General features: G+C 35.2%; 3 protein-coding genes across 5 annotated transcripts in view; 1 reads left to right on the forward strand and 2 right to left on the reverse strand.

Moving 5' to 3' along the window:
• LOC149775724 (vitamin D3 receptor B-like) overlaps positions 1 to 6226 on the forward strand; it is a 9094-nt gene extending 2868 nt beyond the window's left edge. For both annotated transcript variants that reach the window (XM_089943952.1, XM_089943953.1), the window contains exon 2: positions 1570 to 6226. In XM_089943952.1, coding sequence (XP_089800078.1) covers positions 1979 to 3496 — 1518 coding nt within the window. In that variant the 5' untranslated portion in view covers positions 1570 to 1978 and the 3' untranslated portion in view covers positions 3497 to 6226. The remainder of the gene's footprint in view (positions 1 to 1569) is intronic.
• A 10635-nt stretch (positions 6227 to 16861) lies between these two features.
• On the reverse strand, positions 16862 to 40359 carry LOC149775725 (uncharacterized). 2 transcript variants are annotated; one of them, XM_089943954.1, is made up of 7 exons: positions 40226 to 40359; positions 38823 to 38975; positions 32153 to 32328; positions 30090 to 30242; positions 26473 to 26588; positions 21225 to 21441; positions 16862 to 18930 (listed from the first exon to the last, which is right to left on the reverse strand). In XM_089943954.1, exons 1-7 carry the CDS (start codon positions 40230 to 40232, stop codon positions 18592 to 18594), a joined length of 1161 nt encoding a protein of 386 aa, XP_089800080.1. In that variant the 5' UTR covers positions 40233 to 40359; the 3' UTR covers positions 16862 to 18591. The 2 variants fall into 2 exon arrangements, with proteins under 2 accessions (XP_089800080.1, XP_089800081.1); XM_089943955.1 differs by lacking the exon at positions 30090 to 30242.
• Positions 40360 to 62592: 22233 nt separating this feature from the next.
• On the reverse strand, positions 62593 to 88897 carry LOC149775726 (glutathione S-transferase 3, mitochondrial-like). The gene is made up of 7 exons (XM_089944444.1): positions 88754 to 88897; positions 82232 to 82380; positions 81570 to 81637; positions 77314 to 77371; positions 71941 to 72013; positions 70544 to 70650; positions 62593 to 63130 (listed from the first exon to the last, which is right to left on the reverse strand). Exons 2-6 carry the CDS (start codon positions 82367 to 82369, stop codon positions 70544 to 70546), a joined length of 444 nt encoding a protein of 147 aa, XP_089800570.1. The 5' UTR covers positions 82370 to 82380; positions 88754 to 88897; the 3' UTR covers positions 62593 to 63130.
• Between the last annotated feature and the right edge of the window lie 25659 nt (positions 88898 to 114556).

Genomic DNA, 114556 nt, shown 5'->3' on the forward strand with positions numbered 1-114556 from the left:
GTCTGTTAACCAATAGCATGTAACAGAAGTTTATTGTACATCGGCTGAAAATGGTGGATACGATTGACTTCACAAGGATACTGTGTGAATTTAACATTGAAAGTATGACTAAATACCAGAGAGAAGCTGATAGTATTTGAAGGAACAGATGTATTTGTACAAAAATGGACCAGCAGTGGAATTTTTTATTATCTATGAGTCCATTCCAGTTGTTCTCCCCTCTCGTCTCAATCATATAGGAACAGTGTTCCGAAAATCGCCACAGTCATTGAAATTCACAGATCCAAAGCACTGAAATATCTGATTGATATGCCAAATGGATAGGGTTAACATATCAGAATCTTGGCTAGAAAAGGTTGGTATGCACTGCACAGACATAATCACATCGGTTGCAAATCTCTATCATAAACATTCTACTAATTATTTTGTATAATATACAGTTCCTGGTTGTCTGAACAGGTTACGTGAGCTCAGCAGCAATGTAGGGTAATAATTTCCTCACTGATTTCAGCTCCATTAAACAATGTATTGAGCTCATTTTGGAGATTTTTTTTCCTTCATGGTATGAAATAATAGTTACGGACTTTTATTTTGTGCAATATGATGTTTCTATTGAGTCATGAAATATAGATGTTTACTTCTGCTTCATGTTTGCAAAATCATATTGCATATCTGAACAGAACAGTGTATTGAACTCAACAAAAGCCCATTACTGTTATGCCAGTTATAAATTATTTTCAAGCAGTTAAATATCATTAATCATGGTTAATCAGAGTTTGACTGATGTGCATGCACATAAGTTCTGTGCTGATATGTGGTCTTTCAGAAATATAATTATTTTCTGTCCCTATTATATTTGGTTGAAATTTTGTGTTTTGATTTTTTTCCTATAACCATTTTGCTCATTGAAGTAAGTTTAGTTGTAACACTGTGATGTATCAGAATGATGGATTTTGCGTGTCCTGAATGCTCATCAATACAATGGTGAAATCTGTGTACTGGACCAATTGCATGTAGTGTGTGAATATTAATCCTGAATGTGTGTTCATTTAACTGTCCTATACCAAGTTCAGATTGGATTTATAGAAAAGAAATTCAGAAAAAGAAAGATTCTTTTTCATCTGTGAGTTAAAGCTAATTGTGCAAGCAATATGGCCAAAAAGAATTGTATGTATTTCCAGTTAGCCAACCATCCCTCTTTCTCGTTACCATTCCTAGCACATTTTTCTACACTTGGGTACATCTAATTGAGCTGATTTATTTAGTCCAGTACTTGAAGTGCTTTTGTACATTATATATAGTAATCATTATAATATTGAAATATATATAATTTAAAATTATTTTTTTTTAAACTTCCTAAATTGAAATCCAGTGCAATAGGAAACCCTTTTTTTTACCCAATAGGTATATATTTAAATCAACTAAATCTACCTCCACAAGGTTTGTTAGATATATCAAACATAGATGCATGGATAATTATTCATTTGCTAACTTCTTATCTGTTTAAATACACTTGATATGATACAACATAATTAAATAGAATTTTAATTCATTTGCTTTCCTTTTTAGGTGCAGAGCTTCTGATGACACTTTGCTGAAAACAGGGCAAATAAACCAGCTGTGGATGTGGCAGTAGACAATCCTGAAAAGAGTTTCTCTCTTCATAGACTGCACAAGTGTAGCCTTCACTGACTTAGAGTAGTAACTTTGCAAGACTAAGAAAGTCAAAATGAATTTCACATGGGAGACATTGTTTAAAATATGGTAAAAACAGAGAAAGGGTTTGAAAAAATAAAGTGTAACCCATAGAGTTGTGTATTCTGTCCAAAGCTGAATGTCAAATATATCAGTTGTTTAGACTTGAGTTATCTCATATCTAGAGTCCAGATATCCAACACATCCTGGAAAGAGTAGCCTAACTTAATACAGTTATTGATTAGGGTTAATCTAGCTGTACAGTCAGAGAATATATTAAGATATGGAAAAGCTGTCTCTCTACACAGGTCTCAAAGATCATGGTTCACACAGTCTGAGGTCACATGACAGTATCCCTCAGGTCACAGAAAGTGAGATACAGTCTTGCAAAGTATCTGAATCAATTCCAGAAATAGTATCTGGGTCACAGCTGGATAGCATGTCTCCAAAAGAGCAGAGCTGTTCTAACTTGAAGCTACCTCCTTGTTGTGTTTGTGGAGGGAAAGCCTCTGGCTTTCACTTTGGTGTCAGCAGCTGTGAAGCCTGCAAGGAATTTTTTAGAAGGTATTTGCAGAACAAGAAGGATATCTACAACTGTACTAAAAATGGACGATGTACAATCACCAACAAGAGCCGTGGAAATTGCTCAGGATGTAGACTTCAAAAGTGTTTAGAGGTAGGCATGTCTAAGGATGCCTCAAAGTTGGGTCGCTACACCTTGACAAAAAGGACAAAGATTATTCTAGAAGTGAATAATATGGAAGATAAAAAAAACGTTTGTGTAAAAAATCGTGAAATGTCACTTCCACAAAATGTACAGCTTATGCAACAGTCTGCCTCAATAAACCAAACTAGTTCATTAAATCATCTAAACACAGCAGATGACAGTGGTGACAAAAGTAGCAAGAAATATTACCCTAATCAACAAAGCTTAGCAGACTGCAGTATTGATGAAAGTATGAAGAAGAATGTGAATTTTCCAGTTGGACAAGACCTTCTGCAGACTCTGGTGGAGGCCATGGAGGATATTTCACCTTTTGGAGGAGAAAAGTTGTCAGTGGTTGAAATTCAGGAAAAAATCAAACAACATTATGAAATGTACAAGTTGAAACAAAAATTATTTGGTACCTTTGTAAATATTCCACCAGAAGAGTACTACTCTGTACTAAAAAACCATGGCTTGGACCTTGATGGCCGCTGGCAGTGTCTGCAAGATTGTAAACAATCTCTTCCAAAAATAATAACAAAATATGTTCATTTTGCTAAATTAATACCAGGCTTTACAAATCTCCCAGTAGAAGACCAGTCAGTATTACTCAAGATTGGACGATTAGACTTTTTCACTATTCTGTCACATGAAGGTTACATGGAGGAGTATGAAACATTTCTTTTGAGCACAGGCACTGGATGTCACATGGAAGAGGCTGCAGACAAGTTTTTTTCCAGAGAGTATATAACATCTTATGCTCGCATTGCAGTGAAGTGGCAAAGGATGAAACTCTGCAGAGAAGAGATGGCAATATTACTTGGTGTATCTTTATTTTTTACTGATCGATGTGCTCTGAAGGATCGGATGCAAGTGGAAAATATTCAGGTTCAGTTGCTTTGTATGCTTCAGGAATTACTAAAAGAAAAATACAAAGAGAAAGGCTTACAGAGATTGTCTAAAATGATTGACATGTTTGTATTGGGTAGGGACTGTTCTGAACTGTTCTTCAAAGAATACAATGGTTTGTGCAAGAATACCATGGTTGTTGAGGAGGCACCAATCATAATGGATTTCTTTCTTGAAGAATGGTAGTGCTACTGTAGTTTCACAGAATGGTATAAAAACTGATTCATCACTAGAGGGGAGACTGATGTGCCCACTCTTTAGCATTACATCTTGTGGAATTATTTTCTTGCATTTAAGATGGAAGAAACAAAAACAACCTAAATCTTGGAACATTTGTTAACATATCAATGATACATAATTTAAATGGACACAATACTTGCAGCTGTGGCATCTGGAATTTGCATTAAGTATGAGTATAATGCGAGTCCCACTGTCCTAGTGTGCTATCTAGTGAAATCACAGCCAATTGAATGGGCTTGGGGGTGGGAAACTCTGTTGAGCTTTATATTGGACCTAACAGTTGTATTATTTTGAATCTGTATAATGTATGATTTAATAACAAACATTAGCACAAAGAAAATGATTGTACACTATGTAGGTACATGGCAATAATAACCTGCAGCAGTGATAGTTATTGTACTTTTATTTGCACTTCTTATGAAACCTAGTTAGTTTTGAATGGAAATATTGCCAGTCTGATGTCCAAAATGGCTGCCACAGTGGCCATCTTGAAGTCCTATTATCGCTTCTCTTCCTGACCATAAGGTGGTATTGTGATGTGCTTTTCACCAGAAGACATATTATGATGTCTGCTTAGTCCTAAATGAAAATGGTGCTGAAGCCAACTTGAAAATCTTGTTATCATGTTGCAACTCCTGAGTGGTAATGAAATCTTATTTTTGTCTATTTGGTCCTAATGAAAATGGTGCCACTTGCTCGACCAGTATGGCTGCCACAGTGGCATATTGAAAATCTTATCATTGCTACTACTCCTGAATGGATGTTAATATCAGCATTGGTTTTTCACAAAAAGACCTTTTTATAATGTCTAATTGGTTGTAAATGAAAATGGTGCTTGTCTGACTTCAGATTTAGTTGCCACAGTGGCAGTCTTGAAATCTTGTCAACATTGTTGTACTTTCATAGAACATTTTTTGATGTCTAAATAGAAATGGGTTCAGTCTGATGTCCAGTATGCCCATCATGGCAGCCATATTGAAAACGTTGATACTACTCCAAAATTGAAAGTTATATCATGATGTTTTTTTTTCTTCCCCAAATAAAAATGGTGCCAGTCTGACAGTGAATATGTCAATCATAGCAGCTAATATGAAAATTGCTGAAGAATATCAGAGATGGTTTCACACTCTGCAGTTTAAAAGAAGAGATGTTCTTATCTTAAAATCCTGGAGAGTCCTTCCAGCCAGTAGAGCATCAGTCCCACGAAGAGACTTTTGTTTTCAGTTGGAGGTTTAATTTTCCCTAACTGGTCAGTTCTAGAATACCCCCTGATGTTCTGTCACAAGTAGTGAAACTAATTATATGCTTTAGTTAAGGGGAAGGTACTCTGATGGATCTGGCTGGGTTCTGCCATGACAACATATAAAGTCATTTGGACTTCTAAATATTGTGAAGGTCAATTTTCACATGGGTAGATGTAATGAGACATTGTACTTCTGTATCCACATGTATGTTTGGCTGAAGACAAAGTTAATGACAATGTTTAATGATTTTGTAAGTTTAATGCTATTTCTCGGTGCAATACATATCAGTCAGTATAAGTTACTAGTGGAGGAAGAACCTGGGGGAAACCCCTGTAAGAACCACTGATCAATGGGAAACTACTGTCAGTGTTCTCATGTTCTCACATACCCACACTGGCCGAGCCTGAAACTCGAAAACAATGCAGACAGAGGTGAAATGGCATTGATAAGTTATGGTGAAAGATTTAGACCACTTGGTCACTCAGGGTCCCATATTTAATGCAGTGCATGATATTGTCTTCTCCTTTGTGAGTTACCAAAGCTGGAATGGCCATCTTTTTCAGTGTTTTTTTAAATTTGTTTACAGAATATTTCACCTAAACTAATCAACCATTTTTGAGACCCAAATGGACATTATTAGGGCAATTAAGGGAAAACTAGCACTAGATGAATAATCTTTACATGTTTTACTACTAACCCATCAAAGATGATTAACCTAAATTACTTACATTATGTGTTTAATAGGTGTGTAAGAGTTTTCCAATATCTGATCCCTTTGTATATAATAACTGATACAGTCAGCTGTGTTGAAGGATAATAATAAAGGATGTGTCAATAACAGCAAACACCTTTTGAATCCAACAGCCTATTTTCTTCAAATTATTGCTTTACATTTAAACTTATAACCCATGTAGGAAGCTTTAATTGAGAAAAGTATCAGAACATTACTTACATCCCTAATACTTAAGATGTGATATTTTTTAAACCTTCTACAATAAGTTGGGATTTTCTTTACATTTGACAGAAAAAAAAGAGTGGAAATCCTTTTGTCAAATAATTGTTGATCTCCTAAGTGTGTATACCCCAATATTTTTGTTTGATATTGTCATAATTAATTTGTTAACATTTTGCCTTTTTGATCAGGAAAACATTCTGAAAACTGTTGGAATACATTCAGCCGTGTGAGAGCCATTTAAAAAATCTTTGTTTCTGTTAAGTATCCTGTGATGTGTATAAAATTTAATGTTGACATTCCATTAATTTTTGTCAGTTTTGATTCTCCTACAAATAGCCCAAAATAGTTTAAGGCAGTTGTGCTGCCCACGGAATTGACATGCACACAGATAAAAGCACACACACACACATATATATATATATATATATATATATATATATATATGTATGTATGTATGTATGTGTGTGTGTGTGTGTGTGTGTGTGTGTGTGTGTGTGTGTTTTTACAGCATCAGTTGTAACCATCCTTTCTCTCTTAATCCTAGTCCTCAGTTTGAGGTTTATTTCGTAACCTCTGCCCCCTGGGTGGGTGGCTGAGGAAACTAAATTTGTGCATACATGTACATGATATTGTACATTCATGGTTAAGATTTGAAATTTATTTTTGGTTTTTTCTGCCCATTCTCTCACGAAACTAGCAAAGTTATGCATTTTGACATGTGAGAGAATGCATCTTGACATGTCAAGTATTACATTCTTGTCACAAAAGTAAGCCACTGTGATCAATGTTTCATGCTTCACTGACTTTGGTTAAATTTTGTATTAGCTTATTTCTCCACATTTAATTTTTGCCTAGATTAATGATATTGTCTCTGTAAATGCAAAATACCATTAACATATCATCTTACTGATATTTTTGATATACATGTTGTTGTTGTAGGGTTTAACGCCATTTTTAAGCACACAATAGGCTATACATGGCAGCCAGTATTAATGGTGGAGGAAGAACCCGGGAAATCCCCGGAAAGAACCACTGACCCTCGAGAAGCTATTGGCAAGCTTTCTCACATACCCACATTGACCGAATCCGAGACTCGAACCCACGCAGACAGAGGTGAGATGGCAGTGATCCGTAACGGAGAGCGCTTTAGACCACTCGGGGTCCCTTTGATATACAAACCTTGTCTGTCTTCCTATACATTTTTATAAAGGGCCTAACTATAGATATAGGTTTTCCTCAGTTTAGCAGTTATATCTAGAATTATGAAGCCTTGAAGGGAGTGCATCTTGATGAGTACTACATGCCATCACAAAGTAGGTCACTGATTCATATTGAACACAACTTGGTTTTCATCAATGCTTATGCCAGAATGATCAAACTAGAATCCATATTTTTAGTACTAAACCCTTACTGTAAAAGGTCACTGTGACTTGTATTTCACATTTTATTGGCATAGGTTAAGATATTGTTCCTAGTTCATGACCTGTTATTTTTTTGTATCCCGTACATACTGTCCTATTTTGAATCATGAAACTAGGTGAGGGGATGCATCTTGATTGGGTCAGTTTTGATTCTGATATTCATTTCTCGGCCACTATTCATACTAGAACCAAGAAACATGTCTCTATTACTTCCATGCCTTTACAACTGAAGAGAATCACTGACTGAAATGTTAAGATGTGTTAAGTATTTGTGTTTATGACCACGTGGTCTTTATGCGTCTTAGAAGGCTCTTTCTGATTGGAAGAAGCAAATATGTAGATTGAGTGGCATACTCTCTGTTAATGGTATACAGTGCATAGGTTAACTCATGCGAATGTTTATGTGAACTACATTGAGTGGACTACATACTACATGCTCTGTTGTGGCTAATAATTGATGCATGAATTAGCATGCACCACTGGCTATCACTAAAAGGTTGTTCAAAGCCTGCAAGTTTCACCAAGTAAAACGACTTCTGGGGGATTGACAGTGATAATAACTTCTTAAGCAGATTTGAAGAACAATGATTTTTGTTTTATGTCTTTTTGGTCTGTCACAGTAGGTAGGTTGGTAGGTTGAACAGCATATCAGTACAATACTGGCTATATAATGCCAACAAAAAGAAAAAAATTTAAATTGCAAGGTAAAGCTTTATCAATGGAGCCAACATTCAGTCTGAACTTCTCTTCAGCATGTTGATGTTTGCAGTGGTTGTCCATGTAGACATGAGCTGTGTAATCATTGATTTCACTCTGGTTTGCACCATGGTATAGTAATGGCTATTTCATTTACTCATCAAGGCACATCTGTACTGTATATTGTATCTACTTAAATGGTTTTTACCACAAATAACATTCCATAACATATTCTAGAATTATAAATTAATAAAATATAATTTTAGCTGATTTTCCATTCTTTTAAAAAGTTTTTATAATTTTGATTACTTGCAAATATACATGCATATATGCATAATATTGATTTATGATATGAAGTGAGATGTGTTTTCTTTAAATGTGAAAAATATATATTTGTGTGCCAATGTTATAAGGTATACATTAATATAAATGTATGGGTTGAAGCATAAAATTTTATGGTTAGTGAACTCAGAATATTCATCTTGATAAGAAGTTAAAAAGAAGAAAAAGAATGTTTTTATTTTTTATTTTTTGTAAGACAGTAACTGTTGGTTCAACAACCATTCTCTCTTGAGGACCAGTGTTATGTGCAAAACAAACTTAATGAGACTAGACGACCCTGAGCTCAATTTGATGTTAAAAAACTATACTGTTTAGAATGTAAAATACAAAAATTCTTAAGTACAGTATATGTATCTAGATCACAATTTTTGATGGAATGAACAACATGCATGATTGCCATTTGTGGAAGTCTTTCACTTCAGAAATATAACTGCAGGGTCAAATTATGGAAGAGTTGAGGCATTTTCCCTAAAATTTATCTTTAAATACAAATAAATATGTATGATTAATTTTATCCGCTCAATAAGTTGCGTCAAACTGCAAACATCACAAAGCCTGATCTACCATCGCATAATGCAATGGCAGATCCAGGTCTGTATTTGTTAGTTTTACTTTTTATTCCCAACTGCATAAACTCGGATTATGTGACAGCAGGTTTAGGACTATGCAGTTTGCAATGTGACCTGACATATATTTGAGCAATAGTTGTTAAACTCTGAATGTAACATGAAAGACAGTGTTTATACTTGTTTATTGATATAGTACAGGTAATTAGGATAGAATGCATACAGATTAATTTCTGGTTGGAGTAGCCTTGCCATTTCTGTCAAGTCAGAACAAACTCCTGTGTATAAAGCAGATTGATATTCCCCCCAACCCCCATAAAATTCTTATTATCTTAGCCTTTCCTGAACGTATATTAAATAAATAACAAATCAATTAAACATTTTCAAGATAAGAAATATATTGATAACTGAATAAATCATCTTTGTTTCTGATCAGTTCTTTAGTTTTCATATATATATATATATATATATACAAATATATTTTTGGTACATTATCCTGTCACATGCTTTCATGGATAAAATTCAAAATGGCTGCCACAGCAAGACAGCTAGGATTTTATCACAGAAAATGCCAGAGTTGCTTCAGCTGGATAGGTTTCAACATCATTAATAATATTTACCTATCATAATAAAGGACTCCGTCATTAAAATATTGTTACATATATAACTGCATAATAGGCATGTACCGTAATATAATAAGAAAATGCTGAGAGATACATATCAATAATAATACTGTACATGTAATAAGATATGTTTTAAATATGTAATCAATTCTGTATGCCAATTAGGTTTTCTTGAACATTGTTTTTTTACAGTTATATAAAAGAGGGACCAAAAATATGGCTTACAGTAATTTCAAGTCTTATATTTGTCATGTCAAACTAATTTAGTGAGATAATTAATACATTGTATGTTTATTATTATTCTGTGTCAACTTCTTAAAACAAAACCTCCATTTTTGTCTTGCATACATAAGAATGGTGAAATATAGTCACCTTTCTACCATCACTGCTGTAAAGTCAGAGTTGTCGTAAATAATATTTTTTGAGTTACATATCTTTTAAATTCATTTGCTGCATTCAAATGAAATTTTGGGATCATATCTCTGAAGGGATTTGGTGGGAATATCCCGTTTTAGCAGAATGTTTGGTTCATGAGAACAGTGTTAAACTTTTTTGTTTTATCAAGTTTTTCAAACTCACATTCGTTGCTGCACTCAACTGAAACTTCCATATAGTATTAACATAGGTAGGTTGTTTTCTGGGCTTGTTTTGGGGCCAAAAATCAGTCCCTGTTCCAAATCCAAAGATTGTTCCTATTTCCCAATTTGAGTGTAAAAATTCCCCATCATGGCTATTCAAAAATTCCAATACAGTTTGCCTATAATATTACTATAAAGAGTATCATGGGATCCAAACAGTTCAAGTAACCTAGGTTTTTGAATTATTTAAATGTTCAAAACTCTCTTCGTTCTAAATTTGTATGCAACAAGTGTTTAAAATCAATTAAAAAATTCTCAATTTGACCTTTTGACACATGGAACATAATTCCTTGGACCTGGGTCCTGTTTTGAAAAGGGTAGTTGTTGTTGTGGGGTTTAACGCCATTTTTCACCACACGATAGGCTATACATGGCAGCCAGTATTAATGGTGGAGGAAGAACCCGGGAAAACCTTGGAAAGAACCATCGACCCACGAGAAGTTACTGGCAAGCTTTCTCACATACCCACATTGGCTGAATCCGAGACTCGAACCGGCGCAGACAGAGGTGAGATGGCATTGATCCGTAATGGAGAGCGCTTTAGACCTCTCGGCCACTCTGGGCCCCTTGAAAAGGGTAGAAAATTTCTAATAGGTCTAAAGAGTATACTTCAGTATTCCAATATTCCCTGTCTGCCTGTCACTCCATTCTAAGCAGAAAGCATGTTTTATCATTCTCAGCAATGTCAAGCTTTTATTTTGTTAAAATGTGTTGAAAGTCACATATGTACAGTTACATCAGTTTCTGTATTCATCTTTGGTTGGTCTACAGTTTATTTGATGATATGGGAGAAGTTCATGTCTCGCCTACTTAAGCATTTTGGTCAACAATGTTAAAGTTTTGTATGCGTGCATTATGGTAATGAAGTTAAAGTTTTGTATGAAAGCATTATTGTTAATGATGTTAAAGTTTTTGTATGAAAGAATTATTGTCAATGAAGTTAAAGTTTTGTATGAAAGTCTTATGGTCAGTAATGTTAAAGGTTTTGTATGATAACATTATTATCAGTGATGTTAACAGTTTGCATGAAAGCATGATGATAAATGATGTTAAAAGTTTTGTATGAAAGTCTTATGGTCAACAATGTTAAAGGTTTTGTATGATAACATTATTATCAGTGATGTTAACGGTTTGCATGAAAGCATGATGGTAAATGATGTTAAAAGTTTTGTATGAAACTTTTATGGTCAACAATGTTAAAGTTTTGTATGAAAGCAATATGGTCAACAGTGTTAAAAGTTTTGTATGAAAGCAATATGGTCAATGATGTTAAATGTTTTATATACAAGCATTATGGTCAACGATGTTAAAGTTTTATATGAAAGTTTATGAAAGTAAGATAAACGGTTTACACTTACAAGCATATCGATTCAGGTGAAATGCTAGATTTTTCACATCAATTGATCCATCACTTTTGTTTGTTTGAATCAGATTTATTTCCCATTTCATTTTAAGATTAAGAGCCATCATGTCAACTCATTGTTAGTTCATCACATCACTCAGGTGCTTAATAAGAAAAATATAGCTGGACAGGGTTGCATTTAGTTGGAACAACTCACACTTTTTCAGAGTATTGACAATTGTTATTCAGTTTCAAGGCAAACTTTCAGCAATTTAGTATTGACAGAAAAATGTTTTGTTGTCACAAAATTAAACAGCAAGATTTTTACAAAAATAAAATAAAAACAAGCATTAGTGTACCAAAGTTTCATCTCAACAAAAACTACAACTCACACATCTGTAAAAAAATAATTCTGTATATATTGTCATTACCTTCTGTGTTAAAGAGAAGACAGCTTTATACAATGGAACCATACTGATCCATCTTGTGTCATGTTTTGATGATCTTTTTAAACACAGTTTACCGTACTTTTCTGCTTTCTAGACTCTGCTTACCTTTTCTTATGACATGATAAAATGTGTTAGTGATGAACTTCCATGGATACTTTTGTGATGCAGGTGTGTTAGTATGTGTTAAAGAGTTACTGTTTCATATTGTTAAAGGATATGGTCCTTTGGTGATTACATTTTTTATTAATCTATCTTTTTGTTTGGAATTTATTCTATTTGAGTTCAAATGTTTCAGTAATCAAGTTAACTTCTTTATGACTCATTTCTAATGATCAAATGGAAGCAAGTTCTTTTGGTGTAGCAAGATGTCTTCCAGATATGTAAATCTGTAACAAAAATGCAGATTCAAATAAAATATTGTCACATCCAAGTCACAATATTGTTATGTTGTTCTAGGGTTTTACGTCATTTTTCAGCAAAAGATAGGCTATACATGGCGGCCAGTATAACTGGTGGAGGAAGAACCCTGGAAAACCCAGGGAAGAACCACCACCCCACGAGAAGCTACTGACAGGCTTTCCCACGCAATATTGTTATGTATACATGCACCTAATCAGCAAAGTGTATGATGCTTTGATAGTTGTCAGGTGATAAAATAATCTTTTTCAGGGTTTCTGCACATTAATGTTGGTCCAAGAAAACAATTTTATAGATGTTTAGGGTCACGATCACTGGGACTTGGAAAGAAGACTTATTTCTGTACAATAACTTTTCTTGACTAAACTTTGTGGAAGACCTGAATTACTAGTAAGGGAAGAAGCATATTGACTATGGGTCTCATGGACAAATCTCAAACTCGCATCAGCTTAAAGCATGGAAATGGAAATGTTTGCACAAAAAAAACAACCTTAGTAATAGAAACTGTGTTGTTACCAAACATTGTACGTCTTGTACCTGCATTAAGAAAGACATATTGATATTGGATCAAAGGTCATGGGTTACAGTCACAGAGAGCCTAAAATGAATTTATTTTATGTAGGCAGCATGTTGCTTCATTTACCTGGACTAAACTTTGCAGATGGCTTCACTTGGAGCAAGAAAGAAACCATTCTGATGTTGTTGTTGTAGGGTTTAATGCCACTGTTCAGCACAAGGGTTGTACTTGATTATTACACCCTGTGCAGTTATTGCTTTAAATGACAAGAACATTAGAGTTGTCTTTAAAACATTTTACAACCACCTATTCTTCCTTGTTATTATTAAAAGTCATTCCCCCTTTGAATCTTATATATATATATATATATATATATATATATATATATATATATATATATATTTCAAAGTTGCAAAAAATTTCAGGACTTAGAACAGTCTTCATTTCATTGTTTGTCATTCATGTAATAAATGATAGTGGTTTTCAGTTCATTATAACATTGTAAAAGCCAGCAACAAAATTCATTCTATGTGATGAAACAGATTGTTTACCATTTCTGTTATCAATTGGATTGGTAAAATAGATTTCCACACCTGGTAGTATTTGATTGTAATGTACTTTCTGTTCATTTTGCATGAGACCACACAATAAAGGTATGCTGTTTTATCAGCAAAACAATTGTTTAGTAAAAATACAAACAGACAAGAGTTGAGTTGTTCCTGTGGAAGATCAGGTGTCTCCATTAAAGATTTTCTTTATTTCAAATCATTTCTTTATACCTGTTGTACTTGCTGATGATCAGTATCAGTATGATCAGTAGCTGTATCAAGTGACTTGTTGCTTTTCTTATCATTTCATCAACACTGTTCAAACTTCTCATGGCAGATATTATTATTGTATCATGTCTTGAAACTTTGCTAACACCTAATCTAGCTGCTGTTTCCATTAGCAACTGAAATTGTTGCTATATCTGCCCAATTCAAAACTTTGTATTTCTTTCTACCACCACCATAGTGCTCAACGCATGTTGTAAAATAATACAGAAACATTACAACTGTAACCATGACTGTTCACTTTTTGTGCAAGTCTTGCTATCATGCTTACCACAAAATTTCAATTGTGGTACACTTGTGAAATCCAAGTATTTGTCGTTATATGTCAGCTACCCTTTGGGGAAAAAAGCTATGTCTTGTACCAGTTCCCCCTTTGAATTTAAATTCATTTGTATCTGCCCCCATTTTTTAAACACCCTTGATGTCGGCCGTTGGGAAGATACTGGGTCAGACCTCATACCTGATCCTCTTTTTTAGCTTATGAAGACCAGTTCCTGGAAACTAGTCAGGACTGCATAATATGGAGTCCATGTAAATTTATTATCTTTTTCTATCATTGCATTAAAATTCACATTTCAGCATGTGTTTATTCTCATTTATTAAACATAAAAGTGGTCTTATGACAGTTGCTTCCCGATACGGGCTTTACTGTCTTTTGTCACCTGCCCACTTTGGGAGATAACGGGTAATGTCCCTTTTCTTCACTATGTAACTTATTTTAACAGCCTCCTTTGGTAGAAAATGGGTCAGATCCCGTACCTGTCCATTCTTTCCTAGGATGCTGTAATTTTATATTTTAAATTTTGCTAAGGAACAATAGGTCAGGTGAAACACAACCTCCCAGTCATTATATTACTTTCATCATTCCCATATATATGGTTAGGTGCTTGTTTGAAGCCCGAAGGACAGCAAAACTGAGGAGACGAATAACTGAATCAAGAATGACACTGCAAGGTGAGCATTGTTAGCATTCAGCATTAGGAGATTAAAAAAATAACACACTCCACGATTGTTGCTGAAGGCCTCTTTTAGTGACTTTAGTATAGATAATATATAAAAATAAGACATAATTCAAGTCAAAAGGTATATAAGTGCATATCAAAATTACTGCTATAATAGCATAGTTTCTCTATGCACACTTCATACATTCTTTAGCCTTACTTTACATACATAATAATGCTCAAGTACTTTAAATTTTGGGCTCTGACCGCCACCACACAGACACATCCAGTGCTCTCTATGTAGCCCAAAATGGAAAAAAGAAAACGGAGAATACCTGCAGCAATCAAGCAAAGCAAATGAACATGGAAGAAAAAGAAAGCATAATAATCAGATAATGCCGAATTGTGCACCCCATATCGCGAAAAGGGTGTATATTACATGTCGCAGAACGCCACTGGAAGAATGTGTTACAAGATGGTTACATCTTCAACGAACCTACATGAAGTGTATACCCATACACGGATAGGCCAATGATCGATATTTTTCCCTGTCATGACCTTGAAAGTGTGACAGAGTGCATGGTTATAATATGTGACACTATGTCTTCACATAGAACTAATTCTCGTTTTATTCAGATATCGTTAATGGTTAAGAAATGTTTCACTACAGAAAAGTATAAAAGTGAGTTACATTTCCCTTGACACTGACCTCGAGGCATGGGGCATGGCTATGGTAGATAAGAACATCTAGTCATGATATATATTTGGGGAAAATATCATTAAAATATTTTTAGTGACTACTCTAATACTCTGGATAAGAATGCATGTCACACTTGACCTTGCAATGACCTTGATAGTGAGGCATGAAAATCTCTCTGGCCATTAGTTATGGGCCACACATGCAAATGTTAACAGATGGATGCCTCATCATATGCCAAATTTAAGACTGGACTGCATATTAACTTTTACTTAAACCATAATAATATCAAATATATTCTTACATGGATACAGAAGCAAAAATTCATATCGAATTAAAAATGTTGGAATCTAATAAAGATCAGTTACCTGCAGCCTAAGCAATATTTGACTCCAGACAACATGGTTCATCATGATGGTTATACTGCATGATGAAGTATAGACATAACATTATAATCCAGACAACAGATATCACCATGATGGTTATACTGCATGATTAAGTATGGACATAACATTATAACCATGATGGTTATACTGCATGATGAAGTATGGACATAACATTATAATCTATACAACAGATATCACCATGATGGTTATAATGCATGATGAAGTATGGACATAACATTATAATCCAGACAACAGATATCACCATGATGGTTATACTGCATGATGAAATATGGACATAACATTATAATCCAGATAACAGATATCACCATGATGGTTATACTGCATGATGAAGTATGGACATAACATTATAATCCAGACAACAGATATCACCATGATGGTTATACTGCATGATGAAATATGGACATAACATTGTAATCCAGATAACAGATATCACCATGATGGTTATACTGCATGGTGAAGTGTGGACATAACATTATAATCCAGATAACAGATATCACCATGATGGTTATAATGCATGGTGAAGTACGGACATAACATTATAATCCAGACAGATATCACCATGATGGTTATACTGCATGATGAAGCATGGATATAACATTATAACCATGATGGTTATACTGCATGGTGAAGTATGGACATAACATTATAATCTAGACAACAGACATCACCATGATGGTTATACTGCATGGTGAAGTATGGACATAACATTATAATCCATACAACAGATATCGCCATGATGGTCATACTGCAAGATGAAGTATGGACATAACATTATAATTCAGATAACAGATATTACCATGATGGTTATACTGCATGGTGAAGTATGGACATAACATTATAATCCAGACAACAGATATCACCATGACGGTTATAGTGCATCATGAAGTATGGACATAACATTATAATGTAGACAACAGATATCACCATGATGGTTCAACTGCAAGATTAAGTATGGATGAACTTATCATACTCAAGATGTCCTACTCATAAGTATCTTTCATACCTTTATATAAAAGAAATATATTTTTTAAAATATTTTCATACACACTTAATAAAAGACCTTTAAACAAAACTGAAATTTAGCAAAAATTAGGTGAAAAATGTCTAAGCTCTAGATTTAACATGAACTTTTTATATATAGAAGATGTGTACAGTATGTGCACTGTATTATTAATATAATGCAAAATGAATAAAAATTTCATTTAAAAAAACAAACCCAAAGCTTGTCTAGTTTCTTTTATTGAAAAATGTATACGACTGGTATGTCAAAGATACAACTTACATACAATACATATATTTTATTTATATCATAAATAGCTACATATACTTGATTTTCCAACTGTTAAGATTGACTGTAAACAATTGTCTATTGATGGAATGAATTAACTCTGCACAACCCTTTCCAGTGTGTCTGCTAAAAAATGTAGCTCTTTACCTTTTTTGAGTAATTGCAATCTCTTCACAAATTCATAAGTTGCTTCTTTTAACTTCTTAATTTCCATTTTCATTCATATCGATTAAAACAATATTCACTATAAGACACACTAAAGATTTAAACATGAAAGACTGTTTAAATGAAGAAATTATAGCACTCAAACAACATCATAGTTAAGTACTTGAACACTGAATGCTCAGCATATTGAAATAATTGGGAAATATAAACTAAGCAAAATGTGGAAGTAGCAAAACATTTAAATCTATTAAAGTTGATCACAGTCATGATTACAGTTTAATTAATATTACTACCAGACATACAATTGTTTCAATCCTCCATTTCTATCTTTCCCCTTTTCATTAGTTTGTGTGACTATATTTTACCATCTTTTACATGTCCAGAAATATCATCATATGACAAAGGCGAAAATCTGCCACACTCGTTTTTTAATGGATTTTTGATGGTATTTTTCAATGCTGGTCCACACAGAGAGAGAGAGAGAGAGAGATGTGTGTGGTGGTGGGGTTGAGGAGACTTACCATGACGGTATTTATTCCTGGTCAATTAGCCTACTGCCTTAGCAACTAACTCAGTGAGAGAGTAAAGCTGGGGTGGGTAGAGCAGCCTTCTGACATTCTGATATTAAATAATCTGTTTTCAGACCCTTATTAATAGCTTTTTTTAACATAGAAAGAAATAAATAAAAACAAACAAAGCATTAAAAAATGTGACAGATAGTCTTGACAAGGCTATTGCAACTTTGTATAATTGGTAATGTAAACACTGGATTAAAATTCCATGTACTCCTTACCATTATGAAGTTTCAGGTACTTATAGGTTACTTGGTGCAGTTCAGTTTTCTTTTCTCTCTCTCTCCAAGACTTCCCATTTTCTCTCCATTATGCAAGAGAGGGAGAAGATTTCGATAAAATTGTGTCCCATGTTAAATTCAATAAAGACTAGGATAATGAATATATTTCTTTTTTTTTTTTTTTTACCATTGCTAATGAGTGTTAAGTGGAAATTCATCACAGATTTGGAGAATATAAGCAATAGCCTACTGTTGAAACATAACCTAATGTTGAAATAATATTTATATATGTGTATTAATGCACTTTGGGTGGATCGCAATTTGATATAGTATTTATATATCAAACTGCTTTATACCAACACTTTAAAATCCATGTAAGGTTAATATATATATATATATATATATATATATATATATATATATATATATATACAGAACACTACGTGGATTTTATGTTTCCTTTTTCCAGTATTCTGATGAGATACCAGAGCATAGATACAAAATATAAAACAGTGATTCACATATGTCTTGTCCACTAGAATACTAAATAAGTATTACCTGACTCGCATCACTGATGACTGGCTAATGGTGAACAGTAGATTCATAAGCAGATGAGTATTCTATTTTGTCTCATAATCAAATTTAAGGTACAACAGTTAACAATTCAGAAAACACAAATATAATGACAAATATGCATCCTGCAACTTTCAAGCTGATACTTTTCCAAATGTATGCAAAAGAATTGAGGGGTTTTCAGGTGCCACAGCAGAAGTCAAACCTTTTAAAACAATCACCATTCCCCTTTCTCTGGCTATAGTCTCTAAAATTGTAGTGGACTCTTCTGATATTTTTAAGTCATAAATATCTAAATGTTTTAAATTCTCACACTTTAGTACCATATTCACCAAACTTTTATCTGAAAATCCTTTAATCCAACTGAGATTAAGTTGTTTTAACTTTCTGGCATATTTAGAAATGGACTCAAGTCCCTTGTCCGTTAGATGTTTACATGCTGCAAGATTTAAGGTTTCCAATTCTGGTAATTTCTGAAAGAAAAAACAACACAAATACAACATTTCATATCATTTTGTATACCATGTTCTAATGGTATTCAAACTTTGTCAAGATAATGATTAAAAAATTGAGTGGGCTTTTGTTCTGGAGTTTAACAGCAACTATAACATGTTATTTACAATATCGTTTGGGAAATGGGAGCTAAGTGCCTTTCCCAAGGACATATGTAAGAAGCCTACACAGGCTTGCCTGGGTGGATAGGATAAAAGACCCATCCCTTAAATTAGGAGTCTGATGCTCTATCAATTAAACAACGGTGACTAATGATCTGAAACATTACAATTTTAGAAATAAGATATTTGAAAATGTATAGAGAAAAGGTTCTTCTTTCTAGTATAGCACATATAATAACAGAGTACAGTCGCCTGTTTTGACTAATTGCTCTGCTTCATAGTTCAGCATCATATATATTTTTATGTCCACAAAGAAAATCAGCATCCACAGAAATATAATTTACAACAGCAGCATTGAACATTTCTCTATGGTAAAAAGTAAGATTAAGAATAAATGTTTTTTTAAAAATTAAGAAGTATACCTGAAATAAATGCTCTGCAGTGTTACTATAGTCAACTTAAATGAAATCAATAAATCCCGACCAGGACCTTTTTATGGCCTTTATTAAAAAATTAAAATTTAAAGTAAAAAAATCTTTGAATATGTTAAATATTTTGGAATAAATAACCTTTATTAGTTTTGATGACCACAAGAAATTATTTTCTTTTCTTCCTTTGAAATATTCAAAACAATCTTGTAAAGCTTTAGTCTGAGTAAAGCATCATTTAAAAGCTGTGAATTTATAATTTTTCATGGGGTATCAGTTTAGTGTGGACCAGGTTTTGTGGATTTCATGCGTTACATGTCTTTGTTAATTTTATGGAGTGCCAGGTTTGTGGATTTTGTGTTTACTCACAATCAGAAATATCAGAGCCAAACAAAAAGATATTCTTCAATGGAAAAACTAGCATGTTTGTCTCAAACAAGAAAGTGAAGTACTGAAAAAATGAATTTTTTGACAAATCCAGAAATAAATGATACCAAAAAAAAAATAAATAAACAAATTTACAGTAATTGAGTTTTTGTGTCATAGACTGGGTCTTGAAGTACAAAAACGGTAATTGAGGCTTTGTGTCTTAGACTGGGTCTTGGAGTACAAAAACAGTAATTGAGCTTTTGTGTCTTAGACTGGGTCTTGGAGTACAAAAACAGTAATTGAGTTTTTGTGTCTCAGACTGGGTACTGGAGTAAAACAACTCAGGAGACTTTTTTATGCATAGCTATAAATTCACCGGCATATAATGCAAACGAAACTACAAACAGCCAAGACTAAAATCAGCCATTAGATAATAATGCATTGGAAGATATGAGTCTATTCAGGAAAAAAAGGTGTAAACCTAATCATGACATTTCTACTAAAATCCACAACAGAAATAAAGAGACTGGGTGATACAGTATGAAAATGGGGAAATCACCAGAAAATGGCAGAGAACTTAGTCACACGATGAAATAAGCTGTGCAAAATAGAACAATGTCAAAAGTATTATGACACTGTCATGGACTTATCTGCACAATAAAATTCCCAAATAAATTCATGCTTTTCAGTCACACAAAAATTCTGCAAAATCGATAAGTTGACAAAAAACATACAAGAGTTTGTGACATGCACATGATATTTTCTGCTGAACAAAAAACATGTAACTGCAACTGTGCACCGACAGCTACTGTAGCATTTTCAAGGTGTTCTTACAATCACTGTTGCAGTAACAGCTACTGTAGTATTTCCAAGGTGTGCTTACAATCACTGTGCAATAACAGCTACAGTAACTGTAGTATTTTCAAGGTGTTCTTACAATCACTGCTGCAATAACAGCTACTGTAGTATTGCCAAGGTGTTCTTACAATCACTGTTGCAATAATAGCTACTGTAGTATTTCCAAGGTGTTCTTACAATTACTGCTGCAATAACAGCTACTGTAGTATTTCCAAGGTGTTTTTACAACCACTGGTGCAAACAATAATCTGCACGTCCTTTACAGAACCACAGATCTAGGTCCTTCACTGTTTGCAATTGGATTTGCATTATATCAGGAAAAATATGGTGGCCATATTGATATATAGGTCAATTAAAATTTCATTAGAATGTCTGAAAATGCATGTTCTGTGGTATTCATGCATATACTCTATCACAATTGTTTAGAATTAAAAATTCCCTGAAAATTTCCTTTAAAAGCTTAAAATTTAGTGAAACTGTGAGCAGCCTTACACATACCCTAACAATCTGTTCCAGCAGACTATCAGTGACTATGTAGCCACAATCCTTGAGACTCATGACTCTTAAATGAGGGCACTGTGTCCAAATCAACTTGAAGATACTCTCCGTCAAGATTATGCCCTCCAGGTCAAGGTGTTCCAAAGCAGGTACTAACAGTTGACCAAAAAGATGCTTATTCAACTTCTTTTTCCTCTTCAAGCGGTGAATCATTGAACTGGAAACCAATAATAGGATACTTAAGAAAATGCATCTAAGGTTCAGAAAAATTTTAATATCCCATCTTTTATATTTGTTATGCATCAAACATTCATTTGCTTTGTTTTCAGCATATTTAATGCATACTTTCCTATTAAATTTCACTATGCTTAGTTTTTGCCTTCATACTTTTAAGTAATTCTTTACTTACAGATCATTTTATGGAAGATTTTATTTATAACAAAATGTGAATTTAGCAAATATTTGGATAAGGCAGGTCACTAGCTTTCAAATGACCATACATGTATCTTTTCTTCATACTAATGAAATTTTGTTTTAAAAATATAAGTTTGACAATACCCTTGGGGTTTGTTAGATAGTCATTAAACTGTATAGTGAAAAGTGATTCCCATTCAATGTCAAGTATAGCTCAATGTGCTTAGTCAAAGTTTTAATTTTGAAAGTCTTTTGTAAAATGCAAAATCTCTCCCATTATTATTAATATTTAAATTCAATATAATGAAATCAATGGTACATTATAACCAAGTTGTGTTTATAATAGAAGAGAATACAGGAAGCACAAGAATAATATGATGTGGAAATCACATTCTTTATTGCTGATATATGTGACCTTAACCGTGACCCTCTATCATTATCATATTATCTTCATTCCAATTTAAGTTATGATGAAGGTGCATAAAGGTATATAGAGTGTGACACTCAAATTCAAAAGATGATGCAAGACTCAAGTCCAAATGGCAAAATACTTGGCAGAATAGTCATAAAGTTTGCTGAAAGAAGATGGTGCTGAACTTAATTTATTGCATATAAACCATTTATCCTTCTCTTTGTCTCTGTGATTTTGACACTTCAGCTTTTGATCCCAACATCAATAACTTATTTTCTTGCCATACCAGCAAGCCATTCAGATATTTTACACACTGGCATAGTTTCTAATTTTAGTTATTTTACAGAGATCATGTCTCTTCAGTATTTCACACTAACCCTGATGTCATGTTTGCTTCCAAAATCACACGGCTTGTTCTTAAGTCCAAAGTGCAAGTCATCTTTGAATCATGAACATATACTTACTAAAAGTAATAGATGACTATTACATTCTTACCTCCCTTTAACCACTACTTTCCACTTCTCATGTGATAATGCAATAATGTATGGTTTGAAGTGAGGGGCACTGTTCCAGTGAATAACATCGAGCAAATGAATGAAATTAATGAATTAATGAACCAAAAAGTGTTTCATATTAAGATTTTTTTTTAGACAATTAATTTGCAGAGAAATAGAGATAGGTACAGTGTTGAAAGCTAAGAGAAATGACACTTTTATTTGCAACTTTGCAATCAAAATAATACATTTATTTGATGCCTTAAACAAAGAAAAGATTTGTATCTTTTCACTTACAAAGTTTTAACTAAATGTCAATCAAATTACATTTGAAAAAAGATCTTCAGCCATTCATTGAATGAATGATACATCTTTTGATACAGGAATGTTACAGTGAAAGATGAAGTTAGCCAAGTGATCACAAATTTCATTAGAATATTAATTTTCATATAGAAAACAATGAAATTAATATATTTTCTTCAAAATAAAATAAAATATAAGAACAAGAATTAACTGTTCAAGCTACTGTATGGCATTCTTAACACAGCTGAATACATAAGAATGTAGCATTCTTTATGAGAAAAGCAATTTTAATACAGAGGAAAAATGCCTCTATATTGTTCTCTCAATGATAAATTACAAAACATGTATAGCCAGAATAGACATTGTCTATTGGACTGAGAGTGAGAAAGTATTATGTGGAAAATTACTTACAAAACAGTCAGACAACTTATAATTCCCAGAGCATATTTTGAAATAATCATCAGCAATTTTTCAACACTGTATCAAATTCATTATTACTCTATGATTTAAAGATTTTTCTGGTGACATATGTTTATCTATATAACTATTATTTTTATTGGCACTAATAATCTAAGTAATTCAGGTTGTTATATCACCAGTCTGTCTTATGATCAAAGAGAATGCACAAACAAACTGTCAAATACAGATGCTCATAATGGGTCAATGAAGAACAGACATAAGAATGAATAATGAACAAATGAATGAATAAACAATGTAGGAGAACAGAGACAATAGAACAATTACAAAATATCTAAATTTACAAATAAATGAGATTGTTGTTGTTATTGTTGTTATAGGGTTTAATGCCACTTTTCAGCACAAGATAGGCTATACATGGCAGCCAGTATTAATGGTGGAGGAAGAACTCGGAAAACCCCCAGAAAGAACCACCGACCCACGAGAAGCTACTGGTAAGCTTTCTCACATATCAACATTGGCCAAGCCAGAGACTCAAACCCACACAGATGGAGGTGAGATGGCAGTGATCCGTGACAGAGAGTGCTTTAGACCACTCGGCCACTCGGGGCCCCCCAAATGAATGTGATTGTTGTTGTTGTTGTTGTTGTGGAGTTTAACGCCATTTTTCAGCACGATAGGTTATACATGGCGGCCAGTATTAATGGTGGAGGAAGAACCCGGAAAACCCCGGAAAGAACCACCGACCCACGAGAAGCTACTGGCAAGCTTTCTCACATGCCTACATTGGCTGAATCTTAGACTCGAACCGCCGCAGAGGTGAGATGGCAGTGATCCGTAACGAAGAGTGCTTTAGACCACTCGGCCATTCGGGACCCCCCAAATGAATGTGATAAATAAGAGGATAAATAAATGGCCATTAACAGAGTTTAAGATAATAAAATCAAATAGAAAACTTTTTCTTCACAAACCGACACTTAATTTTGCAAATGGATGGTTTAACTATAGTAAAACCAGGAAGGGAAATATACATTCTAGGCATAAATAATGAGCATGAATTGATATTACTTTTGAATATGGTTTTATTTAGTACTTTTTCTTAGTGGATTTCACTCATGTGCACACGATATACATCTTCAACATAGCTGACAAGCCACTATTCTCCCCTTATCAGAGAATTTAGAGACAATAAAATAAGTTATTTATTTAATTTACTACATCTTGTGTTAGTCTAGCATGTTCTTTGTACATACTGATACAAGCAGACACAAATAACATTAGATCTTTGACAAGTCTCAGGTGACATAATAAACAGCTGTCTTGGTTGCAGTAAATCAAAATTTGTTTATCTGTGATAAACTGAGGATCCATGTACTATACTGAATGCACGAGGTAAAATGTATTAGTGTCTAATATATAAATTTAACATGTTACAGAGTATGACTGTTGTTTGCTAACAATTTCTCAAGGACCCTAAAAATTTAAACCACACATATTCTTTGCAGGATTTGGTTATTTTAAGGATCCTGGGCATACACAGACTTAATATGAGAATCATCTATTAAAAGCTAGTATGTAGAAACCATGTTAATATTTCTGTGAACTTTTCATTTTCATACATTCTCATCCTTTTCTATGACATCTAGCATAAACGCTTAATTTGTTCTGTTGTGATTAACTCTCACTTTTATTATTGCAGGTTTTGCATAATTTCTTCTTAATTTAAATTTTACAAAATTCCTTCCTAATTTTAATTTCAAACTGAACATTTTTATTACCTAATATTTCCTTAAAAAAAAGACAATTCCTAAATAATTCTGCTTCTATAATTTAACTTTTGGTCAATGAAACTAATGTGAGAAAATGTTCCTGAGGTTAACAAACTATTAATATGGGAAGAGTCAAGCATATTTGAATCATGGGAGAGGAAAGCTGCACATGTCATGCTCCATGGTTTGCATGGCATATTCCATTTTCTAACAGACAAAAGTGTCTTACTATTAAAGTCTCATTAGATTTGCAATTTTACAGATGTTTGACAAAATAAATATTGGACAATATTTACTGCTTTGATCTGTGAAGCAACTGTTAAATTCAATATCTTGCATTAATTAAAACTATTCCATAAAGAGTACAGCCTTGCAAAAGGCAACCATATCTGATAGCATATCTACACTATGTTCATCCAAGACCCAACTAGATATCATAATTAGTATTCTAGTGAAATCCCTATGTCAATTTAACTTTCCATTCATCATGAATGAGATTTTCAAGATGGCTCCAATGGTAGTCATACTGGATGTCTGATCAGCATCATATTCATATAGAACCAACTAGACATCATAAGCCCTCCTGGTGAAAACCAAATTGACTTTCTATCTAGGTTGAGTAGCAATAAGGTTTTTAAGATGGTCACTATGATATTCATATTGGATATCAAATCCACATAAGTTTTATATAAGACCAACTAGACATCTAAAGCAGTCATGCAGATATGACTTTTCATTCTGGATTAGTACAAATAACAAGATTTTCATCATGGCTGCTCTGGTGGCCATATTAGACATCAGGGTGGCACCATTTTCATTTAGAAACAACTAGACATCATTAAGATGTCTTCTGGTGAGACTCCATGTTGATATTACTTTCTATTCTGGAGGAATAACAAATAAACGATTTTTAAAATGGCTGCTGTAGCACCCATAATGGTACTGGATGTCTGAGTCTGAGCATCAGCAGTTTTATTTAGAATCAACAAGACATGGGGCCCCGAGTGGCAGAGTGGTCTAAAGTGCTCTCTGTCATGGATCACTGCCATCTCACCTCTGTCTGCGTGGGTTCGAGTCTCGGGCTTGGCCAATATGGATATGTGAGAAAGTTTGCCACTAGCTTCTTGTGGGTCGGTGGTCCTTTCTGGGGTTTTCCTGGGTACTTCCTCCACCAATAATACTGGCCGCCATGTATAGCTTATCTTGTGCTGAAAAATGGCATTAAACCCTATAACAACAACAACAAGACCTTGGGATGAATGTGGGTGTAAAGTTCCATTCAATCTGATAATAGTTTAACAGAGGCAGCAATAACAAACTTGTCAGACAATGGACAACAAGTCATAAGCTCTTCTGGTCTATGACCATCAGAGCAAACAATTTTAAAATTGTTTTCAGTTGGATAATCCCTGCAACTTTCAAAATGTAAATATGATTACCTTATTAAGTACTCATCTGGAAAATTCTGAAGGTCATACATTTCAATATTGGAGGTCACAAACTCAAGGGAAGTCTCAAGCAGGGTTGGTACATGGGTTGCTTCATGACAAGGGTTCTGTAATTACAAATGTTTCATAACAACAAAATGAGTAACAGCTTTAAAAGGCATCAAAGGAGTTCAAAACTGAATGCATAATTATGCATACCAGCCTTGTTACAGCAAACAATCATTCTAGATATTAGTTGTATAAAACAAGAAACTAATTTGAAAATTACAATGATTTCTCATAAAATGTTTTGATATATTCATTTTGTTCAATATTAAAAACAAAAAAATTAACATGATTGGCATAGCTGCCAACCTTCCAGGCTCATAATTTGTGAAAATAGGGATAAAAAGTCGTGAATTTGGACATGAATTCGTGAAAAATATCATGACAATAACTCCATCCAATCTGACCACCCCATCCACTCCGACCGTCAATACTACACTATATCAAGTTCGCAAAATAAAAATAAAACACTACATATATGCAGAAATAGTTATTTATCAAGACATGATACTGTGGCAGACTTGAACTTCCTCAACTGCTTGACCGTAAATTTGTTTTCTAAACAGTTCCGACTTCTTGCCTGCTGGTTGATCTTGGGGACTAAAATTGCCGACAAATTTTCTGCAGCTAAGGAGGCCCTAAAGTCTGTCTTATTTTTCCTCACTAAAGAAAATACTCTTTCGCTGTCACTTTTGCTGTGAGGAATGCACAGGATCTGCAGCATTTTTGGTTCTTCCATAGGAAAATTTGGAAGCGATTTTCGATTCCGGGAACATTTGTCAGAACAAATGTTTAGCATGGTCTCCAGCTGATAAAGGTAGATTGTGTTTGACAAGAAACCTTACAAATAATGATTCTGCGTTGGTAGCCTGCAGATCTTCCGCCAATGGTTTAAAATATTCCAGAGTTAAATCTGTGAATTCTTAATTTTCCCAACTTCTACGTGTTTTTTGCAACCAACATTCTTCCTCACATCGTCTCTGCAATGACACACTGAGTGCAAAAAGCATGAATGAATACCAATGTTTAATGGCAGAATGCACAACCAATTTTTGATATATTCCAAATTAAACTTCACTTTTTGAGTAATACATTTCTTTTTCCTTGATGGTGAAGACATTTTCAACATCTTACATGCGATGCTGAACGGTAACTCAATGTTTTGATGCATGCATGGAGCAAATTTCCGGTTAGGCCCCAGTTTCTCTCAAAAGCATTCGTAAAACTACTCTTATACATATCGATTAAAATAGGCTAAAATGCTTGCTACCAGGCCAACTGTACTAATTGGCTGTAGATCTACTAATATCGTGACCAGCAGTACCGGACCGTTTCGGCAACTGCGAATTTCACGACTAGCGCTTAATGGGAAATCGGTTATTTTATTAAAGATCTGAAATAATTGAGGATTGGAAAATTCAAGAATTTTTGGCTTACGACGTGAATCCGTGAATCGCTGAAAAAGTCGTAAAATTCACACCAAATTCGTGAGGGTTGGCAGCTATGGATTGGAGATAATTTTTTATGTATTTGTCACTCTTGCTTCTTTTTTATAAGCAATTTATTACATAATGGAAATATTAATGCATTTATTACATAACGGAAATTGACCAGAAAAGATAAAAATTAAAAATGTGTCCATACACCATGGATACCACTAACCCCTCCACCAATATGATGCAATAAAAGGGTAAATGTCAAAGTGAAATATGGGCCAAAACTCTAATATTCTGTGAGAAAAAAGTAACAAAGTGGTCAATGTGGGCTTGATATCATTACCTAGCTTACATAACATGAAAACTGGCCATTTCATTAAGCAGGCTTAAGTAATAGTGTAAGAACATAACCCTATGTAAATTATCTCCAAAACTTCATACCAGGTCAATTTTACAAATAGTCTGAGAAAACTTATTTCCCAAGATGATGGTATAATTAATACATATATTACCTCACACATAACTGAATTTCACCCAAGAACCATATCATATAAACCTATTTACCAAGTATTTTTTATAGCTGAAATAGATAGACAAGCATAGACCCTTGATCTAGAGAGGTAAAAAGCTCAACCAATCAGATTCAAGATCATCTCCATATTACATGCAGATCACACTTACTATACAACCTACATAAGACAATGGTTATGTAAGCTTATTGACCAAGTTGCAGCAAACTCCAAATGAAATTAGGACCAAAGAGTAATAACAAGCTCAGCCAATCAGATACAAGATTACTTATAAATAGGCATGGAATTTGCACATAATCAAACTCATCCAACATCTTAATAATATCAGACTATTTATCAATTCTGATTAAAGTCAGATAAAAAATGTACACAACCTCAGCCCAACTCCAATGCATGATTCTGCCATTAACATGCGTATATCTTGCTCACAATCACATTCAACAGAAATCTTGGTGATAAAGGACTATTTACAAAGGCTTATACAAAATCCTATAAAAAGTAGTTTCTTGAGTGATAAAATTCAGCAAATATGATACAAGACAACCGCAATGCTTGAAACCAGTGTTGATGGGCGGTTGGTCCATGACCTGTCAACTTCTGAGGGAGCCAGGTCTGACATGCATATGAACAGGTCTGAGTTACTGAGCTGTTGTGAGGAACATCAAATTCAATACAAAAGCATAGTTATATATACGAGATTCAACAAATGAATAAAGTAGTTATTTGGAAACAATGCAGATTCCATTCTTTACTGATCTGAATAAAATGCCCAGTAGTCTTAAATGGTCTTTGTTTTCACTGTCACAGGACTCTAGATAAATACAACTTAAGTTGAAACATCCTTTGAGTTTGTTGTACCATGGTATTTGGTGCTTGACCTATCAGATAAAATTGAATGAGACTAGACTTTAAGTCCTGGGACTATGATACCGATGTTGAAGAGTACTCAGATTAGAGATAAAATAGCACTGGCTCACAAACTGTTCTGAACATGTTGTTTAATCTATCATGCACACAAAAAAAGTGTCACAAAGATTTGAGTAACATTGCTTGTACATACTTTTACATATACTGTTACTGACATTTTACAGTTTAAGAAACAATTGTGAGACTGCAGACGAACTGTTTTAATTTCCATTTTTTTTAAAGTGGAAGGTCTGATGGATATATGAGAAGTTTATTTCTTGGGTCCAACTGGGGAAACTGCAGGTCCTAGGCCTCAGACTTGCTGACCTCATAAAGATACCACTCATAATAAGACGCATCAACATCATATTTACCTTAAAGTTAACTAAATTCAAATCAGGAACACCATCTCTTGAGTGGCAATTTGTCAATCAGATGCAAAATCACTTCCTTAATATGAGCACATCTTAATATAATAAACTCTTTGGATATCTTAATGATATCAGCCAATTAACAAAGTATGATAAAATTCTGATCAGAAATAGTCTTTAAAGTGTTGACAAGCCCAAAAAGTACAAGATCATCCCCTTAATATGCATGCATCTTGCTCATAAGTGTACACAAGTCAAGATCCTGATGGTTTAAGTTCATTTAACAGGTTTACTCATAACAGGAACAGAAAAGAAGTCACCTCTGTCTGCATATGTTCAAGTCTGGGCCTCAGTCCATGTGGGTATGTGAAAAAGCTTCTCAGTAGCTTCCTGTGGGTTGGTGGTTCTTCCCGGGGTTTTCTCTGGTTCTTCCTCCAGCAGTTATACTGGCATCCATGTATGACTAGCACATGCTGCAAAATGGCATTAAACCCCATAAAAACAACATCAGAAAATAGGGTCAACAAGCAAAGCCAATCAGATGTACGATCACCTCATTAATATGACCATTCATTACTGAATTCCATTAGGAACTTGATGTTAAAGGCCCATATTTTATGTGTAACCAAAATCAGACCAGAAATATGGTGTCCAGAATGGAAACTCAGAAAAGCAGATGTGAGATTGATCTAAATCAGATCGGAAAAATGGATTCAAATGTGGTAACAAATTAGTCATCAGATGCAAGATCATCTCATTAGTACGCACGTATATAGCATATTTGCAAACTCATGCATGATCTTGATCATATAGGCCTATATTCCAAATTTCATCAAAATTATACCAGAAATATGCCTTCTAGAGTGTTAACAATCTCACCCAATCAGATGCAAGATATCTCATTAGTATTAATGGATGTCACGTGTCAGTAAACCTTTGATGATAAAAATCTCTGTTCCCAGTTGTATCAAAATATGATCAGAAAAATAACCTACAGAGTGACTATAAGTGAATGCTGATGGATGGATGATAAATAGTTGATGAATGTAGAATTTAAAACCATGTGAGCTCAAACTGAATTCGACTCAGGTCTTCATAATATAAACCCTCATATTAAAATCAGTAAAGTCCTTCCAAAGTTACTCAGCACATTGGTTCTCTATGTCAAACGGGCTGTAACTCCATGATATTTTGCTGTAAAATGGTGGCAATCAAATAGTTTAAATTGATCTGCTTGATGTAAAGCCGAGATCAACTTTGATTTCAATCCAGGAAGTCATCCAAAACGTATAGAGCACAAACACAATTGAAGGGCAAAGTTCTAAATCCAACGGGGGCCAGATTTCATAAATTCTGTCCAAAAAACCCCAAGTAAAAGTCAAATCTGAAATAGGTAATTTTTATGTAGACACTGTACCAAATATTTGATTTTAATTGATGAAGGCCTTCAAAAGTTACTGATTGGAAATGAATTTGAAAGTCAAAGTTCTAAGTCAAACAGGAACCCAAACTCTGTATGATTTTATCAGAAAATGGTGAGAATTAAACCTGCCCTAGGTCTTTATAATCTAAAGTCTCAAAACAAATTTTTAATTTAATCCATTAGGTCCTTCAAGACTTAAAGAGCAGAAAGAAAACTGAAATGCAAAGTTCCAAGTTAAACTGGGACCACAACTGTAATATTTCCCAGAAAAAGGTGTGTGTGTGATTTGGATTTTTTATGTAGCTTTAATAATTTTTCAGTCATATCGCTACAATGTCTGCAGTGTGGCAGTTTATAGTGATGTCTAGCACTAGGGCATCATGCCGCAGACATTTTGCATGATGCCCCACCCAGTCACATTATCCTAACACTAACCTCTTAATGCTGAGCACCTAGCGAGGCAGCTGTTAGTACCATTTCTGTAAGTCTTTGGTATGACTCAGCCGGGGATTGAACCCACGACCTCCCGCATCCAAGGCGGACGCTTTAACCACTAGGCCTCCGGAGCAGTACCAGCCAGAAAAAGGTAAAACCTAAAGTTGACCTAGGCTTTCTTAATGGAAAGCTCCATACCAAATTTTATTTCAATGCATTTAGTCCTTCAAAAGTTACTGCGTGGAAATGAAATTTGTGACAGGATGGGACATGATGTAATATGACATAATGAGACTGCCTCCTCCATAGATATGGCTGGGGCATGCAATGTATCATTCTTCTGACCACCTTTAAAGGGTGGAGAATGGGAGAATTTTTATAAAAAAATCCAATTATTATAGAATATGTCAAGAGATTGAAGGGAAAGCAAACATACTTATTGCAGTACTGGTGGGACAAAACTGGACAAAACTCACTTTTCATGAAAAACAACAGTTCTTTAAGATAAATTGTTCTGAGCCTTACCCTTTCAAACATCCTATAGTAAGCTGCACGAATGTAAATCCTCCCATCTTTTTCCATTTCTTGAAACCTTTTTGTACCTCGACTGGATAGGGAGGTTTTTACCTCATGCAAGACCTCCTCTTCATGGTTCCACTTCATCAGGTGTAACTTCATTGCATCATCCAGTGCAACATATCCTACAAAAGAAAGAAAAAAGTATTTTCATATAACAGATCACTGTCATGAGCATAAGGTTTTGCATGGTCATATAATGATTTAATTTTTATGTATATTATAAAATGATATGTGGGTATACACAGTCAATGCAAATAAGCAAGTGGTAAAATGTCATTTTGCTTGTTTGTGGTTTTGTTGATTTTATGCCATTTTCAGCACATGGTTGGCTATACATGGTGACCAGAAAATTGGATGGAGGAAGAAGGAAACACTGATCCAAAGGAAGCTACCAGCAATCTTTCTCACATGCCCACATTGGCTGAGCAGTCTCAAACTGACACAGACAATTTTAAGCACCTTAGACCAATCTACAACCAGGGGCCTCCATTGCAAGTATGAGAAGTTTACTGAAATTGCATAAAGAAATTACACAATGCTGAAATAATACAGTTTAAAGTAGATATAATTTTGATGAAGAATGTTACAAGACTTGTTTGTATAACTAAAGATATTGCAAAACAGATTTTTTTAGTGATTCTTGAATGTGTCATATTTGTCATCAAGCAAAATCAATCCATCACCAATTTTAAATGGTCCAGACCAGTTAGGCTGGTTTGTAAGTGGCCTCACATATCTAAACCACTATACTCCTCTTCCCTTCTTACATTGAGAAACATCCTTGAATGTCACCTTGATTCACCTCACAACAAGACTGGACCCGAATTACAACCTGACCATCAGGCACTGGACTCCAGAAGAGCCCCAAATGTAATTTGATTGGATAAAATTAACTATTGTGGTTGGGAATTGAATATGGTCTGTGGTACCAAAATTTGTAACCTAGATAGTTTTATTCCTGCTCCCATTAAGGTATGAGTCTGAATTTTTTAAAGAACTGGATAGAGATGAATAACTCTAAGCAATGGAGTCAAATGCAGACAACTAAGAATGATAGTTTATGATTTATTTTGCATGTATCAAACTGCAGATACAAAATATCTGAATTTTATTTTATGTCTTAAATTGTAACATTATAAATGAGAACCATCTAAAGCACAAACATCCTTTAAAAAAAATGAAAAACATGTCATAATGTTGCACTTTATGAAAAATACTGCAAACCCAATTTCGTAATCTTTTGAAACTTGAAGTGTATATGTAAAAACCATCCAACAAATAATTCAAACTGAATCCAAAGGAAGAAAATAAAAACCAAACTCCACTCCCCCATTTTTAGTCAAGGCATTGAAAGGAAATTAATCTATACCCTAGGGCAAGGACTGTTCCCACAAAGACAAGCCTACTGCTCCCAAGACGACAAGCCTTCAGCAATCAAGCTATTACCCAAACTGTCTGCTGGTTCAGCTTTATAGACTTGACCAATCGCAGCATGAGCCAGTTGGAAAGCAGCCTATAAAACATGTGGCAGTTGTGAATCAAACAGAAGTAAGGCTTCCAATATGAAAGACGAAAAAAAATCAACAGCATTCAATAAATGGTTTAAAAATTTAGACTTTATAAATGAAGGTATAAAAATGAATGCATCTGAAGTAATGTGAAGGAAAACTAATCTTTTTGTTTCAGGATAATGGGGTTCCACTAATTTTACTTTTTTGTAGTCCTGGACTTCCTTGGTCAGTAACTGGAAATTACATACTTCAAACCCTGAGGTCCCATTAATAGTAAACTTAAATAAATAAATGTATTATAAATGTAATTTTCAGTGATGTATATACCACTACAATAAATTTGCAATATATGTCATAATATTAGCTTAACACTCTCAAATGACCACTTGTTACACTGACATGTTGGTCATTGCACATTTGGGTGCCCCTATTTATTCTATGCATTTGTTTAACCATTCACTTTTTCCAACTGTTTAAATTCTTTGTTGCTAAATAGCACAACACAAAGGATGTGAGAAAGCTGATCTACTCATCAAAAACCCTCTAAACAAACAACTGCTCCAAGATCTGTACTACAGTCATTATGCCAGTCAGTCACAAATGTTTTTTAAACAATAGTGAGTTGTGGTGTGCATCATCAGTTGACAGCCACACTGCTACTTTGTGATCAAAGGTTCAGTACAAATACAATTTCAGCATGATGCTGGCAGTGATCAAATGATTATTAGTGGAGTAGACAGACTGGTAGTGATCAAAAAGGATCGTTAATCATATTCATGTCCCCTGAACACCAAGTCTGATGGATATTTCTTAGTGTTTGTGTATCGATTCCATAGCTGCCAACCTTCCAGGCTTGCAATTAGTGAAAATAGGGATCAAAAGTAGTGAATTTGGACATGAATTAGTGAAAAGTACCATGACAATAACTCCATCCACTCTGACCGTCAATACTACACTATATCAAGATCGCAATATAAAACTAAAACACTGCATATATGCAGAAATATATCTGCATTTCTATTTATTATGGTATTCATAAACTTCACTTGTTCTTATGGTTATTTATCAAGACACGATACTGTGGCAGACTTGAACTTCCTCAACAGCTTGATCGTAAATTTGTTTTCTAAACAGTTCAGACTTCTTGACTGCTGGTTGATCTTGGCGACTAAAATTGCTGACAAATTTTCTGCATCTAAGGAGGCCCTAAAATCTGTCTTATTTTTCCTCACTAGAGAAAATGCTTTTTTACTGTCACTGTTGCTATAAGGAATGTACAGGAACTGCAGCACTTTTGGTTCTTCCACAGGAAAAGTTGGAAGTGATTTTCGAGTCCGGGAACATTTGTCGGAACAAATGTTTAGCATGGTCTCCAGCTGATAAAGGTAGATTGTGTTCAACAAGAAAACTCACAAATAATGCTTCAGCATTGGTAGTTTGCAGGTCTTCTGCCAACGGCCTAAAATATTCCTGAGCTGAAATCTGTGAATTCTTAATTTTCCCAACTTCTACATGTTTTTTTGCAACCTATGTGCTTCCTCATCGTCTCTGCCACTACTAAAATTTGTGGCACACTGTGTGAAAAAAGCATGATGTATATCAATGTTTCATGGCAGAATGCACGGCGAATTTTGATATATTCCAAATTAAACTTCACTTTTTGAGCAATGTATTTCTTTTTCTTGATGGTGAAGACATTTTCAAGATCTTACATGCGATGCCAAATGGTAACTCAAATTAGTGTTGGTGACGCATGTGCAGGACAAAATTCCAGTTAGGCCCCAGTTTCTCTCAAAAGCACTTGTAAAACTACTCTTATACATATAGATTAAAATAGGCTAAAATGCTTGCTACCGGGCCAACTGTACTAATTGGCTGTAGTTCTACTAATATCATGACCAGCAGTACCGGACCATTTCGCCAACTGCCAATATCACGACTAGTGCTTAATGGGAAATCGGTTATTTTATTAAAGATTTAAATTAATTGAGAATTGGAGAATTCTTAAATTCTGGCTGGCGGCGTGAATCAGTCAATCGCTGAAAAAGTTGTGAAATTCATGCCAAATTCATGAAGGTTGGCAGCTGTGCGACTCCATTAAATACAACTAAAAGATTACAATTATCTATAATCTATGTATGTACTTGTGTATACCACCGAGTCAAATAAATCACGTCTGTGTGTTTATGTCTGCCTCATGAAAATATCCATGCTGGATTTGATTGATTATCCAGCATCACATCATCATAAACTACAAGATTATTAATAAATCCATCGAGGTCATCTATTATTAATAAATCTATTGAGGTCATCTACAGATGGGGCTTCATCAATATCAGTGATAAATTCAATCAAGTCTTCATCCTCCTCCTCTGATTTTGCTTCATAATCGTCCTTCTCCTTCGATTTTGCTTTGTTAAGATCCTTAAGCACATCATAGCATTGCTGATCACCTATGGATGGCACCACCAAATATAAATTTTCCTGACTGAGCCATCTCATTATCAGATTAAGCAACAACTGCATCTTACCAGACCCAAATGGACCTGTGATAATTGCTCTGATAGAATTTGGTAGCACTGGATGATGCTTGACTGGCTCTTGCTTTTGTGTCGCTGAGAAATCAATGACATCCATGTTGTACAAATATAATAAATTATGCGAATTCATATTGTGTTTGATGCAGAGCCCCCTCCCCACAAGTGGAGTAACAATAATAACAACGAGGAATAAAAAGCATGCACTTACAGGCAAGTGTATAAAATGTGATAATTTTTTTTATTTCTAATAAAACAGGTGGAGATAACACTGCTTCACTGGGAAAATTACCAGGGGCTCCATGGGCTAAATACCCTGGAGAAAAACATCTTCCTGGATATAATTACTGTGGTCCTGGAACCCGACTTGATATCTGACTTGACGAATGAGAATAACCAAGACCTTAGGAGTGTCCAAAAAATGTGATCAGGTATGAAATGTTCATGATGTTGTAAAAAAAAAAAATTTTTTTTTCAACAACAAAAATAAATCTCTCAGAGAAAAACTTGCTAGATTCCTAGAAAGATCTGTGATGAAAGGTAAACTAGTGCATGAGGCTGGTAATTAGTTGGCCGATTATCATGTTAATAATGGAACCAATTTATTATAGCCCAAGAGGATACTGGACGGGTAGAGCAATGATTAGTAAACCTGCTGAAGCAGCAGGTGTTGCATGTTCTGTTGCTTTAAATTGGTTAGCATGACAGTCGATTTGGCAAATATATTTACCACCACCTAAAAAAATTCAGTACGCACATTTGGATGTAAGCACTCTGAATGTAGTTCATCAAACAGATATTTTGTTTTTACCACACGATACCATTAAAACTGGTAGATGTCAATCGTACACGTACAAATATGAGTTGACATTGCAAGTAGGTATAAAGAAGCAGATCCGCTATCAGCTAAAACAGCAACTGAAGTTGCATATGCTTTTGAACAATTTAATCAACGATGATCGGGACCACAAGGTGGTCTACAATGGCCAGTTGCTACAGGTTGATCCTGTCAGAGAATTTATGATTTATTGATTGAATGATTATATTCTTATGGCGCACCAGCACTGTTGGGTTATTTAGTGCCATACGAAAAGTTATATGTAGAATCATTTAAAAGTGGTAAAAGGTTTCATATCGACCAGCGATATAAAACCAAAGAGCTGAAGGCAAAATGACAAGATGATAACGGTAAGAAACAAAGCTACCTGATCAACAGGGAATTAAATGGTGTATGATAATGAAGACGGGTGAAAAGGTATTGAAAATAAGGGATGGTATATTTTACATAAAAATGATCACGGTGATGGCATAAAAATTATAGTGCAGAATAAATATTTACTTCTTTCAGGAATTTTATAATATAAGTCATGTTTGTTTTCAATATACTGCAGAGCAAGGTCTATTGTTCTGATTTCCGCTGAAAAAAATTGATGTACCATTTGGCAAGGAAACTTTTGTTGTGTGTTTTCCACTAACGTAGGCCACAGCAGTATTTTCCTCATCATGCAGCAACGTCAATGATGAAACAACATCAAATTAAGACAAGGGCACACCGCAATTCATTGTAGTCAGGCAATCACAAATGACTAACTGGATGTATTAAAGTAATCTTAATGGTAATTTATTGCCAATTTTACTTCCTATAATTGACAAACTTGATCTTTAAGGATTTTTAGTTTTTGAAACTGTAGTCATGTCTAATAGCAGAATTGCATCATTTTAACAAATCTTAAATCTTTTTTGGCCAGGATGGTCTTTGTTCAGTTATATTTGAGAATAGTCAAAAGGTGTTTCTATTGTTTTGCATACATTGCTATGATCTAGTGGTTCTTGAGAAGTAGTTTACAGGTTTCCTTGCATTTAGAGCAAAAACTGTCATAGCTGATGAAAAAGCATTTGTAAAAATCTGCAGGGTGATAATCTAAACAAGCTGTTGACCAAGGATATTATCATTATTAAAGCCCTTCATACTAGGATGCATCCAATGAAATTTTTTCAAATGTGTCCAGAAGTTCTGAGGTGAAGTCAATTAAGCATTTTTCTATTATTTAATAACAGTGGCCATATTTGATGGTGGATAAACTTCATTTATAATATAATCTTTAAGACTTCATGCCAATGATTTATGCAAACTTGTTTAAAGATATTTCCACTTTTACTAATGGTGGCCAGATTTGATAGCAGGTCAGCATCATTTACAGAAACTTGAAAGGTCTTCATGTCACAATGATCAGTGCCAAGTTTGGTTCAAATCTGTCCATTGATCTTGACAGGACACTAGAAAAGCAAAATCTGATGGACCTACAACAGATGCTGGGCATTACCATACGTTCGCCTGGTCTGATGGACACAACAGATGTAAGGCAATACCATGAGTTTACCTGGTCTGATGGACACAACAGATGTAAGGCAATACCATTAGTTCACCTGGTCTGATGGACACAACAGATGTAAGGCAATACCATGAGTTCACCTGGTCTAATGGACTCAACAGATGTAAGGCAATACTATAAGTTCACATAGTCTGATATCCAGGTGAGCTATAAAAAAAAAAACCTGATTTCATACCACCATCATAAACTTTGAGTCCTTCTTTCATCGCTCCATAGCGAAGAAGATAACACAGACGCTTTCGTAACCGTTCTCGATTCTTTTCTGCTTCCTCCTTTTGTCTTGAACTCTGTTCAGTCTTGGACTTCATTCTCTGACTAGCTCCAGGGTCTAGAAAGTCATTATAATAATAAAAAAAATTAAAATATCATACAAAATTAAATAAGTGTTGTATATATTAAATATTTTTAAACCTAGTAAGCATCAAATTAAAAGTTGCTTCATTTATCCAGTTCATCTGTAAATGCATTTCATCACTGTGATGAAAAAATTGAAGATAACATAGAAGACTGAATTGCTAATTATTCTGTGACAGCTGATTTCTCTATCTTATCTGTCCACAAGTTCTTCATTCCGGTAATTCATGGCTAGATGATAAACAGATTTGTATCACTATGAAAGACAGAGACAGAAAATAAGAGCATCATCTTTTAAATAAAAAACCTTCTTAACCATTTCTCTGGATGAAATTCTGAAATATACATTCCTTGCAGTATAGTCTTCTGAGTATGGTTTTACATATTCTGGTAATATTTTGCAGGAATAAATTCTGCAAAATTCATTTTAACACAATATTAACATGACTTATAAAATAAAGAAATGTAATATTTCCTAGTAAATTTACAATGAAGAATTAAAAAAGCTTTGCACTTTTAAGTAAAATTTCCTTCAGCAGATGAAATAACAGTTTTCCTTCAGCAGATGAAACAATAACAGTTTTCCTTCAGCAGATGAAATAATGACAATTTTCCTTCAGCAAATGAAATAATGAAAGTTTTCTATTCAACAGATGAAACAATAACAGCTTTCCTTCAGCTGATGAAATTATGACAATTTTCCTTCAGCAGATGAAATAATTAAAGTTTTCTATTCAGCAGATGAAACAATTACAGTTTTCCTTCAGTGGAAAGCTATCATTAACATCCCAATTTATATGTCAAACTGTCAAAATCTTCCGTATTTTCATTTAAGATCCTTAACCATAGATCATGTCTTCAGTTCCCACCCTACCTTTAAAATAGTCTTAAATATTAAAAAAATCACCACTCGGTACTGAAATAGTTGGTTCTGAATACCCACACTACCTGGATTACTCTTACTATGGGTTAGTCATTTAAGCCTTAATTTGCTAATTAGCTGCTGCTACACATTTTGAGCAACGTTAGATAATTTGGCAAGTTCATACTGAATAACATATGTCAGAAAGGAAATGCATGTCTTTCCGATGTCGAACGTATGCAGACATAGTCCGAATCCGTTGTGCAATACTTGAACTTGCACAATATTCAGCAACACATATTTGAGCTAACGCTAGCCGATCTTATAAAATATCCAAAACATATATATATTTCAAAGTTTACCTTCCATGTATTAAATACTTAGATGATCTACGTGTTCCAAATGAATTGACATCGGGTCATTTGAATGACCCACTACCCTACTTGTAACTTTTCACACTATTCTGGTTTACCAAAAAGTATTAAAGTAGCCGGAAATTAAGTATTGTGCATACTAATAGCTGCGAAAAACGTAAACCGATACGGCTGTAACCCAGTCCGGAAGTTAAACACAAATAGTTTTAGTTAAGTTTACCAAAAGCCAGTCCGCTTTGTTTGGCCCAGATCATCCATCATTTTATCACATTATTTTACTACTAGATGTCTTGGCACTATTCTTAATCTTTCTTCTACTTTTTCCAAGAAACAATTGTCAACCACTAACCTTTAAAATCCATAATTTCCAAAGACTTTTAGATTCAAATATGGAACATTTATTTTTCTGTACCTTTATGGCTAACAGGAAATACAATTTTGAAGGCTTGTACACAAACCTTTATTTTAATCCCTAATCATTTGCAGATGCAAATAACCATTTTTGGTTTTTCTTAATCATAACAAAGTAATATATATATATATATACATATATATATATATATATATATATATATATATATATATATATATATATACACACACACACATACACACGGCAAAAAACTGACAAAACGACAGTACAGAACAGGCACCAATCTGATCAAATTCAGATCTCCACTGTTCTACACGAAGATCTGACAGCGACCGCTTAAGGATCATGTCTGGCGACCTATGTTATCACCGTAATCGCTAATTTTATCGGCCAATCAGATGAAGTCTTATATCTTCCTGTTTGGAGACTGAGTAGTGTAGATGAAGAGTATGAATGTGTACCGAACAATTTAATTCACTTTCAGCATTTTTGAGAGCCGTATTTCCATTGACTAATTCAAAGGTCACGAGAACATGGCCCCGAGGCGGTTTCGTCAGATCTTCAACGTGGGAAGGCGGAGATCTGATTTTAATCAGACTGAAACAGGTACGAAAGCAACCCGAGCGCTTTCGGACTCTACCGATTCCTTTACTGAAGGGCATGAAGCCACAATAGAAAGATCAGGCAAACGAAAACATAAACACAAAAAATGACACAAAACGCACGTCCTATACAAAGTCTACATTACGTTTGCTGTAATATGTACAATTAATTACAAAATAAAGGCTGAACGATGTTGAGCGGTGTTACGTTTTAGTTTTAGCAAGCCAATATGGACTGACAACAACTGACTCCAACTGAAGGCATTAGTTAGTGATTGCAAAATTTACATCCGGGATTTAAATGTTTTATCCTGAATGTAGTATTTCTTAAGCTGCATATATGTTAAAAGTTGCATGAACTTATGTTCAAGAGCAAAATTACATCATGGAGATTGTAATCTTTAATACCTTAATAGACGCTTTTTAATAAGTTTATAAACATTATGTTGGACATTTTTATACAAAAATGATACTTAAGACCATGTGTGTTGAGAAAGTTAATAACTGGAAGATAAAATGTGATTATGGTAACCTGTAAGTTAGCAGCAGAGAGGATGAACAGACCTTTTGCTGGAAAGTCATTTTGAAAAATAAAACATCATACGAAAGAGGAAAATATAAAGTCAATACCGCCAAACCAAAGTCTGAGTTTCTCTAATTGGGTTAGTTTATTTTGTTACTTTGTCTTCGTCGTTCGTGTTTTTCTAAATTTGTATGCGCGTTTTCGTTAAAACGCCGCAAGTTTTATTGAGGTCGCACCCTCTCTGCTGCTATAAATATATGAGTAATTTAAGTCATTATTAAATCAATTTCTCAACCAAATATTTTATCAAGACCTATAGGATATTGTGTTCGGGGGTCATTTAAATGTATTGTTATAAATCCGTGCTGGTAATTAAATCATCACTGTTAAAATAATGGCACTAGCTACGGAATCTTATACAGCTAGATTAGTTCGAGAGCGACTAGAAGCAATAAAGAAATGTATTCCTGTTCGTGATTCTGTCAGACAAAAACTACAGGAACGACAAGAATCTCAAGTTGAATTTGCGGAAGGTACAGAACAGTTATTTAAACCTGTTAGCAAATAACTAAAAGAGTTGTTTCAGCAGCTAAAGGTCTTCCACCAATAAAGCAAACTACCGAGCAAAATGAAAAAAATAGCGAGAAGAACTAAACAAACAAAAAAGATTTTGCAAGATCCGCCAACTGAGATAGCTGCCGTACAACCTCACCCTGTGGGTGAAGAAATACTTGAAGGTATTGGCGAAGTTCGTACTGAAATAGCCGATGTAAAAAATCTTGTCCCTAAGCCGATAGTAAGAAAAGAAAATGTTGAATTGATTAAAAGATTTAGAAAAGGTGTTATTGAAGAAATTAAAGAAGTTGAAGAAGACAAATTTTCTCGTGCTGCATTTGATAGTTATCGTCGAAAGTCTGAAATTTTAAAACCTGAGTATGTTAACATAACTTTTGCTAGTTATTTTAAATGGCTATATCGTGTGTATTATAACAAAACCCAGGCTAAAAGTGATGATAAATTATATAATAAATATATTAACGACATAAATAGATTTCATTTAGAGGAGCAACTTCAACAACAAAAAGTACAACCTTCCCAGCAAGAACCTTCCTATGAACTTCCTCCATCGGCGCAACATATAGAACGACGACAATCTTCTTTACCGCAGCAAGCAATGCTGCTGCAACTCGAAGAAGCTAAACGAGAAAGGAAGCAAAGAGAAGAAGAATTGAAACAAAGAGAAGAAGAAAAGAGATAAAGAGAAGAGGAATTGAGATTTAGAGAGACTAGACGGCTTGAGAACTAGCGTTCTTCACTAAGTAAAGAAAACGCAGAAGAAACTGTAAGTGAGGAAAAAGATCTTGGCGATGATTCTTTCGGAGCTACTGGAAGTTGTTTTCCTTCCCTGACTACGCCAGGAGAAAGTAGTTTTATTGCTTTTCCTAACAGTATTCTTTCTAACGTAGATAGATTAGAAATTCTGAATGAAGGAAAACGTGCTGGAAATCATTAATGAAGTCTTTGATATTTGGCGACGATTATTTACAGGCGGTATCATGGACATCAATCTTTATCGATCTCTCATCGATGAAACTACTGATGATTAGCACAGTGATTAGATACATGAATAACAAGTAAGATGATTATACATAATGTTCAACGAGGACCAATCATGGTCAGAGTGATAAATTCGCGATTACCAGTCTATAGAGCTATTTACGGTGATGGACTTGGTGATGTTGTTCAGGGTTGCAAAACAACTAGGAATGAAAGCTGTTGATTTTGTTCGTGAAAAATTCCCGACGCAGTTAGTAATGTTGCCGGTAAAGTGTTTTCGACAATCATGGATAGACTATCACGGTTAGTACAACGAAAACCTCAGCTACCAGTGAAACTGGCCAGTACTGAAGTTATGCCTGCAAAGACCAGTAAAATATCAAATCAGGCCGCAAATCAAAAACTAGTAGAGATGACTGATGAAGTAGGAATATCCACACCAGAGAAAAAACATGAGTACAAGTTTTATTTCAGGAGGTCGTCTTCGTTTAAGACATTAATGAATATAATAAAAATGGTTAAGCGTATATCCGACCCAGCGTTTGATATGGACGCACCAGTCCTTAAAGATGAATCAGTGCGTGATTATCAATTTTATTCTTATGACGCATGACGACCAGATCAGCGTGGAAGGATTGAATTACAAGTTCAGGATACAAGCATAAACTTTCTACCCGCCGAGGCTTTTATTGAAGTAGAAGGTAAAATTATAAAAACAGATGATACTGTATACGAAGCTATTTAGAGCATCGGTTTTGTCAATAATGGTATTATGGCTTTGTTTGACAGTGCTACGTATATGATTAATGGGAGAAATATCGAAACGATTCAGAAAGACGTTGAAGTTGCTACAACAATAATAGGTTTAGCAAGATAATCGGACGATTATACAAGATCAACTGGTCCGTCAATGATATTCGCCAAAGATGATTCTAACGACCCTGATCATAATCAATTTATAATCGCACGACCAAAAATCTTTGCTGGAACCGCAAATGCTGATGTTGAAACCATGATTATTTCTCCTCATCCAGATTTTAATATAGGACTTGCAAAACTTCGATTTTCATTGAAGGGTGAACAGAGAAGATTTTCATGCGCAATTACACTGTCATACATTTTTGGATTTTGCAGGAATGTTAGAAAAGTTATTTTTGGAGCTAAACATACAGTTTTGTTTGTTAGAAAGGGTGATCATAATGATGCTATCTGGTGAGCTCAAGGAGTCGATGCTGGTAAAGTAATATTGACGAAACGTTCATTGTGGCTGCCGGTAATGACACTAACAATTGCTTAAGAAAAAAGATTACTTTCTTTTATGGTTCAAGGCGGTAAATAATTGTTGTCATGGTTAACAGTAACCACAGACAGTGTTCAAAGTAATATTAAAGGTTTATTTACATGGCATATAACATCCTATCAAAGTGTTTCTGTACCAAACGTCTTTATTGCTTTTCAGAATTCTGAGCGATTAAACTCACAAAATCATAGTCATATGATATTTGACGATCTTGGAGTTAGTGAGGTTTCATTAAGAATAAACGGACATCAAGAACCAGCTGAGGATATATTATTGAATTTTGGAAATAATCATGTAGCGCGTGCATATCATTGTTTGATGACATTTATGGGACCAGATCAATATACAGATACTGGTTTGCAAATATCACACAGATTTTATAACTCGGTATCCGATCTATTACGTCTCTTTGGAACATCTTGATTTAAGTAGACAGCATGATGTTGATGTCCATTTTCGAGCTCGTTTAACCCCAGACGGTGGTGTTAATTACAAAGCAATCGCTGTTATACCTAGCGACATATCAATGTTGCGTGAACTTGTTGGTGGACGATGAGAGTTATTGATGCTCCCATAGAAAACATGTAATTAAATCGTTCATGATATTTATGTCATATCGTCATGTTAGTGTTAGTCTGACTCCTGCTCAGATTAAAAGGCAAGTTCAGCTAAGTACTGCGGAGTAAAAATATCTCTAAAAAATGATCAGATCACAGGTGGTCAAAATAGATTATCGCTAACTGAACGTCAATTTAAACATTTCAATAGCGCCAAACAATTCAAAACAGGCGTTAATCTCAATCTTTCTGCTGGTGCGATTAAAGACTTGATTAAAACAGGTGATATATTTCCACTTCTTGCACCTATGCCAACGTTAATAGCCGCTGGAGCTCCAGTTGTTGCAAAAGCAGCTGCAATGGGCGCTATTGGAACTGCTGATAAGATGGTATTAAAGAAAGCAACAGGGCAAGGATTTAAAAAATAGGAAGGGGTATAAGATTGCCAGGAACCTGCTATCGATACGGACGCGGCCTGAGACTTCCAGGAACAGTTAGTTAATCCGTCCAATGTCAAATTTCACTTACTTCATGCTGCTAAGCGATTAAATATTTAATAAATTCTGAGGTGTTTTTATGCGCGATCAATTACAGGACCAACCAAACAATGTTGAAACAGGTATCATTCATCTTGATAACAGTTCTGGTCCTGGTACTCATTGAGTTGCATACGCGACTGATCCACGTGAAATTATTTATTTTGATTCGTATGGGTTGGCTCCCCCAAAATAACTTATAAAGCAAGTAAACACAATAAAAACTCGGTCTGGTATTCAACATTACCAACAAAGACAATAACCGATCCGTCAATATGCGGCCGTGAAGCAAATACGTACTCGACGCTATATCCTCATCAAGATTACCGCCTCATAAAGTCGTGCATGAGTATACAAATAGCCGGTAATCGTTTTAAACAGATCTTAAAGGATAATGGTAGATATTTACGGAAGATCTTCTATCAAAGACAAGAAAAAAAGATGATAACGATCTGTCGAATTATGCAGCTAAAGATGAGCTTGCCGATATTATGAACCTCTCTGGAATTGACCGAGATGAAGTTGTTATTTTTCAGAATAAATACGGCGTTTTAAAGACGAGTAATATCAAACGGAATGACATAATTTCTCGGCTCTACTACGGATAATATTCCAGCATTTATTGAAGGCGGTAATATCAAGGACTCAAATATATCAATCGCAACTATTAGACATGAAACTGCAAAAAGTGTTGCTAATCGTTTACGATCTACCGGTGATACAATTACAGGTGAACTCAGAATGAATGGAAATAAAACAGTTGTTTTAAGAGATCCAACATCTGATGAAGATGCCGCCAAAAAAAAATATGTAGACAATAAATATAATAGAGTAGATACTAAATTAACCACGCTGCAAGCTGAGTATGATGTTCATGTAAATATGTTTTCAAATCTTCGTAGAAACTTTCAAAAACTTAATGAAATCAAAGATGATTTTTTTGGATGTCCGTTGACTGTTGACGTGAAACTCGTTGATATTAATACAAAACGTGGCGATATTAAAACAGCTATATTACATATTGAAACGATTAGAAAAAACTAGAAGATGTTATAAGTGGAATTCCTAATATAGTTAATTTTTTTATCTAATCAAAATTCCCCACAAGCAGATTATCAACGTGGTATACACAGTGTCATCAGGATTCTCAACATGGTCACAGCAAAATAACACGAACAAACATACCGCGGAAGTCATTGGTGTGTACAGGCTGTCCTTGTTCAGCGGTTCAAAATTTAGTATATTTACTACGTATCCTTGGCGTCACTCAACCGAGAATTTTTTGAAACCGTGTCTATTGTGTTAAATAAAGGGGACGAAGAAACATTTATGCTGGAATCATCTGATTAAAAAAATCAACCGCAGTGTCTTACTGGTGGTGTCTGGAATTTGTCGCTGAAACACTTCAATTGATTAGTAAATAAAATATAATGAGCTTTCCAATTAATGTTCAGAATTTTAGGTACTATCAAGCACGTCAATGGCAAACAAAACTAAAAAATATCGTTGACGAGTATACAGAAACAGTAAAAAAAAATATCGTAGAAGTGTAGTTATCGTTGACATAATTGTTTATTCAGTGTGTGCTGTTATTGCTGGAACCGGTGTATTATTATCAACAATAATAATGATGGCGCCAGTAACTATTGCAATTTGTGTTTCAAACGCAACAACGAATGTCGGCCATCTTAATATCATTGCAAAAAAATGTACGTGCACAAATGCAAAATTGCATGATTATATAGTAAAATTACACGCATCAACGCTAGCATATTCCAAATTATCCTCCAAAATATCAGCAAGTCTTAACGATGGAAAAATATCAGATTTTGAGTTCACGGAGATGATTAAAATCTACAAGGAAGTAATGGCTGTGACAGAATCCAAGCCTGATTTAGAAAATCAGGATTTAAATAAGAATGTCAACTCCGAACGAGTTGCTGCAAAAATGTTTCGTTAATACAATTCCGCCAAGAACTACGATGATATCAGTAAACTTAACCAATCCAGAATTTAGTGTCAACTTTCCAACTGCGATTTCTTTAAATTATTACTTTTAAAATCTAGCTAAATAATCTGATCCGAAGAATAAAAAATTGATTAATACTATTCATGACACCAAGAAAGAATTTAATAAAGATGGTGCATCTCATGTGTGGTCGACTTTTAAAATCACACGCAACACCGATGGTGTCGACGATGTTATCAATGCAACAATGAACGCCTTACGAGCAGCGAGGATTATTAATTATCTCGACAATCGAATATATTTTTCAGAGTGAAGTTTATTGTATTAGCAGAAGCAAACAATAATACTTGGATTATCAGTGACAAACGTTACCCTCTCCTTCATAATGAAATAATTGCCGTATTAAGTAAACATTCCAAACCAGGAATGTTGACTGGTATTGACAAACCGTATTATGAAAGAGCGTATCCTGCAACCGCGGTCATTTATGGAATTTTTCCGATAAAAAAAATGATAAACCCAGTGTTAATAATCTAAAATCGATGAATTTTCAAAAATAAATTGCGTACCCGAACAAGTAACGGAACATTTCACAAACGTGATACGTGGAAACGGTTTAACGGACAAAAGACGTAAAATATAAACGAGTGGGGAGAAATAGTTAAAGATACCGGAACATCTGTCAAAGACGTCGCTGAATTAAGGAAGAAATTAAAATTCCCAATAAGAGTAAGAAGTATAACGGAAGAGATTTTATATGAATCAAAGTATAAATCGAAAGGAGCTTCGATTGAAATTATTGATCATAATGCGTATACGTGGACTAATGCAGTAACACTATTTCCACGAAATCGAGCTGTTAAATTTTACTAAGGAGATATATTTGATTTTATTAACGAAATAAGTAAGAATAATCCTGTATCTGTGTGGCTGTTTCAAAGTTACAATAAAGGAAAGTATGGTCAGTTTGTACAACCTAATGGAGATATTTATCGTACAGAATCTCTCCATGAAGAAATGAAGAATCTTGCATTGAAATATACCCATGAGGATGCTGAACAATTATGGAGTAATTGGTTTACCATTCCCTCAGTTGCTGCTCATTTTGCTAGAGAGAAAAATTCGTGGAGGCCACGGTGGATTATTTCAGTTGATATGTTTGCATGTTATCCGGGAAGTTTTCTTGGTATGAGAGAGTGTTCTAAGTATTTTTAGCTATTTGGACATCCCACACACGAAATGGCCAGAGTATCGATAAATGGACCATTATCGGATTTTGTTTTGTCTGGATTTGCTTGGATCGAGTCATTTAAGTTTGCTGAAAATCTTCATCCGATTTGTTATGTCTGGTTTGGCAAACATTTTTCAGAAAAAATGAGGGCACCAATAGTTTTATTACGGTATATGCTCGAGGTATAGTAACATCGATATGCTCGATGTATAGTATCGTCGATATGCTCGATGTATAGTATCGTCGATTGTAAGTGAATCAATTATATCATATCATCCGCAAAAAGAATTTTGGTTACCACAGTAAAATAAATATTCTGATAATGAAAATCCTGATATAACTGATTTTGAGAATAAAATCTCAAAAGATCTTGGCAGAAAAATAATTGGTAAATTTATACAAGAGGATCATATGATCATAAACTACATTGTACAAGATTGATTGTAGATGATGCTGAACTAGATTTTATAATTGCTGATACAACGAATAGAAACACATTTATAAGTTGAAGTAATATTAATTTATCAGACGGAACTAAATTAGGTACAGTTGCGAGTTATATGGATGGTGAGTCACCGCAGTTTACTCATTTAAGACCTTCAATGCTCGCGTACGTTTTGATAAATCTATTATCGATGATAAAAAGAGTTTTTGCGTTTGCTGTCAGAGTCGCTACGGATTTGTTTTATAACAACAAGAATACATGATTGCTAGAACAACTACATATCGGTACTTGTGTTTCATGGGGTGAATGGAGAATAAAGCAAAAAAATATACTTAATTATTCTGAATCCGCCGACGTTGAAATTAAGGGTATTTATCGCCAGAAGAAAATCAGATATTAAAATTGTCATCTGTACTATCGGTATTTGATCCTGTAGCTAGACATAAAACAGTTTTCTTAATGGGGCTGAGAGTTCAGGTAAAACAACTCGTGTGATCGAATTATTATTGAACAGTTGTTCAGAAATAATTGTATTAACACCTACACAACGACTCGCAAGAGAAATGAGAGAAAGAAATATTAAATCATACACTTATCATAAACTCTTTCGATGGAAGAGAGATAAATGGACTCCCGAACGAATGGGAGAGAAATATATTCCAAGGATTATTGTTTGGGATGAAATATGCACCGTTTCATAAGAAATGTTAAAAATATTTCTTGATTGATTATTGACAGAAAATATTTCTGCAATAATGTGTGGCGATCATGGTCAACTACCACCCTTTGTTGGATTGTCTCTACACGAATGGCTGAGGAATTGTGTAGATTATTATGAAGAAATAACTGATGAACACAGATCACTTGGTCCAGAATTAAGAGAGTTTAAGAAATTAATCAGACTACAACCGAATAAAATTCAGTGTGAAATAATGCGTGAAATAATTTCAGAAACTCCTAATAACAATTTTTGGAATTTATGGAGACCAAATGACTTAATATTTGCAAGTAGAAGAATAGTCAGAGATACACTTCAACAACATTTATTTATGTTACATAAAGAAATATTTTCAAATCCACCCGTACCATTGTGTTATCGACCATCAGATACGCGACGACAGAATATCGACGTTGATATAACAGGGTCATCAGAAAAACAAAATCTTGTATTAAATAATGTTGTTTTAGTTCCTGTCAGTGTTGCTGAGAGCGCGTTAACTCCTGGCGGAGTCAGTGACAAAACTCCATGGACGCTAGGATACGCAATGACGATTCATTCATCACAAGGATTAACCATCGCTGATGCAAATGTTTGGATCTTCGATGATCGTATCGAATGGTCAAATTTAGTTTATCTCGCAGTGTCTCGAGTCAGAAGAATATCTCAATTGCGGAGAATTGTCATAGACTCTACAGTAAATAATAATCAAATTATCAGGACACTAACGATGATATAGTAAGAACAAAATTAGTTATTAATAGTGTGACGAAAAATAAACGCGACTTTGATCTAGATGTTGAATTTATCATGACATTGAAACAACGACAGAATAATCATTGTGCGAGCTGTAACACAGCAATGATGTGGCAATATTCAAAAAATAATCGAAGACAATTTACCGTAGACAGAATTAATAGTAATTTTGGTGATACACGCGAAAATGTAATGCTGACCTGTCTTGAATGTAATCGACGTCCAGGTGCTAGTTTACAAAAGTGAATGCGGTGGTAATTGTGTCTTCAGGAATTACTTGTAATTGCTCACGTACAAATCCACGTTGAGGAGCAGTTGAATCTAATCTGTAGATTGCAGGGTGTACCCGTGGATATTACCACGCTAGAAATTGTATGTGTTGTAATACTCCAAATAGGATCAGTCGCTCTTTTTTTACCACCTTCAAGTACACCGGGTTCATATAAATACCTGACGATAACATTACCTAATACTGGTTGTTTTGAAAATTTATGTTGTTGTATTGGAATGTTCTTTTTTTTTGTAATCGCATTAATGGGTTTCATGGTAGTTGTTTCATTATTTAACGCGGCTATCACACTTGGTAATCTTGCAACCAATTGGCGGGATCTTATATTTTTCTGAATTATTTCCTTCGCATATTGATATCCAAATAACAGCTCAGCAAGCGTTCGATTAAGTCTTTCAACAATTGCCTGATCACGATGAATTGCAGTATGTCCTCGTCTGATTTTGACAATGTGTTGCTTCATTAACGACGATACTGTACCAAGACATTCCTTGCCAGGATCAACCTGAAATATTTGTGGCCATCGTAGGGGTCCTCGTTGACAAATTCGTTCAAAGGCAGAAGAAACTTCAGTTGCTGTTTTAGTTGATAACGTCTTTGCTGCCTTATATCTACTTGCAGCGTCAAAGACACTTAAGGCGTATTTGTTTGTTAATTGACGTCTTCCAATTTTAATAGTATCATGTGGTAAAAATAATATATCTGCTTGATGAACTCAAGGAGTGCTGATATCAAAATTTGCATGCTGAATTTTTTTAGGTGGTGGTAGATACATGTGCCATATTGCCTTTCTTGCTAACCATTTTGCAACAATAGAACGTGTAACATTTGCTGCATCAGCGAGTTTACTAATTGTTGCTCTACCTTTCCAGAATTCTCCTGGGCTATAGTAATTCGATTCCATTAATTTATAATAATCGGTTGATTAATTACCGGCACCGAATACAAATTTCCCTTCATCGCAGATCTTACCAACCAATTAGCTAATGATTCTCTAATAGATATTTTAAAAATGGAATCTAACGAGTGAACCAATATCACATCTGCAATGTGTCGTTGTTGCAGATCTTTACTTTTATAAGCTACACCATGAACGTGACATGTTTGATCAATAGTATTTATTGGATACTTTCCAGGTCTTTGTTGATCTCGCTCATCATTTCGGATGTCAAGTCGGGTTCCAGTACTCCACAATAATTATAACCTGAAGATGTTTTTCTCCTGGGTATTTATATTTTTTTTGTACCACATTTTACACATTTAACTGTAAGTGCACGTTTTTTAATATTTTTTTTGTTATTATTGCTGTTAATCCACTTGTGGGGGTGGATGCTCTGCATCGAACTCAAAATAAATTCATATTATTTATTACATTTATATAACATGAGTGTCAATGATTTCTCACCGACACGAAAGCAAGAGCCAGTAATGCATATTCAGCATGACCGAATTCCATCAGAATGATAATAATAGGTCCATCTGGATCGGGTAAAACACAATTACTGCTTAATTTGATAATGAGATGGCTCAAACTGGATAAGTTGTATTTAGTAGCTCCGTCATTTGATGATTAAAGATGTTACGATGTACTTAAAGATTTTAATGAAAACGAAAATTGTTGGACGAAGAGGGTGATAACATTATTAATTTTATCACCAATATTGATGAAGCCCATCTGTAGATGACCTCGTTGAATTTATTAATAATTTAGTAGTATATGACGACGTAATGCTGGACAAACAATCAAATCCATCAAGAATATTTTCTCGAGGCAGGCATAAAAATACTGATGTGAATTTTGTTATTCAGCGATATACACAAATACTTAAAGTGATCAGAGATTAATGCAATAATTTAGTTGTGTTTAATGGAGTCGATACACATACTCTGCGAAATATTCATAAGACTTGGTTTAGTGGGGATATGGACATGATTAGATTCAAAAACTTCTTTTCAAAAGTACAATCTTCTCCACACGGATTTATAACAATAAATTTACATGATCCCTGGTCACGATATCGTATAGGTCTTGATAAAATCTTTGGGTGAATAATTATAACAGCAGAGAGGATGCGACCTCAGTGAAACGTCTGGCGGGTAAACGAAAACGCGCATACAAATTTAGAAAAACACAAACGACAAAGATAAAGTAACAAAATAAACTAACCCAATTAGAGAAACTCTCGGTAAGTTAGAGGCTTTGTTTTTGCGTCATTGACTTTATATTTTCATTTTTCATATGAGGTCTTATTTTACAAAATGACGTTCAATCAAAAGGTATGTTCACCCTCTCTGCTGCTAAGTTCCTTGATACCTATGCATGTTTGGATTATTCCGATTTAAGCCGCGGGATCTGAGTGTATGCAGCTGGTAAAAACCAATGGGATTCTTTGGATTTATAATTTCTGTGCACCATGTTGAGTTATGGGCTCTTCCAGTCAGGATTACACTATTGAAAGTACGGCCTGCAGAAGAGAAATTGGTTTGCTAGTCTGATCTGTGGAGATTCATTCTAATACTTAATTTCTGCGTTTATCCAAAATATTGAGAGCTGCATACCTTGTATGTGATGAGGTAGATGTCACTCACATACACACAGACAGACAGACAGACAGACACACACACACACACACACACACACACACATATATATATATATATATATATATATATATATATATATATATATATATATATATATATATATATATATATATATATGACGCAAGCGGAATTTTTTTTATCCGCGAGAGACAAAGTCGGTAATGTGCAAAAAGTAAAAAAACTTGGCGTTAATTTATTAAACAGCTGTCATATACCAAAAACAAACACCCCAAACCCCACCCCCTAGATTTAAATATAATAAAAAAGAGGTTACATAATGAAAATATCCCTATGTAGTCAATGATGGATAAATGAGTACTTTTGGATGCATTATGGAGGTCCTTTTCCATTTAAAATATGCAGGACTGGTGAAAGGCTAAATATGCGTTATGGGTCATTCCATGCCAAGTCACCCAGAGATCTCCAGGTGACGATATCCGATTTCTATGAAATTGTTTCCAAGTGTACATCTTTGTAAATGAGAGGGTATAAACACAAGATGACTTTAAGGCGAAAACACTGAGAAACATAGAGGAAATCTGGCACAAATACAACTAAAATAAGTATCCTTACGATATTTATATAAAAAAATTCATTATGCCAGGTAACTGACCACATAGTCAAACTACCTGTTATGATGGCACAATTCTCACATTGTGTAATTTGTGTGAAGTTTGAACCTCAGTTGCAGCTTAAGGATGAACTTGATTTAGATGAAATTATGTTGGTGGAATCCTAGGAAGGTATAGTTTTCAGATAAAATTATATCTCGTGTTTGATTGATGACCAGGTTGTGGATTTACCTTTAAATCTGGAGAGAAATCCATAATGAACAAAGAGCAAATACTGGGGCGTACATCTCTACAAACATATGAGTTATTGAAAATCTGTACTCAGATTCAGATTCTACAGGTCACAAGAATGTAGTAAAGCAAGTACCAGCATGTTATCTTTATAATAAGAAAATTACTAGCATTTGAAATCCATCCACTATAAACTCCCCACTGCAATCGGCCATAACGTTATTAGGAATACGAGTATTTACGGGAATTTCGCATGCAACCATCATTTACATAGACGTACACCTGGAAAAAAAGTTTATACGAACTAATTAATAGCAATTTCATTAATTATTTTTCATTTAAAATTTAACAGAGTATTTTATAGTATTAGGGTTGGCAGTACATCACCATGCGTGCTCGTAATATGAGTAGTATATGAAAATGGGGGTTCTGGCTCACTCCTTTATAACTATAATATGAGGATCAACGTGGTGATCGACGGGGGTTCTGGCTCACGTGTGCCGTTTTTCTTATTAGAGAAGTGTTCTGTAGTATATTCAAGAGGTCTCTTCCGTGTTATCCATGACATGTGGATAAGCTGTGTCTGAATGAGAGCAGCTCTGAGACTGAATGGAAGTTAAATGAGGAGTCTCAGGAACGGTTAAAGCGTGCGAAGGAGTTGGCAGCTTATGCGAATAAGGTACTGAGTTATGTGCCAGAGATGATTTGTTGTGAGGAGAGCGAAGATGAAGAAGAGGATGAGGAGTGGATGAGGCGTAGTCACCGTCATCATCGTTCTGTGCATCGGTACAATCAGAAGTATTATATCAGGAATAAGCAAACGCGTTTTAATTTGTCTGATTCCCAGCGAAATGAATTTGATTATTGGTTGAATAAGGTAACTCGAGTGCAGCTGGTGGATCGTAAATTTAAAAAAAATTTGAGTATGTGTTTAAGCGTATTTGAGAAGATGGGTTTTCACGAGCATGCGGCGAAATGTAATGCTGTTCTGGAAAGAGTTTGATGGATAAGTATAATAAGATTATTTCAGACTTTTTCCTTTAGGTGGAGATAACTTTTTCAACTCTGAAGACGCCCTGGGTCGTTTTTTGTTGTAATTACTGTTAGTATAAAGACCCTTGGATGGGCTCCTTTGAAGAATCTTTGAGTGTATAGTTAACTGGATTGGTTTTTGAATGGTATCGAAGACGAGGACTTATTAGTTCCAGTTAAGAGTGTATTCTTTCGAAGGTGGATTTTTGCCTGCAGATTCTAACGGGATCCCCTACTTTGAATCTGCGACCAGTTGTTTTTGAGGAGGCTACTGTAGGGTTAATTCGAATGCTTCGATGCCAGATATAATTGTAGTGGTCGACGATGTCTGGAAGGAAATCTAAGTATCAGTTCGCTGTTGAATTTTGTTCACATGCGATTTTTGCGAGTTTTTTTTTTAAATCGTTCGAGGCTTTGAGAGGATTATGAGTCTGTACAGAGTGTTTTAATCTTTTTTAGCCAGTCTGAGATAGTTTTGTTTTAAAATTCGCTTCCTTAATCTGCCCAGAGCTTATTTGGTTTTCGTTCTCCTGTGATGTGTTGAAATGCCTCCACGATAGAAGCTCATTTTTTGTTTTTGAGAGGAATGACCCAAGCAAATTTACTAAAGACATCGATGACCGTCTAAGCGTTGTTGGCGCTATAATCATTCATATCCACAAGATCTGCTGACCATATCTCGTCTACGTCTACAGCGATAACTCCGCGTTGTGGAAAACGCTTGCGTGCGAGTTTATGTAGCTCTTCTGCGAGATCGACTGGAGCACAAATGCCCAGCTTATGTTTAGTGCCAATGATGCCTCTGACGAGAGTTCTGTCTACACTTTCTCTGAAATTTTTAGGCTTGAGTTCTTTTAAGTCCTTCAGCATGACTCGATCGCATCCCACTTTTTTGTCGGGATGATCTCTGGAACAGATATCGTGATGTATGGCGATGGCATCGACACCGTTGTAGGGTTCCTGCCCTGGAAGAGGCTGATCGTCTTCATCCTGTTGTTGATCTAAAGGGTTCCATGGCCCTGTATAATGATGTCCTGGTAACATCCATCCGCCTCGAGGTCTTGGAAGTTTTCCAAAGAGGGCATTGATATCCATGGCTCCTCCGAGAATTTGTCGATGACCACGTTCTTTACAGTTTCCCACACAGATTTCGCAGTGTCTGCAAAGATGCATGTTGTGTACAGATTCACTGACATTTTAGGTAGGCTCAAGTTGTTTGACGAAATGTGCTTTTTTAGAGTCACAGACATCTCTCCTGGATTTGATCATGCGGCGGTGATGTTTGGTGACCACATCAGTCAGACCGCGTCGAGCGGCAAATCCCACGTTATAGCCTACAGTAAACGCGAACGAGAATCTGGTTCTGACAACGTTTCCAGACAAAGCATCTGCATTGCATGTAGCAGCCACGGGTATCAGATCCGTAGCCGTAGGCTATTCGTTGCTCATCTCTGAACCGCCACATGTTGGTGGCACACGATCGAATCTAGTCATCGTTGTACATGATCAGATTCAGGATGGTGCTGGCTTGAGGTAAGTAGCCATTGATTTCTTCGACGGTCTGATTGTTGAGCTGATATTGTGCAGACTTGAATTACGACCGTTGTTATTTTGGAGCGTGATATGATCGCCTGCTGCACAGTCCGTTGATGGGTCGCGTTAGTTTGTATTTTACGCGGATTTCAGATAGGCCTTATAGGGAAGAAGATATACATCTTCTTCACGCTCCCCTATTTTTCGATGGGTGCTCGCACTGAGGTTGGTGATATTAGTGTCCTGATACTGCACGTACTCGTACTCGGTGGCAGAGTCATCCACCGGAATATCATCATTGAGACGCAGATAAACGGGGGTAAGTTTCGAATACATGATGTTATGCTATGTGAGTGTTATAAATTTTTTAAAACCATAATCGTTTTAATCCATATCTAGACATGATAGCTCCTTTCTAAGTCCTGTAAAATTCTTTCGAGTCGCTCACTGAGGATCCTAGCCATTTTTAGATGTGCCTGTTTCACGTTTCATGAGACATGAGTATCTGCTAAGGTAGAGGTCATCGTTAATGACTGTGTTGGCAGCACTGTTGCCGCTGATGGTGTAGCTGCTGCGCTAATTTTTGCAGGTTATATTCTGTCCTACCATTGTTCCTATCGCAGAGGCTGCTCTGGTGGCTACAGCTTCGGCTGCCTTGAGAGTAATGGGAGCAGCTTTGGTGGCAATGCCTGAAAGGGCTGCTCGTACGGAAGAAAACAGCGTGGATAAGAATCCATCCATGAGTTTACGTTAATGTGTATGTATTTTTTTAGGCTGTTCTTCGACTACGACGTTCTGCGTCTATGAAGTTTTGCGTCTCACTTGTAGATAATAGGCGATTATTTCGTTTATGTCATCGATGACATTTCCAGACTAATCGGTCAGCCACACGGCGATTTCCTAGAACGCGTACTGTTCGTGATGGGTTTGTAAATGAAAGGATTGGGACGAAGTTGAATAAGCGAGCCTGGTTGGACGTTAAGCGAGGTGGAATAATAAATCACGTTGGAGGCGGAGCATACGGAATACAAGGATCCCTGGACTATCTAGCAGTTGATGAGGAGACTGTTGTTATCAGTAATATTGACATGCCTATTTCCTTCGTACACACCGTTTTGAGTCAGAGTGGCACCAGAACTGAATCCCAGAATAGATCCGATGGAGTTAGCGATGTCAAATCGCACGCTATAATTTCCAGAGAGAGTGATGCGAGTTCACAGCGATGAATAGTTAGCAAGATTTTGATGTTGGCTAAGGTGTCTCCGTTGGCAGTGAACAGTCGAGAGATTTCCGGGGCGATGTCGGTAATGTTGTATCCACTGGGAGAGATCGTGATAATCTTTTGTTGAAGAGCGACGACGTAAAAAAACCGATAGTTGTTGACGGCCACGTTAAAGAAGCTGTTCCAGATTTCGGCGGAGATCAAGGCAATTTCCTATGACGATTGTTGGTCTAGTTTCAGCGGAGGATTATACCCCATTGTGGATGTGATCGATTTCGAGTGAAACAACAGTGTGGTATCACTCAGGGCCATTCGGAAAACTCTCTATCAAGTCTTCGTACAAAATGCGAAACTGATCCGACATCACCATTTTTTTTCTCCAGAAGATGACTGAGGATTTCTACCATCTCGCTGTCCATACCCACATTCCTCTCTTGTTTATAAGCAGTCAGTAACTTAAGACGAGAGACTATCTCAGCAGGAGTATGAAAGTATAGGATTCCACTTCCTTCCTTCTCATCCTCACCCTCCTGGGGTCCTAAAAAGCACGATTTAAACTTGCAAGTTATTCTTGACTGCTGTGGTTTTTGTTAAGCCTGTTTTACTCTCTATTGTTCTAAGTAATCTCTGTACCAATTTTTCTCTTTTGTCCGCTTCAGACTTAAAGCTTTTGATTAATTGTTATGTTATGTCACTCATCTCAGTATTCCCTCCTCCATCAGTGAAAGACTTAACCAGTGAACCACACTTTTTGTTTATTTTACCAAGTAAATCATGTGATGCTACAATGTCCAAATTTGCTTTCCTGTTTAAGTATTTTTGCAAAGTGTCCAATTTATTTTTATCAAAATCAATTAACCATTGTAAATATGAATCAGGTTCTGAATCCTTCATCTCCTGAAGTAGTCTACTTTTAGACTCATTAATTTTAAGCGCTTCATAATCGCTAGGTGTTCTGACTTTTACTTCCTCTTTATTCGACTTTAATAATTTACTCTTAGTCTCTTCCTCCTGCTTATGCATCTCTTCTATTTTTAATTTTGCAAGTTCTTCCCATTTTATTTTTTCCAGCCTGTCTTCCATGTCTTTTTTCATTTTGGCTTCATCCTCTTTTCTACCTTTTTCAAGTCTTGCTTGCTTCTTCCTCTTTTCTAGCTTTTTCCTCTTATCTTTTCCAGTGTGAATTCTCCTGTTATTGCCTTAGTGTCTGCTCAATATAACATTTCTTCTTTTTAACTGTGGAGTGCTTGAAACATCTCTATCTTCTTGAACAATAAGATTTTTAAATTAGTCCTGTATCGGATGTTAGATTGACATAATTTTCAATTAAAATAAAGGAGATACTTGCAAAGTCACCATTACAACACTTACAACGAAAATCCCATGCTGATTTGATCATCCATTCATGAAAATTGGTGACAAAGTTTCAATTTGTTCATTGCGGCAGCCATATTTGATGTCAGATCAGCACCATTGCAATCTAGGACCAATTAGATATCATAATTAGCTTTCTGGTGTAACCCCCATGTTGATATGATTTTCCATTTGGAAGGAGTAGGAACAACAAGATGTTTTCAAGATGGCTGGCATGATGGCTAATATGAATATCAGATTACAACTATTTTCATCTAGTACCACCTATACATCACAACCAGTCTTTTGATGAAAACCCAATGTTGATATAACTTCTATCCAGTAAGGTAAGTTACAAAATGTTCATAATGGTCACTCTAATGACCATATTTGATGCAAAACTGGCACTTTTTTAAAATTTAATTCATACAAGATACCATAAGAAGTCTTCTGGTGAAAATCTCATGCTGACAAGATTTTCTATACAGGAGAAATAACAAAAACAAGATTTCCAAGAAGTCATGATGGTACTGGATTCAGAACTTCACCATTTTCATCTTGGACCAACATAAGAAATCTTTTAATGGAAACCCCATGCAGATAAGACCATTCATTCATCAGGAGTAGCAACAAAAAGGGACTGCTGTGGTGGCCATATTGGATGCCCATGTGGCACCATTTCATTAAGACCAAATACACCTGAGTTTCATGGTAATCCTCCAAGCAGTTTTGGTATAGTAATGGTAACAAACTTGTGCTAACAGACAGATGGATGACAGACAACAGAATATCCCATAAGTGTATGACAAGTGGATCTAAAACTTCATTATTAATTGACAACAAGCAGGTTAGCAAACTCAAATCTATATAACATTTCACTGACAGGCATTTCTGATCAAGTCCGATAAATAAAGCTAAGGTCCTCAAACAAACCTTGAAGGACAATGATAACAGTTAATTGTTGCTGGTTTCTAACTAGGACTCATACTACACAGGTTTTGTTCTAAAGGTTGCAACATCCCGACACTGCCAGCTACACAAGATAATATATAGTTGAAAAGCATATTGCAAGGGACTGATGTAATCTCAAAGCACAGACTCTTGAGCAATCAGGCATCTAGAGCTTTTAGACATCTATTGTATCATGCCTTGTGCTTTTAAAGTTTAAACAATTGACAAAACATGAGCAAACAAGTGCTTAGGATAATTCTGGGCACAATATGCCCAATAGGGTTGTTTAGCAGTGGTCCTCGTACAACGTCACAAATCACTACCTCAAATAAAAACAAAATGTAGCTTGAGTTTCAGACAGATAATATGGCAGGCCAGTACCATGATTTAAATCATAAAATAATGTTCTTTGAGAAAATGAATAAAGCCAATTAACTTTCAATCAATATAATGAAGCAGTAATTAATCTGATTGCTTTGTAAATACTTTTCTTGCTGCCTAACAACTAACAACCTATATATACAGATGTTCTGTTCCATTTGTACCTCTCTTTAAGACTTGTTGTGGGGTTTAATGCCATTCTTCAGCACATGATAGGCTATGCATGGCGGCCAGTATAAATGGTGGAGGAAGATCCCGGGAAAACACCGGGAAGAACCATCGACCCACGAGAAGCTACTGGCAAGCTTTCTCACATACCCACATTGGCCGAATCCTAGACTTGAACCCACGCAGACAGAGGTGAGATGGCAGTGATCTGTAATGGAGAGTGCTTTAGACCACTTGGCCACTCTGTGCCCCTCTCTTTAAGACTATTTATGAACCTATTTCACTGATTTAATGCACTGTAATACTTATGTACACAAACTGTTAACTTAAGATCCATTTTAGACTTATTAAATATTTTACTGATTTTATTCTTTTATTGTTCTTTCTAAAATTTGACTTTTTCATTTTTTAACAATATTGATGATAATTATAATAATAATACATAATCATCAACATTAATTATTTTCTACCATATTCAACTAAAGTTAATGGATAATACAATGTGTAGAAATGCTGGACGTGAAACATCCTGGTTACAAAATTATGGATGCACCCAACTGGAATCCCCCCCCCCTCTCGATTAACTCATCATATTATGATGTTTTTTTTTAAAGTGTGTGGTAAAAAAGGATATGTGAACTTAGTCTTTTTACAAGTCCAGGCCCTTGAGTCTTTGTATCATTTCTGTCAACATAATGACAATTAAATTATGTAGTAGCTTGTGCTCTAACATGGGAAAATCATTTTAAAAGGTTTAGTTTGTTTTACTCTATTTCAAATGGGCATAGTTATGTAATAATGTTATTAACGTGTACTTTCTTCTTGTAATTCACTTCCAAATATTTACAACTGAATCGAAAAAAGGTCAAATTATAAAAACAACAACAATAACAACAGTAATAATAATTATTATTATTATTATTTACTCTCGTATATCCTGTAGGGCTAAACAATGCAGAAGCATGAGCAGTAAGTCCAATTTCCGTAACAAAATTGTTTCACAACAACTATTTAAAAGTCCCTCTTGGACAACACACCAAGTTATTACTTAAAGATAGCAACAACAACAAGGTTTAATGAATGCTGTATCATATGTTTGTCTGAAAACAATAGGGCTGATGGCATGATGCCATGTGGGTAATTGACAGCATAGAGTATTTATACATCCCTAAGTAACCCTATACCAATCAAGATAGTAATGGCCATTTAAGATTTGTTAGTCTTGTCCAGTGCATGTGCTATTTTAGATTCTGTCTATAAATAAAACTTAATATTTAAATGAAACACAGAATATATCTAACAATATATCTATGCAGCAGATATCACCTTTGTAACTATCAAATTATGTTTATTTTACAAAGTCAGGAAATAAAAAACACGTGGGGAAATGGTGACAAGACATGAAACCAATATTTAGTTACTAAGATCTGTGATAAATAAGTAACAACAAAATCTGAATTATTTTTTTTATTTTGTGTAAAAATATGGAGTCTCTGACCATTTGATAGAAATGTTAAGTTAATGACCAAAATGGATATTTATACACGTGTACAGGAAAATACCCAAGTTTACTTTCATTGCCAAAAATGTACTGGAGTTTGCAGCTCCATTTCCTTAAATGTTACCTAATTTTGAATAAAACGATAGCCAAAATATCTTGCATTTTATCTCAGCATCCATGCATAAACAGGTTTAAATATGAATACAATGTATATGAATATGATGCAAAAAATGTATATAATATAGGTACAACAAAAAAATTTCTCTACTTGAAGAAGTATTGCTTAAAACTGTTGAATATAAATATGCATACTAAGAAATATAGGACACAGTTCCAATAAGCACAGCACATACACTATATATTGATATTTATCCATGGTTAAAGTCTGGATATCAAGTGTTTAATTTATTCACTAATGAATAGTCAGCTGTTGAATTATAATGAACGTTTTGTATGTAAGGCATGTATGAACAAACATCCACGAATAATCTGAAATAAAAAAAAAAAGTCTGCATTACAAGTGTTCAGCATTACACAACCTAACATGTTGCTGATCATTAGAAACTAAAGTCAGGCTGAACATTTTTTAAATTACAGTAGGACTGAAGTATGTAGTTTTGGAATGTATAATTAATTGGCTAATACTTACCTCTTATTTATAGTTTTCTTGCTGCTGTGTGTCCAAGAAAAGGTGAATTTATTCCCAATTGTAAATATATGCTTTAAAAAAAAAAGAAAAAAAGCACAGACCGAATCTGATACCTTCGTCACTTAACTTCATTCAGAAATCACCCTATTTTAACTTGTTGATGCAAAGATCACAGTTGGGAAGGATTATGATATAATAACAACATACAAGAAATACTTGTTCAGACTGAAGAAAGACTGATGACTCCTCAAGTATCTGCAAGAGTAAACACACCACCTGCTGTTAGTAGGGTGCTCTAATGCAGACTGGATGATGCTTTGACTACAATGTGTGCTAAGTCTAATGCAAAGATGACTTCACTCTGGTATGACATTGAATGAACTTGGAATGAATAGTAGGTGAAGTAACAACTGTCAAGATGCAGCAATAGCCCTATCTTCATGGGATTTGATTCTCATGAAGGAATGAACACTTATTAATAGACTATTGAGCTCATACGAGGCAGATTTGATGTCTCTGATCAATAATATTCCCTTCTGATTTGTGAATCAACAGGATGACAAAAATCCCTACAGAGCTCAAGTCAGCAGACATTAAGTCTCATCATATTATTAAAGGCAACTAGACCAAAGTGAAAGACCTCTTTGCCCACACAAAACTGCAGGAATTTCATGTGGTGCAGGAGGATAGGGATGTGCATATAAGCATCCTAGAGATCAATGGAGACTGTCAAGTTGTTCTCCATAACGGCACTCCAGACTGAGGCTGCTATCTCTGTCATGAAGTGCTCTTCCTGAATAAATTGTTTAATGGGGAAAGATTGATCATTAGGTGAAATTTTCCCCCCTTTCTACAAAACCAAAAATGATCTGGAAAAAGATTCACAAACATGATTAGTTTATTACTTTTTCCACTGTCCATATCTCTTGATTTCCTCAATTAAGGTGGCAGGTCCATGAGGCTAGCAGGTAGCTTTCTTTTATGGTTGAGATGACCCATGCATCATTCAATAGGTCTGTCCAGGCCTCCTAAAATAAAGCCTCTTCAGGTAACTGCTAGGACATAAAGAAGAGGGGGACATGGCAGCAGATGGCCTGGGTCTCTAGCACTCAATGCCTCCCTCCGTAGACTTACTTGTGGTTCTACTGGGACCCAAGCTTAGAACATATCGGCAGGGCATGCACAGATTTACCAGGTGAGGATGATTGTAAGCAAACTTAGCTGGACCTTGGACAATTGTTAAGTCACTGATTAAGAACACAAGGTCAAGTGCAGCTGCCATCAATACAACCTCTCAGCATCCAAGCAAACTTACCTGGAAATCCCCAGAATCTAGGAATAGAGGCAAAAACAATTGGCCACAAGCTGAAAGCGGGACAGACCAATCTAAATGCTGTCTGGCTATTCTTTGGCCTTTGTTAACTTCTGCCTTATGCCTTTCACCATGAGCAGGAGGCAGCAGAAGAATTATCCTCACCCTGCAAAATCCTCTACAAACTGAAGGTGGTGACTGAAGACACATTAGCTTCCTACACAAATCTGGGGTAAGATCAAAGATTACCACCTTACAAAACATCCATATTTCTCCATCTTCTATCATCTAACCAGTTGGTTGGAATGGAGATAGATGCACTAGGAGAGAAATTAACTGACACAGCTGGGTCCTTTGGAAACATTTGGATCCACAAGTATGTAGAATTTATTATCCTGTCTCTGCTGACAAAACACAACAATACTATCCCTTTCCTTTTCTCCTCATGCACAAGGAGTGATGGCATCCCTAATATTCCTTCAATAATGAAACTGGAAGAGGGTATGAAGAGGACCTTCAGACAGCTCGTATGAACCAACCAATGGGACCATAGGAAACTCGTCCATGGTGCAAACTGAGAGGTGAGAGGGAACAAAGAAGATAGATTCCAGACCTAACATCAGAGATAGGCTATTGAATGGAACATAAAAGATGACGGGTTGTCAGTCCAGTCCCTTTCCAAAGGGGTGGGGGGTGGTATTGGGGAGGATGGTGGCTGGTTACTCCAGATGCTCTGCTGTGACATATACAGAGACCTGTGCCTAGCACCAGGCCAACTGGTAAATGACCAGTCAGCCAAGTGAGACAGGCTTGAGTGGTCCCAATTTAGGGAAACTGACTTGTCAAAGATCTTAACCTTCTCTACCGGAGATGAAAATAACCACACTTTCCTATCAAGAGAAAGGGGGATCTGCTCACACGATGACGAATTCTTTGAGTTGGGAAATTCCACTGATCCCATCAAGGATTAGATGGTTGTGCTAGACACAATGAGAAGGATGTGGCTCTCTATACAAGTGGAAGCTTTCTGCTTAATTAAAACCATGATGGCCACAAGAAAGAGAAAGGTCATCTGTCAGTACAAGCGTACTTAACACACCAAGTGGGTGGTGTGGATATATCAAGCAGTTTTCTTGAATCAAGATTTGCTGCTTATGGCATGTCAAAAGGCTGAAAGAAAAATACAACTGAATAAATCTGAAGAGAGTAATACCAACACGAATGCCACTACCAACAGAGGTATAAAATTATTGAAACATCCCTAAGCTAGCAGTTGCACAAACACCTAAAAGTGCACACAAATAAATGTTTGAAAAAAAATGTATGCAAGTACTGCAAATAAAATTTCAAATGAAACCTAAATATGTATACATCAGAAGAAAAGTATGCCAAAAGTCTCCTCATACTGCATGGAGTTCAAGGAAAAATAGGAAACTTCTGAATGACAGAAGTGACTAATGTATCTTACTGGGACATTGTTTTGTTGTGTGCCAGAATTCCAATTTACTAACTTGTGGAGCGAATTCACCTTTGACTGGGGATAAGTGCAGAAAAAGTGAAACATGAATAATAATCAATGTATTACTGCTATTAAATTTCATTTTATTGAAGAAAAAAACAGCTCAAAAATTCAAAACAGTTCTTTTATATCGATTAAACTGACATAATTACAACATAGAAGTTGCCTGGTTTGCTCAATAGCAATGTAAGCATGTAACAATGTTACTATTAAGGTACTTCAGTGCTAATTATCTTGCTTGATTTTGGAGCACCTCACTAACTAAAACATCTGTTACTATATAATGATAATAAGAAAGCTGTATACCCCATGCATTTGAATTATTTTTTAAAAATTTTAATATCAAATTAGAATATATGAGAAAAGCAGGTTGTTTAGTGCCAAGTGGATTGGAATAAATTACACAGCAGTGAAGTAAACACAGGCTGAATTAATGCTAGGATCTGAAAACATACCCATTCATCATCAAGTCTGACACATTAAACACTGAGTCACTGTGGATCTTTAGTGTATGCCAGTATCTGAACAAGGAAAAGCTGAACGAAAAGAAACTACATAATTTTATGGAATTAACTTGGTAAAAGTGCAAAACTTCAAGACTAACACTATTATCATGAGCTTAAACAAAACTACACCTCTCCCTCAATAACTTCTACACAACTGGGTTTATAAACATAGCCTATAGGGCATGAAATACCAAGGGAATTAGAAAAAAACTGTGAAAGGGATTAAAGATTGAGAGGCAAAAGTAGATCATGTATTGGGGCTGGTTACATTGTTGAATACTTGTTTCATATTCGTGTTGAGAATAATGGTGAATAAATTTCGTTGTATAACAGTGTTACTCATTTTTCTTTTAAAAATCAAACTTCATTTCAGGATAAACAACGGAGTAAAAGTATTCCTAGAGGTTTCATCAGTACAATTCATCGTTGAACACATTATTTAGTATATTGTTGTTTTTGTACTGTTCACGGAAAATTAAATGAGATCTCTATTATCAAAATGGAAGACATTAATTTTGAGAAACAATGTCAAAACAATTGTTTTTAACTTGTGATTTATCTGTTACAAAATAGATACACAGAAATATTTAGTTACAGCATAAACATACATTGAACAACGTAAACCATTACCAAACATTAATTTAATTGCTCTTAACTTCCAAGAACAGGTATTAAAAAAAACCCCAAAATCCCCAAAACAATGTCTGGCATCATTCAATAGCAGAGACCAGCATCATCACAACTGTATACTTGGTCTTCGGCATACTGTTTACAGATCAACTATCTCTTTAAGCTGGTAGGGATAAATGCATGCTGCCTCCTGATTTACAAAGCTTATCTCTCCTGACAAATTCTTTCTTTTTATCCCATGCTCAGGATTCTCACTAGATATGTTCCCTCATATTTTGACACTTAAAATTTAAATTTGACTCATTTCTGATGCATGTTAATTTGAACCTGTGCATTTTTCTGACACATGCATCTGTTTTAGTTACCTGTGATTCACCTCTGGGATAAGTTCCTGATTACGTGAGCACTGCCATAACAATTTGACTGTAATTATCAGGAATTTACTATAAAGTGCTATTTACACCTTGTCGGGCAATGATATCACACCTATTTAAACCTTTTAATAAAAATCAAAGTTTCCTCAGGAATTTTTTTTCGACAAGCACTTCACTTAGAATATAGGATAAGCCCGATCTAAAATTAGAGGGGCACCAAGATATCACAGTTTTTGAGCAATGAAACCACTAAGAATATATTAAACTCTTGAATATATGTCGTTTCTAATTCAAAAACTTTCTCCACAGGATGAACATAGCTTGGATGAGTATTGGGTAATAGTAAGCAACCTTACAAAATTGAGATTCAAGGAAAAATCTCGCCCTGAAAACAAACAAGAGCTTGTTAAGTGTAAAACTTTATAATCACAATGTCAACAGCGGTCACCCATCAGTGATCTTGTGAACAAAACTAGATTGCTTTTTTTTGTTTTTTGTTTTAAAAATCATCTTTGCAGTAAAGCACGAGATATAAACCTTTTCCTTTTTATTAAAATCTCATCACTGGCACCATGGCTCAAAAAACTATTTTTTCTTTTCTTTTTCAGTATGAGAAACCATATACCAATCATTTCGACCCTTAGACTTGAAAGAAACAGCTCAATTCTATGAAGAAAGAGAATAAATATGTTAAAGTTGTTGTTGTTGTTGTGGGGTTTAATGCCATTTTTCAGCACACGATAGGCTATGCATGGTGGCCAGTATTAATGGTGGAGAAGAACCCGGGAAAACCCTGAGAAGAACCACCGACCCACGAGAAGCTACTGGCAAACTTTCTCACATACCCACATTAGCCGAATCCTGGACTTGAACCCACGCAGACAGAGGTGAGATGGCAGTGATCCTAACGGACAGCGCTTTAGACCACTCGGCCACTCGGGGCCCCTGTTAAAGTTGTAACAAATCTTAAGCATTCATTTGCTACACAAATAACAAACAATCCTAGCTATGAGCTCACAACTCAGACACAAATGACATTTCAGCTCTGTCTCTGGAGATTTTCAATTTGATTTAGATTTTGGTGTATGGGGTCAATTGTTTCTTCAGTTTTGAAACTGACTGAGAATCCTGATGCTGCAATTGAACAAAGTCATTCATGGCATGCCATGAAATTGGAGTCATCAGCAATAGTTTTCCATTTTCTCCAACTGGACCTTGAGAGTGTTTCCAGCAATTTGAACACCATGTTCACACTCCTGTGTGAATAGGGTGTGTAGGTCATCATCTAATTCTGTATCATTTGGGATCAATATTTGTTTCCATTTACACCATCACTGGAATCAACATTATGCAAGTAATACCAAAATTACTGTTCATCCTTTAGCCTACCTCCATGTGTTGCTTGATAATGTTCAAGTTAACAACTTTGTGAAATTGCTTCTCCATTATGAACCTCATGTACTATACCATGCTTCATATTCCTGATTAATATATATGTAACTTTAATGACAATTATTACATATATGAAACTGATTAAAATAAATGAATAAATGTCGATTGAAACATATATGGAACTTAATTTGGTTCTCACAGCAGTGCTCGTCTGTATCGATGTGACATTTGATTGATTCTTTACATGACTGAATAGAAGAGAACGCACCAAGATTATATTGAAACAAGATTAATAGATAAGACAGGACTTTCACTTGATTGGACAACTAGTATTTATTTCCTAATAGTTTTGTCACCTGTTTGCATCTACCAGCATTTTTTAATGATTGCTATTTTATCATACAGAGATATTTTGAGTGTATTTAACAAAATAATTTTTTCCAGAGAAAATCTAACAAAATATGTAATTTCTCATCAAAAGAAGTGAATTTAACAATAATTTTTTAAAAGAGAAACAAGCAATATATTGTAATTTGATTTAACAATTTTCTTTATGTTCAACAAATAAAGGTTAATTCTTCTGGTATTTTCTAGAAAAACAAAAATGGGATCCACACTTGACCATGCACAATAAACAGGTTTACGAATCGTCTGAGCAGAAGTTATTGAGGGAAACAAGTAACTTCAGGAACATGCAGCAGAAATAAAAACTATAGTCCATCCATATAAACAAATGAAGGGTATGAAGTCTAAGAACCAACCCCACCCAAAATAAGTCAAATAAAGGCCAAGCAGAGTTATAACCCATTTTCTAAAACATTCTTTGCACTTAACAATAATAAGGCTTTTTTGTTGTTGTTGTTCTAGGGTTTAACGCCCTTTTTCAGCACAAGACAGGCTATACATGGTGGCCAGTATAACCCTGGAAAACCCAGGGAAGAACCATCAACCCACGAGAAGCTACTGGCAAGCTTTCCCACGTACCCACGCTAGCTGAGCCTTGGACTCGAACCCTCACAGACCGAGGTGAGATGGCAGTGATCCGGAATGGTGAGCGCTTAAGACCACTCAGGGCCCCAATAATAAGGCAAAGCACCCAATATTTAAAGCATAATTGTATGGTTCCATACTGGTTTACCATTTTAAACCGTACTGTCAATACTTTTAAAATGTTAGCAAGACCACTCCATTTGGAAATTTTGTACACTTGTACATTTACAAGATATAGATAGTTGTACAATATTATGATTTAGGGTTAACCTGCTGTTTATTTGGTGGATTTTTAAAAAAAAATTTGCAAGCTTTCTTAACTGTTCAGCACTTTAATCAAAATGGGAAAAGTCATTTATAACAGTGAGAAAATTGCATCTCTCCCAATGCATGATTTTACCAAAGTATTTACTTATAATTTACCATGTTCTCAATTGTTAGGAGACTATACCCAACAAGGGAACTTTTAATTGGTACCACAAGAACAAAATTGTGTTCACATACTGTTAAACCTTTACATATATACATACCTATTTAGCAAAATATCCCAACTGGTGACATGCGAATGAGATAGAATTGCCTATCAGAATGAGAAAGCCTAACCCTCCAAATTCTCCCCACCAACGTTTTTCAGGATCTATACAGCAAAAATAAGAGCAATCGGTTATGATTAATTTTAAAAATGTGATTTATTATATGATCATTTGTTTCTCAATTAACTTTACATTATCAGAATCATGCAGCATTCCTCCATATTGCACAGCTTTATACTGATTGACATCTGCATCTAAAAATAGTATCGTGTTTTAGGAAATACTTTTCATTATAAGCAAACAATGTTCACTCATGTAGCAGATGCCGTAGCTTGATATATTAAATTTGCCTGTGAATGAACTAAGCAAGCTGTTTGATCTATTTGAGAGCAGAGGAAAAAAAGTTGACAATATTGTCTCACAAAAGAAACTTTCAACCAATCAAACAATTGATTGTGATATCTATAATGTCCAGCAATGACTTTATGACAACATTAGAAATGCAGTATTGAAAATATGACAACAAAAAAAGAGACATGCAGTATTTAAAATCCCATTCTGCTCTTTTAAATACTTATTATGCTGAAATGTTCACAGCAATTCCCAAATCAAATGGTTCAAACAATGAGCCACGCTCCACGAACAGGGGTGGGCAAAATATGGCATGCTGGCCAGATAAGGTTGTGACCTGGTTTTATATGTTAATGTACATCATACAGAATTGGCTGTAAAATAAATCATATATATGGCACATGCCCTGGAGAAAGTTGCCCATGCCTGCTCTAAAGTCTATAAAAAGGAGCACAGAAAAGCATCTTAAGGCCAAGGGATGTCCCATCTCTCTGAGAGATATCCCATTTTACAGGTCAGTTCATTTTTTTATACGAATCTAGTGATAATCATGTTTAGGTATGTCACGAATCATCTCTAAAGCTTAAAAGGTTTTAAAGTTGGAGAGTGGAAAGGAAAGTATGATGGAAAATTTAAAATCTTAACCTGTGACCTTGACGATGAAGATGGGACTCCCAATGTTTAATAAAACACCACCTTTCATGACATATAAGTGCACAGTCTTTTATCCTTTATTCTCTAATAGTGCTTAAGGTATCAACTGGAATGAATAATGCAAATATGCAAAAAGAATGTGTAGGAAAAATTTTAAATATTGAGCTGTGGCCTTGATTTGAAAATAGGGCTGCCAATTCTGTATGTGACACACCTGATGATAATGACATCAGGTGATCTCCTTGGGTGTTGTCAGTGTCTTACTTGTGAACATAGACATGTTTTACACTTTCATTTTTTCTCTCCTTGTATATGATATGTACTGAATTCCTCCCATATATTTTCAAAAAGTTATATTTGTAAAGGGATGATCAAATAAATATAGTTACCTCCAGTGTAATATCCCTTGGCATACAAGATCCTGCCAAGCAAATACAAAAGACCTGCACCAGCAGAGATTCTCTGAAAAGACCAAATCAAAATACTGTAATAAGCCTCTCCAAGAAAACATATCTTTCATTTCTAGATATTTATAGGAATTTTACTTACACAAATTAAATTTTAACTGTAATGAATTAATGTTTAAAATTTTACAATGATAATATGTCCATGAATGTTCTCAATTTATCAAATGCAACATTTCAATTTAAATTTTTATAAATTTATACATTTTGCAAGCAGCTTTAAAAAGATTCTTTCTATAATGATTTGTAAATATGTCACAATCACTTCAGTGTTTCCTAATGTATAATGTTGATTCTACATTTCGGCCCAACTTTACGATTTTTCTTCAAACAGCAAGTAGATACTATATATATATATATATATATATATATATATATATATATATATATATATATATATATTTATATGCATATATATATGAGAGAGAGAGAGAACACAAACTAACATATTGCGCTTTCTAATTAAAATACTTAAATACATTTTTTTTTTATGCTAAAACATATATGCATCTGCATAGCGACATTCTCAATTTAAGTCATCTGGTCAAATTATCTATATTGATTTATCAAATAATAATACTTAACTGATAATATTCCACATAATACGCTTACATTTTTCTAAGAGTAGCGACACTGTACATGAGATATACTAATATATTTGATTTTAGGCTTCAGATTGTAACACTGCTTCATATACATTATATTTTTGGAGCGACTGAAAAGGCATACACATTGTAAACTTTTGTGCTTATATTTTGGATCAGAAACTATTATGATTAGAATGGTATTAATTTGACAACTTAACATGTTTTTGGTGTTTTGAATATTCATTATTATCAATTTAAATGAAATTTAAAATACGAGAAATTTTGGTAAAGATGCATCTTACGTTGTACACATTTATCTGTCTTTTTCGTAACTCATAATAGCAAAACACAATAATGTTCTGAATTAAATTTATGTGAAATTATCGCAAAATACCTAATTATGCAATTTTCAACCATTTTCCTGGTATCATTTTATTTGTAAATCATAACAAATACGTTCAAATACGAGAAGATCTCTTGTAACGTATGTATTTTGCTCGAGAATTAAGGTTTTGAGACCAAGTGGGCAAGTGCCTAACAAAATTGACTTTCTTCCACAGGAGATATGATGCATCTCATTATTGTCTACGTAACTCCCAAAGCATCACGTCCATCTCTGCTATACTTCTTTTTTATCAGACGTCCTTTCTCCACAGTAATATTTATCTTTGGAACAGTTTTCCTAAAGATATCAGAAAGCTCCTAACCATTATAACTTCGGAAAACATTTACCTAGTTCACCAAATGTTTCAAATTTTATTCTCAACCTATTCTATTTTACAAACTAATTAAAATGAGAATGAATAATTAAGTTACCTAATGCAAGGATTTTGAACTATACGGCAAAAACATATTATATAAGAATTGTCAAGATATATGTTAAATATAAATACTTGTTAAAACTATTGTCAGTTGTATTATAAAATTGGGCCGAATTGTCTTTCGAGTTGGGCCGAATTGTCTTATTTTCGGTCCAAGTTGGGCTGAATTGTCTTTGGGCCGAATTGTCCAATAGCCCACCCCAGGTAGCCAAGTGGTCTTAAGTGCTTGTATTCACCTTTCACTACCACCTCGTTTATATTTACGTGGGCCCTAGGCGTGGGGTCAGTCAATGTGGGTATATGAGAAAGCTTGCCAGTAGCTTCCCATGGTATGGTGGTTCTTACCAGGATTTCCCTGGTTCTTCCTCCACCAAATATACTGGCCACCATATACAGCCTATCATGTGCTAAAAATGGCACTAAAACCAAAACAACATAAAAAAATAATAACACTTTATTAAGCACTGTTTCAACAATAGTTCTTGAGATTTTTTTCCATAGGGAATGTATATATTGTAAAACTCAACAAATCCAGTCCTTTGTCAGAATACATTAAATGAAATTGGAGCCTCCTCTCATAATACAGCCTCAATTTTAGAGGTGAATGTATAGCTTTGAACTATCTTCAAAACTCTCACAAACAAATTACATCAGCTTTCCATGCTCTGAGCCTATTAGAATCTTAAATCTTCACCACCTGTTAATAGTCCAGAAACATGATGTTCTCATACAATCTAGGAAGTGTTCTGAAGTGTTGACTGCACAGTAACATTGGTATAAAGGGTAATGACAAGGAAGGTAAAGCAGCTATAGCTACCTTGCAGTCAACTGTTTCCAAATGCAGACCTGCCAACCCTGACAAGTCCATCTCAGGCGGCTGATTTTTTTCCCGTTATGATTGGACAGTTTTCAGTAAGGTGTTGTTGTTGTTGTTATGGGGTTTAACGCCATTTTTCAGCACACGATAGGCTATACATGGCGGCCAGTATTAATGGTGGAGGAAGAACCAAGGGAAGCCCCCCCGGAAAGAACCACCGACCCATGAGAAGCTACTGGCAAGCTTTCTCACATACCCACATTGGCTGAATCTGAGACTCGAACCGGTGCAGACAGAGGTGAGACGGCAGTGATCTGTAATGGAGAGTGCTTTAGACCACTCGGGGTCCCTTCAGTAAGGTCTAACAAAATATCAATAACTGCTACTGTAAAGCTGGAAAATGTAATTAAAAGTTAGACACATCGACAATAATCATTATGTTCAACTGAAAAGTTTGTAAAGTATGCGTAGACTTTATTTACCACTAGTACAGTTGTACAAACTCTAGTTCCAAACCCAATGGTGTGTTCCTATATCTCAACTTGACATAATTCTTGGAAATTATTTTCCATTTCACATGACGATGGCAATCATCTCCTTCCACGAGACATACTCAAATTGGCAAGTGACGTCCAATAAACTTAATTGTATCCTTTCCAGCTTTTATTCACAAAAATCTGAATACTCCTTTTTATTCTTCTGTGTTTATTGTTAATACTTTTCTAGAAGCTTATTTTCCCTTTTGTCTTAAACATGCATCGCTTTCTGGACACCATTTAAAAAAATTCTATAATCAATAGTTTGATCATGCAGACACTTCGCATGAAGAAATAGGTGCAGTTTAAAGCATCTGGGGTGCTGCAGTAAAGTTAGTCTGGTTCCCTTATTTCACTATTTCTAAGATGAAACCCAGATCCAAATAAACATAGATGAACCAATTATCCAGATTTTTTGGCAACGATCATTTTTCTGTAGTTTTTGCAGGTATGCAATACATCCATATTTTATAGGTAATTTTCATAAGACTTATGGCAAAATTGTAAGAGTTGACAGGTCTGCAAATAGAAGATTCTAAATAATGATTCAAATACCATACAGATCAGCATATTCATCCTGTGAAATGAAAACTCCACAATCTTGTGAACATCCTTGCTGAGTGTGTGCATTTTCACCCTGATAATGGTTACGTGATCCAAGGAGACTGGTGTAGATGGGTGGTAATTCAAGCCCTTTTTCCCAATTTAGTTTTGGCCTATTTTAGTCACCTCCTTCACCTTCCATATATTGTCTTCTGATGTAAACACCTTGGAGACATTTTAAGTCATGTGATCAACAACAGCTGCAGATGAAGGCAGTGTGATATTGCAGAAAATTTCAAACTCTTAGGATATTTATGCTCTGAGCATGGGAAAACTAACAATCATGCATATCCAGTTCAGAAGAATTTAAACAAATTGTCCATCAGTGTAACTGATGAACTACTGGCCCAAAAGATCTTCCAGGATTCCAAGTTAAGCCCATTTCAGCATTTAACTACATTATTGATACCCATCTCAGATATTCCATAGATACTCCTACATACAAATCTAGTAACAAAACTATTTTCTTATGTTTGAAGGAACAAACTCACAAGAAACCTGTAAAAGCAGTTCTTTTCTGCCATGACCTATGAATCTGAATTTGAATATCAAAGATGGAAAGTCATAGATCTTGTCTCAATGTCAAGATATAAGCATATTCTAAGTTTGGTTAAATCTGCAAGTATAAATTTTTGCCTCATCAATCTTCAGATGTAACCATAAGCTGGCTTTGATAAAAATACATTCATAGTTGTTTGTGTTATCATGCTTACAAGCCAGTGGAGCTGACAACCTAAGTAAAGAATGTTGATCTTAAAACTGATGTCAGAGTGCTACTATCAACTTGCTCATACGAATGCAAACAAATACAAAAATTGCTCAAAACTCACTTTTTTTATATACAAATCACACTGTTAATCAACTTGGAAAAGTACAAAAATGCAATCAATCTATTACGTCTGGTTTCAAGCTTCTTCACAAAAGTGGATATTGGTGGTCAGATCAACACCATTTTCATTAAGAACCAATTAAATATTGCAAGAAATGTTTCAATGAGTACCCTGAGACAATGCTGACAGTCATGCAACACAAGTGACAACATTTTCAAGATGTCTATGGTGCCATGTTGGACATCAGAAGAGTATCATTTCATCAGCAACAGCTGGATGTCCTGTATGACCAACAAGACATCCAAATCTTTAAATGAAGATGTCGTCAATGCAATGATCTGTCCAACAGTAATAATAAAAATATTTTCAAGACAGTCATAATGGTCATCATTTAAACTATTTTGACTGACAAAACTAAAAACAGAATTAAACGCTTTTCTTCTCTCTCTATACAACAAAAATGCTGACTCGTATTTTTTCAGTATGACACAATTACTGAGATCATGTCCGTCTTTTTGCAACAGAAAGCTTGCATGGCTAATTTATGGCCGGTCATGAACCTTGAATAATTTCTATGGGGCTGCATACTTTCAGTCACCTATGTCATTTTCTTTCAAAGGAATGGTGTTGTGATTATTAAAACTGTATAAGCAATTTTCATTTTCACTACGTTATAGGAAACTGGAGTCAAAACTAAATCATTTTACAGACAAACTATCCCAGAGTTCATAGCATTTCGAAAACAAAATACCAACAATGCTGAAATATTATGATTGTGTCATTTCAAACTGCACCGTCAATGTTTATATTACAAAATCAGACATCAATTTAACAAGGATCAGTCTCTGTCATACAAACTCCCCATGTCTTATATCAACATTGAGATTTTTAATGCTTGCGCATATTCTTGTATACAAAACACAAATGTTCTATGGCTACAAGCAATACCATTGGTTCCAAAACATTTTATACTGTTCAATAAAATTTTGTTTACTGGCCATATCCCACTTCCCACCCTTAAAAATATTGATACATATCAGTTCTCAGAAATGTGGAGGCATTTCTTGTTTGTTGCTTTTTGAAAGGAACATATCAGTTACTTACAGGATACTGTAAACCACCAATAAACAGCGTCATCAGAAATTGTGGATATGTCTCTAACCTGCAAAATAAAGATGCCAAATCATTCAAACAAAAAATATGAAATGATATACATTACAAACACAACACTGAATTTGGTACTGCTAAAAAATTTGACAAATGAGAATTAGTGACTGCTGCACTGACTATTGTTGAAAGGTGCATCATCACATGAAAGACTATTTAATATTGAGCCAATAAGTGTAAAGCTCAAAGACACCATGGCAGCCGACCCAGGCTGGTCTGAACAAGAAATTAACCCACAGCATCACTTGTTACGAATGTGGCATACTAACCACTCATCAATCAGGGCCCACTGATATATAATAGTCTAAATATATAATTAAACAAAACACAAGTAAACTGCTACAAAAAATATACCACTGCCATCTCCTGTATCCTACACATACCATATGATGGAAATGACTATAAAAAAAGTCTTAAAAATTGCATAAACTCTTCTAAAAGTAGTGTGAATAAAATAACCTGTCAACATGCATATTTTCTAATGATGCCCATAATAAGAACTAAGTTTCACAGCAATCCACTCAAAACTGAAAGAGCAGTTGCTTTCACATAATTCTGTCATGCAATGATGCATCCTGCTGCAAGTCAAAAAGGGCAATAACTCTTATTAAATTCAGGGGAGCACAAAGATCTGTTAATCAGCCGATTGTTGAAATGCAGTTGTTCAGGTGATTATCATAAAATTTACAAAGTTTCATGGCAGTCCATTAAACACTGCTGAACGAGTTGCGCAAAAACAAATCTGTGTCATAAATTGCATTTAGCTATAAGCTATAATGGGCAATACCTAACAACCATGATGTAATCAACTATTACACAGCTCACCTGTACTTCTACTAATTTTCAGTGGCCACTATAAACATTATCATGTAGAAAATAAATTTGATTATAAGTGAATGTGTCCCATTTTATAACAAAAGATGTTTGTGCAATCTTTCGTCTATAACTTAGAACTTTTCAAATTTTAACTTCACATTGGCCCTATACCACCAGTATGATCCAGAGATTGTGAAACTACCTTCTTATCTACATACCCACCCACCCACCCACCTAACTACTGTGAGGGGGCTCAAAAGACATAAAACAATAAAAGTTGATATAATTTGATAAAACAAAGATTAATGTTGTTTTTAAAATCATTATTTATAATTCTTAATTCTGACTGACAGTATGATTATCCACTCATGAAAGCCACAAGCCATATTTACTGGGTTTAAGTCACAGGCTTTGAGTAACCTTGGAGTGACTGGCAGCAGTGCAATTAATTATTCACACCTGAGACATCAAATGAAAAGCATGCATTCCAATCATCTAAATAAATTCTAATATTCATTCACATGTTCAATTCACACTAATTTTGTTGAGGGTAACCTCACAATATACAATGTAATATGGAAAGTTTACATTTGAATGAATATATTTATTCCTACTAAAGTGTAGTATTAAGACATATATACAATCATCTAGTTTAATGAATAAAGCACAAAACAACAAACTGTGTGTGTGTGTGTGATTTGGATTTTTAATGTAGCTTTAACAATGTTTCAGTCATATCGCTACAATATCTGCAGTGTGACAGTTTATGGGATATCATGCTGCAGACATGTAGCATGATGTCCCACCCAGTCACATTATGCTGACACCAGGCCGACCAGTCCTAACACTAACCTCTTAATGCTAAGTGCCAAGCGAGGCAGCTGTTAGTACCATTTTTGTAAGTCTTTGGTATGACTCGGCTGGGAATCAAACCCACGACCTTCTGCATCTGAGGCGGACACTCTAACCACTAGGCCGCCGGAACGGTCCATATCAAAGTGAACCCAATTCAATGAAATGTGAAATGAGTTACAGGGACATACTTTAACCCATTACCTCATAGAGTGTATGGCCTTTTAGCCCTTTGATATACAAAGTTGTACAGAGCAGTGCACTATAAACAGAACACCTGTTACCTATTTGACTACATTCACATAGGCCTGCCTGTTATCTGTTAAGCAGTAGTATGTTATGTTTAACATCAATTTTAACCATTTCACATTTTGGTTCACATCTATTATGTATAGAAAGATTTAAGAGCAGAATCTGATTATCATAGCGGTATAATTATTTTTCACCGAAGAATTTTTATGTGCTTTAAAATCTTGAGAGAACTCATTCGCTGTCAAGCCGCGTGACAAACCGTAGCCTACATTAATATCAGAGCCTTTACTTAAGTTACTAAAGCTTTCATGGTTGTGGTTCTAATTGTGCAAACTCAAGAAAGTACTGAACAAAATCTGCAGTCTCCATTTTGTTGAGTGGAGACTAAAACCCAGTTACTTTAAAAAGCAGATTACTACTAGAGCTTAAGCAGCAACAATGTGATCCAACGTAATGGTCATTAACAAAGGTGGCGTTACGAAAACCTGCTCAAAATGGCTGATATTCATTGCAGGCATTGCAAAGCACTTCCATGAGAATGGTGTAGAGGCACCAAAACGTGATTCCATGCAAACCAGGTAAAGGTGTCCAAAGGCACTTCCATAAGAATGGAGTAGAGGCGCCAAAACGTGCTTCCATGTGAAAAGGGTAGAGGCGTCCAAAGACGCTTCCATAAAAATGGTGTAGAGGCGCCAAAATGCGCTTCCATATGGATCAGGTCAAAGCATCCAAAGGCGATTACATAACATGAAAGTAGTCATCAAGATGTATCACATCACCAAGGATCATAATGCTATATACATGTAACAGCATTGCACATTAAACTAAACTAAAAAAAAATATTGCTAAAAGTAGTTAACAATGATCTTTTGTTCTAAAGGTGTACTACTAAAAAAGATTCATATAACCAGCTACTCTGATGATTTAGGCATGAACAGTGCTTGAGACTGAAGCATGAAAAACTGGGTCATAGTGACTTACTTTTGTGATGGGTGTAGTGCTCATAAAGATACATCACACATATTTAATGAATCTTGATATAACAGTATAAATAGCAGGTGCTTAAAATCAACTTAGTCACAACCTAAATGTACTAAGACAGATGTATACAAGAATAAGCTTGAGAAAAAACAAACAACAAAAGAACTAAAAACACAACCAAATTCAAGGAAGCATGAAAATGTTAAACATAGATCACCATGGTCTGAGCAATTTTTGTACAGGGGGATACTAATATGGTATATAATGATTCTAGCTTGAGAAAACAACTGAAAACTAAATGTAATCCCACAAAAAATGACGTATAAAAAAAGATTTAATTCTGTGATGAATGTGTAGAACTTGGCAATTTAAGTGTGTTTTATGTATGTGTGTATATACATACACACACGCACTGCAAACAGTGTGGTACTAGTGGCGATGTATTCAATCATCTAGGTTGATTATTCTAGCATGAACAGAGCTTGAGAAATAAACATAAAACAAAAACTAACAGATTTTGTGAAACATGAATACATGTCACAGTGACCTACTTTTGTGGACGTACTACTCTCATCAATATGCATTCCCTCACCAAGCTGTATGAATCTACATATAAAAGACTATATACATGGTACAGAAAGAAACATACTGACCATGAACTAAATTCAAATCTTTGAAGAGGCAAGCTAAAAATCTCAAGAACAAAGTGATCTGGCAGTATGTGCATCTTGAAGTTACAACCATGATATTTACCAAATGTCATGGCAATCCACTACAGGCTGTGAGGTCAAAGGGTTCATGCCATACACTGTTACAAGATATGAATGGCAATGTATCAAAGAAGAGTTTTTTTGATGGGACTGTCATTGTATTGTCTAAAAAGAATTTCCATGAATTAAAGATAAGACATATGGTGTAAATGTATCAAGAAGTGTGGGAAGTGTTAATAAATGATAGAACTTTAAACAAAAAAACACCTTAATGCAAATTACCTATGAATAAGGTAAAAGTGGCAAGCAAAAATGTAGTAGAACGAATTGTGACAACGTCATGACTATTCATGCCAAGTATCTCATATCTCATTCTCAATCTATCCAGGGATCTTGGAAAGATACGTTAAAAGAAACCCTGAACCACATGCTGAATAAACTAGACAATAACATAGCCATAAAATCTAGTGCCATATCTCACTTCCCACTAATGTGGGCATGACAACAAGAAGACAATAATAATGATGATGATGATGATGATAATAACAATAATAATGACAACAACACTAATACTGTACTTACGTGTTTTGGTGTGCCCTTTGTATACAGTTGAAAACATGTCCATCTTCTTTGTGGTACATAACTGGATACTAAAATTGAGCAAAAGAGAAATTCAGGTTGTAAGCTTGATATAGGTGATGATGCATTATACTTCAACCTAATGTAAAGCAAAGTGATACAATTAAAAAAAAGATTTAATTAAAATTCATATTTAGTTTTGTAATGAGCTGAAACTTTGACATGTGTACCTGGATGTAAAATATATATGAACGCATTATATAGTGATGCTTTTTTGTTATAAAGGAATACAACTATCTTCACAGTTAAAAAATTATGAAACAGGAAGGGCTGAAAAATTAAGATGACAGGAAAAAGGTTCCAAAACCACTTTAAAAACAAGGATTCCATTGAATGCCATGTCTTGCTTTTTAAGAATTCGACTTGCACAGAAACTTTAACACTATGTTTGATAACGACATGGATGCCAATACCAGTATTCCAATTTTTCTTTTGAAAACAAACAAGGTAAAATCATTTAACCCTAAATTTGACCTTTAAACAAGGCAACATATGGTAACAAATGGCATGTTTTCAATTGTCAGCCGATGCACATTTTTTAAAATAGGTATTTTGAAAAATATAAATCCCCAAATAAGGGATTTCATTTTTTGCACACATTATACCTTAACTTCATACTTCTTTCTGGCTGCTCCAACATTATAAGCCAGCCACATGTTGACAAAGGTGCTTTCAAGGCCAACAAGAATCACGTAGCCATAGTCTTTGGGAAGAATCTCGGCAATCTTGGACATGGCTACCATTTTTAATATACCTAAAAGAAATATGTAGAATTAAAACTTGCAGATATAATATAATAGAAACGATACATGTGTGATAATGTCATCTGGAACCATATCTAGATAAATTCATATGATAATGTTACATGTATCTGTCATCAAGTCATTATAGGCCCTATCTAGGGTTACATTCATATGATGCGACATGTATGTCAAAAACTTGTACTAGGCCCTATCTAGGGTTACATTTATATGATGTTACATGTATCTGTCATAAAGTCATTCTAGGCCCTATCTATGGTTACGTATGTATGATGTTACATGTATCTGTCATAAAGTCATTCTAGGCCCTATCTATGGTTACATATGTATGATGTTACATGTATCTGTCATAAAGTCATTCTAGGCCCTATCTAGGGTTACATATGTATGTTACATGTATCTGAGAGAGTCATTCTTGACCATATCTAGAGAGTAGTCACACGATAATGTTGCTTGTGTCTGTTATGTCATTCTGGGCCACATCTTGGGTTAAATTCATATGATAAATGTTACATGCATCATCTTAGGTACATTAATCCTTTCCTCAATAACTGAATTTTTTTTCTTTGTTTTTGAGGGCATTATTTTTTTCTCTGTCTCAAAAGCTAAGAAATAAATGTGCATAAAAAATGTACTAAAATTCAGTTCAGGATATATGCTAGAGTATAAGGATGCAGCAGCTCTTTCCTGAGATCATTTGCTTCTTTTCATTCTGTACCCTGCTAATTTCTCAAATAAGAAAAATACTATTCTTGAGGTAGAAAACTTGTGTTAGTATAAACTGGACTATGCATTGCAGTATTCTAGAAAACCTTTCATAGTCTTAAGCACATACCTAATAGAGGAGTTATTTCCCTTGTACCACAATACTCCATTTAAAAAAAAAAGACAATTTGGTATTTGTAATTTCCTCTTTTAACTACACTGCATATAAAGTGCATTACTCCTAAATAAGGAATTTCCTTTCACTGAACAAAGAAAAAAATTAAAAACAATGAATCCCAACTAAATATATACATATATAAATAACACAAATTAATGTCTTGGCTACCACGTTAGAGTCTACATTACTTTACATTCAAGTGGTGGTTCATTACAGTACCACACCAATGTCATCTAATATTAATATCAGCATATGAATGACCATCACAATGAACAAAAATGTATATTTTCATTATTTAAACAAGTCTCTAATTGACACTTTGTATGGATCATGCTGAATTTTTTTCTCATTTACTTTAATTTCTTTTTCATTACTGCATTTCACCTACTTAGAATTCAAAACTAACTTCTTCACTAACTAGTCAAGCTAATATGGCAAAAGAGACATCAGAAAGCAGCAAAATCTTTTAGTCCTCAAAATATGCAACACAACAAGAGAGCCTGAAAAAACATTTTAATTTATAATTTTTTTGCAATCAGTTTGTCTCAAAACATAATATTCCCCATCTGATTCTGGATAGTTTTCCATATACAATGATCTCCTTTGTCTTTGTCCATCAGGGTTCAAGAAATATATAGTTCACACTGGATCATAATTAAAAGCATTTTGAGTTTCAAAAGTGAATCTTTAACAAGTCCTTCAATACAATGCAGCACGATCTGCATCTAAAATTAGATTTGATCATTTTCATTTCACGGAATTCCTGCGCTGCATCTGCTGATGAGGCTGTATGGTCAAAACAATATCCAACAGTACAAGACTGTTAGTGCGACCTTCTTGAAAGTTCTTGTTGACAATATACCATTTTAAATTCTCCAACTGTCATCCACTACTGTAAATTCAACTTTTCAAGAGCTGCCACTCCTCTTCAACCATGTCTGGATAGAAGCCTACCATTGTCATTACTGGGGAAAATGTCCCAGCAGGGTAGTAACATCCTCATCTCTAAATCTGATATGATTTGAGTCTCTTGGCCATAAATGAAAATCTGCAAACTGTGTGGCTTTCAATACATCACCATGTTGTTTGTCACGTCAGGTGGTCCAGTGTTCTGTTAAACTGTTGATCATGTCCTCTCTAGCATGAAGTGATAATTGCACTAATGTTAGGGAACTTGGCTCTTTTAATACAAAGCCACAAAATTCTTTTATGGTTCATTACCGGTATTCTACAGAAACTTTTTTAATCTAGATCCTTCTCTTAATTTCAACTGTTCCAAGACACCAATACTTGCAAGAACTCAGCACATTTCAGATACCAAACAAGACTCAATTTTAAAGAAACAATGACATATGGACAGTAAATTTATGATATCTGTCAAGAAGTGGGCACAATTAACAAGATTCAATCTAGCAACATCTGCAGATAGCCAGTTGCATTCCCAGTAGCTTCAGGTCTTCTAGGTGAAGGCTAATCAGTTTAAGTCAACCTTTTTTGGTGGCTGACTACTGCTTGACATGATTTCACAAATTGTCCAAAGCCCTCTGCCAATGTGCCAACCATCAGGTTCCACCAATATATGTAGGAACTATCTTGGCGATTTACAGGATGTCACATGCATATAACAAATCACTTCAATTTAAAGGGCTATTGCAACATAAATAGTAAAGTCCTGTTAACAGCTCCTCAATGTTTGCATTCAGTGGGTTTTTTGCAGTTGGCAGCTTAGTAAGCCAATTCCAAATGATGAGCTTTGCGATGTATTCTTACACGACATTTTTGCATTTCTCTAAATCTAGCAATAACACTCTTGTTCTTTCATGTATTGACCTTATCTCCATCACAACCAAATCCAACATGTTTACTTTTGTAATCAGCCATTGCAATTAATGCAAGTGCTTCATCAATAGTTCTGAACATCCCATCAGCATTAGCTCATGAAACTTTGTTCATACCTGTAAATGAAGTGCATGTTTGCCCACCCATGGCAGTTCTCACATGAACTTCTTGACCATGGAACCCTTTATTAGTGGAACCATCAGTGATAATACTAATAAATCGTGCTGATTTAATCTTTTGTTCAAGTTCATTTCTTGTCATTAGGATATGTCTGACCAACATCAAATCCCTTTCTGGTATCAAACTGGACCAAACACATATAATCATTAAAAAGCCTTCTCATTTTTACAAGGGAATGTATATTCCTAAACAAAACCAACATTCTTCTAACAATTTTTTTTAGCATCAAGACAAATTTATCTGCAGATGACTGTCTTTTGGGTATCGAAAGTTCCTGACCATTGGTCAAACATTTCTGATGGACTTGGGATTTGGTTTCATGGTTTGTTGTTTCCATCCATAAACTGGAACAAATATATATCAGCTTAATTGTTCATCCTCCCTTTCAGAATGGCCAACCGCATTTCTATTTCTCTAGAAAAGTTAGGTTCCTACTTTATTTATCACACCATTTGTCATTTTCCCCTTTGTCCTCTTTATTATCAGTCTTCAGCCTTTTTGCTTGATTTTTCACGCCTTGTAAAAACCACAACATTATTCTCTTCTCATGCTATAACAATGATGCTGGCCTTTGTGAAATAATAATTTGCACATCATTTGTAAAGCTTACTCTAAAGTGCCAATATGATCTGGATTTACATATGGGAATTACAAGTTCATTATTAAAAAAAAAGTTATTTGCAAGCATGTTTTTGAATTTGCTAAAAAAATGAGAAATGCAAACTTTAAAAGTAATTACATTCATTTTTTTAAATCAGTCTTGTAGCATTATATTGGAAAATATTTATTGGTCTGTGAGAAAAACTATCAGTGATGGGCAAACCGATGACCATTAGTTTCAAACTCTCTCCTCTACTCTACGTAAATGTGTTTCAACAGACCCATGGTGATGAACATTTGTCCTACTCTGCCATTGATGCTCAAAGGTTTATTAAAGACATTTGGAAGGCAACCCTTAAACTGAAAGTTAGAAATACAGTCTGAAACATGAAAAAGGAAATGTTCAGCCGCCAATGTGAATATCACAATTAAGATGATTATTGGGAAGATTATTTGCACACCCACTGTATATAATATACAAAAAAACTATTTGTTCTAATGCCAAGCACCTGATCTGTGAAATATACTCATTTTTACAACTGATCACCTTTAATTCCATATTTGCAAGTGATTATTCTTAAAACTTTCCAATGCTACACTCCCTTAACTCCAGTAAAATTACAGTTTTGAACCAATACTGAATCTTTTGGATGAAAAACTCTGCTTTTATCACCCAATCAATGAACATTTTTCATTATTCATATAAAGCAAATGTTTTTCTTTATTTTATGCTAGTTGGCTAGTGAAGTGTATGACCTAGAAAGCAGTGTATTTCTTCAGTAAAGTCATCTTTTGATCGTTATGTTCCGCAGTGTCTTGTATACATCTGCATAGTAAATCTATGTAATATAATTGTTGATTAATTCAAAATAACATTCAGCACACACTAAAAGAAAAATAATACAATAAGCATAAAGGGATCTGACTGTAGAACTTTTGTGTGACAGACTTACACATTTCCACTTGAAAACTGTGATTAATACAGTATTATAGAAAACCATACCTTCCACTTATGTTATCCCCGTCTATTAAAAGAAACTAAACATTGTTGACTCAAAGTAAAATTTAATTCTCTACATTTTCTCCTTGGAAAAACTATTAATTCACAAACCGGACTAATTTATTTTACACAATATGCATTAGATTCCAAACTGATACATACATTAGTAGCAAAAGTGGGCAATAAATAGTCTCAAAAAATTTAGTATATAGCCACTGTGTGAACAGACAATAATGTAGCAACCGGGGGAGACATTAGACTAATGGCGATCAATATTAAGACTTCGTCAAAAATGCAACCCCATTACCCCTGATACTTTTCTGCTTCCATGTGTAAAAAGCTGGCATTATTTCATCTGAATGTATTCATGGTTGAAGGATCTACTGTCTATATTTAGCATTATGACACTGGGCCTTTTGTACAACATATTCAGCCAAAAAAATGACATCATTTTTCAAAATGCAGTAGAACTAAACACGTATATACAATGACCTTTGATTACTTTTTAAATACTTTGGAGATCATTTAATGAAAGTAATGCTACAATATGTAAGACCATTTGTGCAAAGATCCTAAAATTAAAGTCTTTTATAAGGGTCACCCATGCCAGAAAGAATGTTAACTCTTTCTAACATGTGGGTACGTAAAATATTTTAACAATGGGAACAGTACAATATAAACTGAATAAAAAAAACAAAATCTTCAGCTTATAAAAGGTGCATATTTATACAAAGGAATCAGATTATACAAATGCTATAATTCATTTTAATAAATGTATTTTAAAAAATTGGTACAATTTTGGTGCCTAATGTATTCTGAGGTTAGACTTGGACCTACAAATGACGAGTGATATTTAGAGACATTGGCATTTAAAGTTTTAATGTTTAGTATTTGGGGAATGGAGGTAAAATTTAAAATATTTTGAAGAAAAGAAAACCAATTCATGTCATTTATTGTGAATATCAATCGGATCTGAATGGTGTTATTATAAGGAACAGACAATCAATCAGCATCATACGATATCTCTTTATTTAAAAAATAAATGTCTTGACAACTCTGTGCCAGTTCTTTCTCTCATTCACTCTCCCTCCCTCCCTCCCTTATTTCACAATTTGCTACTACTTCATGAACTTCATGACATCGCTGAAAACTGGTCATGATTATTAAGGAAATATGAAAACTTTTTGACATCCAAATTTTATTGTTGCAACATGCACAATTTACACTTTAGAAATGCAGATTTATTATGATGAAAAATTTGTAGAAAACCTGTACAATATGAAAAAGTGAATAACGAATTTGTCAAGAGTTTTGTCCATATAACCAACATCCTTTGTAGAACTGTGGAAGTCTTTAATATACTTTATTTTTATGTTTGGTTATTTTTTTTTGGTGGTCATTTACTTTATTTTAAAGATATGAAAATTGACCAAAACTATCTTATCATAAATTCTTAACTTAATTGTTGTTACTAAATTGTGATTTCAGACCAATGCATAATATGTTCAAGAACGGTGTAATGAATATGCACTATTACTTAGTAATAGTTTTAAGTGTAAGATATAATTTCAACTTGTCACTCGTGTACGAAACATCATTATGGTATTTCATGCACACACACACACACAAAATAAATGTTGGCAGGTGCTTTAGTCCTACAATGTAACCTGTAAGACATAGCATATGTCGGTTTTGTTTTAGTGACGCCCAAAACATAAATAACAGCATCAAGGTCTTACATGTAGGACTAGCAGTAACAATTTGTAAAAAAAAATAAAATAAAACAAAACAAATATTTCCTGGCCTGTACTTGACTTGTATCTGCCTTTGGCTTCTTTACACACTTGTCACGCTTTTTTGTTACCTTTTCCTGTTTAAAAGACAGAATCTATTAACGCCGGTAATGACGCCGGTACAGCAAATGTTTCGTCAAGGGCAAAGTTTCTGCAAGAACAAAGTCCGACTGAGGTCACATGGGATAGTTTCGTAAATTTACCCCTCTTCAATTTGTAGATACAAATTTCACACAGAAGCTAAACCTGCAATGTGGTTTACATTTAAAAGAGTTAGGACTGAGAATGGGATGACTTGTTTGGTGACTGCCTGTCACATTTATGGACAATAATATTATTGAAGATAAAATGCGTAACTTAAGCTGCAAATGAACAGCCCTCTTTGTTTAAGTGAACCAAATAGTACACCTGTGTATGTCTGCTATAAAGGTGGCTGATGCAAGCTTACTGTTGAATAAAGAGCAATAACCTAAAGGGAAATAAAATCATACCGAGTGACAAAATTATCTAAAATTACTTTCTTGATCCGTTCTGACACAGGGTCCTGCCAATCATACTCCCTCAAACACAGGTGCTCGACGCGACCTTGATGTTGAAAAAGCAATATTTTGAAGGGGGAAATTGATACTGAGTAACAAAATTACATCAGATACCCCCATGATCCATTATGCAATAAGTCACTATCTATCATACTATAAAAGAGACAAGGTGAGTAACTTCAATGGCCTTCGTTCCACGCTTGACCCTCGATTTCCATCTGCTGTTTCCGTCTCAAGTTGTTGCTTTTTTCAACATCACGCTCGCGTCGTGTGTGTGTGTGTGTGTGTGTGTGTGATTTGGATTTTTAACATAGCTTTAACAATTTTTCCGTCATATCGCTACGATGTCTGCAGTGTGGCACTTTATTGTGATGTCTAGCAATGAGACATCATGCCGCAGACATGCAGCATGCCGTCCCACCCAGTCACACTATCCTGACACCAGGCCAACCAGTCCTAACATTAACCTCTTAATGATGAGCGCCAAGCGAGGCAGCTGTTAGTACCATTTTTGTATGACTCGGCCAGAGATCGAACCCATAATCTCCCGCAACTGAGGCGGACGCTCTAACCACTTGGCCACCGGAGCAGTGTTGCTCGGGTCGAGCACTTGTGATCTAATATCCAGAAAAGTTAAGCACAACTTGTTTTAGTTATCTTTTTTCAAAACCGTTCTGGATTTAAAAAAAAAAAATTATCATCCAACTCGCATTTTATCTAACTGTATGACGATCTGGTCCATTGTTGGAGAGGGTGGGAGTTCCAAAATTTTAAAAGGGCCCTGTCTATCCTCGAAAAGGCGCCAATGTAAAAGTCTACGTGGTTCTTTCCTCGAAATTTGCATAATGCCCAAATAAAGAATAAAATGATGGTTCAAATTTCAATTGACAATTGTCTGTACATTTGTGTATGAGTACGTTTTCTTTTTTAATAGCCTAAGGGTGGAGGACTGTACATTTTTGTGTATGCTTTTTTTTGGGTGGGGGTGGGGGGTTTAGTGAATTGTGTTATGAAAGTATATACCTGTATTGCTAAAATGCATGAAGATATCCATACAAATTACAATAATGTATGTATTTGTAAAATTAGTCCAGTATAAGTTTGCTATGGTCGTGTTTTGAAAATGCACTCTTTTATTGATACATTGTATAAAGTATCCCATTTTTAACAATGTTTTACATGGATCTCAGTCTGGCGACCCAGATATTCTGTATGTTTAAAATCAGATCTCCACTCTCCTACGTAGGATAGTGGATTCTGATTTTAATCAAACTGCCTAGATAACAAATCTATGCTGGGCCAACTTTAGCAAATAATCACATTGTCGACGTTAGATATATGATGTTGAGACAAAACCGGACCATTCTTTACCGACATTGGAAAAGAACTAGTTGTACGGTTGTACTGATGTTGTTGAGCGGTTGTAATTCTGAGGTTAGAAAAACACTTCTTGGGCCAACATTTTTGTGTGGATGTAATGTCGATGATACATGCAATAGCCCAATGTAGCAGCAGAGGGGGCGAACAGACCACTTGTCTGAAACGTCATTTGCTTAAAATATAAGCTTCTTCCGAAATAAAAAAATAAGGTCACTGCTAACCTGACCGAGAGTTTTTATCGAAATTTGTGTTTACCCACCGGACGTCTCATTGAGGTCCCGCCCCCTCATCTACTATAAATTTATCCAAAAATTTTATCAAGTCCAATACGATATCTTGTTCTAGGATCATGTAAATTTATTGTTATAAACCCGTACTGGGTTGATTGTGCTTGTGAAAAGAAATTTCTGAATTTAATTATATCCATGTCACCGCTACACCAAGTTTGATGAATATTTCGCAACGTATGCGTATCAACTCCATTAAACATAACTAAAATATTACAGTTATCTCTGATTACTTTTGGTATTTGTGTGTATCGCTGATTAACATAAATCACATCAGTGTTTTTATGTCTGCCACGTGAAAAAATTCTAGCAGGATTTGATTGCTTGTCCAGCATCACATCATCGTATACAATTAAATTATTAATAAATCCGTCTAAAACATCAACATTCGGCGCTTCATCAATATTGGTTATAAACTCGATAACATCGTTATCTTCGTCCAGTAATCTTGCGTTTTCATTAAAATCTTTAAGTACATCATAGCATCTCTGATCATCAACTGATGGAGCTACTAAATACAACGTATCCCACTTTAACCATCTCATTATCAGATTAAGTAATAATTGCGTCTTACCCGATCCAGATGGGCCTATTATTATCATTCTGATCGAATTTGGCAACGCAGGATGGTGTTTAACTGGCTCTTGTTTTCGTATCGCTGAGAAATCAGTTATATCCATATTATAAATAATATGAATCTATATTGTTTACGTTGTAGAGTTAAAACTCCAACTAATGATCTATCTACTGTTACAACAAAAAATAAAAGAATAGCATATGGTGGAAGATGTGCAGTATGTAACAGAAAAAGGTTTTCGTTTTTACCCCCAAAAGACGGAGGTGATATTGCTGCATTAATGTCAAAGTTCCCAGGAACCCCATGGGCTAAATACCCTGGAGAAAAACATCTACCAGGATATAATTATTGTGGTCCTGGTACTCGACTTGATATCAGGCTTGACAATCAGGATCAACCAAAACCAGGTGAGTATCCCACAAATGATATTGATAAAGCATGTCACGGTCATGATGTGGCTTATAAAAATAAAGATCTACAACATAGGCATATTTGCAGATGTGAAGTTGATTCATTCGCTAGATTCCATAAAAAATAAAAATATCAGAGAATCATTAGCTAATTGGTTAGTAAAATCTGCGATGAAAGGTAAACTTGTATTAGGAGCTGGTAATTAATTATAAATGGAATCAATTTATTATAGTCCAAGGGGATACTGGAGGGGTAGAGCAGCAATTAATAAACTCGCTGATGCAGCAGCGGTTAAACATTCTACTGCTAAAGCGTGGTTATCCAAACGAGCAATATGGCAAATTTACCTACCATCACCGGAACGAATTCAGCACGCACATTTCGATGTTAGTGTTCCTAATGAAGTTCATCAAGCAGATAATCTGTTTTTACCTCATGATACGAGTACAAATACGCGTTAACTGTCATTGACGTTGCAAGTAGATATAAAGAAGCAGAACCATTATCAACGAAAACATCATCTGAAGTAGCCGATGCGTTTGAGCGAATTTATCAACGAGGACCATTACGATGGCCACAACTATTACAGGTTGATCCTGGCAAAGAATTTCTTGGTCCAGTATCATCGTTAATGAAGCAACATAATGTCAAAATCAGACGAGGACACACTGCAATTCATCGTGATCAGGCAAATGTTGAACGATTTAATCGAACACTTGCTCAGTGATTATTTGGATATCAATACGCAAAGGAATTCATTCAAGATAAAAGATCTCGCGAATGGGTTGCAAGATTACCAAGTGTGATAACTGCGTTAAATAATGAGATTACTCGAACAACCCATATGAAACCTATTAATGCAATTACCAAAAAAAAAATATACCTGTACAACGACGTGATTTTTCAGCGCAGCCAGTACTGGGTAATATTACTGTAAGATATTTATATGAACCCGGTGAACTTAAAGGTGGTAAAAAAAGAGCGACTGATCCTATTTGGAGTATTACGACACACAAGATATCTAGCGTAACAAGATCTACTGGTAGACCCGCAATCTACAGACTGGATTCAACTGCTCCTCAACGTGGTTTTACACATGAACAATTGCAGGTGATTCCTGAGGATACACAATTACCACCGCAATCACTTAACTAGCACCCCTACGTCGATTACACTCAAAACAGGTCAACATCGTGTTTTCTCGTGTATGGCCAAGATGGTTATCTTTCCTATCTACGGTAAATTGTCTTGGATCATTTTTCAGATACCGTCATAACATTATACAATTACAACTCGCACAGTGATTATTCTGCTGCTGTTTCAGCGTATTAATAAATTCAACGTCAAGATCAAAGTCGTGTTTATTTTTTTATCACACTGTTTATAACCAGCTAATTTTTTTCTTATTATATCGCTGTCAATGTCATCATCATTGATCACTGACTCGTTCATGATAATCCTTCGTAGATGAGATATTCTTCTAACTCTAGATACTGCGAGATAAACCAAATTTGACCACTCGATACGATCATCGACGATTCAAACAATTGTATCAGTAATAGTTAATCCTTAAGATGAATGAATCGTCATCGCGTATCCTAGCGTCCACGGGGATCTATTTGTTTTTAGCGCATCTTCAACAACATTGACATCAACTGTGACAATATCATTTAATACTAAATTCTGTTTCTCGATCTGTCCTGGTATATCAACATCAATATTTTGCCGCCGTGTATTAGCTGGTCGATAACACAAAGGCACTGGCAAAGTTGGAAACTTTTCTTTATGTAACTGAAACAACCGCTGCTGAAGTGTGTCTCTGACCATCTTTCTACTTGCAACTATCAGATCGTTTGGTCTCCACGTTTGCAGAAAGTCTTTCTTGGGTGTTTCTGAAATTATCCCACGCATTACGTCACATTGAATTTTATTCGGCTGTAGTCTGATTAATTTTTTAAACTCCCTTAATTCTGGATCAAGTGCTCTATGATCATCAGTCACTTCTTCGAAGTGGTCAACAAAATCTTTCAGCCAATCATGTGGAGATGGTCCAACAAAAGGTGGTGGTTGACCGTGATCGCCACACATTATCACAGCAGTATTTTTTGTTAATAGCCAATCAAGAAATGTTTTTAATGTTTCTAACGGTACTGTACATATCTCATCCCAAACGATAATCCTTGGAATATATTTCTTTCCCATCCTCGAAGAAGTCCATGCATCACCCTTCCATCGGAAGAAGCTGTGATAGGTACACGACTGCACTCCTCGTTGTTTCATCTCTCGCGCGAGTCTATGTGTAGGCGTTAAAACAATCATATCTGAATTCTGAAATAATTCGATTGCTCGAGTCGTCTTACCAGACCCTCCCGGTCCGTTCAGATAAACCGTTTTATTTCTGGTTATTGGATCGTACACCGATGGTTCAGAAGATAGCTTTAATGTTTGATATTTTTTTTACAATAAATATCTTTAATCGTAACATCAGCGGATTCGGAATAATCGAGTATGTTTTCTTTTTTTATTCTCCACGAACCCCACTGTGCACAAATATTCCAGCAATCCTGAATATTTTTTTATTGATATAAAACGAATCAGTATCAACTCTGACAGCAAATTTAGAAACCTTATTTATCATCGATAATAGATTTATCGAAACATATGCGAGCATTGAAGATCTTAAATGAGTAAACTGCGGTGACTCACCGTCCATATAGCTCACAATTGTGCCTAGTTTATTTCCATTTGGCAAGAAGGCTGTTTCTCGATTTATAAACGTGTTTCCACTCGTTGTATCAGCGATTATAAAATCTGACTCAGCATCGTCCATGATCAATCTTGCACAACGTCGTTTATGATCGTATGGTCCTCCTTGAGTGAACTTGCCATTTTATTTTTCTGCCAAGATCTTTCGTAATTTTATTCTCGTAATCTGTTTTATCCGGGTTTTCATCATCAGAATACTATTTTTGTTGTGGTAACCAAACTTCGGTTTGTTTCCGATATGATATAATTGCTTCGTTTACAATCAACGATATTAACATCGCACAATCAAGCATATATCGTAACAGTACTATTGGTACCCACATTTTTTCTGAAAAATGTTTTCCAAACCAAACATAACAAATTGGATGAAGACCCATAGAAAACTCGAATGACTCGATACAAGCGAATCCAGTCAGGTCAAAATCCGGTAATGGTCCATTTATTGATACTCGTGTGATTTCGTGCGTCGGATGACCGAATCTTTTAAAGTACACAGAACAATCTCCCTTCCCGAGAAAACTTCTGGGATAACACGCGACCATATCAACCGAAATAACATCTCTGTGATCGTATTTAGTATTCCATAATCCACCATGTCCGTATTCGACACAACTGGATATTATGTCATTGAGAAAATCAAATCTCGTTGGTTTCCACGAATTTTAATTTCTAGCAAAATGAGCCACAACTGACGGAACAGTAAAACAGTTGCTCAATAGTTCGTCAGTATCATCAGTATATTGCAGTGCAAGATTTTTCATTTTCTCGTGGAGAAGATCTTTTCGATAAATAACGCCATTAGGTCGTACAAACTGATCCAATTTATTTTTTTCTTCCACACATGATTCGTTGGTAGAACTCTGAAACAACCATACTGACACAGGACCGTCTTTACTTATTTCGTTAATAAAATCAAACATGTCTCCGCGGTAAATTTTAGCAGTTCGATTTCGTGGAAACACTGTTACTGCGCTGGTCCATGCATGCGCGTTATGATCAATAATTTTAATTGAAGCTCCTTTTGATTTATATTTTGATTCATATAATATTTTTCCAGTTATCGTCGCTACGGTTATTGGGAACTTTAGTTTTTTTCCTAACTCAGCCACATCTTTGGTTGACGCCCCGGTATCTTTAACCATTTCTCCCCACGTGTTTATTATTTTACGTCTTTTATCCGTTAGACCGTTTCCACGAGTCGAAACGGTAAAATGTTCTGTTACTCGTTCAGCCACACAGTTTATTTTTGAAAATTTCATCGGCGCCAGTTTATCAACACTGGGTTTTTCATTTATCACATAGATTCCATAAATAACTGCTGTTACAGGATACGCTCGCTCATAATACGGTTTGTCAATACCAGTCAATAGACCTGGTTTGGAATCTTTACTTAGTACGACAGTTTTTTCACCCTTATATACAGCATCATATTTGTCACGGATAATCCAATTACCTGTTTATGTTAGCACGAAAAAGTTTATTCTGAAAAGATATTTGTGATTATCAATAGAGCTAATGATAGTTGCTGCTCGTTCGTCATTCATCGTAGCGTCGATGACGCCGTTGCGTTTAATCTTGAACGTTGACCATACATGAGATGCACCATCTGTGTGAAATTCTTTCTTGGCGCCGTGAATTTTATTAATCAAACTTTTATTTTTCGGATCAACCAGATCTCGCATCGGTAGGTCGGTAGATATTCTGTCGAGATTAAATTTATCTGCGCTGCAGGGCTTGATTTTGGACAATATATCGAACTCGCTCATATTATATTTCAAATAAGTATTTAAATAAAAAATATTATGTATAATGTCTCGATGCAAATGGTTGATGATCGGTTCATTGACTCCTTGTAATAAATCCTGTAAAAACGAATTCTGCGGACAACACTTGCAGTGCGTTCATCGTGGAAGCTTGGGACCAATACCGGGCCTGCGATGTGGTGTTGGAGTACGAAAAAAAATACAATTGTGTGCAAATTGTGGTGGAAAAAATATCGCGAGCTTAAAAGATACTATGATAAAAAGGTAATGACAGTGACAGATCTATAAAATCCGTACAGGACTATCTAAATAAGTTTTCAGGCAAATTATGATTTAAACAAATACTATTATTATATAAATGGAGCAAAATATGAACAACGAGTTTGTAAAGCATCCTGCAATAACAAACTACGAATCAAATCGTGATGGCGTGATCAGAAATTGCAGGTTGAAGAGACCAGTTGGTACTGTTAGTAATACTGGTTATCTCCAGTTTACTGTTGATGGGAAGAAAAGGTATCTTTGTCATCGGTTCATATACGAGTGTCACAAGGGGTTGATCAAAGACGGTCTTGTGATCGATCATATTGACGGAAAGAAACTTAATAATAATTTATTCAATCTTCAGGCTATTACACAAAGTGAGAACTCTGCACGGGGAGGGACAGGTAAATATGAAAAAACAGTTGCAAGGAGAGCGATTAAATCTACAAATGTAAATACTGTTGAAGAAAAAACGTTTCAATCAATGTATGCAGCTGCGAGATATTTTGATGTTAACCGGTGTGTGGTAAAATCCGTCGCAGAAAATACAACCAAAACTACCTTTTCCAAAAAATACAAACAAAAAATTATTTTCTATTATTCTTATTGAGATAACTATCTTCACCATGAAAGGTCTGTTTTCATGATATCATAACACCAAAGTAAAACTTAATATTTACCTCGAATTATATTTTTTAACTATTTATTTAATATTTGGGTCTGTATTGTACTCGTATACTACTTACCTGAGAAGGGAGATAACTCCGTTGAGCATACTCATGTAATTGAGTTTCTTCCCTTTAACCATGTCACGGATCCGCAGACGTGTTTACGATCGTAAGCAGAAAATTGTTGTACATAAATATAAACTTGTAAATAATATTTTTTCTGTGTATTTCTAAAGTCAGTTGAGTTCGACAAAACGTACTTATTTAATTTTGATTTGTCTAGAGCTGGCTAACGGGAAGAATATCAGTTATTTTCCGTTGTCTTACAGGAAGAGCATAAGTTATCTCCCTTATTTTATATCAGTGACTGTAATTAGCACAAACAATATACTTTTTTTTTAATTTTATTAAATTTGTTCAGTTTTCATGGTTCGCTACGATGTCTACAGTATGGCAGTTTATAGTGATGTCTAGCACTGATTGTCTTCTGCGATAGTAAAACAAATAGCAAGTAGCCAGAACGTTTTTCGAATCGTTTTTCAGGTACATATATTATCCCGAAAAATAACTAACTTTTTAAATCTGACTTATTAAGCAGAAATACGTTTTATCTGTGTTCAGAACTGAAAATCAGTTGTATTTGGGGAAAAAAAAACCAATACTGATTTCTTCAGCGAACGGCTAACTATATAATAACTTCTGAAGCGTACACAAGCAGATTAGAGAATCATGGCGCAAGTGGTAGTGCAGCTGACTCTCAGTCAATGGGTCGGCGGTTCGAATCTCGTAACGGACATATTGTCGACGGTACCCATGTATAATTTTTCCTGTATAAAGTGGGGGGCGGCAGCAGCCCGTGTACATCTCACACTACGAAAACCACGTAGTGTGAGTGCGTTTCTGCAACCCCGGGTTTTCTCCTGGGGTGTGTACATGAAACTGGCGCATAGACAATCTTCTGAATATTCTAACATTTCGTTTCGGCTAGAAAAATTCTCTGGAGATATGTCTATGACGCCCCCAAAATAAACAGCAGCGTGGATGTATAAGGTCTATGTCACATGGGTACCCACAAAGAAAACATTCAGAAAGAATGTTGGCTAAAAGAAACGATCATCGGATGCCGAGAAGACCATAAGAAAGGTCTCAAATGAAGACAAAAGTCTCAAATGAAGACAAAAGTCTCAAACAAAGGATCCCATGGAGACAGAGGCCAGTGCAGGAAAACCCATGAAATTGATAACCGCTCATCATTGCTACTGTTTATTTTTGTTAAAATTTATTTATTCTGAAATATATATTTTTTATTCTGAAATATTTTGTTATTTATTCTGAAATATATTTTATTTATCATAGAATCTGATCGATTTGAGTACCAACCACCCCATCAGAATTAACAAACTGATTCATTTACATGATTTTAAGTACCAACCACCCCATCAGAATTAACAAACTGATTGATTTACAAGATTTTGAGTACCAACCACCCCATCAGAATTAACAAACTGATTGATTTACAAGATTTTGAGTAACATTTACCCCATCAATTTCTGAATAAATAAAATATTTCTGAATAAAATATTTCAGACTATAATAATTATTTCAGAATGAAATATTTCAGATTATAATAATTATTGCAAAACAGATTGATTTGCACAATTTTAAGTACCATTTACCTCATCAAAACAAACAATCTGATTGATTTACACGATTTTGAGTATTATTTTCCCCGTCAAAATTAACAATCTGATTGATTTGCACGATTTTGAGTACCATCTACCCCGTCAATTTCTGAATAAATAAAATATTTCTGAATAAAATATTTCAGATTATAATAATTATTTCAGAATAAAATATTTCAGATTATAATGATTATTGCAAAACTGATTGATTTGCACAATTTTAAGTACCAACCACCCCATCAAAATCAACACAATGATTGATTTGCACAATTTTAAATATCATTTACTCCATCAAAATCAACAAACTGATTGATTTACACGATTGTGAGTACCAACCACCCCATCAGAATTAACAAACCGATCGATTTGTACCAAACCACCCCATCAATTTCTGAATAAAATATTTCTGAAAAATCTACGATTTCACGTGCAGATTCACAATTAATTCCTCTCCCCGCACGTCAATTAAGTGTCCAAGGTGGTCAGTTAGTTTAAAATTTATTCGTGTTAACATATTAGTATGACACCGCAGATAAACAGGATTGGTTGGTACTTGCACGATCAAATCCCCAGGGGGTACTTGTGGTGTGAACGTGTATAAAATGTATCCTTGTTGAGCCTGATTTGATTTTCCAAGATCTTTTTGATAGCTGCCATCGATCACATCACAAACGAGATTAACCGCGATTGTCGATGTTATATTAACGATTCCTGGTGAAATATGTCTGCCGCCACCGTATGGATCATTGTCATGTTTGGGAACAACCGGAGGTGGGGCTATTTTTCTCCATGATTCGATGATTTTAGGAAAATTTGTGTCAATAATTTTTTTTAGTTCATCTTTTTTAAATGTTAGTACCTTAAAATATAAAATCTTTTTCTTCATATTCCTTTTCTGTTATTCTGTAATAATTGATAAGTGGCTTTCTAGGGCGGGGAAAAGAAAGAGCACGAGCAGCAAGCTCTGATCCTGCATGATTACGTACTTCCTTAAAGAAAGTTTCATTAACATAATTATAATCTGATTCCAATTGATTTAGATGTTTTATTGACTCAATGATCTGTTGTTTTATATCATCATTATAATGTTGCGATAACGACAAAAACAAATTTTGTATATTGTCGATTGATTGTTTGACCTCATAATTAATAGGGCCGGAATACATTTCATAAACCTCCAAATATCTTATTTCACCACTAAAAGTATAAACTTTATATTCACGGGTTCCGTTCCATGGGTATAAATTTCGGTATTTAGGAGTTGTTATAAATTTCTTTTCATCTGTAATAAAATCATCCCGACGTGGTTCTGGTAGTCCATGATATTCTGGCGCAATATCAGTCCAACCTAGTACGGATCTTATCGATGATTGATAAATATCAACGGCATAATCAGGAGAATGTATCTCAACCACAGAAGATAGCGTCGGCTCATGAACGTTAATTGATATTTTTGCTTCTTTTCTGGTTATTGATTTTATTCTACGCGCAAATTCTTCATTGATCTCTTCAATCTCATAACTGCCAGTGGGTATCCCAATAACGTTCCAGTCAGGTGTTCCAGCATCTTTATTTTTATTAGCAAATATAAGCGAATTATTTGCTGGTGTACCATTAAATGATTTCGATCTGATATTTGGCCAACTGTAATATACTCGTAATTGTGCTAGTGCAATTTCTTTCACTGGAATCGCAGTTGGAAAACTGACTTTAAATTCAGGATTAGTCGAACTTACTGAGATCATCGCTGTTTTTGGTGGAGTTGTGTTTGTCACGATCTGCTGGAGTAGCTCTACTGACGTTGTCATTATTTAATATATTTGTACCTTTAATACCATCGCATTCGTGATATATTTTAATCATTTCTGTAAACTCAAAATCGGAGATGATTCCATCATTAAGATTCACAGATAACAACGAAGATAACTTTGAGTATGCTACCGTCGCTGTGTGCAACTTTATCATGTAATCGGATAATTTTTTATTCGTGCAAGTACTTATCTTTTTTGCAATGATATTGAGCACACCTGCAATTGATGTTGTAGCTGAAATGCAAATTGTTACGGCTACTGGCGCCATCATTGTTATCGTTGATAATAATACGCCGGTGGACACTGAATAAACGATTACGTCGACAATAACTAGTCGTCGTCGATATTTCTTTATTTTTACCGTATATTGTTCGACTCGATCTTTTAAGTTCGTTTGCCGTTCACGTCCTTGATTGTACCTGTAATGTTGCGATGCTGAGGTACTCATTATATTTTATACAGTAACCAATTGAGGTGTTTCAGCTACAAATTCTAGACGCCACCAGTAAGATGTTGCGGTTAATTTCTTATCAGCTGCTTCCAGAATAAATATTTCTTCGCTTCCTTTATTTAATATGATAGACAGAACTTCAGAAAACTTGTCGGTGGAATGACGCCATGGGTACGTTGTGAAAATCTCGAATTTTGCAGTACTGAACACAGACAGCCTGTACACGCCAGTGACTGTTGCGGTATATTTAATAGTTTTATTTGCTGTGACCATGTTGCGAATCCAGATGATACTGTGCATACGATATTGGTAATATGCCCGGGAGTTATTCCGGCTGAAATTTTAATCAGACTAATTTTGTTAACGATATCAGGAATTCCACTTACGACATCTTCGAGTGTTTTTTAGTTGAGTCTAGGTTAGTTTTGATATCAGAAAGTTTTATGTCAACGGCGTGCGGAGTGCCGAAGAATTTATCTATTGCTTCATCGGTTTTTTGAAAATTTCTTTGAAATCTTCAAAAATCGCCTACGTGCACATCATACGTGGATAATTTACCGTCAACGGTATTGTAGTTAATGTCCACATATTTTTTCGTCGCGGCATTTTCGTCGGATGTTGGATCTCTTAACACTGTTATCTTGTTTCCGTTCATGCTGAGTTTACCTGTCATTATGTCACCGGTATTTTTTAGGCGATTAGCAACAATTTTTGCGATTTCATCTCTGATGGTTATAAACGATATACTTGAATCCCTGATTGTACCGCCGTCAGTAAACACAAGGATCTTATCCGTGACCGCACCGAGTACTCGTCGAACTATATCATTCCATTTGATATTGCTCGTTTTTAGTTTTCCGTATCGGTCCTGAAAAACAACAACTTCATCTCGGTCAACTCCAGCCAGGTTCATAATATCAGCGTGTTCATCTTTAGTCGCGTACTTCGACAAATAAATGTTGGATTTTGTTTCTTACTGGTAGAAGATCTTCCGTAAATATCAACCATTATAATTTAAGATCTGTTTAAAACGAAGCGGTTACTTGTATAATCATGCACGACTTTATGAGGTGCCGCGGAGGACTTTGATATAGCGTCGAGTACATTAATTACTTCACTGCCGTATATTGGCGGATCCGTCATTGTTTGTGTTGGTAGCGTTGAATACCAAACCACTGCGTGAAGTGGCGCGACAGACTTGACAAACTCACGAGGTGGAGCTAACCCGTACGAATCGAAATAAACAATTCCACGTGGATCAATTGCGTATGATACCCAATGACTACCGGGTCCTGAATTATCATCGAGATTAATGATACCCGTTTCAGCGCTGTTTGGTCGGTCCGGCAATTGATCTCGCATAAAAACACCTCTGAAGTTTTTTATTTTTAGCTGTTTAGCAGCATCAAGTAAATTAAAATTTGATGCTGAAATAATTAATGAAGTGATCCTGGAAGCCTCAGACCTCTTCCCCAACGAGATCCCGGCAATCTTAGGCCTCTCCCCTTTTTTATACCCTTTTCCTGTTGCTTTCTTTACAGCCATTCCAGCAGCGGTTCCAACAGAACCTAATGCGGCGGCTGCTTTTGCTACGGCAGGTGCGGCTGCGGCAATTAACGCTGGAATAGACGCGAGAAGTGGAAAAATACCACCTGTTTTAATTGAGTCTTTAACCGCACCCGCAGAGAGATTAAGTTTGACGCCTGTCTTTGATTGTTTAGCGCCGTTGAAATGTTTAAGTTGACGTTCTGATAATGACAATTTATTTTGACCACCCGTGATCTGATCTCGATTTAGTAATATTTTCATTCCGCAGTTTTTTGCTGAATTTGATTGAAGGTTTTTAATCTGACCAGGAGTCAGACTGACACTAACGTGATGATATGGCATTTTATGATAAATACTTGCCACGCTCCAAATAATGCTTAAAGATTTTCCACTGGTGCATCAACGACTCTCATTCGACCACTACCACCTTCAAGTAACATCGCTTTGTCACTGAGTATAACCGCGATTGCTCTGTAGGCGGCACCACCACCTAGCGGCTCATTAACACGAGCTCGAAAGTGTATATCAACGACAGATTGCTTGGATAAATCAAGATGTCCCAGCGAAAAGTAATAAATCGGATACAGAATTATTAAATCTAACTGTGATATTTGCAGCCCAGTATCCACATTTTGATCACGTCCCATAAATGACATCAAACGATGATATGCACGCGCTACGTGATTTTGACCAAAATTTAACAATATATCTTCAGCTGGTTCTTGATGTCCATTTATCCGTAAGGAAACTTCATTAACTCCAAGTTTGTCAAATATCATATGTGAACGTTCTTGACTATTCGTCCGATCATTATTTTGCAGCGCAATAAAAATATGCCGTGGCGCAGAAACACCCTGTTGTGATGCTATATGCCAAGTAAATACATCTCGAACAGTACTTTGAACAGTATCTGTGGTTACTGTTAACCATGACAGCAATGATTTACCGCCTTGATCCGTAAAAGAGAGTAATTTTTGTTCTTCAGCAATAGATATGATCATTACAGGCATCCACAATGAAAGCTTCGTTATATTTACTTTACCAGCATCAGCAACACCAGCACCTCGCCAGATTGCATCATTATCATCACCTTTTCTTACGAGCACAACTGTGTGTTTAGCTCCAAAGATGACCTTTCTAACATTTCTTCAAAATCCAAAGATGTGAGACAGTGGAATTGCACGTGAAAAATTTCTATTATTTCCTGACAACGCTGCTCGGCGTGTTGCAAATCCTAAGTTGTGAGTCGCGTTAGCACTAATAACACTGGTCAACAGTGAAATCATTACTGACTTGAAAAGGCCCTAATCTGTAGTATTTTGGTGTGCCGAACACGAATATAACCGTGAAAAATTTGTATTGGCTCTCGTTTTGAAGATATTCATATACCTCATTTTCTATGTTTCACTGTGTAAATTTCTCCAGTAGGACTGCAGCAACATCCGGAATAATGATGTAACATTGCATAATACCATCATGCTCACATCATCCACAGTTGATTGCATCATTTTCTGATGCAATGCAATACTAATGCCATGCGGCTGCTGAAGTAAGTTGACGTCAGCAGTGTACTATACATGTGTAGGCCTATTATACTAATGCCAGGCGGCTGCTGAAGCTGACGTAAGCCGTGTACTATATAAAGCCCAATCAGATAGGTTCAGCATTTAAAATATTTTAGACGTTGTGCGAGACAGTTCAAGCTACTGTTACATAAAACTTATTATTTTATCCATTTACGTACAATAAAGAACAGTAATGCCTCGAAAGTGTGTTAATACCGCGGACAAATTTTGCTATATTTGTGGGGAAGTGACATTTGCCAACCAGAAGAAAAGTATCAATTCTCAAGTGAAGAAGGCATATCATCTTTACTTCGGATGCAAGGTTGGTGACCAAGACAAGCCTTGGGCTCCGCATATATGCTGTGCTACATGTACAACACAGCTTTCACAGTGGTTGAATTGCAAAAGGTCATCAATGCCGTTTGCAGTCCCAATGGTGTGGAGAGAGCCAAGCAACCACCTAAATGACTGTTACTTCTGCTTGGTTCCTCCTCTTTCCGGCGGAATAGCGAAGCGAAAGAAGTCGAGAATAGTCTACCCAAACATTCCGTCTGCATTGAGACCAGTTCCACATGGTGAGGGACTTCCTATTCCAGAACCTCCAGCAGAATATTCTCTTGATTCATCTGACGAAGACAAAGGTGAGTCGACCTGTTCTTCTCCTGGTCCATCAGCATGCAGTGATCCAGATTTTCACTGTGGTGCATCATCAACCCCACACAGAATAACACAGGAAGAACTAAATGACCTGATTCGTGATTTGGACTTATCAAAGAACAAGGCAGAATTGCTAGGATCAAGACTCCAACAATGGAATCTTCTAGAAGAAGATGTCACAATTACTGCATATCGAAAGCGCCACCAGCAATTGGAGCCTTTCTTCAGAAAGGAAAGTAATCTGATATTCTGTTCCGATATTGAGGGCCTCATGAATGCTTTAAAAATCACTCATGACCCACAAGAATGGAGACTATTTGTGGACTCTTCGAAACTGAGTCTCAAGGCTGTGCTTTTGCACAATGGAAACATTCTTCCATCTATTCCAGTAGCGTATGCTGTCCACATGAAAGAGACATACGATAACTTAAGGCAGCTACTGAATTCCATTGAGTATAACAAGTACATCTGGCACCTCTGTGGTGATTTGAAGGTAGTTGCCCTTTTAATGGGACTGCAGCAAGGATATACAAAATACATGTGTTTCTTATGCGAGTGGGATAGCCGAGCAAGGGAAATGCACTACATGAGGAAGGAATGGACTCACAGGCAGAATGTAGCCATTGGAGAGAAGAATATCCAACACCCAGCTCTGGTTGAGGCTCAGAAAATCTTGCTACCACCCCTTCACATCAAACTAGGTTTGATGAAGAACTTCGTGAAAGCCATTGACCGGACTTTGCCAGCATTCCGATACCTGCATGAAAAATTCCCTCGACTCAGCGAAGCAAAGATTAAAGAGGGAGTTTTTGTGGGTCCTCAGATTCGAGAGCTTTTCAAAGATGACCGGTTCAACAACTTGCTGGAAGGTGACGCGAAACAAGCATGGAATGCTTTTCGCCTAGTTTCTACAAACTTCCTCGGAAATGTTAGGGCAGAAAACTATAAGGAACTAGTAGAAGACATGTTGATGAAGTATAAGAAACTTGGCTGCAATATGTCTCTAAAGATTCACTTCCTTCATTCCCATTTGGATTTCTTTCCTAGCAACTGTGGTATTGTTAGTGATGAACACGGCGAACGTTTTCATCAAGATATCGCAACAATGGAACAAAGATACCAGGGAAAATGGTCCACTACAATGCTGGCTGACTACTGCTGGACACTCCTCAGAGATGCTCCTGAACAGCTGTACAAGAGACAGGCGAAGAAATCTAACATGTAGTCAATGACTTGATTTTTTATAGGTAGGCTATTACAGTTGACCTTTTACTATTGGAATGCATTTCGTTATGTAAACATTAATTTCTTGCAGATTACAAAAAAACTAGAGCCAATTTTGCAATTTGACTGTCATATTCGTGTTCAGCACATAAAAATTGATAAGAATTGACTAATTTTATTTCAGTAACATGACTTTTGTAAAAATTTGTTGTCCAGTGTAATTAACGGCTCCACATCTGCGTCATCAGCAGCGGCAGAGACTTTTTTTGGCCGTCTTGTAACATATGAAATATGATCAGCGTGGTTAGTAGCATCCTTAGCAAACATCATTGTTGGACCGGCTGATCTTGTGTAATCATCAGAATATCTCGCTAGACCAATTATTGTTGTAGCAAACATCAACATCCATCTGAATTGATTCAATATTTATTCCATCAATCATGTATGTGGCGCTATCAAACAGCACCATAATTCCGTTGTTGACAAAACCAACTCGGTCATTGACGTCGTAGTTAGTACCATCCGCTTTTACAAGTTCACCTTCTACCTCAATAAACGCCTCAGTGGGCAAGAAATATCTGCTTGTATCACGAACTTGTAATTCGATTCGACCATGCTGATCTGCTTGTTTTGCGTCATAGGAATACAATTGATAATCACGTACTGATTCATCTTTGAGAACCGGTGCATCCACGTCAAATGCTGGGTCGGATACCCGCTTGAACATTTTATTATAATTACCCATTTTTCCAAATGGTGATCTAAATTATCGTCGTCTGACACGAAGACCACTTCCTGCTATTAAATTTGCAGTTATATTTCTTTCTGCTTCTTCAGATAATTCCGCTAGTTTTTGATTTGCGGCTTGATTTATTATTTTACTGACATTTGCGGCATAACTTCAGTGCTGGCCATATTGATTGGTTGCTGCTGTTTTCTTCGTACTAATCTAGACAGTCTATCCTTGACTGTCGAGAACGCTTTACTGGCAAGATTACCAATTGCGCCAGGAATTTTATCACGAACAGCCTCAATAGCCTTCATCCCTAATTGTTTTGCAATCGGTATTGCTTTTGGAGCCATCCTTCTAAATAGACCCTGAACAACATCACCAAGTCCATCTCCGTAAATTGTTTTGTAATTTGGCAGCCGTGAGTTTACTACCCTAACCATGATCGGTCAACGTTGAGCAGTGTGTATAATCATTTTTATATACTGATTAATTAATTTTTTAGTCGCTGTGATAATCATCAGCAATTTCATCAATAACAGAACGATAAATGCTGCGATCCATAATACCGCCTTGAAATAATCTTCGACAAATATCAGATATTTCATTAACAATTTCTGAAGAATTTTTTCCAGCTCGTTTTCCTCCAGTCAGTATTTCTAGTCGTTTGTGGAGATTGTGGTCGAGGAGGTTGTTTTACTAATCGAGGAATTTTTTACTTTTGTGATGAAGGAGATTGTTGTGGTGAGAAAAAGTGCACTTGTTGTTGTTCTATCTGTTACAAAGGTAGAAGAAACTGATAGGAAGGCTCTTGCTGGGGGGATTACGGTGGAGAAGATTGTTGTTGTTTATTAAACTCTCTATCAAATATTTCTATTTTTTTAACAAGTGCATCGAATTCATCACGTCTGACTTGTTTTTTTTGTTGTAATATACACGATATATCCATTTAATAAAATTGTCATTATTTACGGTTTCATAACCGGGTTTTAACATTTTAGATTTATCATACACACCAATTAGTATTTTTGCAGGTAAATCATGTTCGATAGTATTTTTAATATCCTCAATAACCTCTTTCTTAAATTTTTTAATCAGTTCAACATTTTCTTTTATTGGTTTAGATGCAAGTATTTCTTCGCCGAAGGGTGGATGTTGAGCTGCAGCCATGTCAGTTGGAAGATCTCGTAAAATCTTTTTTGTTTTTTTAGTTCTCGCTGCTATTTTTTCAGTTTGCTCAGCGGTTTGTTTTACTGATGGAAGTAGACCTTCAGTAGCCTCTGCAACTCTTTCAGTAATTTTTGTAACCGGTTTAAATAACTGTTCTGTGCCTTCTGTAAATTCAACTTGGGCTTCTTGACGTTCTTGCAATTTTTGTCTAACAGAATCACGAACAGGAAGAAATGTTTTGATTGCTTTTAGTCTCTCGCGAGCTAATCTAGCAGTGTGAGATTCCTTAGCTGGTGGCATTATTAATATGATAATTTTTAATTAATAGCAGCAGAGGGGGCGGGACCTCAATGAGACGTCCGGTGGGTAAACACAAATTTCGATAAAAACTCTCGGTCAGGTTAGCAGTGACCTTATTTTTTTCAATTCGGAAGAAGCTTATATTTTAAGCAAATGACGTTTCAGACAAGTGGTCTGTTCGCCCCCTCTGCTGCTAACGTTGGGCCAAGGTTTTAGAAGCTTAAAATGTTCTACATATGACTCTAAATATATGCATAAGCGTGAGTTTTTTAAACTTACATCAGAAACATATTGATTCTTTCAGATCGTGTTTCTCCCTTTCCTCTAATTACTTACTGCGCCAAAGAATCACATGACTACCCTTGAAACAAGATATGTAAGACCCGTATGAGAAGCAGAGTACTTGTTTCAACGGCACAGTTAGTCATTGTTTTGTTTTTGTTCTTAATTTATTGGAATATTTTTCTAATATTGTTTCTTGTAAGTAGAGTTGCGTTCATGAAATCAGGATTTTCATATCTACATACATGAGATTCATATTTGGAACATGTATGTAAGAAAAATATTTGCGAAAGACGGCATAGTTTTTATTCAAGAACAACATAGCCAAGATGGTTAAGATTGACTGCTGATATAGCTGTTTTATGCTTAGATCTATCAAAGATGATTCTTATATACCTAATTATTGTTTCTGTTGGTGATTAGATCAGCTGGAATGGTATCGTTATTTAAAACAGTGCATACAAATAATCGAATAAAATATCGCTTGACATCACCAATGACTGTCCATCATCATTTTGCCCATTGGTCATGTTTGGTGTCAATGTTGGCCCAGTGGAAACCAACTTGGCTCTTACTTCGGCACAAGTTTGGATAAATGAAATTTGGACAACGCCATTTAGGTTATTGACCGTCTGTTGGGAGAGCTTATTGGTCCAACAGATCATAATGAAAACTGTGACATTTGAAGGACGTTGGTTCAACTCCGCTCACTGTTAATCCCTCTTTTGGCCCGGTCAAGAGCCAATAAGCATAATAAAGTCAGGCCCACGTCATTTAGCCACGTTAGATTGATGTTATAACGCTGGCCCAATGTGAATGTGCTACTTGGGATGTTTCTTATTATTTTGGTAATGATTTACCGTGGGTGGATTTTGTTTTACATAACCCGTTCTTTCCATATGCTTATAATTTTGAGGTCCAATAATATGAACAGTATCACTTAGCGGTTTGTGATGTTTCTTTACAGGATCCCTGAACTGAATATTTGGTTTTACCATGAATGTAGATCTGTCTTGAGGATTTCTTTCCTCTGCTGGATTTTTATATTCGTCTTTTTTTTCTTTCTACAGTGTCTATTTGTTTCAAATTTCTTGTTATATCCTTTTAGCCGCTTTTTTATTCTCCCAAATCTGAGCGACTTTTGTTCTTCTCTTTCACATCCTTGAACACAAATTTCCACCAGCTTCTTATATACTTCCCCAAGAGTTTTGCATTAAAAAAAAAATAGCCCGCATTTCGTGATCGAGCTGAAGAAAAGTTTCTGCTCCTATCTTTAATCTCTATTTTTCATTTGTTTTTCAACATCAGCTACAGAAGTATGTAATATTGTTTATCTCCTGATGAATTTATCTTCAGCATGTTGCCCAGTAATCGAACTTGGGGGATATAATTTCTCATGTCAATTGGTGATTAACAATGTCTCGTAGTTGTTTTTTTTCCCCATTAAAATTACTGTTCCAATTAAATTGTTTTCTTTAATTTTTTTCCTCTCAAAATTTATGATAGACATGTGTATTCTTGCACTTTCATTAAGTTCATAAAGAGTGTCTGGTTTAAAACTGTTAATTGATCCCGTTTTTTTTTTCGTTTTTTTCCCCATGTTATTTCTCTGGTACCGAATACCGATATCTCTCTTCTCCTTTTTTGATGTCGAAAGCGTGTTGTAAGATTAACGTTAGAATTTGCAACTATTTCGTCCAACCTTTTTTCGGTTGTAGTGGAGTGAATTACGGTAATATTCGAAGGCAAACATACCCAGAGGAAATTAATTATTAAAGAATAAATAGTGAAAAGAAGTGTTGTGAAACATCAATCCCTTATCGAATAGAATTCCCTTGATTTCAACTTATAACCCCCATAACATCACTATCTTTCCGATGTTTAAATATGTGAGCAATTACTTCAATTTAGTTAAAAAATGAGAAATATTTTTGAAAGATGAAACTTTGTACAAACGAGGAACAGCCAAAAGATTTATACAAATTCTTATTTAAATTTAACTTTGAAAGAGAGGACTGTGTACCCAAATATGGTACACCAACAAGTAGATATCCACCTTTTCTCTTTTTTCTTCCTAGTAGAGGAATGTCAGAAAAATAAAAGAAAACCTGAGACCTACTTGTTGGTCTACCAAACGTGGCAAAATATGCTCCAACATAATTTAAGGAAACTCAAAAATAAAATTTTTAGGCTCTGTAAAGTTAAACAGGACATATATCTGATTTATGCATTGATGCATGTTAAATGTTACGCCTTTTACATAGTTCAGTCTAAATTTAAACAAGAAAGAGAAAGACAGTACATGGACAGCAAAGAAGAAAAGAAGGCCTCAGAACGTTCAAAGTTTCAAAATATTTGTGTAACTGTTCATGAGGAAATTTCAAAGCCCTTTCTTGATATAAATTATTTACCAGGGGTGCATCAAGAAATAGTGTTCATGCGTAAAATTTGATAGATCTTCCAACTAGCTTGAGAGAAGTAGCAGGAACAAGCTCGTGCTGATGAATAGATGGATGACAGATTACAGACAGATGAGCAGCAGACCATCCCATAATTACTTCTAGTCTCTGACCAGAGCAGGATAAACTTTAAAACAATTTCGAAAAAATGTATTGACTTTAACCAAATTTAGAAGCCTTTCAAAGTAGTACAAATACTGCTGATATGTCATCCTATATGGTTACCATTTCTAAAATGGATAAACCTAAACAACTTCTCAAAAGTCGCTCATTGAATATGACAGAAAGCATCCTGTCCAAAAGTGAGTAAATGATCTGGATTTTTAACGTAGCATTAACAATTTTTCAGTCATAACACTACGATGTCTGCAGTATGTCAGTTTTTTTTGCGATGTCCAGCACTGGGGCATCATGCCGCAGACATGTAGCACGATGTGCCACCCAGTCTCGTTATCCTGACAGCAGGCCGACTGGTCCTGACATAACATCTTAATGACGAGCGCCAAGCGATGCAGCTGTCAGTACCATTTGTACAAGTCTTTGGTATGACTCGGCCAAGGTTCGAACCCACGACCTCCCGCATCCGAGGCGGACGCTCTAAACACTAGGCTACCTGAGCGGTCCATCCTGATGTAAAGAATTATTATGTATTTATGTACAAGTGTCTTGTGTGATTTATTTTTGTCCGTGATGGAGGGATGTGGAATTAGTGCCTACCTGATGTTTGTCATGATTCCAAGATATGTTTACTTGAATTTGAGTTCAAATCATGACTTTGTTTACGGTAAGTGGGGTTTCCGTGGAGCATTCTACTGTATTTTAGGCCAAGTGAAATCTGTATATAATGGGGTTAATAAACAAATGTATTAATTCCCGTTCCATATCAGTATTTGGGAATCTATGATCAGAGTTTGTAGCAGTGTTCAGATATAAATTGAGAGGAATTATTTATTGAAATTATTCATTGGAATTACGAAAGAACTCATTGACATTTTGGACTAAAACACTACGTTGGCATTATTTATAACTCATTCAAAGACATTCTGGATAGCAGAATTGTGGTGCATCAGGACATGCAATATTTGGTAAACATGTACATTCAGAACTCTTGGCAAATCAAAACATTCAAGAGTATTTAAATTTATTTGGAACATTCTAAATTTTTGGACTTTTTTATATAGAACATTTAGGATTACTTGGGATTTAATTCACAATACAATGCCTATTGAATTTTCACTTTGTAAACTTGTTGATTTTGACTTAAATTGTTGGACTGACTTATTTTTGTTATATAGTTTAAGACCAAAGAGTCGTAACAGGGATATAAAGTTTACACAATGATACCAAGTGTTCATCAAATGTGGCAGCCATTACTAATCAAAGTATTGAGAATACTGTTTGATGGATGAAGTGATACAAGATCAGATGAATAAACACCAACTCACAAGATATTGCTATTCATCTTAGAAAGGATTATGAATAATCTTTCTAACAACTTTATAAAATCTTTTCTTTATGTGAGATTAAATTTTTATATTACTATGTGAACCATTACTTTAGAAATCAATGATCTCCCTTTAAGGGCATTTTTTGCTACTATTGTTTCACTTTTTACTATCAGTGGAACAATAATAAATGTAGATGACTACTATCAGACCGTGTACCTAAATTTGAGCTGCCTCCAAAGGCATATAAAACATTAATGGCTAGTGGATATATACTTTCCTAGAAAGTTTCATTAATGCGAAAGTGACTATTTTTAGTAATAATTTGTAAAATGAGGAAAGAGAGGTAGAAGATATAGACTTAGAGGACCTTCTCAAAAACAATAAAAATTCTAAGACTTAGTTAAGAACAATCTAGAAGATTAGAAGGCAAAGTTACCAAACAGAAGAATTGGATAGTTTAAAAAGTATGCAAAATAGCAAAAGTCCAGGATCAGATGGTTTCACAGCTGAATTTAAAAAAAAAGTCTTTTGGATTGACATTAGGGATTTACAATTGTAGTTAGAACAATTAAAAAGGCATACAAAACTGGATCATTCTCAACTGTTTTGAGACAAGGCATTATAATCTGCATGCCCAATGAGGATAAACCAAAGCAGTACCTGAGGAACTGGCAACCGATCTAGAAATTAATTTTGTGTACAAATCAGTATCAGGATGTATTGCCAAAAGAATGAAATCAGTACTGAATGAAACAATATCTGAGGATCAAACTGATTTTGTAAAAGGAAGAGACATTGGTGAAAATACAAGGATTGAACATGATGTTATGCACAGTACAGAAGAGTTAAAAATTCTGGGTGTATTATTGTTAATATTGAAAAAGCATTTGATTTTATTTGATGGAAATTTATTTATAATGTTCTAACTTTTTTTAAAATTTGGACCAAGTATAAGGCAGAGCTAAAATATGCATTGTATTATCTCAACGACAGTTTTACAAATTGACTTTCTTGCAGAGTTTTTAAAAATTTACAGAGGTCATTGACAGGGTGATCCATTATCCCCATATATCTTATCATGTGCATAAATATTGTCCATACTATTAAAGAATAACAAAAATATAAAAGGAAACATAATTTTTACTGTGACAGTTTGCAGATGACACTAACTGTTGATGGCTCTTCTTAATCCTTGGAATCCTCTACTGAAGTATTAAATTTCTTTGCAAGGATTTTAGGACTGAAACTTAACATTGCCCAAACAAAAGCAGTTTGGATAGGAAGGAAGAAGTACAGTGCAGAAACATTTCATCACATGTTAAAGTTACATTGGGTGGCTGAATTTACATGATCGGGCATAATGTTTTTGTTGGATTTGGAGAAAATGGTAAAAATGAATTTGAAAATAAAACAGAAATGATTAAAACTTATTTAAAACATTGGGAAAAGCAACGATTAACATCAATTGGTAAAATAACAGTTTTGTGAACCTTAGTTATTCCAAAGCTTAATCATTTGTTCATCTCATTACCAAATCCTCCAAAAATTTTTACCTGGCAACTAAAAGAACTAATTTTTCACCATAGAATAGAAATCCAAAGTGGACAAAGTTAAAAGAGAGTTCATGATTAAATGTTGGTGGAAGAACCTGTGAAAACCATGGAAAGAACCACTGACCCACAAGAAGCTACTAGCAAGCTTTTTCATGTAACCACACTGGCTGAACCCAAGACTCGAACCCACACAGACAGAGGTAAGATGGCAATAATCTGAAATGGTGAGCACTTTTGACCACTTGGCCACTCAAGGCCCCCTGGTATATCTTGTAACCAGAAGATATATTGTGTTGCATGTTTGGGAACTTATACTTTATTCTTTATATCATGAAAATT

The sequence above is a fragment of the Sinohyriopsis cumingii genome, chromosome 19, assembly GCF_028554795.1.
Source record: "Sinohyriopsis cumingii isolate HCF-2022 chromosome 19, ASM2855479v2, whole genome shotgun sequence".
Taxonomy (NCBI): Eukaryota; Metazoa; Mollusca; class Bivalvia; order Unionida; family Unionidae; genus Sinohyriopsis; species Sinohyriopsis cumingii.

Coding starts and splice junctions, on each gene's coding strand:
- LOC149775725 (XM_089943954.1), bottom strand. Junction 26,589..30,089: donor TTGAACATATGCAGACAGAG/GTGACTTCTTTT, acceptor TTGTAATTACAG/AACCCTTGTCATGAAGCAAC. Junction 21,442..26,472: donor CCAGATGAGTACTTAATAAG/GTAATCATATTT, acceptor ATTGGTTTCCAG/TTCAATGATTCACCGCTTGA.
- LOC149775726 (XM_089944444.1), bottom strand. CDS start 82,369: ATGGTAGCCATGTCCAAGATTGCCGAGATTCTTCCCAAAGACTATGGC. Junction 77,372..81,569: donor CAAAGGGCACACCAAAACAC/GTAAGTACAGTA, acceptor TTTATTTTGCAG/GTTAGAGACATATCCACAAT. Junction 72,014..77,313: donor TTGGTGGTTTACAGTATCCT/GTAAGTAACTGA, acceptor TGGTCTTTTCAG/AGAATCTCTGCTGGTGCAGG.